Source organism: Solanum lycopersicum, chromosome 3 (assembly GCF_036512215.1).
Source record: "Solanum lycopersicum chromosome 3, SLM_r2.1".
Classification (NCBI taxonomy): Eukaryota; Viridiplantae; Streptophyta; class Magnoliopsida; order Solanales; family Solanaceae; genus Solanum; species Solanum lycopersicum.
The window spans coordinates 65,656,908-65,770,063 of record NC_090802.1 but is presented as its reverse complement, the minus strand read 5'-3'; the positions used below and the strand labels follow the sequence as shown (position 1 = coordinate 65,770,063).

At 32.3% G+C, this 113,156-nt stretch overlaps 15 protein-coding genes, 1 long non-coding RNA gene, 1 other non-coding gene and 1 pseudogene across 24 annotated transcripts; 10 read left to right on the top strand and 8 right to left on the bottom strand.

The window, feature by feature from the left end:
* Positions 1–888: 888 nt before the first annotated feature.
* LOC101266806 (protein NRT1/ PTR FAMILY 1.2-like) lies at positions 889–4,902 on the bottom strand. Its single transcript, XM_069295647.1, has 3 exons — positions 4,264–4,902; positions 3,963–4,180; positions 889–2,469 (listed from the first exon to the last, which is right to left on the bottom strand). The coding sequence occupies exons 1-3, from the start codon at positions 4,406–4,408 to the stop codon at positions 985–987; spliced, it is 1,848 nt and encodes a 615-aa protein (XP_069151748.1). The 5' UTR covers positions 4,409–4,902; the 3' UTR covers positions 889–984.
* A 9,396-nt stretch (positions 4,903–14,298) lies between these two features.
* LOC101267390 (probable inactive nicotinamidase At3g16190) lies at positions 14,299–16,805 on the bottom strand. The gene is made up of 5 exons (XM_004235636.5): positions 16,603–16,805; positions 16,408–16,521; positions 15,966–16,200; positions 15,744–15,860; positions 14,299–14,528 (listed from the first exon to the last, which is right to left on the bottom strand). The coding sequence occupies exons 1-5, from the start codon at positions 16,660–16,662 to the stop codon at positions 14,461–14,463; spliced, it is 594 nt and encodes a 197-aa protein (XP_004235684.1). The 5' UTR covers positions 16,663–16,805; the 3' UTR covers positions 14,299–14,460.
* A 3,627-nt stretch (positions 16,806–20,432) lies between these two features.
* On the bottom strand, positions 20,433–25,074 carry LOC101267690 (transcription factor bHLH68). Its single transcript, XM_004235637.5, has 7 exons — positions 24,576–25,074; positions 23,645–23,993; positions 23,170–23,244; positions 22,770–22,835; positions 22,106–22,171; positions 21,482–21,547; positions 20,433–20,853 (listed from the first exon to the last, which is right to left on the bottom strand). Exons 1-7 carry the CDS (start codon positions 24,761–24,763, stop codon positions 20,731–20,733), a joined length of 933 nt encoding a protein of 310 aa, XP_004235685.1. The 5' UTR covers positions 24,764–25,074; the 3' UTR covers positions 20,433–20,730.
* A 4,308-nt stretch (positions 25,075–29,382) lies between these two features.
* Positions 29,383–33,285, bottom strand: LOC101260629 (peroxisome biogenesis protein 2-like; annotated as a pseudogene).
* A 1,000-nt stretch (positions 33,286–34,285) lies between these two features.
* Positions 34,286–35,342, top strand: LOC101267975 (protein THYLAKOID ASSEMBLY 8, chloroplastic). The gene has a single exon (XM_004235638.5). It carries the CDS (start codon positions 34,543–34,545, stop codon positions 35,227–35,229), a length of 687 nt encoding a protein of 228 aa, XP_004235686.1. The 5' UTR covers positions 34,286–34,542; the 3' UTR covers positions 35,230–35,342.
* Positions 35,343–35,761: 419 nt separating this feature from the next.
* TRNAS-CGA (transfer RNA serine (anticodon CGA)) lies at positions 35,762–35,843 on the bottom strand. The gene has a single exon. It is a non-coding gene; the product is annotated as a tRNA-Ser (tRNA).
* A 9,559-nt stretch (positions 35,844–45,402) lies between these two features.
* IAA27 (auxin-responsive protein IAA27) lies at positions 45,403–47,453 on the top strand. Its single transcript, NM_001279105.2, has 5 exons — positions 45,403–45,919; positions 46,033–46,250; positions 46,772–46,913; positions 47,016–47,077; positions 47,203–47,453. Exons 1-5 carry the CDS (start codon positions 45,543–45,545, stop codon positions 47,238–47,240), a joined length of 837 nt encoding a protein of 278 aa, NP_001266034.1. The 5' UTR covers positions 45,403–45,542; the 3' UTR covers positions 47,241–47,453.
* Positions 47,454–47,987: 534 nt separating this feature from the next.
* On the bottom strand, positions 47,988–53,348 carry LOC101268558 (uncharacterized). Of its 2 annotated transcripts, none has more exons than XM_004235640.5 (4): positions 51,708–53,348; positions 50,258–50,702; positions 49,967–50,082; positions 47,988–48,669 (listed from the first exon to the last, which is right to left on the bottom strand). In XM_004235640.5, the coding sequence occupies exons 1-4, from the start codon at positions 52,015–52,017 to the stop codon at positions 48,254–48,256; spliced, it is 1,287 nt and encodes a 428-aa protein (XP_004235688.1). In that variant the 5' UTR covers positions 52,018–53,348; the 3' UTR covers positions 47,988–48,253. The 2 variants fall into 2 exon arrangements, with proteins under 2 accessions (XP_004235688.1, XP_010318546.1); XM_010320244.4 differs by having other exon boundaries at positions 50,258–50,698; positions 51,708–52,110.
* Positions 53,349–53,376: 28 nt separating this feature from the next.
* Positions 53,377–61,745, top strand: LOC101268850 (uncharacterized). 4 transcript variants are annotated; one of them, XM_069295646.1, is made up of 14 exons: positions 53,377–53,517; positions 53,616–53,679; positions 53,769–53,910; positions 54,123–54,313; positions 55,843–55,880; positions 55,957–56,036; positions 57,211–57,278; positions 57,946–58,279; positions 58,502–58,614; positions 58,714–58,779; positions 60,192–60,282; positions 60,393–60,460; positions 61,187–61,224; positions 61,364–61,745. In XM_069295646.1, exons 1-14 carry the CDS (start codon positions 53,492–53,494, stop codon positions 61,542–61,544), a joined length of 1,500 nt encoding a protein of 499 aa, XP_069151747.1. In that variant the 5' UTR covers positions 53,377–53,491; the 3' UTR covers positions 61,545–61,745. The 4 variants fall into 4 exon arrangements, with proteins under 4 accessions (XP_069151747.1, XP_004235689.1, XP_010318548.1 ...); XM_004235641.5 differs by having other exon boundaries at positions 61,358–61,745; XM_010320246.4 differs by having other exon boundaries at positions 53,760–53,910.
* A 3,426-nt stretch (positions 61,746–65,171) lies between these two features.
* On the top strand, positions 65,172–66,611 carry TIP2-2 (tonoplast intrinsic protein 2.2). The gene is made up of 3 exons (NM_001287367.2): positions 65,172–65,377; positions 65,663–65,913; positions 65,989–66,611. The coding sequence occupies exons 1-3, from the start codon at positions 65,248–65,250 to the stop codon at positions 66,355–66,357; spliced, it is 750 nt and encodes a 249-aa protein (NP_001274296.1). The 5' UTR covers positions 65,172–65,247; the 3' UTR covers positions 66,358–66,611.
* A 1,352-nt stretch (positions 66,612–67,963) lies between these two features.
* Positions 67,964–74,369, top strand: LOC101243871 (tRNase Z TRZ3, mitochondrial). The gene is made up of 12 exons (XM_004235642.4): positions 67,964–68,756; positions 69,874–69,963; positions 70,743–70,787; positions 70,922–70,976; positions 71,104–71,147; positions 71,252–71,710; positions 71,784–72,052; positions 72,162–72,309; positions 72,421–72,471; positions 72,670–73,076; positions 73,163–73,799; positions 73,978–74,369. Exons 1-12 carry the CDS (start codon positions 68,247–68,249, stop codon positions 74,293–74,295), a joined length of 3,033 nt encoding a protein of 1,010 aa, XP_004235690.3. The 5' UTR covers positions 67,964–68,246; the 3' UTR covers positions 74,296–74,369.
* Positions 74,370–75,150: 781 nt separating this feature from the next.
* Positions 75,151–77,505, top strand: LOC101260922 (pentatricopeptide repeat-containing protein At1g63330-like). Its single transcript, XM_010320249.4, has one exon. The coding sequence runs from the start codon at positions 75,151–75,153 to the stop codon at positions 77,503–77,505; it is 2,355 nt and encodes a 784-aa protein (XP_010318551.2).
* Positions 77,506–77,670: 165 nt separating this feature from the next.
* On the top strand, positions 77,671–80,609 carry LOC101261216 (putative pentatricopeptide repeat-containing protein At5g52630). The gene is made up of 2 exons (XM_010320250.4): positions 77,671–79,822; positions 79,909–80,609. The coding sequence occupies exon 1, from the start codon at positions 77,935–77,937 to the stop codon at positions 79,627–79,629; it is 1,695 nt and encodes a 564-aa protein (XP_010318552.1). The 5' UTR covers positions 77,671–77,934; the 3' UTR covers positions 79,630–79,822; positions 79,909–80,609.
* Positions 80,610–85,170: 4,561 nt separating this feature from the next.
* Positions 85,171–91,544, top strand: LOC101244469 (aminotransferase). Its single transcript, NM_001322973.1, has 9 exons — positions 85,171–85,450; positions 85,566–85,613; positions 86,684–86,812; positions 87,013–87,072; positions 88,452–88,608; positions 89,269–89,375; positions 89,499–89,557; positions 90,210–90,318; positions 90,892–91,544. Exons 1-9 carry the CDS (start codon positions 85,388–85,390, stop codon positions 91,342–91,344), a joined length of 1,185 nt encoding a protein of 394 aa, NP_001309902.1. The 5' UTR covers positions 85,171–85,387; the 3' UTR covers positions 91,345–91,544.
* A 697-nt stretch (positions 91,545–92,241) lies between these two features.
* Positions 92,242–98,556, top strand: LOC101261801 (cyclin-A2-4). Of its 2 annotated transcripts, none has more exons than XM_004236358.5 (13): positions 92,242–92,517; positions 93,571–93,922; positions 94,211–94,310; positions 94,405–94,491; positions 94,853–94,995; positions 95,477–95,569; positions 96,026–96,159; positions 96,627–96,702; positions 97,356–97,432; positions 97,553–97,586; positions 97,686–97,835; positions 97,929–98,063; positions 98,153–98,556. In XM_004236358.5, exons 2-13 carry the CDS (start codon positions 93,617–93,619, stop codon positions 98,210–98,212), a joined length of 1,395 nt encoding a protein of 464 aa, XP_004236406.2. In that variant the 5' UTR covers positions 92,242–92,517; positions 93,571–93,616; the 3' UTR covers positions 98,213–98,556. The 2 variants fall into 2 exon arrangements, with proteins under 2 accessions (XP_004236406.2, XP_025885990.1); XM_026030205.2 differs by having other exon boundaries at positions 96,627–96,798.
* Positions 98,557–99,087: 531 nt separating this feature from the next.
* Positions 99,088–102,944, top strand: LOC101244755 (D-glycerate 3-kinase, chloroplastic). Its single transcript, XM_004235645.5, has 12 exons — positions 99,088–99,641; positions 100,476–100,861; positions 100,990–101,069; positions 101,149–101,200; positions 101,280–101,321; positions 101,392–101,470; positions 101,548–101,579; positions 101,659–101,727; positions 101,973–102,047; positions 102,130–102,246; positions 102,330–102,380; positions 102,484–102,944. The coding sequence occupies exons 1-12, from the start codon at positions 99,410–99,412 to the stop codon at positions 102,625–102,627; spliced, it is 1,359 nt and encodes a 452-aa protein (XP_004235693.1). The 5' UTR covers positions 99,088–99,409; the 3' UTR covers positions 102,628–102,944.
* A 262-nt stretch (positions 102,945–103,206) lies between these two features.
* LOC101245338 (protein CDI) lies at positions 103,207–108,809 on the bottom strand. Of its 3 annotated transcripts, XR_740644.4 has the most exons (5): positions 108,673–108,809; positions 107,729–108,536; positions 106,465–106,576; positions 104,112–105,171; positions 103,207–103,434 (listed from the first exon to the last, which is right to left on the bottom strand). XR_740644.4 is itself a non-coding variant. In XM_069295645.1 (3 exons), the coding sequence occupies exon 2, from the start codon at positions 108,526–108,528 to the stop codon at positions 107,773–107,775; it is 756 nt and encodes a 251-aa protein (XP_069151746.1). In that variant the 5' UTR covers positions 108,529–108,536; positions 108,673–108,809; the 3' UTR covers positions 104,740–105,171; positions 107,729–107,772. The 3 variants fall into 3 exon arrangements, 2 of the variants coding, with proteins under 2 accessions (XP_069151746.1, XP_004235694.1); XM_069295645.1 differs by lacking the exons at positions 103,207–103,434; positions 106,465–106,576 and having other exon boundaries at positions 104,740–105,171; XM_004235646.5 differs by lacking the exons at positions 103,207–103,434; positions 104,112–105,171; positions 106,465–106,576 and having other exon boundaries at positions 107,409–108,536.
* A 1,024-nt stretch (positions 108,810–109,833) lies between these two features.
* Positions 109,834–110,586, bottom strand: LOC104646543 (uncharacterized). Its single transcript, XR_740645.4, has 2 exons — positions 110,255–110,586; positions 109,834–110,180 (listed from the first exon to the last, which is right to left on the bottom strand). It is a non-coding gene; the product is annotated as an uncharacterized lncRNA (long non-coding RNA).
* Positions 110,587–113,156: the final 2,570 nt, after the last annotated feature.

Sequence of the window (113,156 nt, the reverse complement as noted above, 5' to 3'; positions counted from 1 at the left end):
TGTGTGCGTGTTATTGTTCTTACATTCGCTGAAGTTATTAAAGTTTGAGGTACCGCTACTTCTCTAACAGGTTCATAAATTTTATCTTTGAAGAAATTAATCTGCAACCTCAGATATAATGAGGAAATTAAATTTCTTAAAAAAACACGATAATTTCTGTGAGCTCGAATTAAAAGATTTTTTTCTATTTCATTTTATTTCTAGTTCTGTGTTTTTGATTAACCTTAATACAAGAGATAATAATTTTAAATCATAACCAATTGGAACAAATTGAAAAGGTAATAAAAACAAAAACTAATGGGTTTAGCGTGTCATCCACTCACGAGTTAGTGTATATTGGAATTTTCTGCGTAACTAAAAAATTACATAAGTAAATGTTAAAATTTAACAATTAAAGATTTTAAAAAATAATTTTTTAAGAAATTATTCTTTTTTCCTTACTCTGCCCCATCCACTACCCAATAACCCAACTCCTCCACCCACCCCAGCCCTGCAGTACTTCAAATGATCTGTTTTCTTAACCACTATTCTCAATCAAAAGACAATGACAAGTATATTAAAACTTAATAAAAACTTTTGTCATATTATTTGGTAGTGTGACAAAATAAAGCATAAAACTTTTGCCTGCAGGCTGCAAGTGCATCTCTACAGAATTGAGGAAAATAACAAAATATTTATTGGAGATTCATCTCTTCACAAATAATGAGATATTTTAGTTAAGGCGGCTTTTTTTATAATTATCAATTTGCGATTTATGGTTTATATTATTTTATCATAATCAGTTTTAATTAGTTTCTGTTTTTTATATTTTGACTTTTTAGTTAAATAAATAAAATAAGCATACTGCTCAAATCATGTTTTGCATATTTGGGGGCTGAAAAGAAGGAATTAGGGAAAGTGGACTATATAATATACTATACTATTAGTAGCTAAAAATGCAATAGCAATTCCGTATAAATACTATGTATCAACAAGAGATGTAGCCTAGCAGGAATTCAAGTCAGGTGTAGATTTTTTCTTCTGAGGCAAATCATCTTCGGCGTCATCGTCATTCTCATCGTCGCTAGGTTCCATCATTCTCATAGTGATGTCAACATCAACAGAAGGTCCATATTGCCAGCAACAAGCCATAAAATAAAGCAGATTAAAAGCCGTTAATAGAGCAAGAAGCCAGTAGTAGTACTCATAGTGTCCCTTGTTGATATTGCTTGAAATCCAACTTTCTTTTCCTTTTCCTTTGGTGTACTTATCCACAGCACTCAAAATCACACTTGCTAAAAGATTTGCAACTGCCATTCCCAGTCCTAAAAGAGCTGATGCAATACTTGACATACTCTTTGGCAGCTCTGAATAATAGAACTCTGTGGCGCCAATCGCGTTTAATGCCTCCGCTATACCATTTAAACTGTTTGGTATAATGAGCCACAATGCTGACATCTCCACCAACCCCTGCGAGTTGTTCAACAGCCCTTGATTGATTGCTCTTCTTCGTCGAATATGTTCGATAATACCAGATACTAACATGGACATGCAAGAGACGAATATGCCAAGTCCCATTCTAACTATAGGTTTTAGACGAACTGGTCTTCCTCTGATCTTCGATGCCAATGGAAGCATCACGCGGTCATAGAGAAATACCCAAATTGTTAACGCAATCATCAAAAACATCCCAAATGACCCTGCTGGAATTTGGAATCCTTTACTTAGATGTCTATTCATAGATTGAGCTTGTAGTAGAGGGAACGAACTCTGGCTCAAATTTATTGATATCATGATCCCTGTTGACCACAATGGCACTACTCTAATGAGGGATTTTAGCTCCTCAACTTGCTCTACTGTGCAAAGGTTCCACGGATTGGCTGCAACTCCATTTGGCTTAACATCTTCAGGACTTCTAATGATGCAAGCTTTGTTTAAGAATCTCAATTTGTCCGTTGGAACTTGAGGTCCTGAACCATTCTTGCTATGATAATCAGAGTTCTGATTGGGGTAATGTAGTTTCCTATTTTTGAAGGCAACCACAATTACTCGTATAAAGCTGGCAAACACGTTCGAGCGAACCTTTTGCTTGATATAAAACGGAGAAGCAAGGAAGAAAAACAACGCGGATAAGAACATTAGCATTGCAGGAACTCCAAAACCTATTTTCCACCCGAGTTTGTCTTGAAGGTAAACGATACCAGTCAGGGCAATCAGAACAGAGACTACGGATGAAGTATAATACCAGGCAAAGAAGCTCTCCAACACTGTCTGTTTGTTGGGATTGCTACCTCCCTTGTCAAACTGGTTAGCACCAAATGCTAAAGAACATGGTCTTATACCTCCAGCACCAACCGACATGAGCAGAAACGCGAAAACCAAGAGCATGTATTGTGGTCCCCTTGTAGATTTACAAGCCTGTCCTGCTTGATTGCAAGCTGGAGGCCTGGCTTTCGGAATCATTGCTGTTAACCACAACACTGCTGATCCCTGCAACAATAGGGCATTCAAGTGTTAAAAGTTAACAACAAAACTGATGCATGAATTGCATAGGCACACTGGCATTTACAGCAATAGAATTTCACTACAAAGAAAGACTAGTGCATCCCCATTTTCAAAAGTAGAGTCAATGTTAGCAATCTACCATCGTCCAAGCATTAGTGGTTGATTCTACAGCGACCTATAAGCCCGAGAAGTATTAGTGGTTGATTCTACAGCGACCTATAAGTCCAAGAAGCATTAGTGGTTGATTCTACAGTGACCTCTAAGTCTGAGACAACTTTACCGTTGACCCAAGCTTAACTTAACTAATTAAAAAAATGGTGGTTTAAATTAATTGTTATCTTAAAATTAGATATTTGACGCAGCGAATATGATACTAAGGACAGTAATTTTCAAAACTTTATACTGCATTGGATCCTTCGACTGTAATAACCGAAGCTGAAAATTATAATATTTGTCAGGATTAGGAAGTTCTAAAGTAGTAGCAAGGATTAGCACTTTCTTCGGAAAAATATTTTATTCAATGCACAAAACTGGAAAAGGAAAAAAATAAAAATTTTGTCAGTGTAACGGACAAAACTTACACATCTTTTATTTATTTTGATTTATATAGTAAAATAGACAAGCGGTGATTCCATAATATTACGAGTTAAGAATAAGGTAAACTTTAATCTCAAGATAAAGTGTATGCTTATTTTACACTATGTTTGATTGGAGGTATTAAGGAATCTTTGGATTATTTATCCAGTAGATAAATGTTAGTAATAAATAAATTATGTCACATACGTAATAAATGATTGTTTCCAATCAAATGACCGCGGACAAAAAAGTTAAAACTTAAATTTAGTGGTAATATATAATTACAATAAATCGCATACTAAACACAAAATTAGTTGAGTAAAGAAATAGTGGATCGCCATAGAGACTGAGGCAGAAGCTCAATTATGGGATGGGTTTGCACAAATAGCTTTTACTTTAAAAAGCTAACTGACTACATTAATTAAAGTATAAAAATTATCTCAAATTCTCTTTAAATAAAGGGTATTAAAGTGTAGTTAGTCAAATTCTTCTTAAAACTAGATAATTGAAAAACACATAAAGATATTTTGGAGAAAAAACAGTCAATACATATTTGAGTAATTATTTATTTTGAACAGTAAAATAATGTGTGTATAAATTTTGGATCGGCGAAAGTATGTAACTATAGTGAACTCAAAACTCAATTATTATTCTTACTACAGTAAAAATTCACTAACTCATTAAACTGAAACATATAGTAAATTCTTAATTCAATTATTATTAATACTTAAAAGTCGGTACTTTTTAGATTCCCTGGATCGTGAAATTAAAATTCTAGCTTTTACTCCAGATCGCTATCAGATCAAGCTGTCCGTGGACCCAAACAGTAAGATGAAGATAAAATCGACAACTCTTAAACTTTTAATTAACAAAAAGATAAAGTTCAAAGTTTAGTTAATTACCATGAAACTGAAGATGGAACCAAGGCCAATAGTGAGGAATCGACCTAAATACGAATCAGCAACAACAGCTCCAACAATAGGCAAAAAGTTAGTAGCAGCTGACCAGAAAAACAGAAGATTTTGAGTTGTAGTAAACCCCATCCTGTATTCTCCCATCAGATAATTTGTCATATTTGGTAAAAGCCCATAGCTCGCCACATTCTCCAGTGCTTCATTTGCTGTAACAATTCAAAAATAAAACCTAACTTAATCACAAACACAAAAGAAAGCCCCCAAATATTTGAACTAGTTCAGTATATACCTATGATAAAAGGCATGGTAATTATTCCACCCTTTTTTCTACTTTTAATTGGAATCGGAGAAGAATGTGAAGAAGTTTGCTTCTCTGAATCCTCCATTTTAGATCCTCGGTCTAAAGGAAGATACTCCGCCATCTCTTGCTCCATCGCTTCACTAACTCGAGGAGTATTTTAACCAGATTAAAAGTTGAAAAAAAATCGAAAAGTGGATCTAGTGACGATACAAGTATAATATGATGGGGAAGTAGATATAAACTGCTTTTTAGCAAGTGCAAGAAAAAGGCATGACTAATTTATCACATATTTCTGCATCACTCCCCATTTATATATAAAGAAAAATAGAAAGAGTTTCTTATTTGTAAAATGGATTCCGTGTGAAATGTTGTATTTTTTTTTTTTGGCTACCACACTGTTACTGCTGGTCCCATTCTCTATCTCCCAACACGTTTTCACTCTTGTTTTTATTATTTTTTAAAAAAAAAAGGAAAAAAATTATTATTCTTTTTTTGGAAATAATAAAAATGAATTGATTTCAAGTGTTTCATATATTTTTGAAATACGTGTTTTATTAATGAAACATAGTAAGAAAGATTGTTATTTTTCTATGAATACTTATATAGAAAAATATGCATAGGTGAAACACTTTCATTTTGTTTTGATTTTCCTCTTTGGTGAATTTCAGGTCAATAAGCAATTACAAGTAGAGTCACCATGAAAGTTACACTTAACCTGTTTTGAGAAAAGAAAAACAGAAATGGAGTTCTTTTTTTAATGGTTACTGTACTTAATTAGTTTATTACGAAGTATTTGAAAGGCGCTTAAAAGATCATTATGTTCCAAAAAGGATCTTACAATAATTCATCATTACTGCTATTTTGACCGACTGAGTTGAACACGTGATTAGTAAAATGATTACTCCATACATTAAAATTATTTAGAAAGTTCATGTTTTTAAAAAAGATAAACACCTTTATGATTTTTTAAATTAAAGTTAATTTATAAGAATTTTGATTAAAATTTTTATAATATATTTTTTTATTTTATTGCTATGTAAAAAATTATAATTATAGTACTTTTTGTATAGTTATATGCATATTTTTTGTTTAAAATATTAAATTAATATAATTTAATTTAACTTTAAAAACTAATCAAATTAACTTTTAAAAATGTAAGAGACAATTAAAAGTAGATAGAAAAAGTAATAAAGATAAAATTGTGAAGTTATTATATCAATTATTTATTTAATAGGTGTATCAAGTAAAAATGAATAAGTGGGCAGGGACGCAGGAAATAGCTGTTACAGATTTATAGTATTTTTAAAGAGTTAATTTAACTCATTTTAAAATAAAATAAAATTACATTAATTAATATTATAAATAAAATTTTCAAATATTTAAAAATAATATAAAAATGCTATGAATTTTAATTATTTTTCATATCAATATAATTAAAAAATATTTTAAAATATTAATCAAAATTTATATTATTTCCCGTTGAGCAAAAGTTTATAAGTTTCAAATATTTAAAAATAATGTTAAAACACTATAGATTATAATTATTTTTCATATTAATATAATTAAAAAGAAAGGAGTATAATTTAATTCAGTCAATTTACCTCTTCTAATTTAGGTTTTAATTAAACTTTTAATATGTCTATATGAGATTAGTCTCTTCACGAATAATGAGGTATTTTCTTGATTATATAAACGAGAACCTTCCTTCTAAAAACAGAATGTTAAGATTTATCCATAAAGAGAATAATTCCTCCCCATAACCTTAGCTAATAGGACGTGTTTGGTCAATTTGATTTGATTTGAATTTTATTGATGATTTATTAATTAATTTATAGATATATATTAAATTATTAAGATAATTAGTTATAATCAATTTGATGTAAATTCCTTAAAATTAAATAGCGATAATTCAAAAAATAGCCAAAAATTTGAGACAATCACGAATAGTAACGAGTAAAAATATAGTAATATGAAGTTGAGGTGGAGAGGAGATATGGAAGAAGCGTGACACAATGATAATATATATGTTTAGGATTATTCAGAGGTGACATTTGACTTGACAACTGTTCAATAGTGATGTGTCTGTTCATCCATTCTTCTTTGGAACTTGAGATTTCAAATTATTTTATTTATGTTCAATTAGTATTATAATAAATATTAATTTGACACACTAATTAAAGATTAATATATAAGTAGACGGAGAAAGTATTTTTCTTTCCCTTTTGTGTTTTTTTAATTCGACAATGCATGAATCTATGGGAACTCTTTGACTGTTATGTTTTTTATAAGTGAAATAAGGTAACGTGAGAGACTTTTCTTTTCTTTTATTGTCTAAGGGATTTATTTTTAATTTCTAAGTTTTTTCTACTAATTTAAATTTCACAATAATGTATAAATTTGTAAAATCCTGCAAATATCAATTTGACAAATAATATTTCTATTATTTATAAAAAAAAACTTTTGTTGACACTTATTCTTGTGAGTTTCTTTTTATTTGTTGTAGAGTTCTTTTTTTAGAGTCAACAATATAATATTTTATAAGATTTTAAAATATATTTAATTATTATATTAATTGGAAAAAATTACTATGACTAATAATATTTATAGTATAATTTTTTATTATTAACTAATGTAATTACATTCAAAAGCTTGAAAATTTAATCAAATTGAATTTTGAAAAATCGCGCCATATCAACTAAAAAGAACTAGAGGGAGAATGAACTTTGACAAAATTTTAAAATAAGCATAATACATAGATTAGATCCTAAACTTGTCTTTAAAATTTAACATTGACCTCAAACTTTCATAGTGTACAAATAGACTGTTTAACCATCCTATCTTTCAATAAATAAACACGCGATTTCTACCTGGCAAAATACGTGAAATGCACGCATTCTGCGCGAGTGAGGAGTAATTTTCGAGACTCACAGTGGTTAAAAAATATTGAAATGACAATTCTACCCTTAATGAATCTCTTTTATATTAATCAAAACTAATTTTAATTTTTTTTAGTTTCAAAATGGCGTGTAAGATATTTTTTTAAAAAAAATGTGTAAAATATTTAATTAGTTGACAGCCACTGATTAACTCACTAATACACGTGGGAGCATTTGCATTTCACGCAACTTGGCTCCAAAATCGCGTGTTTATCTATTGAAAGATAGGATAGTTAAAGTGTCTATTTGTACATTATGAAAGTTTGAGGTCAAAGTTAAAATTTGAATCCAAGTTTAGGGTTTAATATATGTATTATTCCTTTTAAAATATATGTTATTCATAAAATTGAAAGGAGACGGATTGCAATTATCGTACTTATTTTATACTTACTAAAATATTTAAATTTGTAATTATCTTAAGTTAATTTAATTTTCTTAAAAATGAGTTAACTTTAACTTTCAAATAGTGAAACACAGTATAAATCAAGGTGGAAGAAGTACTCCTGTTTATTTTAAAATAATTGTTTTAATTTGACTTAATTAACACCGAGTTTGAGAGTAAAAAGATAATTTTGTAATTTATAATTTTTAAATTAAAAAATCTATATAATATAATTAATTTTATTTTAATTTTATTATTTAACATATTATGTAACATATTACAATTATAGACTAAGATCAAAATAGGTATATACACTTATAATAATGTTATGATTTATCGGAATAAAGTGTGCAATTATTATTTATGTGAGTTAATCAATCATTACTTTACTAACATGATACCCATATTTTGAAGAAATAAAAATATTTCTTGGTTGGTGGGGCACGTGGTCGTGTCTTACTTTACCCATTCATTTTAACTCAAACATTTCACCTTATGTTTACAAAAACAAAAAAATACCTTAATGTTCTACCATTATTATTTATTCTTAACTTTAATTAAAAAAATTTATTGAGAGCGTATCTTTATATCAAATTAATAGTTAAAAGTATTTATTCTTTATGAGTCATACTCCGGCTCCATATCGAAATTAACCTCCTTGTTTGTATTCCTTTCAAAGGATTATTTTTTATTATTGTAAAAACAAATTGTTCCCTATATATATGAATTAAAAAATTTGATATGATGGAACATATTTTTTTATTAAAAAAAAAGATATTAGTATTTCTCTTTTTTTTTCTTGAAAATTAAATTTATTGATACTGAATACGAAAGAAAAAAAAACATTTAAATTTGTTGGGTAAATAAGTCATAAATATTTGTATTGTTATAAGTAATTTCATTCAAAATGAAATAATTATTTTAAAATTAAAATTATCACTAAATATAATACTAACTTTTCAATTTATTAAGGATAACAATAAATCAACATAAAAAACTACTTTTAAAAAAAATACTCTCTTCGTTTCAATTATGTCACTTTTTAAATTTTAATAATTAAATAAATTTATCTTTAATCATATATTTTTTATTAATTCTATTCCATTTTACTCTAAAAATCAAAAAATACAACACATATATTTTTTTTATCGAATATTTCTGAAGGGATCAAAAAATATCATATAAATTATGACTTTATTTCGTTCGCCCACCGAAGGAAAAAAAAGGACTTTTTTGAGTTGCTCATTTTTCAAGTTGGGGCTAAATTATTGTGAATGATTAAGGTAGTGCGCTGTCAATTATGAATATGGCTAAAAAGATCAAACATAAACAACATATAGAACTTGACAAAATAAAGTTATTGTACGATAATGATATGTTTGTTTTTTTAATATTTATAAGGGACGTCATCAGATATGGACGTGTAGAAAACATTGTGTGAAATCTCCTCCTCTAGGTGTAGTAATGAGAGTGACTTCGGCCGGCCGTAATTAGAGGTTTCGGGTTTAAATTTTGAGTAGAAGTTTTACTCTAAAATGAGCTTTATAACGTGTTATTTAAATTTAATTGAGATTCTAATGTGAATTTCGGACACTGAATGAAAAAAATAATTTAACTATGATGACATAATGATAAATGCATTTCGTCAAATAATAAAAGAAAAAAATTGATTATTAGACAATTTATAATTGTGAAAATTTTAATTAGTGCCCCTATTTCCATCCATAATTTAATTTAAAGGCAGTTTAAATGATCGGTTTGACGCAGAAAAAACAGCACTACTGTAGGAAGCAATATTCTCATTTATTAGTTCCTTCTTTGTATTATTCAAATATAAATTCATTTACACGTTTAATTTAGAAAAACAAGGATATTTTTATTTAATATTTATTTTACTATTATTATCAAATACCATTTCATTTATTTCATATTAATTACCTACATTTATTTAAAATAGTTGCTTCAATATATTTTTAATTTATAAATCAAGATAATAAACAATTATATCTTATTTTATGATTAGTTCTTTTTTAAAGAGTGAACAAATTTAAAAATTTCAGAAAAAATACAACACTTTTTTATGATAAACAAGGTTATTAACATTTCACAAATCATTAGATAACTTATGATTTAACATGATAATACTTTTATAAAGCTTACTTTTTTATATATGAATTTATATGATATTTTTCGTTCTTTGAGAGTTAAAATTTTTGAATTTGATCTGCAATTTGTGCATGTAATCTAAAAATCTTTTGAAATGAAATTTATATATTTGTAAAATACGTAAAAAGTACTATATGTCACAACAATTGATAACTTAAAAAGTTAAAAATATTTATAAAAAATTTACAATAAAAAATAAATTTATTTAAATTCAAAAAATGCCACATAAAATTAAACGGAAAAAAATACTTATTTATATGCTTTTGAGTATTGTGCAAAATCAGATATAGACAGTAGTTCAAACTGATGTATATTAGGGAGTACGTATACGTATTCATAGTATTGAGAAGTGTACGGAGGTATTATCCGATAGCAGAGACAGCCGTCTATGACACACGTACATTAGAATTCAGTATTTTCAGTGTAAAAAATAAAAATTTATATTTAAAAATTGTAAACAAAAAATAAACATGAATTTTTAAATATCAAAATACACTTAAATTGAAATATTAAAATCCTTTAAAATTGAATCAATAAGCTTTAATCATGAACCCATCCGTGTAATCATCAATTCTACTTAGATTTATTTATTGTTTATTAAAAATATACTGACAAATGACTCTATAAGTTCGTTTTTAAAAAAAAATAAATGTCAAATTTCAAATTACGAGGCTTGAATTATCACAGATTCCAATATAGACTTGCTTTTTAAGGTAAACTGAATACTTTTATTACGATAAAAAGAAATTATTTCGAATAATAAATAAAAAAAAAAGGCGAAAGAATAATTATTTTATATATATTTATTTTGAAAACTAAATTATCTTTGAATTGATGGATGTAAAAGCAGATGGAAATAGTAATCGTTTGTCCCTGGTAATTATTGGCGACGCACAATTAATTATTGGAATTTAGAAAAAATAGGGTAGTAATGTAGTATACGTGGAGAGAAGTTATCACATCCATGTGATGCTTGGTTACCTACTATGATTTTATTATCTGATTGTGTTAAGAAATTTTAATAAAGAAATTTATAATATTTTAAAAAGATATTTATATAATTTTAATTGTATAGAAATAATTATTTTCTAAAAAGTTAAAAAGATCTCTAATAATCATTGTATTAGCACTACAACGAAATGAATTTATGTATATTAAATTAATAATCAGGTAAAAGATACATAATTAAAGGATTATTTGATTATCAGCTTGTCGTTGTTATATATATATAGAAGGAGAGAAGTATATGTTGAATCGAAAATATAATGAAAGAAAGATACATTTAAATTATTTTCAATAATACATGTTTATATATTTAAATAGAAACAACTACTATAGTACGTAAAATCTCAAATTTAAAATTAAAAAAAGGATTCAACGATACATTCTTCTTTGCGATTATTTTTTTTAAAAAACGGATCATTATGTGTTAGTTTCTTTCATTTTGTTATTATTAGCATATCATATCATATTTTCATACTGTACTTTGATTACATTTCACATGTGTTTTAGGATTATGATAGGGAAGTGGGAAAGTAGAGGGTTTTTACCGTGTTGTCTGGAGGAAACTATATACTATATACAATATAATAATTTAATGATTGTTGACTACAGTGTGAATCAATATTTTGTCATAGAAAAAAAACAAGACAGCATGTCTTATCTCACCAAACGAGCTACCATTTCTCTAATTTTTGACTCAGGCTACTCTGACTTTAATGACCTTTCATCAATTATATTACCAGTGTGGAGTTATATTTTAGAAGATAATATAGGCCGCCCTTGCATTGGGTATAGAGTTATATATTTAGAAAATACCTAGGCCGCCCTTGTATGAGGTGCAGAGTTATATTTTAATTGTATATAATAGCAAAGTAATAATTTAAATTAAATGGAATAGCTAGGGTTTGATTTAATTGTGCTCAATAGCAAACATTAGCTAAAATTTGCCAGCGTCTCTCTCCCAAAAATCTCGCTCGCCTCTCTCGCTTTATACACAAAACTGTATAATTCTGTTTCTGTTTTGTATAAAGCGAGAGAAAATTATATATACACATGCAAAAATGTATATCTTCGTGTTATACACTTAATTATACAGTTTACAAACATTTTACTTCAAATATTGCAGAGAAAAAGGCCAACAAATTATACAATTGCGAATTATACAATTGCAGTGAAATACAAATTTCTCTAGCTTTATACAACAGAATTGTATATATTGTGTTTCTGTTTTTGTATAAAGCGAGAAAAACATATATCTTCTTGCTATACACTTATAATTATGCCATATACATACATTTTAATTCGATTCTACTATATGCAAAACAAATTATACAATTGCAGCGGAATAGGCCAGCGAATTATACAATTGTATATGTATAGCAAATTATACAGTTTTATGCTTGCTATGAAGCGCAATTATGCAAAGTTTGCTATAACATACAAATATGAATTTTTTGTTTGCTATATATGAAAGTTGCCCATTAAAAAATATATAGGTCGTTCTTGCATCGAGTATATATCTAGAAGATAGATACATAGGTCGTCCTTGCATTAGGTGCGGAGGATATATTTAGAAGATAGATATATAGATCGTTCTTGCGTCAGGTGCGGAATATATGTTTAGAAGATAGATATATAGGTTGTTTTTGCATCAGGTGCGGAATATATGTTTAGAAGATAGATATATATGTCGTTTTTGCATCAGGAGCGGAGTTAGTATGTTGATTATGAGTTCAATTGAATTGTTTATAAATATTTAGAAATTTTAAATTTTGACTTTGCTTTGACTCGACATTGATATCTCGTTTCAGCAATAACACAAACCCTACATATTTCTTTAGCCATAATTAGAAGAAGCAATTAAAATAAACTTTCGGAACCACGAGACCTAACCCAGTCGTTACGCAAATATATATATAACGGACGTGAGTAAATGAGAGTTAGGATTTAATTAAACTATTTATCGTCGAATCATATTATTCATTCATTATTTGTTATTTCAATTCATATCAATAAGATGACAAGTATCTGGTGAGATGCCAGCTACCAACGCCTAATTTCAAATTCATTCTATTAATATTGATATTTATTGCTTCCTTTCTCTTGTTCACGTTGATCAAGCAAATTATAATATACAAATTTGGTACGTCTGGTTTTAAGTCAATGTTTATAAATTTAAATTGTACCGTTTCAGAGATAGACACACTTATTATTCACGATACGTAAAAGTATATTTGTAAGGTAGGTCTTTGATTGCTGTTTTTAATTACTATTTCTGTTCTAGAAGAAAAGAAAGAAAGAAACTTTTTTTGATCACATGTTCCTGTCAATTTAAAGTATAATAATTATGTGGGATCAATTTAATGAAGATTTAGGAAGGACATTTTCCATCTCAACCTCTGGACTCGTATTAATTAAGAGTAAAAGCCTGTCATATATCCTTTTATTACTACTTCGAAATTTCAGGTACTTAAACCTATTAAGATAAAGTAGGTTGGATGGTCAGGAGGACACAATCAATTAGCTAAGACGGAGCACTGGCCACGGGGCCTCGAGTTAACTCTTTAGTCAAATGAATAGAATGGCCCCTACTGGTAGAATTATGTAACCAACACTCGTGACCTGCAAAATTTAGTTTCGCTGGTACCGTTGTGTATTGCGTAGATGATACGAAACAGTGGGGACATCTAAAAGTGTAGGTTAACTATCAATGATGAAATGAAAGAAGAATCATAAATTTGAGAAACCAGATTCAAGATTTGAAACTTTATAGGCTTCACTTTTTCGGGTTTCTAGCGTCGAGTCAAGTATAACTTTGAGATGATAAGTTCTAGCATACTATTTATTGCAATTTCGATAAATATTATAAATATGTCAAATGCTAGGTAATGCCTTTATATATGTCTAAATCTTCACAGACAAATTAGTCGAGGTATGCATGAGCTAATCAGCTGGGCCGAACCTACCTGTAATGTTGTTTGTAATTTTGCCTGGTCGATCTTTACTAATACACTCATTTTAATTAAAAGAAGAAAAAAAAAAAGAGCAGAGTTCAGTGTGCCTGGATGGAAAAAATTAGTTCAATGTATCTAGAGTCATTTTCTAAATTATAAATTGGGGTAGGTCAGTAGATTAAGGTACCATATCAAAAAGATATGTTTATTCTCTGCACTTTTAAGTAGTACTCTTTTTCTCTTTTTTTTTTTTCTTCTGATAAAGAGTACTTTTCTCTCTCAATATTTTGTTACCAAAAGTACATAGGTAACACGATTGAGTATGTTATTAACTAATAAAATTGTGCTGGATTTAAATTTTTAGATGAGATGTTCACACACTTCAATATGATATTAAAACAGACAGAAGTCTTGGGATCGAATCTCACTAAATAACTTAACATGCTTGACCCATGAATTGGAGAAAATAGTTATATCCCAACTGTTAAACTCATTTTTATTTAAATACAATAAAATTTCTACATAGGCAAATGAAAATTTTGAGACATGAGGAGGGTAAGAGTAGAGGAACATACAGCCTATGTACGAAGGAAAATAATAAAACAGATTGAATACAACAGATGTTTATACAGATCAGGTCTGAACATTTTGCATATTATTTCTATTACATATGTATAAGCTTACAACAATAAAACAAACATGTGAAAAAAATCTCTGCACCTGATTTAGCTACTTCTTTTGCTCCTTAAGACTGGCACCATTCTTCTAATGTAGGAGTCGCCACACCCACATTTTTCATGTCAAATATGTTCGCTGCAATACAAAAAAATCAGTGCACATAGCAGTAGCGCGAGATGAATTATAAATGAGTTGAACATCTACTTTTGCTTTAAGTGGATGGCAAATTAGCATTTCAAGAAAACCATGATCACAGATTCACATGAAGTAGAGTAAAGTTCCGCTAGAACTTAAGTCAAAGCAGGAAAAACTATTTTCATTTAAGATCAAATTTGCTAAGATGACCAAAAAGGAACACAGCAGAACACATTCGACAATTGAACTGATGAGGATGGCTCGCTGTTATCAAACAAGGAAGAAACTGATAAGTATGCTTCTAACTTACAAATGGAACTAAATGAGTTGTGATGTAAGAAAGTAAGTACAAAAAAATTACAGAATCGCACAGTACATAGTCCTTAAAAGAATTACATACATTTGATGATCCTTTCAAAGGAACAATTAGGCAACTCTAAAACCAACAGTATCAGCGAAACTTAGTTCAAGTCTTGAAATCAATGGCATAGTAAAACTGTCTGTAAGTATTAAATTCATATAGTATTTCTTTTAAGAGAAATGATAACTGTCGGCAGTCGGCTAGTTCAAAGGTCTTGTGATTGTTCCAAGATCTAGATATTTGAAGGAGCAGTACCATGTCTGACTTCTCTATGACTTGTGCAAGAGAGGTTACCAAGGACAAACTAGGATGACGAATAGTGAAAAAGAGTTCATTTGTTAACTGAATTTTATAGTGTGAAACATGAATAAGGTTGAAGGTAAATGTTTGATGTACTTTCAGATTTATTTCTGTATTTCCTGATACTTAAGGTTATGGATCCAAAATAAGAATTATGGCCTAGACAAGTATGGATCTACACCATTGTAAACGGTAGTTTCCTCATACAAGCTTTTAAATGCAGAAAAATAAGGACGAACTGGTGCTTCAAATGTGTAGCAAATTCATCTATGAGACTAACTGTAAATAAACTTGACAAGACAAGGTTAAACACTAAAGCATGTATCGATAATGAGGAGATAGTCGACCTCTGTGGTCCGAACTTATGATCAGGTTAAGTGATCAGTAGTTGTAACTCGTAACTACTTAAAATAAGAAATAGCATGAAGTTATTAGTTGACAGTCAATACTAATCAACTTGCCTAGATTAAAGGACAAATAGTCATAAGCTATTAAAACTAAAAAACTCAATAGGTAAACCAGCACAAAAACAACTGCTTTGTGTTATCTGTTACCAATGTGTATATCAGGAGTAGCAGCAGCTGTGGCATCTATAATGACCGTCACGCGTTGATAGTCCAATGCTACAGCATCAAAGACAGTCTGTCGTATGCAATTTGGAGTTTGAACACCTAGACAAAAAATATACGTCACTTGACAAATACAAACACAAATATTGGTTATTCAAATCCTAAAGTCTATAGCTATACGAAATCTCGATTATAAGATCCAATTACCAATAACGACCAAGTTGGTAATGCCAATGCCCTGAAGATACGAATGAAGATTCGTGTTAAAGAATGCACTGAAACGTGTTTTCACCAATTTGTAATCACCTTCCTGAATAACAAGCCCATCAACCAGTTCTGCTCCCACACACCCCTTTGATGTGGGTTTTGGTTTCCCATCACCATACAAATGCCTACGAAACAATTCAACATCTCTTCCTAATGGGTCATGCTCGCGGACAACCTACCACAAATTGATTCAACCATCCATTAAAACTAGTATTTTAACCTCAAATAGTCCATTACAATAACAACAACTACACTTCAGTCCCAAACCAGTTGGTATCGGCTATATGAATCCTCGGTGCTTCATTTAAGCTCAATTTAGGTAAAAATACATCAATATGGAAAAATTTGACTTCACAATAAAATCATAAAGTTAAACAAATACCCAAATAATGGGGATTCCACGGTTTCGTGCAACCTCAACGGTTTTGATAACGTTTGGAACAATAGCTTCACCTCCTCTAACAAGCATAGGAGCATCTGGTAGTATAAAATCTTTCTGAAATTTAAGTTCAAACACACAATTTTCAACAAATGATTGTTATTACTATGCTGAATCAGAACAAAATTAGAGAAATACCTGCATATCTATGACAACAACAGCTGTTTTGCTCCATTTATCACCATTTTCTGAGCCCATTTGATTATCACAAACTCAGAATTTTTGCCAGCAATTTCGTCCCACTCTACTTTCAAAACTAATCAATATTTTGAGCGTTGACCATATTTATTGGATGGGCCTGCTACCCCAAACTCGCAACTTTTCTATGTTGGGCTTTTGATAGGGAAATTACACGTATAAACAAATATATATGTATATCAGTTATATATATATACATAATTATCTAACAGATATATATACACAATTCAGTTCTCTTACTCTCTATTCTCTCTTCTTCCTCTCCTAATCTCGCTTGCCTCTTTCCTCTCATTCCAAGCTCGCTCTATGTATATCAGTTACATATATACAAGATATACATATACAATTCGCTTCCCTCTATTCTCTTTCCTCTCTTACTCTCTCTCTCAATCTCGTTCGTCTCTCTTTTCCCTCGTAGCTACGAATCGTAATTATCAAATTATAGATATAAAACATAATTAAATTATTTTTAAATGGATATATGCGAAAATTTCCTTTTATAATTCATCAAAAAATAAGAAATTTTTACGCAGCCCAACAAATACCATAACACAATGACTTTGAGTGATGTAATTTCCAAAATAGCAAGCAAATATTGTATGGGTTAGGCCTGATAATTAAGCCTGGTCCAAGGGACATGATAATTTGCTTTCATGGTTTAGATCACTCACATTTTGTTCAGTGCAATTACAGGAATTACTTTTGCTTTCTTTCCTCTCGCTACTAAGATGTTTTAGTTTGTTTTGTTGTCTCTTGTATATTCAACAGCTCGGGAGCCTATACGATTGTTAGGGTGTCCAATTGGATATCCTTTGTCAAAAAAATACAGTAAATACAAGTAAAATAATTCACGAAGTGATTAAATAGCATATTTTGAATGCTTTTGAAAAAGTAAGCTATAATAATCCAGTGGTTACAAATGTCTCAAATGGGCCAACAGAGCTCGTGTATTTGCAATTTGTAGACACCCTTTGTAAAATTTTCGATTCTAACAGTGTTTCATCCATTACTACGTCCATCCTCGTTTATGGATGCCTAGATATCCACCTTAAGACTCTCCATATTAATCTATCAATAAACCACCATAAATTCTTGCATGTTTTTTGTAAAATATGAATTGTAAAATAAATAAAGCTCTTGCTATTGACTCTAAAGAACTGTCCTAATATTTTGAATTGACCTAATATCTTAGGTTTGAGGGCCAAATATGTTTGTTGATCAACTTAACCAAGAAAAACAACTCATATAATCTAAATTAAATATCTTTTACGTATTGACAGATGAGCAAATAATTTCAATAGTAAAAAAAAAGTCTATATTTTAACGATAAATTAATGGCCAATTTTAACCCCACCTTTAATATTTAGAAACCAAATTGTTCTCTTTGCTAAGAAGATGTCTTCTTGGAATATCAGATAAATATAAACATATTGCAACACAAATTATGAGCAAAAAGACTTAAACAATAAAAGAAAAATTACATGGTTTAGTAAATATATACCTAGTTAATTAGTCATTATAACTATAATTTTAATCAATTACTATTTGTGATTAACATTCAACGATAATTATGTAGAGTAGGATTTTGAGTTTGTATAATTCGTAATTTGTATAATTTTTGAATGATATAATTTGTATATCTATTTAAAGTTCAGATGTTTCTATTTGTGTAAAATTGTTATTTCAAGTTTATACTAAAATAGCTCAATTAATACAAACGTGAACTTAACAAACTCACCCGCAAATAACACAAACAAAATAATTTAAGCTGAAGCAATAACTCGTAAACATACGAATTATAATTTTAAAATATAATTAAATTTATTATAATGATTGAAAATTTTCTTAAAATCAATCCATATTCTATTGAATGGAATACTATAGAACTTGGCCGCCCAGCCCATTACAAAAGAATTTTTTCATTTAGTTAGAGGAAGACACGTACACACACAAGATGTACTTACTCTATTTTTTCTAAAATAAGTGTCATTGTAATTTAAAAATTTGTCAAAAAAAAAATTATTACCTTACATTAAAAAAACCTCATCTTTTTTATACTGTCGATTCTCCAAAAATATTTAATAAATAAAAATAGTTTAACAAATTTTATATATATGTATTATTTTTAATGAAGGTGAAATGAGCTAATGTAACACTTACGTAGAAACAAAATATCATTTTTATTTAAACTCTTTGCTTGGTGAAATCAAAATTGGTAACGACACCAGCCACTTGTCATTCCAAGCTGTCACTCTCTGGCTTTGAAAATAAAATAAAATAAGTGTATATTTTATTAAACACTTTTTTAACAAAGCACAAGTAGACAACATTATGGTTCTATCTTCTTCTTTTTGATATTTATATTTATTCTAGCATGATCATGAATCGATGATTGTTTTGACCTTTGTTTAGCCACATTTATCTTTATTTATTTCTTTTTTTCTCTCTTTGTTTTCTCTTTTTATTTGAAATTTAATTAATTCATATTTGCTTTAACAAGTCTCATTTTAATCGTAAAAATATGTCTTATCAACACTCAAGAATATAATTTAGTGACGAAGTAGGTGGTTTTGAATCATGAGACTTTATATTGATCTTCAACAATATAAAGTAACGATTAACAATAATTATCATTTTTTTTATATGTCTCTAAAGCCTTTAGCAGCATTAGATATAGTGATAATACTTAACTAATATTACTAAAGACTTTAACATTTTATTAAATAATATGTATATTTATTACCGTTAAAAACATAAAACTAAAGTTATTTTACTATAATAAAAAATAAGAAATAATTTTTTTTCTTTTTGACAACATTGTTACAAGGTTTGTTGGTTTGACATTGGACAAAATGAACAACAATAGTACAGTACTAGTCTCATTACTTTTTGCATTAAATCCTCTTAATTATTTTTTAAAAAATTTAATTTTATCTTTTTGGTAGTGGGAAAATGATAGTGGAATGACCTATGCAAATCCCACATTCAATAGTAGATCCCTCCCCTTTCGTACGACAATAATATATAAATTAGTGTCTATTCATCTTTTAAAATTTTTTTTTTTTTATGACTTATAAGCAAAAGAAAAATGTGTATTATTTTTTTTTCAGGATAATTATAACATAATGATTACATCATAAAGGGGAAAGTGGTACAAGTCTAAAATATTCTTAATTTGGAGATCAGTTAAAAGATATACTAGCAAATGACTGGTTAAATTTTAAGATAATCACATAATTATATATGGTCTAAAAACAACTTTATTTCAGACTCCCATCACTTCTTATAATTTTTTTCTTCTTATGATGAAAGAAAATCGAGTTTTTTTTTTTTTTTTTTCATTTTTGATTTGTTGTACTTGAATTAACAGTGAAAAGACTGAGTAAAATCATTTTTCTACCTCAACGAGGAATAGATAAGATATACCTATATACACTAGCCCAATGCACATTTTATTTCCACACAAAATTACTACTAATATCGAATAATTCACTGGTTAATTAGGGAAAGCATTAAGTACTTAACTTTTATTTAACTCAAAATAGCAAACACAAAAGTCAACTCTAAACTGTTCAAATGAGTTTACCACACAATTTAATCGTAGTAACTTAAAATCCTATACATATATGTTAGTCATTTAGTTTATTGTTGTATCAAACTTAAATGCTTATATTCGTTTTCAACACTTTTATTTAAACACGTAGTACAAAATCAGCTTCAACACAGAAATACTATAGCAGATATGTCAATTGTTTTTAATCAGATAAAGCTAAATGAACTCTAATGTTATACACAACAAATACAAACTAGCTTATACAATTTTATGATTATTCATGAAATAAAATTGCAATATTGGACCATATCATAAGAGTGTTATCCTTGTTCCTTCCTACACTTAATTAGAAATGCAAAATATAATATATAGCATCAGCAACAGTCAAACCTAACTAACTTATTTGAGAGTGACTGCTTCTGATGTTATATAATATATATAATTATCATCATCATGATCAACACATCAGTATATTATGCAACACTAAAATTGTTACATTAATTATTAATTATTAATTATAAATATCCTCCTCCTCCAAGAGCTGGGGCCCAATAATCTCCAACAGTATTGTTATTGTCACTTCCAACATGTTGTGTACAAGATATAGGAACCAAGCACAACCCTCTACTCCTCAAATCCTGAAATAATTTTATTTCCAAATTATCATATTATGAGAAAATATATCCAAAATGATAAATATATATGGGTGGAGCTATAACTAAGATAAAATGGGTGGAGCTATGGTTCTGCTTTTGAACACGATAAAATTCAGTAACTTTAGCTCGAAACTGACGTGTATATATATATATATATATATGAAAGGACTCACTTCAAAGTTATTGTGAAGGATAATAGTTAAGTTTTTATTCATAGGATCATTTGAAGGAATTGAATGATGATTTTATAAAGTTGGCAACTTTTGCACTATATATAGGACACAACTTCTTTTTTGAATAGTAAATTTTGATGATATTTACATTGATTCTGCTTTTTTTTTACTACTAATAATGCAAAGCTAGCCTCAATCTCAAAGCTTGCTTTTTTTTTGTTAGGGATCCAATAAAGCATCAACTTCTTAATTAAACAACTAATTAGTAGTACTATATAAATATTTTTATTTCCTTGAATTCATGAAAGAAATTAGTTAATCCAAAATATATAATATAATATGATTAGTGAGATGCACGTGTATGATGGATGTGAAAGAAGAGAATATTGGTGATTTTTTATTGGAAAATGTGAATGAAAAGAAGTATTAGCTCTTACAGCAGATTGTTGTTGAGTGTGACCCATGCTTCCTGCTACATTGCCCATGTATGGAGAGCTCAATGCCTGCATGTTTTAGTGCACCACACTAAATTAAAGCTGCTCAAAGAGGGAAAAGAAACTACTGCATATATGTCATACTCGTTCTGTTTCATTTTATATAAGTTAGTTTAACTCGGTAAAAATTTAAGAAAAGAATTAGGAATTATGAAGTTCATGGTTTAACATAAGCGATAGATATTCTAATGGCTATAAATCATTTCATTAAGGATAAAATGAATATTTTAAAATTAAATTGTACTTAGTATAGAAATATGTTAGAACAGACTAAATTGAAAAGAGTGTCGCATATAAAAATGGTACGATACTAGTATAAAGTAAGAGGAGAAAATAATGGTTATTGATATCGCAGTTTCTAATTTCAATGGAGGCAAATATATTCTTTCTATCGATTCAAATTTGTTTCATAAAGTTACTTGATTCCAATGTTGATAGAAAATAACAAATATCATTATAAAATTAGTGTAAGAGTATGTTTCAGATAACACGAATATCGTAATTATAAAAAGAAATTGATAATTTTTGTAATTAAGAAAATTTAGAAATTAGGTTTTGTGAAGTCACCTGAATTTGTGCTTGAAGGAATCTGATGTATCCAATGGCTTCTGACAAGACGGAGGCTGTGTCAGTCTGTAAAAGAGAAACATATATACCCATGCCTATCACTTCTTCTTTTTCTCATCATATATCACTTTACTTAAAGACAATCCTTTTTGGCTATTTATTAAACAAAAATTAAAGTGCTGTTTTTGTAATTTCATTTTTATTTGTTTCTTCATAAACTTCTATTAATACTACAAAAATATATATATATATAAATATAATCTGTAGTATTTCAGTCATAAATTCTTTCCTTGTCTTCCTTATGGGAAGGAGGCTAAGCAACAAGAATTAAAATATTGTACGAATAGAGACGAGTTTAAAATTTAAATTTAATCAATTCAATTTTTATGATTTTTATCAAAAGATTTATTATACTTTTGAAATTATATAATAATTTTAGTAGGTTTTCAAAACACACATTTAAAATATTAGGTTCAATTGAACTTATATACATCGATATAATAAATTTTATTCATAACATCATCGTCTACGTAATTAGTCTCCTTAAAATATGATAATATATAATCTTAAAAATAAGACAAGTTACCTGTTATAAGGAACATGTAAAAATAATGACAAAATAAAAATTAGATGTATATATAAAGTTTCACTCAATTTATTTTACCTTTCCAAATGGAGAAACAAGTTGGTGGAGTGCTGTTATCCTATCTCCTAGTTTCTCTTTTCTCACCTGCAATTCCGAATATAAACAAACTAAATTAATGTTAGATGATTAACTATTTTTAATACCAGGCGAAAGCCAAAAAAAAAAAAAACAAGTTTTCATAAAACCAATTTTCATATTATATATTTTCTATAACAGTTTTTTTAAAAAAAAAAATTAGGAAAATTACGAATATATATCCTTCGACCAATGGTATGGTTCAAGTATACATTATATATACACTATCAATGTATATATTGTGTATGTATATATATATTTTGTAAACTAGATGAACGAACGATTCAGATTCCATAAAAAATATATAGTCAAACATGTTACAGTATATGAAAGAGAGAATTGCCTTGAGAGAGGGTTGAGCTGAAGAATGTTGAACTCTAGCCTTCTTAGTTACCCCACCATTGCTTGTGCTGTTACACTTTATTTCATGCAGTAAATATATTAATTAATAATGGTTTATAAAAAAAAAAAACAGATTAGGCAAAACATACTAAAATGATGTAAAAATGTTTTCACAAAGTCAGATCACTTATTATATAATTACGAATAAATCTCTTAACAAATACAGCACTTAATTAGTAACCTAGTGAAAAATAGTAACTAGACTACTGTCACATGTTAAAATTCACTGAGTAATTAAAATTTTACTATGACTAAAATTAGTTAGGCTAATCATGGATTATTTGGCTTTTATTAATCATAAAAATCACTTTTTTCCTTTTAGAATAATACTGATATTGTACTTATTGACTTATGAAAAATCAATAAATATGAAAAAAAGAATCCACTATTTAAAAGTAATTTTTTTTTTTACTTACCTCAGATGAATGGTCTTGATGCTTGACTTCAACCACTTTGTTACTGTTGGTAATTTTGTTAGCAGGAGATGATGAGAAGTTAAAAATATTATTATGGTTTAAATTAGTGGTAACACAAGAGCTAGCTGGTGATAAATCATGATGGTAATTACTATACAGTCTTTGGCTCACTAATTCTTCTGGTTTTACATCAAAAATAGGAACCCTAAAACTTGAATTAGATGGAATAATATTATTGTTATGGATGGAATTCAAATTTTGGATTTCTTCCCAATTCTCCAGCTTCTTGTATTGATGTTGAAAATGATCACTTATATCAGGTTTTTCTTGATCACAAGATAATCCAGACCTGAAATTTAATTAAAAAGGAAAGAAGTAATTTAGAGGAGAATTAAAATTAATTTAACAAATAATTCATATGGATTCCAATTTGATAGAAAAGAAATATAAAGGAGCTATAGATTTCTTTTGTAATGATTTTTCACTCTTTTTTTCTACTAGGTTTAGTCGTTGTGGTGGTCGGACAAAACTCTATTATGAATTTCTAACCACATTCTGTTGTCCAAATTCCTTTACTTCTTCGAGCTTTGGTTATAGAAAAAAGACGAAGAAGAAGGTATCTATAACAAAATTGATTTTTACTGTGAGACAACTTATAATATTTATATCGATCGATAAAACTCAAAAAAATTAAAAACTCAGCATGAAAATTTTAAAAATAGGAAAGTAACTGAGTTTTTTATATTGTTCGGTAAATGTAAAAGTTTCAATGAGAAAAACTTACAAAGACTACTATCTTTGAACTCTACACAAACTCACTACAACAACAAGAAGTCAACAGAAATTACTGCGCCTCAGGTTCAAACAAGTTGACTGTATATAACTAACTATGTACGAGAAGAAAAAAAAAGTAGAGAGAAGGAGATTTTACAGAAGTAGCTGGCTCCATGAGCGAGGTAAATGATCTTGACTTGGATTATTATCAGCCAAAAAATTTGAAGATCCATAGAAATGTTGAGTCGTGGTCGTAGAAGAAGAAAGTTCATGAGATTCATGTGGATGCATGCTTGTGTTCATCAACATGTTGTTCCACCAGTTATTACTAGGGTTTCCAGCCATCAAGAAGGATTATTCAGAACAACACATCATATACTATATAGTATTATTGTTTTTCTTACTTTAATGTAAGAGCCACATAATATAAAGAAAGAAGAAGAAGAAGAAAAATAAATCCTTTTCAATGATTTTCTTTTTCTTTCTTTCTTTTTAGGTAGCTAGCTTTGTCTGTCTTCTTTCCTTGTGAGAGCACCAAAACGAAACTTTGTTGAAGCTTTCAGCCTTGTTTTTGCTTTTCTCATAAGAGGTTCAATAAACCAATATGTCTTTTTCAACCAAAGTACTAGCCTTATATTTACTTGGTAGTGTTTCTTACTTGTGGGGTTGACAATTGCTTTGATGCTTTTTTATTTTTTGTTTTTCCTCTCTAATTACTTCTTCGATTTATGTGACACACTTATTTTTTAGTCGGTTTTAAAAAGACTGACATACTTATAAAGTCGAAAAAAAATACTTCCACACCTTCTCATTTTATTTTTCAACGAGGAAGTTTTATTCAAAATTTTATGTATATCACTACTGAATTATTTCTCTAGTGTTATTTTATTGTTATCAGGTTTTACTATCCTAGACTTCGTTTCTAATACAAATGTTATGACATATTTAAGATTTATCTTACATATTTTTCAAAATATGTTAACATAAATGGAAAAGAAGGGTAGTATATACTTGTTTGTGTTTTTAAATTTCTTGCTTTAGCTTTATAGTAAAGGGTGGGGGCAAGAAAAGGGAAAGTGGGGGAGTGTTTTCAGGCCATAAAAAAACAAATACTCGTGGGGTTTTAATTCCTTAATTTGGGGTGGTAACTTTGGGATTGTTATTTTTCTCCTAATATTTACATAGATTCTAATAAAGGATAGCCTACTCTTTTCCCAAGTAATCATTAATTTATTCATATTTTATTTCTTATGTTACCTTAATATTATTGCAGGCTTTTAATTTTATTTTTCAATATACCATATGAGGATTAGTAGGCCATCTTAATTTGATAGCATAAAAAGTTACTATACATTATTAGGTCAAATCATACCATTTGTTTTGGTTGATGTATTATGTTATCTTTACACAATTAAAACATGAAATATTTGCAACTTGATATGCAATAGAAACTTAGTGCAGCATATAAATTTAGAAAATTTGAATTAACTAACCAAAAGCAAATTTGCGCGTGCAGTTGCCTTGCTGTATTTGTGTGTGCGATGGATAATTAAAAGTATATATCCTTATGGTGGCCATCACATTTTATATTTGATGTTTGCCTATTTGGGAATAGGGGCGGGTCTACAGTATAATATATAATTTTTACCTTGATTTTGTATGTATATTAAAAACTTCACTAAATATTTGACAGTGAATTGAGTTAATATATTTTAAATTATGAATAGGGGTGGAACTAACTTAGTCAGGGTTCATCTGAACTCCTTCAACAGAAAATTATATTATTTATATATGATTAAAATTAATTTTTATACAAAGAAAATTAGTATGTTCACTTATTCAGATTTTTGAATCCCTTAGTGAAACTTATGACTCTGTCTTGTCGACATGTGTCTGGGTTGTTCTTGTGTACGTTGCTGCCCTCTTTGGCCTATCTGGATGCCACTGACCCATCCATTTACCAACACTTGCAAATTTTATTCCTATTCTCAGCTGGTTGCTCAAGGATTCATATAAAGTCTTCGTTTTTCACTCTTATTAAGTATTTGAAATGAAACTAGCTATTACTGCTGGACCATTTAAATTGATTTATTACAAAAACTAACAACTGATTTCAAATATTGGGCCTAGTAACTATAGCAGGTAAGACAAATTCAGATCTAATCATGAGTCTAATTGAAACTATAACATAATTCCAATAACTAAAGCACCCTTTTTATCCTAACTTGCGTTCGACCTCAGACTGCTATATATATTCAAGGACAGGTGTTGTTTTTATTGAGCTTTTTTGACCATGTAGACCCAACCAAAAAAGGGAGGAAAAAAGAATTATGATGCTGAAAGAGAGATGTCTTACCTTCAATGCAATTCATTGGATGATTTACAGCTTGGAAGTAGGCGGTTATTGTACTTTGGACCTCGCTTTTCCCATGGGCAAAACTTCAAATTTCACATTTTATCATGAAAATTTGTCAATGAGATGAGCAGGGTCAAAAGTTCAAGATCACTCATTTTCAAGATCATTGAGCGTAATTTCCTATAATTCATTCACCTACAAGGCCAGAGAAGGCCAAAAAAAAAAAGATAAGGATTAGTGGACTACAAGTCCCCACGAAATCATACGTTATGATGAACTTTTGTTGCTCAAAAATTTCAACTGCTACAAACATTCGCTACAGTATCAGCAACTGGTAAATTTAGCTGCCAATTCTCAGTTAAAATAAAAGTATTATAACCTGCACATCACTTGGCAACTTTACATGCAGATTCAAAACACAGCACACTGGCTTGCAATTCGAATATGTAAGGAAGTGTAGGATTGTTCTTACCTTTCTTTTCCATTGTTTGGTTTAACTAGGAAGTTACCCTGAAAAAAAGCTAAAAAAAAAGGACTGCTTGAGCCATCTGGTAAAAATATTGAATCAATTGTGACCTGTGACTGATCAAACTTTTAATAGAATCTTAAAGATAGACATATAAATGAGATTATAGGAAAGTAAAGCTACATTAAAAAAGACAAGAAACTTTAACAAATGAATGCACTCAAAAAAGCAGAAGAAGTTGCTTTATCAAGGAATCTTGATTCCTAGTTCAATTTCTATGTTATCTTTTGGCAACTTTTGATCCATAGTTTGACTGAAGCTTGCCTTTCCCGTCATTTCGTTTCACCTTTCAAGAGAATTATTGTATCTGACTAATGTTGTTGACCGAACCACCATGTCGTTGCATAGCAGCAATCGATTCGCCACATTGGGGGCAATGAAAAGACGGAGCAGCGGAGCACCGTGTTTGAAGACAGTAGTAACAGTAGCTGTATAGTGATGAAGATACATAAAACTCACATGAACAACAGTTACTAACACTAGAGCAATAAATCGACACATGAATGATGTCAACCCAAATGGATGATAAGAGAATGCACAAGCAAGATATCCCCTCTGCAATATCTACAGTTACTATGCCTTAATAGTTGACTGACTACCATAGATATTCGAGTTACTTCGTCTAAACTTAGTCTGTAAGCGACTATTTAGTTATATTAGGTAGTTCTTATAGGTATCAGATCTATCCCCATGTGCCATTTTTTCAATCTTTTGATACATTTCTTGGGTAAAGTCCTGACTTCTTTCGAAAATGAATGGTAAGGTAAAGTTCTCTCCTAGTTTCACTTCTTGTAATAAAATTTTAACTTGCTCTAAATTTTGGTGCCATGGTTGTTTATAAAACACAGGATGTGAAGTTCATTGAAAAAATACAGGAGGATGTGAGGCTCGGCTAATATAAAACATTTTTCTAAACAGCCCTGAAGTGTTCTATTTTGTTTGCAATCTACAAAATTACACCTACGTATAGCCCATGCCTCCATGTATACAATATGCCTGCATAAGCAAAAGATTGTTGTTCTGTAATGTCAGTGAAATCAACTAATTCTTTTAAACTTCAGTTCGTACTTTGATTAAGGTTTCGATATAATAGAGTTTCTACTAAATGGTTGAACATTTGAAAGATACACTGTATCTTCATTCTACTGTAAAATTGTAAGCATGCATACATGTACCTGTGCTGACAAGGAATAGCTAAAAATGGAATGGTTGGGTTTCCTTGACAGATTGAGCACAAAGTGTCATCCACTGAAGAATCTGAAGATTTATCCTTTGAGAATGGAAGAAGAAAATTCTTGATGGATGATGAATTGAGAACGGGAAGAAGCAAGAGTAGCAATTCCTGCACAGTAGAACATTTGATAATGTACTTCCATTAAGTTCTTTGAAAAAGATAACAAAAGAACGTACTTCCATCCATAGTGTTTGCTAAAACAGATGCACTCGTCAAAAACATAAAATACCAAACAAGTAATTATAAGCTTTTACTGCAAAAGACCAACTTCGAGCTCCATCCCAATACCCATACCCGCCAACAAAAGAAGGCTGACATAAGTTGGAAAACAAGATCTGTTAGCCCTTTCGCAGCATGTACAAAAGCAAAGGGATGTTCTTTCTGGCCCCTAGCCCTTTTTTTATAAGGTGAAGGACCTCTTTTCTAACAGATGATAGATAGCTAAATTGCAGACACAGAGAGATAACTTGTCATCAATATTCCCCTCTTCGGGAATGAACATATAAATTCTGCAACACTCTGCTAATGGATGGAAAATTACAGAGAATTCATTCCACACCAATTGGCAATTCATGTACTCGAAGCTCGGCTCTGTTCATATTTGGGCTGCCATAAACAAATCTAGCTCTAAAAGCTCTTTCAATGAGATTCCTATACCTGCATGTCATTGGTACATGTAGAGTAACCAGTAAATCCCAAAATACATAGGATGTTATATTCTTATTCCTGCCAATCTGAAAGCCATATGTACAGGACACTTGTAACAGCCAACCCATGTTTAACAGTTAAACCATTTTCAAAAGATCTCATGCATAGTAGCCAACCCATGTTTAACAGTTAAACCATTTTCAAAAGATCTCATGCATAGTATCCTTACAGCAGTCAATGATCGGGTACGCTCGACAGTTAATCCCTGCTACCAGTAATGCATCTAGATTTTCTACCCTCCACTTAAATACCATGCTTTTGTCTGCGGCAGGGTCTAACTTCAGTATTACATTTTTAATTCCAGTCAATCTAAAGATCAAATGTACAGAACACTCATAGAAGTCAGCACATGCAGGGAACACGCTCAACAGTTCAACCCTTTTTAAAAGGTCACACGTACAGGACCCTCACAGCAATCAACCTATGCACGGAACCCTTCTACCAAGAATATCACTAACTTTTCTAACTTAAAAAGTCTTTTTTTACCCTTTTTTTGTGCTATTTTATGATTTCCTCTGTGTGAGGCAAAGAATGCTCTGGAACATCATCATTAACTTCTTGTTATTGTGGAATCACCTCAATATTCTGTCTCTCACGGTTCCTGGCCAACAAAGCCGTCCCAGAAAAAATTATTTGGTTTCATAGGACAGAGCAATTTCAAAAATGTGCTTGGCTCGACTTAGTAGGCAACCAATAACAAAATCCAGCAAACACAGATGATAAAGCACCACACAGCCTTGCAGCTCTGTTTTTGTTACACGTATATCCATTGCTAAGCTAGTGCACTGATTTTCTTTTTGTTAGGTAAATAATTATATTAACAATTGGAGGAAAACCCCATATACAAGCCGTGTACCGAAAGAGAGAACCTACATCAAAATATGATTCTCAAAAAAGGAGACCCAATCTTTGGGGGAAAAAATTGAGGTCTCAAGAAACACCAAATGAAAACTAGAAACAAAAGACTATTTTGCAATTTACATCTCTTTTATGCAATAGGACTTCCGAGCATGCTTTTGAAAGAAATAAGAATTACAGTCAGAGATATACCTTCCTGTACAAAGAAAGAGAAGTAGATTATTAAAGAGGCTGCTTTATAGATCCCTTCAACCCGTTGTATTAACAACTATGCTCGGCGTGCCAAAGAACTCTGAAGAAGCCACAAGATTAACAAGTCAATGTTTCATCGTACAATTGACACTTGCAAGTAACTATTTTACCTGTTCAAATTTGTAGCATAAAATTACGAGTGCAACAATTCTATTTTGGATGACCAAATTTGAATCGACAACATATCAACAAGAGATCAAAATTGAACCATTTCAAATTTATGTAGCCTCAGAAGCAGGAAAAGTTAACCTCTTTTTGACATTGAGCCTTCATGCTTCCCCAATATCATTAAATAGTTCTAAAATGAGCACTGCGTTCCTTCTAAGGGAAGATCTACCAAATTCCATTATACCAAATGCATGACATACTACTTCTACTTATCTCAATATATAGAGCAGTAATGAGTAACTTCTACTCGAGCATGCATGCAACCGAACAAGTGAGATAAGAGTGGAAGAGGACTATACCTGCTCAGAGTTGCCCCATCTTCGAAAAGCAGAAAATGATTGAAGACGGGCCAACATACATTTCCCACCAACAGTAGCGACACAGTACCATATCTTCTGAGCAACAGTAAGACCACGTCCACCAAATCCTTTCTGAACTAACATATGCCGAAAAGTAAAACTGCGGTTGGTATTATGTACTGGTGCAAGAGGCACAAGATCAAAAGTGAAATTCAATTAAGTCAAGCTGGCAACCTTAGCAACTTCACGTACAAATTAAAACGAGCAAGATTTCAAGCCAATCACTGAAGTCCCTCCATATTATAGTATTATACGCTTAATAAATACTATATGGACTTCTCAAATTACTGAATATTTGAGCATTTATATAAAAGTAAAAATTTACAGATCTCACATATCTCAATCTATCTCAAGTAATCTATGAGAGCGAATCCATGGATGGTAATGAATGTGGACTTGAATGTTTTCAGATCTGACCACGGAAGAAGAAAATCTGTTACAAGTGAGATGGAACCATTATCTGGTTAAGTATTTAATAAGTTTTTCAACAACTATTCTCTTCACGTCCCAATTCCCTAGACGTACAAACATTAAATGTCCCAAATTTGAACAACTTCAACGCCAGCAATTGAAGAAAATAGTGAAATTAGTGCAAACAACAACATAGCATCCAACTGATTAATATAGAAAAAAAGGATTTTTTATAAGAGCAACCTTTTTCTTTTTGAACAGTAAATAAAGAAGCGTTTGTTAGCTGCACAAAGTGAAAAAAGGATTAATTAAGAGACGATATCTAACCTTTTCCTCTCACTTCAACCGCACGTTCATCTCTATACCTCAAATTCATTAGAGCATTACCGGTGTAGGCTTATCAACCCAGACAGAAAAATGCCAGATAAGGAACTCCAAGAAAGCATCAAGTTCTGGCTCATATTGAAATACATTCCTGGCTAACCCAAAGGGAAGAAACAAAAGGAAATTAAATGTATATCAATTATTATCAGATCACAAATAATGAAGAGGTGAATTCCCTGGTAAGTTAGAAAGTTGCACTACATGTACCTTCATCAAAGAGAAAACCTTGACCAACTATTCCTTTAGCATGGCCGACATTTCGATGTCCAATCTTGCTGCATCTACCTGATTAACTCTTGATATTGAAACTGGAATGACAGGCTGTGAAAACAACCAAGCAATGGAAACATATTAGTGGGAGATAAATAAAATGCATCTCTTACCCATCCTGGGACCCCAGAAATGTTAAAGGACGAGGGGAACACAGACACTTCAACATTATTTACTCAAAACCTTTATACATGTAGCTAACAAAATTTTCCATAATAATGTAGGTTAAGAACCATAAGGCATCATATTCAACTATGCAAAAACATTAGGTGATTTCTTCCCATCCAAGCCTTGGCGGACAATGTTGTGTGGAATTTGAGATAATACGAGAAAATATAAACGCGAAAAACAAGACAACAGATTTACGTGGTTCACCAATAAATTGGCTACGTCCACGGGAAGAGAGGGAGCAGTTTTATTATGGAGAGGCAAAAACAGAATTCCAGAATAGGGTTTCCCATAGCGTCTATATATAGTGCTAAGCTACGCCCTAACAGGCTTGGGCCCAACATACAGAATCAACAGAAAATTAAGGGCCCAATACAACAACATTGTATACCGTCGGGCCGGGGGCGTCTCCGCCCCCCCGGACCCCAGGCCAGGGGGCGCGTCGCCCCCCTGGACCCCCCGACTCGCTGACCGGGCAGCGAGACCCCCGTCCTTTCTGTTTGTAGCGGGTCCGATTCAAGGCATTCAACAGACAAAGTTACTTGTGCTGGTGGGAGGTAGCATGTATCCAAGGATTAGTTGGCCCGGACTCACGGTTATCAAGAATAATAATTAAATGAGCTATAAATAAGTACAATTTCTACAATGAAATACACGCTACATAGTCATTAATGGTTTCTATAGAATGCCTCAGTCCATTTCCTCATGACATGTCTTTCCTTTAAGCTTATTATATTGCAGCTAGTTCAAAGCAAACTAGCAATACAGTAGCATTACAACGAGAACATTAACACCAATTCAGAGTACCTTTTCATCCCTTACTAGAACATACAAATTCACTAATCAGCCTTAACATTATCATCACTCACAAGTCACAGCATTGAGCAGAAGTCATTGGATTTGACTTAACTAAAACTTAAAAGCCAAACATATAACGTGCAGAAAAGGAAGATGGATCAAAAAATTAAAACGAAGATAGTGATGTACACCTGGTAGTGAGCCAGCCAAGCTTCTTCTTGTGGCGATAGATCACCGGTGGACGAGGATGCTGATGAAGCTAGGGTTAGTCCATCAACACAATATCAGCTGAATTTCAATGGTACCGGGAAAATTGAGACGGCAATTTCACAGACTACGCAGGACTAATTCTCGCGGTTAATTTACAAAATGTTTTTCTCAAGGGGGAAAGGGCATTTTCGTCTCTGATAATAATGAAAATGATGAGCCATTCATCATGCCAATGGCCACCCCACAATTTTCACGAGTTTTTCCTTACAAAAATTTATTTATCTATACAACAATAATCCTAAATAATGTTTATGAATTATGAGTATTAATTATACATAGATTATCTTTTATGTGTTTTTGATTTGATGTATTATAAATTAACATGTATTTCATGTACAAAATTACTTAATGTATAGTTAATGTATGCATTAATTTTTTTGCACTATTAATATATAAATATTCACGTATTAATAATACATATCTTAATATACAATAGAGTATATAACTAGTATATAACATAAAAAATATACCAAACAAAATGTTTACTATACATAACTAATATATGTATTATAACTTGCTAATACGCTAATATCAAACAATCTCTAAATATATATGATAGTGTTAGTACAAAGCTACATATTGTTAACATTTTGAAAATTTGGCTATAGAATTCTGATTGAAAATTTATTTTTATGTAGTTCGTTAATAGACATTGTTCGTACTCTTTATTTGTCTAAAATAAAAATTCCTACCAATTTAATAAAGTTGAAATATTTCTTATTCTCTATTATATAAGCATATATAAATTGAAATTGACTAAATAGTAATTATTAATTTATCATATTGAAAAATATAAAATAAAACTCAAAATATACTAATCTATACTAAACAATTTAATATGATGTTGATATAATTTTTCCAACGCTAAAATCACCACTGTCAAATATTCCTCCATTATTCATTACTTATAAGTATCATCATCAACCAATATTATCACAACAAACACTAAAACTATTATCAATCCACTATCAAGTTATCAACAACAATTATATATCATCAATTTTTATTTTTTACTATTTGATATTTAACATAAGAAAAAAAAATTAATCTTAACTTAAATCATACAAAATTAAATAACTTTAATCTATTCTGATGTTATCGAAATATCATTTTTTCATATTGATATCAACATGCATTCGACCATTCACGATATTCCTATTATATATAGTTATGACTTATGACACAAATCAAACTTGAATAAGCATAATGTTGAGTGTGTAATTGCAAGTTATTAAAACTTTAGGGACCAAACTGTAATTAAAAAGACCTACCCAATTTGAAAGAGGCAAAAACAAATACGGGTTGGTTTTTATAGAAGACCCGTTTCTTATCTTCTACCAGTGGAACTCAAATCCACCATTCATGGCTTCCTCTCTATCTACAAACCTCAAATTCACCTTACAACATTCTTCTGTAACTCTTCCACCACCAAAATCAACCACCAGAAGAAAAATCTCAGTACGATGCGGTCCACGAAGCAACCGTGGACCTCTAGTTAAGGGCCGAATACTAAGCATCGAAGCAATCCAAGCGATTCAAGCTCTAAAACGAGCTCAAAGAACTGACCCTTCTCAAATCGAAGCTCAAGTCTCAAAAACCCTAAATCGTCTTATCAAAACAGATCTAATTGCTGCCTACAAAGAACTTCTACGGCAAGACCTTTGCGATTTGGCCCTCAAAGTATTCCCAGCCGTTCAATCGGAATGTGATGTCCCTGATTTAGGGCTTTATGCTGATATGGTCTTAGCTTTGACCCGGACAGGTTTTGCTGAACCTATCGATGAATTGATTTGTGATTTGGAGAAAGTGGGAAGGATTGAGTGTGATGATAAGTCGCTGGTAAGGTTGGTGAGGGCGTTGGTTGAAGGTGAACAGGTGGAATCTACTGTTAGGGTTTATGAATTGATGAAAAAGAGTGGATGGGGTTCTAGATTTGAGATTGATGAATATGTAGCTAAGGTTTTAAGAAGAGGGTTTAAGAGATTTGGTAAAGAAGAAATGGCTGATGAAGTTGATCAACAATTACAGAGATCGTCCAGATTAGTGTAGGAGAAACATTCACAGATTTTGTTCACTTCCATCTGTATATTATTGTAGTTCTTAGTAAGTATACATTGTTACTGTTTGCTTCGATTCTATAATATCGAAAAAGATTTGCCAAAGTCGAACATTATCATTGATAGAGTTGAAAATTTGAAGAACTAAACACAGAAACTAGCCGAAACATTAGCACAAGTTGGTTCGCCCTGATCAGGACAATTTCAAATACCCACATAGAAGAAAAAAGCCAATCTTATTATCAGTAGGAATCCAGAATTTGAAAGGATTAGTTACTTAAAAGAATTCATTTTGTCAACCTCTTCTGATGTCTAATACAGAGAAGATCATAGCTTATAAGCATATGAGCAAAACTTTGTTAATCAAGTTGTAAATTTTTTCACACCCCAAACACAAAACAGTTTGATTAGTTGATTACTGGTGAACTCCCTCCGATTAACAGAAAAACACAAATCTTTATTAAGTTATCGGGATATATGAGGCTAGCTCAAGTGGTTGATGGAAAAAAAATGGACAAAAAAAGCGTCGACAGCAGGATTCGAACCTGCGCAGGCAAAGCCCAACAGATTTCGAGTCTGTCTCCTTAACCACTCGGACATATCGACAATTCGTTCATTTTGGTCAGAATTATGATTTAAAATAATAAATAATCTGAACCTTCCATATATGAGTGCAATGACACGCACGAATACACAGTTAAACTTGTATAAAATTGAACAATTAGATACACGTGCCTAACATGACATAATAGACGTAGAATACAAAATTATCATATATAGAACAAATGTGTCTAATTTACGTGACACCCAAAATCAAATGTCAATTTATGTTTATGTATTAGCCGGTAGAATATATGAAGCATCACCAACATATTAGTGTGGGAATGAAAACTATTAATTTGGACCTAGGAAAATAAATGTTGTATGATAAAATTATCCATTAGCAGTGGCTAAATTTCATTTCATTAAAGTAATTCGAAAAGTTAAGTCGGTAATGGAAACAGAAAAGGCATTTGATTAGATACAAAATACAACAAAGGAAATAAAATGTTGATTAGATGGGATGATTGTCATTATGTGCGCACTCACATAAAGCATGAAAAAAAAACACATGATTTGAAGGTTTTTATCATTGGCTTAAAGATAAGCTTCAATTTGGGTTAGATGCTTGTCATTTGTTAATTGGATACAAGTTATTTCCATCAGAAAGTTATTTCCCTCCGTACAAATTTATGAGAAAAAAATTAATATCTAAAATAAATACTAGATATTATTATAAATTATTTTACTATAATAAAAAAAATAAAATTATTTATTTTTAATCATAAAAAATGATGTTTTTGTGACAGACTAAAAAAAGTATACCACATTTTGGATTGCGACTTGTGAGAGTACGTTGGAGTTCCTAATATTTAGTTTGCATGGTTGCTATACAATGACATGACATGAGAAGTCCAACAATATCTTTTCTAGTTGAATTCATTTTGAAATTTGACTAATTCATATTTAAGTAAATACAAAATTTATTAAAAGCAAAACGTTCTATCAATTTTTCTATTAACTCATTGTATCTAAACTTAAAATTTATGATCAAGAACCATTCCACCAATTAGTAACTAAGTTAGGTGGGGGGTCATTATTAGATGACTTTATATTTGTTTTAGAAAATTAAACATTAATAATTTGTAAATTCTTTAATAAAATTGATTGACATTTAAAAAATTAAATAAAAAAATTTAGACCCCAAATTCTTAATATTTATCCGTCGTGTCTACCACTAACACACTTGGGATAGGAGTGAAACATTTTTGGGTCACAAATTATATACTTTTAAGACATGATAAAGTTTCAGGTCCAAATTAATGATTAATCAACGGACCATTAGAATTTTCTTGTAATTAATGAGCATCAAAATTTGGTGGACCTTAACTTATTCTAAAATTGACAAGACTAGGAAAAAATAAATATTTCCTCCTCCGTCTGATATTGTTTGTCATGATTTCTATTTTTAGAGTTAAATTATAAAAATTTTGACTAATATTTTAAGATGTATTTTTTCATCATATTAATATGTAAAAAATTATAATTTATAGTATTTTTTTATATAGTTTTAAAATATCTAATTTTTTTATTTAAAATATTAAATTAATATAATCTAATTTATTTTTAAAAAATAATCAAATTGACTTTAGATAAGCGCAATATAATAAACAATTTTATACGGAAAGAAAGAGCGTAAATAAACAACAAAAGTAGTGCTAGAAAATTGCACTGCATAGAGACAGGACATGTTAAAGGATAAGACCAAAGTTGACTGCTATCTACTGTTACAATATTACAATATTATGATGCGCATCATTAATGGATTATACTTGTTTCTTAATTTATATTTTATTATATTATTGAATGTATTATTTTATAATAATAAAAAGGCTTAAGTCATCTGCGGTAAGTTGTTCGTAAGATTCACTTAGATATTTTAATATGCTCATTTTTCTATTAGACATTCAAATCTTAAAAAATAAGTATCTATCAAACATTTTTACAAGACTTGATCAAAAGAGAAAGCACGTGCAATGCACATGCAATTGATATGCAACTGATGTGGCAAAATAGCAAATCAAATGAAGACACGTGGTATTTAAATTTAAAATAATTCTATAAATGAATTTTGAAAATAAAAGAATCTAAATAAAAAAATAAGAATTTCAACTTTTTAAAAAATAAAATAAAAATCATGTTATCACTCTCACACCCACCTGCACCCTCACCACCTCAAATCTTTCTTTTTCTTCTCTCACTAAAATCACCTCTTTTCCACCATTGTTATTTTCCAAATGGAGATTTTAATATATACTAAGTATGAATTTATCTTCTTCTTTTTTTCTTTACTTCTCTTTATGTTTTCTTTTTTGTTCCTATTTCACAATTGATAGTATATTTTTTTTTATAAAAAAGAATATGTTCAGTGTCTTTTTGTTTTTATTTAAATTTAATTTCTGTTCTTGTTTTGTAATGAAGAAAGAATGGGTGTGAACCTGAAGCTGTGCGTGTGGCCTTTATATTTTCCGGTGGCCTCCATATTTTTCGGTAAAATAAAAATGGTGATCTCCATTTTTTTCGGCAAGAAAATTTAGATTATATTCTTTCATTTTTTATAACAAAGGAAATAAGGACTCACATTTCTTATTAAATTTAAGCATAAATTCAGAAGAAGTAAATGTATAAAGAAAAAATATAAGATGATAGATTTTGTTGTTATGAATAATTGATGGCAACGATTTGCAATTTTGAGAGAGAAAGGAGAAAGAAGAAAGAAGAATTGTTCTTTTTATTTTTTTAAAAAATACCAGGAGAAAAAAAAATTAAAAAGGCACTGATTAAATGATTCACGCGCCTAAAAACGTGTAGAATACACTTTTTGTGCCACGTATGCACAAAGTGTTTAAATGGTTCAAATTCAGAAGAGTCAAAGTGTTCAACAGGTACAAATCTCAGTTAAGGTGTTTAAGTGAATTACGCGGACAACTTTAAGGGTCTATCGATGATTTAAGCCTAATAAAAAACTTAAATTTAAGTATTTATATTAAAGTCTAACTAATTTAAATTTATATAAGTAAAGTGTCATTTGAGAAACAACAATCTCTATGAAACACAAATTCAAATTTGAAATGCAAATCTAAAATTTCTTATTAAAAAATTAAAAATTCTTATTAAAAATAGAAAAAATCTCATCCGTACTATATTGTATCGGAATATTAATTATTTAAGCCAAAACAAATTGAAAAGATTCTTTTTCCAAGAAAAATGAAATAAAATAAAAAATTTTTTAAAAAAGAGTAAGCTTACCTAGTTGGCTAGTTCGACTGTCGGAGTCAAGCCGCTAAAAAGCAGTAACAATATTTTTTTAATGATTTGCTGTCAACCGACCACGGCTTAACCTGCCGGCTACGAGCCAACACAGTACCAGGTTAAACTGTAAAGCCAGCATGTTAATTAAATGTCGAGTTAACAGTAAAAAATTATATAATTAGTGTGTTTCCTGTTCTCTTACACCAATTGTATCTTTATATTTTTTAAGTAAAAATATTTGAATAATATTTTAGTTTTGTTTAAAATTATTATTACGATATTAAATTGTGTATGGATGATCTTTTATTGTTGTATTATTTAATATTTTTCTTGTTTTAAAAATGATGGCCTTGTTTGACTTGTAATGTAGTTTAAGAAAAGAAAGATGTGGTTCTAAATTAAAATTATGTTAAATGTATCAAAATACCCTTTAATCTTGTGGTTTTAAACATGTCACGTGAAAAGTTAAACTTAAAGTGTTGCCAAAAAAGAAAAGGAATTATGAAGGATTTACGATATTCACGTAAATACATATATACCTTTAAAATACACTATTAAATAATACAGATAATAAAAAGTCATTTTCAAAGTTGATATCTATAGAGCAACTTGGTAGATATATTTGTTAATTAAAAGAAGTCTCACTTTTTATTTTTTTTACCTTTTGAATAAAAGCTCTAGTTTACAGCATAAAGTGTGTTGGTAGCTACTGACTAGGGCAGCAAAATCATGAGCATTGGCTGGTTCAGTAATGTTGTTAATACAAGTATCTGCTCTAAATACTAATAGGGTTTGACTTATAAATACTATCAGACCAAAAAATATATTATCTTTCATCATTAAATCATTTTATTTACTACGGACACGATATTTATCGTGTTATATTATAATTCTTTACGATGAGTTAGTTGATTTAAGATTAGCTAGTTGGGTGAATACAAGCATATATGATGATCTTGAATGGATATTTTTCAGTATCTTTTGAGTCGAGCTTGTTGCATAGATTTTGTATAGTATAATTTACGATATGCGTAGTTTGAAGATTACTATCCGATGAGAGATTTATCCAAGTGCGAACAAAATACCCATCACATAGCATAGTACAAGTTATTACTCAATGAGAGATTTATCCCGTGTACACAAAATGCTCACTATAAAATGTAAATTAGTACCAATGGGAGATCTATTCTATGTGTACAAACCGCAAAGTGCAGATTATTACTTAATGAGAGATTTATTCAAGACACATAAATTCACCACAAAGTTCTCATCCAAAAATTAAAAGTCAGTAGCAATTGCTAGTTATTTTGGGTTCCAACTTTTCTCCAACAAATTTCAAAATATAAGGACTATCCAACATATATTATAAGATTAACTTTCGAATATTAAAGACAATCTTTATATTTATTATGTATATAACTTAAACTCGATACAAATTCATTTGTGGAGTACTTTTAAAGACATACGCACACTTCGAATTTGGAACTAACTAATTTTTGTGGATTTGCTGAATAATAATTAGGATTGACACAAGCGTGCAGTAAAGAGAGAGACCTCAGTAAAAGTTATGGAAAAAAAAAGTGTTATTACAAGAATCAATGAATTACTCCCTTTCTTTTTGTTTACATATAGTTTCTCAAAAGAAATACTACTTAATATTCGTTGTTTCATAAAATTAATACATAAATAATATTATATTTTTATTTTATCTTTGAGAGTTAATGATCAATCTAGAAAATATATATTTTACCAACAAAATTATTGAGTAAATAGTTCATGTTCATTGATAGAAAAAATTGACTTTAAGGATTGTTTGGTACAATGATCAATAATGCAGGAATTAGTAATGCATGAATTATTTTTATTAAGTGTTTGATTCATTATTTCTTATCTAATTTTATGTGTAGTTTAAAAGTTTACCAAAAAAAAATTCTTTCCAATTATACTCTAGGGTTATTATGAGATTTTCTATTTCATATAATTGAGTCAAGGTAAATAATTAATGGAGAATATTATTTGTTATAACATTTTTATTTAGCTAGGAGAATAAAGATTTTACTGTCATGTTCTCTATTTTCTCATTTAAATTATTTGAGAGTAAATAATTCTCATTTTAATAAATTGGAGTTAATATCTCAAAAAGGTCACACAACTATAATGATTTGTAGAGAAAATTTATTGAACTTTGTTTTGTATCAATAAATTTAAAAAGAACTCTTTATCAAAATAAAAATAAAAATAAATATAGCAAAATAAATTAAACTATTTTTATACTCGAGATTTTTTTTTATATATATGCTCTTGTATTAGACTACTTATGTTATGTTCAATGGATTTTCGTTAAGAGACTATTTTACTTATGAATTGTTCTTAAATTCATACATCAACATATTAGTCAGATTATAACATTTTATATTAATAATTAAATAGATTAAATAACTCATATTTTTGAAACAAAAAATTATATCTAAATAATAAAATTTGTAAGCTAATTTATTTAAATAATTTTATTAGTATAAATATAAAATATAAAATCAAAAAAATAAACAAAATGATTAAAAGAATTTGAAAGGTATTTTTGTCTTTACCTAAATTAGTCTGATGGTATTAGATCTAATACCACCAAATGAAATGTATTAATTATGCACCCTCTAATACCATGTAGGTGCATAACTAATTCCTGGATTGATAATATAGAGACCCAAATTTCTATCAAACATAACATTAAATAATACCACACATAATACTTGAATTATTTCTCCTAATACTCCCTGCCAAACAACCCCTAAGAGAATGCTAAATAAAGATACATGATAAACTTACCTAGTTTCTTAAGAAACTTGAAATTTAAAGTGGTGACAACTAATAAAAAGGGTAAAGAGTCTAGCCGAAAGTTACGATACTAAATTTTACGGAGGATATTTTATCCTCGCATTATTTAATAGTGTAATTTAAAGATATTTATGTGTGCACTTGAACTTATTACTATTTATACTAATATAATATTTTTTATGTCCATATTAACACATATATATCTTTATACTAATAAGATTACATGATAAATTTATTTAATTTTAAAAAAAACGTGAAATCTAAAATAATTACGACTAAATAGAAATGAAAAACTGTAAGGAGGATGAAATGACAAAGGCCCCTTTGAAGAAACAAAAGGAAAAAGAAGTATAAAAGAGAGAATCATGATATACTTTTTTCCTTATTATTGACAGTAGATAGACAGATTTTTATGTGTAAAGTAAAAAAATAAAAAATAAAAAATAGCAGAAAAGGGCTTAAGCAGCGACAATTAAAGCAGCACTGTTCCATCTTTTTCCTTTAATAGATGATTGTTCTTACGTTTTATGTCAGCTTTCACCAATTCTTATAATTTAATGTCTTATTCAATCTTATTTTATTTCATCTGTTTTCAACTTCAAAAGAAAATGACAGACACAATTCACAAATTGACAAATCTGAGATAAAATATAAATCATTATTGAATTTGTGGTCCGTTTTGATATATCATTTTCTCTATATCTGATATCAGCGACGCAGATCGGATCGAGCTACAGTATCACTTTGTATAAATCACTAATTTTTATTTATGTATGGTCTTGTCTAATTGATTTATATTTTTTGTGAATTTGTAGGAATTTATTCCATTGTAGAAATTTTGACAAAAATTGAAATGGTTATGAATTATCATGAAATTTCAAATTAAAAAAAATGAATTATAAATTTATCAACACTCATAAATCGTATATCTGAATTTCGTTTATTATTTATATTATCTCTAGTAGTGTTTTACGAAGTATGTTTAGTTACCTTAAGCATGTTGCCAAAAGAAGTATGTTACTATAAGATTTGAGTTTAATTTTTTGTTAAGACTATAAAAGAATATTGAATATGGTATATTATTAATATTAAAATTAATAATGATAGAAATTAGTGATGCTTATTAAAATTAATAATGATTTTACTTGATCTTTTTTCGTAATGCATTATCATGCTTTCTTTAGTATTTATTTTTTCTTTTTTATCAAAAGAGTAATTTTGAAATGTTTATTTTTCATAAGCCGATAGCCTATCACTTTTGACTTCTTTATCTTAAAAAATAGAGATAAAATTTGCCCTTATTAAACCATGAGAGATTGAAAACACTATTAAATTTGACTTAAACCATTTAGAAATAAAAACAAAAACTATTTTAAAGATGATACATATATTAATCATTTCAAAGAGTAATTAGTAATAAACAATATTCGCTTGAATTTTTAAATAATAAATTATACTATATCAGTTTCAATTTATGTGATTTATTTTTTTGTTAGATTAATCTTAATAAAATAATATATTTTTATATTAAGTAATAATTTAACTATAAAATAACTATTTTATTCTTAATTGAATAAATAAATTTTTATTACTTATTTTATATTTATATATATATATATTTTTTTAATTTCATATAAAATTAAATAGCTCATAAGTAACATATAAAAAGAGATGGATGATGTTGGTAAAACAAAGGAGAAAGCACTTTATTGGTGAGTGTTTGGCAGTATTATTATTAAAAGACAAATAATTGTGTATTTGCAGCAAAAGATACTGTATTTTCATTAAATAAAAAAAAAAAAATTAGTAGTACTACTTGTGAACGGACTTTGTCTACCACAGAGTTGGTTATAAGTGGACTAAAGTTGAAATCATCATCATTACTTTTTCCGACCAAAGATTCTAAACACAAAATGTACAATTACCACTACCTAATTACTTTCCTTTAAATAATTCCACTAAAGCTAAACTTGTGAGTTGTGGGCCCAAAATAATTTTATGACCGCTACTCTTTAGATATACATCGAATAAATCTATTATATGTAAATGTTTTCGTATAAATCAAACATACAGGAGATATGGATTGCACCAAACAAATTTGATGCAATGCGATGAGCTAATGACAAAAGATGGTTAAGTGAATATTCTCCGTTAAAAAATTATATGAGGTAAAAAAAGTTAAATAGTGATTAATATGCATGTTTATTTAAGTTTGCAGACTCTTAGCACAACCGAAAATAAGAACTACACCCTATTTGATGGTTGGCACTAAAAACTTTTACTAAGAAATGTCTAAAAAATAAAGTATATATATATATATCCTAGTTAATAGTGTAATTTTTCAACTAACAAATATTGATGGACACTCCTCAAATACACGTGAGTTTATCACTATAATAAATTCGACTGAAAGATATTGATAGAGTGAATGTTTTTTTGGATGTACATCAGGTGAATATACTCCTATACTATGACTCACCAATCATATAAGAGATATAAATTGTATTAGACAAACTCAGTGCAACGAGCTCAATCGAAAAGACATTGGCAAGATAACCAATTCTTGACATCCATAATATATCACCCGCTCCACCAAATCAATCGAATTCATTTTCTTAGCTACTATTGCACAAAAAAGGAATTTATAGATAGGGAAAATAGTCTGATATACTCCTCAATATTGTCATTAAGAGCTGATATACCCCTTGTTATGAAAGTGATTCATATATACCTCTATTTATAAACAAATGACTCACATATACCTTTTTTCCTCTAACGAAAATGAAAAAATAATAATTCTAATCTAACTTTTTATTATTTTTTTTCTAAAAAATATAATCCCATATGAGTAATTTAATCTTCGTCAAACATATTTTTTACTTTTTTTTATTTCAATGACTAATTTAGAATTATTATTTTGATAATCAAATTTATTTATGTTCATTAATATTCTTGGAAAACTTATTGTAGATGACCAAATTTTTTTCTTCGAATACAAAAATCAAATTATTATATAGACAAAAAATAGTTTAATTTTTTTTCTTTGAACCAAGGAATGGAAAAATAAAATTAAAATAAGAATAATAAATTTAAATAATTATAAGAAAAGAAGTTAAAAAATAATTTATGTATGAAAAAAATTAAAATATATCTTAAATTTTGATAGAAGAATCACATATATCCCTAAATAATTTTTTAAAAAATTGAAAGTAATAAATATTAAGTTTAAAACTAACTTTTTTTAACTCCCATTAAATGAAGGGTATATGTGAGCCATTTTGTAACGACAAAAATATATGTGAGTCACTTATATATATGAGTCACTTTCATAACAAGAGATATATCAGTTTCAAAAACCGTTTTCCTTCTAGATAAGCATATGGAATAGTAGTTCCAATATTACTATAGTACACACTACACAGTTCATTTATTCCAAAAAGAAGTCTACAAAAGCACCAAAAGAAGTCTCTTTTCTGCATCAACAAAATTAAACAACCTCTTCCTTTCTCTTGTAACTTTTTCTTTAAAAAAAGTTTTTTTCTTTTTCATCTCTTCCATAGTTTCTTGAATTCTTGTAGAGAAATTCATCTTGTCTGTTTACTAATTTGTGCTCAACTTTCCATGTCTGTACCATTAGAACATGATTATATAGGTTTATCAGAACCTTCTTTAATGGAAAGAAGTTCTGATAAGATTTCTTCTTCTTCTTCTTCCTCTGTTCTAAACCTTAAGGAGACTGAGCTGAGACTTGGGTTGCCTGGTTCTGAGTCTCATGGGGTTTCTCTTTTTGGCAAAGATTTGGACCCTTTAAGCAATTTTACATCAAGAACAAAAAGGGGTTTTTCTGATGCAATTGATGCATCTGGAAAATCGGATTTGTCTATTAATTGCAGATCTGAAGCTGATAGGGAAAACGGGAACTTGTTGTTTTCCCCAAAAAGAGGGAATGGAGGTTCAAACCCTGTTGAAGAAAAAAAGCCTATCCCTCATACTTCAAAGTTAGTAACTTTTCTCTTTTTTCTTAAATTCTTGAATTTTTGTTAGTTTGGGTAACAAATTTTTGTCTGCAATTATGGTTAAAGTTTGGTTATGTTTTGTGTTATGGAATTAGGGCACAAGTGGTAGGATGGCCACCAATTAGATCATTCAGGAAAAATACACTGGCTACTAAGAAAAATGATGATGAAGGGAGAACAGGTTCAAGTTGCCTTTATGTTAAGGTTAGCATGGATGGTGCTCCATATCTGAGGAAAGTTGATATCAAAACTTACAGTAACTATGCAGCGCTCTCATCAGCACTTGAAAAGATGTTCAGCTGCTTTAGTATTGGTATAGTTTCTCCCTTTACATGCAGGCAATGTAGTATTTGTTTAAGCTTTTCAGAAACAAGGTTGTGTATTTTTAGAAAAGCTGAGTTTCAAATACATTATTTAACACAAATATACCCAGAAGCTTCTAGGAGGACAGTTCAATCTCTAAACAAACAAAGGTAGGGGTAAGGTTTGGGATTACATAGGATATGTTGTTATTTGATGTATTTTTTTTTAAAAAAACTAAGAATAATGCATTCAAGTTGGCTTGGATACCCCACAGTTATAGAATGGAAAAACAAGAATAATTGATAGGAGTATATTGAGAAAAAGGATAGAACCCTATGTTTGAACCGTAGTTTCCTCTTGTACCTTTTTCATCCACAGAAATTATTTATCAGGCACCTAGCGAACATTCTTTCTCATTTTTCTGATAGCCACTTTGAGAATTGTTATTGTTTGTATTGCTGTTATGTTGGTTTGAGTCTTGAGATTGTGTGTGTGTCTAAGTGAAATTATAATTTTGTGACTATTATTCAGGTCAGTGTGCCAGTGATAAGATTCCAGGGCAAGAGAAGCTCAGTGAAAGTCACTTGATGGATCTTCTCAATGGTTCTGAGTATGTGCTGACTTATGAGGACAAGGATGGTGATTGGATGCTAGTTGGCGATGTTCCTTGGGAGTAAGTTCCTATGCTCCAACATTTTATGTCAAACTTTTAAGTTTGAAGACAACATTATATTTAGTTGCATTTACTCATCGTTCTGGTTGGATTCTACAATAGGATGTTCATAGACTCATGCAAGAGATTGCGGATCATGAAGAGCTCAGAGGCAATTGGGCTAGGTATGTCCTGTGATCATGTTTATGCTATGTAGCACTTATTTTTCTCTAGTGTCTAGTTCATAAAGTAGTACTCTATATATGCTTTAAAGTGGGTTTAGAATGACATTCTTTCTCTTGCTTTGCAGCTCCAAGGGCCATAAATAAGTGCAAGAACCAAAATTAGTGACTGAAAGACTAACCGTCCAAAGGGTTTCTACAACGTCAACCATCCTTTTTCTGCCCTGTTTGTATCTGGAATTAGACTAGATGTGTAGCATCCCCTGAAAGGGAGAGAGCTGGTTTAAGAAAATATAACCGGTCAAAAATTGTACTGTGGCTAGTGTCTTTTGAGTGGCAATTTTTGCTTGCACATGCAACCTGCAAGTTTATTTGCAAACATACATTAATTTTTAAGCATATAACCAACCAACTATTATTCTGATGAAACATAATAACTTCCAAGTTCTAACCTACTAATTACTAGTAATTGATCAAAGTAATATTCTAGAATTCAAAACAAGCAGGATGTAATGGAATGTTACTCCAAACTCCAATTTTTCCATGCTCGTGTAACGGGGTTTAGGATTGAAATAAATTGCATATAGCTTGAACCTTGGATTAGTTCGTTCAAGGGCTGTCAACGTTACAACTCTGGATCTGCCATTGCCAGTTCAATCCCCAAGAGAAGATCATTACTGCGTGCTCAGTTAGTTGACCTACAGTAGCAAGAAGGTTATCGTGGCAGGAGTTCCCTTTTTGTGGACTCGAGCAGAAAAGCTCAATCTGCACTCATTGCTCATTTATCGATGAATACTGAACAATCAAATGGAACCATTTGTTTCAACATAGGCTAGTAAAACATCAGAAGTGGGTCTCAATCATTCTAACATACCAGTGATATAGACTAAGATATTAGCAAGCACAAGGAGGGTTGTTTCAACATAGGCTATTTTCTAGAATATAATTTACGAGCACATTATACAGATGGGATAAATTTAACTCATCAGACATCCGTTACTCTGCACAAACATCAGAGTGACCAGTGGATAAATGGACATCTGAAAGATTGTCGGAGTAAAATCTATTGGCAGCACAGAGACAGCCTCTCAAGAGTTGCACCAGAAACAACTAAAAGAACAGTTGACACAGAGATCGCTAATACAAAACTACAACTTATATGCAGTGGCAACCAAAATCTCATTCTTGAGACACCTGAAGATAGACCATTTGAGTGTAACCATTGAATACAGATGCCTCCAGTCCAGATAACCCAAGCCTCCGAAACAAGCCATACCTGCCATCTTCAACAATAGGACTTGATGCCCGAGCCGGATCGTATCTTGTCTGATGAGTTAATGAAGGACCAGCCACGGGTGGAAGCTCCCAGTAAACATCTAACACTGACTCTACAAACCTGCTATTTTTAAAATGTTCTGCATAAGAAATGGCCTTATTACTGTGGTTAAAATCATCCCGCATCTGCCCTCTCACACCCCACCAAGCTTCACCAGGACCGCAAAGTTCATCAATGTCAACAGCCTTCTCCCAGAATTTCTTCCTTCTTGCTCTGATCCTTCCTTCATCACTGTCCTTAAAGCAGCTATGGCCTCCACCTGGAATGAAATTTGAAAACATGTCATGTAGTAAGAATTAAGTATGCACTGACCATAAAAGCCAGACAAATAATTTCACAAAAAAGACATTCATATAGTGAACTGGCATGGTCTAAGCATAGCATAACTGCTATTTGATCTATCAACACTCTATACTAGAGTGTATTTGTATTCGGTTTCTTCATATCAAGATCTCTCCCTATTATTCTCTACATATTTCTCATCTGTTTACCTTGGTTTTCCAATCTCATAATGAATTAACTGATTCTTTACAAATGCACTAGATAAAGGTGGCCTAAACAAAGAACAATGTGTTTACTTGGTTAGACAAGCAAAACCAACAAAAGATTCCACGATAATGTATGGAGTAATACACATTTGGAAGTGATCTCTATATTCTATAAGATCATGATTTTGATCTAAATTTTGAATTCTCTACTTGGTACCACTAGGACAATTGATCTCCTAAAATTAGGATTTTGGGTTGAGATCACTGAGTTAATTGACAGATTAATGTCAAATATCAGATGGAACTTGCCCAAAAAACTCCCAACTTGCAGGGTTTAGATTTGGTTAGATAGCCGTTAGCAACATATTCTGCAGTGTATTGTTCTTCCAGCACTGTATGTTTAAAAAAACACAACTGTATATTCTAATCAAACATCATGCCACTGACTTCTTGTCCTTTAAAAATATCAACATCCTTAAGCTTTGCATTGCAAACAAATTTCTCATGAGAGAATAAACAGTTTTACTGCTCCATTAGGAGTTTCATGGGAGAAAAATACTTCAGCACAACAACAACATACACAATGAAATTCCACAAAGAGGGGTCTTGGGAGGATAGAGTATACGCAAACCTTACCCCTACCACATACCACATGGAGGTAGAGATGCTTTTTCCTAAAGACCCTTGGCTCAAGTGAAGCAAAACAAATGAGTAATGAAAAAGAAAAACGGCAGCGGAAATAACATGGAAATTAACAAAAAAGCATTGTAGAGCATGCATGCAAGGAACAACAACATCAACAAAATAGTGCAATCTAACATAAACAACAGATGGTAAGATATAACAAAAGCAAGAAACTATATGAATAAGGCTATTACAATAGCACATGATCTCTATTTATTTGTTATTCCACATACAGAGTCAAAAAAATCTCACCACGATTTTCCAAATAAAAACTGAATCAACTTAGAAAAGGGAAAATCCAGATAGATACGATAATGACTGGATAATGCTTTCTTTGGCTTGACAGAGGAAAAATAATTGTTTAAAGTCGAGGTGAAAATATACCTCTAATATAAAATTGATCGCACATTTGCCTGAAAGAGTAGTGGTCTCCTGTACCAGTATCATAATTGTCCTCAAACACAAGATGCCTAAACCCAGCTTTTAGTGCTTGCTTCAGTCTGTCAATCAAAGTTCAAAACAGAGAACAATGAGACATATTTGCAAAACAAGTGGGAACCAGCAAAGCCATAGCATCATTGAGTACTGCTATGGATATGATGACATTAGACAGAACAAGTGACTGGCGGAATCACTTCTTTAACAAAACTCAAAATAAAGCTATAGAAGTTATACCTTTTCAATTCATTTTGATGATCATCAAAAAAGACAAGAACCTGGCTACGATCCTTGATTCCATGCTTCTTCATAACTTTCCCCCAATCAACATTTCCAAAATCAACAAAGTCTTTTCCAGCGAAGTACGTGCAATTCTCATCAACGTAGGCAGGCCCTTTCTTTAGATACTTCTCAGGATGACGGGGTGTAAGTGAGATGATTCGTGTATCTGGCATTGCTTGTCTCAAGACCCAAGTTGAGTGTCCCTTGAATGCACCACTCTCAATCATCAACTCTGGTTTTAACCACCGAGTGATAAACCAGAGCCCAAAGCTGTGATCAAAACCCATACCATACATGTTATTCTTGATAGGCCGTGTCTCATATATGGGCACAAACTCCTCCAGACCTTTGATTAAATCCTTTGTGGTCCATTCAACAGTTCTGTCATGTTTCGTTCTGCCTTTTGACAAGAGTAAAAATTAATTAAAGGTGCATTGGACCATGTGAATTTCACTGCTCAACAGTTGAGTTTCACAGATAAATAACAGGAAGAATCTGACATTTTAGAAAAGGTGAATGACATGCATACACACATGTCTAAAAAGTTGCTTCATTTGTTGACCATAGATCAAAAGTGCCGCTTAAGACTGTAAAGATGATAAACCATTTTACTTCTGATATCACTATATAACAGAATGAAGCCACTAGAAAGCCAATTATTCCGGTTTATGCCACACTCTGGAGATTATAATCATCATATTATGAAAGAAAATTTAAAAAACTATGAAGTGGAGCTGGCTATAATTGATCCTGATTATGCGACACTCATCATCTACAAATGATAGAAGGAAAACAATCTTGGTCTTGGTCTTGAGACTATATGTAATTTCTGGACATCGGAATAGGATTTTCCACTATAGTAATGTCTTGAAACTAAATGTGCAGATTCTGGAAATGTATGTGTGATTTCCCATTATAACAATGAACTTAGCAATCAAATAGGAAACTATCAGTTAGATAAAAACGATAATCTGTACCACTAGAATTATTATACACACCTAGTTCCTCCATTAACTATATGAAGCAACAATCTATGCCACTTGTAAATTTCTAACACACCAAATTCCTTCTTTAACATCACATGTAATATCAATCTTGTTCTGTTTGAATCAAGCCATTGGATCCTACAACGAAAGTGACACCAAAATAATACAAAACATTAATCCAGTTAATTGCACCATGACACATCCTACAGATGATTCATGTACAGCTGGAAAACCGTAGGTTTAGATTTCACAAATCAATAAAATCTAATAGAAAATAAATGTACCACAGTTCCTCCGAAGGAAATCGAGATGTGTTCAATTGAATCCATTTAGAGAAAATACACTAGCACGCAATGCTCAACAAGGAAAAATAAAACCAGATCTGAATATACACTAAAACTGAAACGCAATGAACTTACACCAAGGAACACCGAGAGATCCGAAGTCCGTTTCCAGGCCTTCGAAGCCAAAGAATCGCAAACGAGAAAGGTGATCGGAAGAGGAAGCGGAGATACATACTAAGTCGCGAGTGTGATAAACGAAAGAAGTTACCAACACAATCACAAGCCCTATGAGAAGGCATGGCCAGAGATGACCAGTTCGAATCACGTAATTTGTAACCCTCGTCGCCACAGATATGTGCTTCCGAGTTTTGGATTCGTCGCCAGTCTCATCGCCGTCGTCACTGACCGGCGTCGCCCTGCGAGAAGAGAGCACTCTTTCCAGCATCGTCCTCGTTGTGCTCTACGCACTCTCACTTCCCTGCTCTGTGAAGAATCCTTCTTTATTTGCTCGACACGGAACTTGGGATTACTATACTCCAAGGCGCTTAAATGCTTAAGTTTTAAAAATACACTTTGACCCCCTCAACTTTTCAGAATGCCCAATGATTTATATAAGTATTTTCACTTCTAAAGTCCTTTTATAATTTAATAGCACACAATACGGTTATTTGTTCCTTCAATATAGAACTTAAGACCAATACGCTAACGTTTTAAAATAATATCAAAAATTATTTTCAGCGTATTTATCCCTCGTGGACCAAATCAAATCTAAGCTCATTTACTAACAACTCCGAGTTATTATTGTTAAATTTTATTGTTACATTACTCATAGTTATTTAATTTTTAAAAAAAAATTATATTATGACATAATATTTTATAAATTTTTTATCATATATTATTTAAATTTAGTCAATTTTTTTACCCTAGAATAATTAAGTATATTTTAATAGATTTATAAATTACAATACAATACACAGTCAAACCAAACATGAAAAATGTTATTAAACAACAACAAACAATATAGTATAATAAAAAATTGTATCTACTGTACATACAATACAGTACCTTATGAAACGATGCTTTAAACATAATGTAGAGATTATTTTGTTTATTTTTTGTTCCCCTAAATTTTCAAGGTCAAGATAACAAAAATAGATTTTTCAATTTTATTTTGGGATAAATTTATAATAGTTTTGAAAATACTCTCAATAATTTTATTTAGTCTATATTTTAGTATTTTTTTGTTTCAATTTATCTGTCTTATTTTGACTCAATATAAAATTTAAGAAATTAAATGAGATTTTTGAATCTTATGATATTACATTAAAGATATGTCAAATATAACACTAAAATTTAAAAATAACTTAAAAGAAAATTCTTTTTAAAATGTATTTAAAAGGAAAGGTGGACAAACAATTTGAAAATGGATGAAGTATTTATTATAGTCTCTAGGATTTGATTAGGCTATTTTAAATGTTTATGTTGATTTATTTTTCTTAGCCATCTTTATCAAATCTAACAATAACAAAAAAAATATTTAAAATAATTTCACAAATGAATATATTAAATAGAATTTTCATAGAACACATGCAAATCTTACGTAACCTTCAAAAAGTTAAAAAAAAATAGACCGTTTCCATACGATTCTTTACTCAAAACAATTTGTATCAAATGTAACAGATATAATTTGCCAAATAGTATTTGATGAAAATTAAAAGTAATTTTTAACAAACTTAAAAGGACCAAAATTGTTCAAAACATATTTTCAAAAATTATTTTGAACCTACTCCTAAACACAAGGGATCGTTTTTTCATTTTCTTACTTTTCAAGCCAAAACTACACATTATGGTCAAAATATCATTCTTCCGGCAGGTGAATTTATTTTCAGCGCCACCGGCCGTCGGAAGAGATAAAACGAATGATAGCTTACCGGTCTTTTTTAAGGTGCACACTTACCAGTACCATTTGCAAGTCTTTTCATTCTCTCAGTGAATTAGAGATTTATAACGTAGCTTTTTTCTCTTACCAATCGTCTTCCACAGCGTTGATCTCGCTAGGAAGTTCACAAAGGTTCATGTAGTACCGAAGCGCACACAACACTTCCAGGTACACCAATCGCTATTTCTGTATAGAAATTAAATTTAACAAGGAAACGAAAAGGTAATGTTGTAATTGGGTAATTGTAGTTGTTGCAGAGGTGTTTTTCTTCAAGCGGTTTCAGTTATAGCTCGCGGACGCATATTGAAGGAGGTTTACTTGTTGATATGGACCGGAAAAAGCAGAAAATGGTTGCTAAAACATGGAGACCTGTTTCTACTCAATCAAGGTCAACTGAAGGTGAGTGTTCCTCACTTGTTAATATTAGATTGAGTTGTATTGGAAATTCTAGGTTGTTAAGCTTTCTGTACTTTTAGTTGATATTGGAAGTTATTAGGTATCCGAATAATTGAAAAATTTGTATATTGTTATGTCAGGAATATGATCTTATGTAGTATGTAGAATACACTGTTAAAGATGTGGAAGATTAATATTGGATTTTGGAAGTTCAGGTGGTTTAGGTGATGAGAAGCATGATTTTGGAGGTCAAGTGCAAGAAATTAAATGCACTGTTTCTTCGTATGAGTCAACAGTTCAGAAGGCAGTGCAGGTTAGTGAAGGCATTGATCTAGAAGGACGAGCAACACCTTCAGCTGATGATGAATCACTTTCAGCAGCTCAGAAGCATTCAGTTACAGTCAAGGTAATCTTGTTGGGTTTTACAACTTGACTAGCTTTTGATGTGTTTCTGTTTGTTTTTTTCTTTTGAATCTTCTTCATCCTGTCCAATTAGTCAATTCATTGTCTAGAACTTTAGGTGCAAGCATTATTTAAATGCAACATTAACATGCTATTTAAATATATTAAAGTTTTCCCAAAGTAAGTGGGAATATAGATTACTTAGAGCATTATGGTTACTTTTTTGAAAGCAATGTCTCTGAGCAGCTCTTGTCTGAGCATAGACATTGATGTGCTAGTCAAGAATAGGTTACGACATACCTCATGGGAAGATCAGTGAAGTGTATCTTTTCCTTTACTGTACGTATTAGAAAATATACTTGTAAAAAATTGAAGGAGAGCTGTAATCTGTATTCATTCCAAACACATAACAACCTGCTTGACAATCTGTCTTAAACTTCTTATGTACACATTGGCCCATAAAACAATACAAACACGCGATGAACCTTCTTTTTTGAAACTGTTAACAAGTATATATATATTAAAGTTGCACCATAACAATGCACATAGACATTACAAAAACCAACCTAGCTTGGGCTACTGCTTCTCAAGGATTCTATCAAATCAACTAGTGGTTCAGTCTCCTTGGCATAGCTTTCTGTACAGCAAAAATTAAACAAAAGAAGACAATTCATCTTCATTTTCTGCACAGAATTGTGTTTGTCTTCAAAACCTCTATAGGTCCTCTCCTCCAAATTGTCCACCATATACAAGCTGGACAACTTTCCATCAGTTCTTCTGACCAACTGCCCAACACGTGATGAATCTTCTAATACAACAAGTGACGAACCTAACTAAATGCGAACACGCTCTTATTATTGACTTTCAAGTTTCAACTTTATCTGGATCTTTGAAACTTCAGTGCATTCCTCAAAAGAGTTTCCAGTTTTTGCTTTCAAGTGATGGTAAGCATGCAAGTTCATGCGTTGCATCAGATGGAAATCCAGAAGAGGTCCATTATCCGTGAATGATATGGTACTGCCATATGCCTATTTTGCATGCCTTGGGAGGACATTGAAATCATAACAAAAGTTTTTAAACTACACTATCCTTGATTATAGAGATATCTTAGTTATTTTTTCTTGTATCACTAAATCTGTGTCTGAATGGAAGAATCACTTGTATCCACATGAATTTGCGACCCAATAAAACCTGTCACATGGCTAATTGGAAGATGAAGAGATGTTAGAGACCCATAAGAAGTGTTCAACTTTTCTGATGTATGTCTTTCGTTTTATCAGTTTTGTGTCATTATTGTGCTTCGGAGTTCTTAGCCATACTGCTCGCCCTTTTTAATGAGTAACATATTGAATAGGTCACATTTCCTGGCTGCATGTTCAGCGTATTATGTGGTTGTTGTTCTTTACACGATCTTCACTTTGCACTAATGACACTTGCTATGGATGCTTTTTATCATAAACTCAGAGTTTTCCCACTAAATTGGCTTTCAATTTTCTGCTACCGTTATCATCTCATTTCCAAACATACCTGCAGGCAGGGGCTTCCTTGATGCGTTTTATCAGAGGGAAAGGGTATGACTTTCTGTGCAGATTCTTGCTTATGCTAAAAACGAGGGGCTAATACGTTGCTTTGATATTCTGCATATAGAGGTGCAACACAGAGGACAATTGAGGAGGAAATGAAAGTAAAAATCATACTTCCATTCTCGCGGAATGAGGATTGCCTCAGTAGGTTGCTTCTTTATTTATGGGTGATTTTGATTGATTCAGCTTTTGTGCATTGATTAAGTTATTATTCAATCATAATGATATTTGTAGCCTGATTTTTGCTTTTGATAACGTACTGTATGATTTCTATGACCTACTTATGTTGTCCCTGGCCCTGCTATATTAAGTGATCAGTCAGTTGATCAATCGATGACTCGACAATCACAAATTAGTTGGATTTGGTGATGATTTATATATTCTGCTCCATTTGGGCAATTTCATTCTATTAGGATGTCTTTTAACACACCTTAAAGGTTCATTGTAACTGAAAACTCTCTAAATCTCGTGCTCATCCCTATGGATCTAATGTAGGTGTAGAAACATTGGTTAACCCTTAAATCACATAGTTGATTGTCTGGATAGATCCTTTGTTTTTTATTCTGCATTGATTTTAAGAGATCGTAGATCTTTTGAGATAATCTTCTTACGATTATATTTAGATCTATAAACACTTTCAATTGCCATAGCATTGCACCGACAAAGTAGTGCATTTGGATGTCTATACTGGATAGATCTTTTGTTTCATCCTACATTGATTTTTAGAGATCATAGATCTTTTTTTGTGATTACCTTCATGTGATTTTAGATCTATAAACACTTCCAATCGCCATAGTGTTGCACCTACAAAGTAGTACATTTGGATGTCTATGTAGGGGAGCAAAACCATCTTGGTTACCCTTCCTCATTTATTCTTCAGGTGTCCTACTTGTATCCTCGTCTGATGTAGTTATTTGTAATCTTATCAGTATTTAGTGATATTACGGTTTTTTATTTTCCGATTTCCAAGCTTAAGCTCCATTTAGGTCTCCTACCATTGTTTGTTGACCAAAATGTTGGAGGTATTCTTTGATAATGTGCTTTGATCTATTCTTGTCACTAGTTATGATATTTGGCTTTTGGTTTCTCCTATGTGATTTATTCTTTATATTAGTAGGTCTTTCGAATGGGGGATTAGCGTCCACTTCTCTTAATGTTGTTACTACTTGTGAAAGCCACTATTGCATGTTTCTTGCAGAGTGATTGGAGCTATATTCCTTTTGTATTGGTATATATTGAATATGGGTGAATACTAATTTGAAATCCAAAACAGCTATGTTCAACCTTTTTCGTTTTTAATATAGTGTCCATATTGCAGTCGTAGAAGGCAATTCTGCTGAAAGTGTGGCAAGAGCATCAGATAGAGTCCAAGCTGTAATTGATGAGGTTTGCACCAACATTTTTTTTTTCCGTGCTAGAAGACAAATAAGGCATAAAAGGAATATTACTTTTTTATCTGTCGAACTTTTAGAGCCTATAAACTGTGGTAACATGTAAGTATCTGTTTTTGTTAAAAGCTTTTAATTTTAATTTTAATTTTTTTACGTCTAAAAATGGTCATGCTAATGATTATTGATGAAATGTAGCTGCTGCTTCATAGCACCAACACAAAGTACCCACAATATATCTTACTGTATGTCACGCCTTGCCTTAGGAGCTTTTTCCTGTCATAATTTTGGTCCAGGTACTACTTGATTTTGACCTTGAACCTAGTGTGAGCATTTGAAGTTGCTTTACAATTACCTTTTGACTGCTGTCTTTCTTCTCTCTCAACTTAAACTAACATATATGTGTTTACTAGAACTCTTAGCTGTTCCTGGCACTTACATGCAACTAGTAATTCAAAACTTTCAAATAATATGCTTGTCTAATATTATTTATATCTAGAATGCTCAAGTGTGATCCGTCTTACTTGCTTTTGTCATGAGGAATCTCTCTCAACCGTGGCTCGGCATTCTTTCTTGTGTTATGAAGGATCTTACTATTTTCTTCATCTCATTTTTTTTTATTTATTGTCACTCATAAGTGTAATTTGTGTCTCCTTCTCCTGTAGGCAGTTAAAAGCCGATATCTTGACTACTCTCACTTTGTATCACTTCCATTGGCCATACATCCTGAATTGGTTAACAAGCTCATCAACTTCCAGAACTCAGTTCTTGGAAATACAGTAGTTAATGAAGATGAAAATTTGGAATGTGATTCAAGTGGTAAAACTTCTGATGCGGAAGGTGAGCAGAACTTGAGCGAACCACGGATTGCGGTGGAACTCAAAACTGAAGATTCTAATGATCGTGTTAAAATTGATAAAACCAACATACCACTCGTGAGTTACTCGGCTAAAGTATCTAAGTCCTCTACCTCAGATTCAAAGGCTTCTAAACTATTAGGTATAAAATCTAAAAGTACTATGCTACTTTTATCAAAAGATAAAAATGGATTCGTGCACTGTGTTGTTGTAAAAAACTTCTGTACTGAAAATTCTCATCTCTGCTTTTCCTTCCGAAGTTCATTATAATATCTATCCCTGTCTTTCCACCTAGAATGGGAGCATTATTTCCTTCTTATGTCTTAACTGTGACCAGATTGACGAATGTTTTTCTCCTCAACAGATTTAGGAATTGAGAAATCCATCTTTATTAAACCCAAAACATTCCACTTGACTGTGCTCATGCTGAAGCTTTGGAATAAGGACCGAGTTGAAGCTGCTGCTGAAGTTTTGCGGGTAGATGTTTGTAATTGCATGGTCATTTTCTTTTGTTGTAATATCATTTTCTGTGTCTAACTTTTCAAAATATTTTTTTTTTATTTCATGTCTTTCCAGAGTGTCTCACCAAAAGTAATTGATGCTTTGGAGAGCCGACCTGTGTCTATAAGACTGAAGGGTTTGGTAAGTCTTGGCAGAATAGTCATTACACTTACTCTTTATGATCCCTTAAACTTCTACTGAAGGTTCATGTATGCCCTATTACAAGATTCAAACATGTACTTTAGAATTTCAAAAGACATGCTAAGAGAAGTGATCAAAACACATCTGCCACTACTCATCCCAGCTCATGTCAGTAGGGGCCAAAACATGAAAATGAAAGGACTCTGTAAATTGAGCAAAAAGGCGATGAATTGTTTTCTTGCTGTCGCGGACATACTTAACTGTGAAAGTATTAATGGTTATCTTGAATCTTGATGCAGCAAACATATGTCGAATCTAGGATTCATTGATTAAAAGTACGATGAGTGAAAGGAAACAAGGGAAGGATAGCCCTAGCGGTAAGGGTTCTTCACCTACCACAAGATTGTTAGTTTTAGTTATGAAGAGAGCAAGGTTGGACAGGGTCACTGCTGGGATCCTTTGTAGGGTAGACAGTGGGCTCCATTTGATGAAAGACATCTTAGAGCAAATTGCCTTTCAGTACTCGTAGTTTTTAGTATTATGAGCCTAAGATTATTGAAACATTCATATAGGAAGTGTTAGAAACTAATGTTTTTTTATTATTTAGGTTCATATGGATGAAGATCATCTATATCTTTTTTTCCCCAGTATTAAACATTCTTTATAATTTGACTTCCACTCTGTCTTTTACTTCAAAAGTAAAATTATAGATCTCATACTTGAGATATTTGAAATACCCAACTATAAGGTTCAAATATATTTAGTTTCCATCTAACATGCTTGTTCTTTTTTTTCTTTTTATTAGTGTACATGTTTTGAACGTGATACTCTGTTATATTTGCCATGCACCACAAAATTTCAATAGTTGATTTTAGTTGTACTTTTCAGTAACTTTGTTGGATTTTCCCATTTATTTTTAATATATTTTATAGAAACTGTCACCATTGAAGAAGAAACATAGATCAGGCTTGCTGACTTTATACGTTTAAAAGGACAATTACAGAAAATGACTACACGTAAGAGAAAGTGGAAATGTACAATAGCAAAACGACTTCTTTTTTTTTTTTTAAAAAAAAAAGAACTTAGAAACAAACAAAGGGTAATTGTGTATTAGAGCCTTCAAATATGCCACAGGTAGCAATGTTGACCTTCTTGGAATTAGGTGAAAGCAAATGAACAAAATGATTAAGTACTGCAAAAAGAAGAGCATTTGCTCGTATATTATATTTATAATTTCCTTTTCACGTGATACCAATCTCTTTCTGTAAATGCTTCTTCAATTGGTTGGTCTCTGTACGTGTGTGTGAGAGAAACTTTAAATCATGCTGGATGTTTGTTGACTGTTGCTTCTAATGATAGTTCACAAGTTCACCATTTTTCTGGCTGGAACTCAGATTGTTGTTATCTTGCAGGAGTGCATGAAAGGTTCTCCAGCAAAAGCTCGTGTTGTATATGCTCCTGTGGAAGTAATTGGTGGTGAAGACAGACTTTTACGTGCCTGTCGTATCCATAATTTCTGGTGTCGTCTTCCCTCACCCTACCCATTTCTTAAATCTGTCTGCTATTTCTAAGGGAATTTTTTACCTGCATTTGTTATTCCTTAGCCTTTCTAGAGGTGATCACCAATGCGTTCATTGAAGCTGGTCTTGTTCTTGAAAATGATTTAAACCAGAAGTTAAAGGTATATCTTTCAAGGTGTTAATTTTTTATTCTGGTTAATTTTGTCGGCAATTTCTTTATTGATTGTCTCTCTATTTCCAGTAATGCTGTGTTCAAATACTTTGACTATTCGCTCTAGTGCTGCTGCTTCCTTGCTTTTCCTTCCCCCACTGACCCCTCCACTTTCTTTTCTCATAAAAAGCAATTTATTTTATCGCAAGCGAGAGCCTAAAGTACAAGGCACCTGGTAGAGAATCATACAGTTAGAAATGTTGCAACCTCTTTTGAAAAGTGAAACAGTTTCCCTCTCCACCAAGAGTAAATATGATAGTAACTCATTCTCACCTTCTGCTTTCCAACTTCATATGTTTGGGAACTTGTTTCTTCTGTTGCATTATGCTTGCTGGTGCTTTTTTGTGGTGTTCATTTGTTTTGTTCTGGTATCCAGTATTAAATAATTGAAGATTATGCTTCAGCTCATTCAAGTACGTTTTATCTTTTATAGCTACTTTCAAGAAAGGCTTGACCCCTTAAAACTGTTTGTAGGCTTGCACTAGGTGGCAGTTACTTCTCTAGATGTTTTCTATTGTCTCTAGTGGCCTTTTTCCTTTTACATAGCTAATACCAGAATGCTTGTATAGCTTATCCATGACTGTCGTGGTGAAAATTGCTAAACTTGTATTGGTTTATTTTTGTTATCTTCTTTATTTGATGAGTTCCTGATAAGCCTTTTCTGCCCCTTATGCAGTTGCATGCCACCGTAATGAATGCGCGGCACAGAAAAAGGTGTCATTTTTTAATCTTTTATTGCATATCTTGTTTGTTTGTTGGCTTAAAGTCTATCGTGATTTATGCTATCAGTTGCATAATGTCCATTACTTTTAAGGTTAGGACTGACTTACTGTTCTCCAATTGATAGCAACAGAGGATCAAAAAAGGTTGATTCCTTTGATGCACGAAAGATTTTTGGTCAATATGGCTTGGAAGACTGGGGGGAGTATCTTGTACGCGAAGCTCATCTTTCACAAAGGTTTGTGTTTGATGACGATGGCTATTACCATTGCTGTGCTTCCATCCCATTTCCTGAAGAGATGCAACTTGATTGAGTTCTAGAATCTAGGTTCAATAGTTTGTTTTTTTCTGTTACTGATAGTATGTTCTTGTAGTTAGTTGTGTTGAATCGCCATTATACTCTAGGTTGTTTGATTGAAGCTCAGAGTTGTTATTCTGTGTGTGACCATGTACCCTGAAAGCCACACATGCCTCTTTTTTTTGAACTCAAGAAATTCATGTCCTGCATTAAGCAACATTATGGATTTCTTTTGATAGCTTGGACAATGATATTTTGTGGCTCGAAGATGGTTTCCCATGGACTAGCACTGAGCCACTGCTGGTTGTCTTCATTTAACTAGGAACTACTAGGATGAACTGCTTGTTCCTTTAGCCTCGATTCTCTTATTATCTCGTTGTTATTTTTACTTCTGCTACTGCCTTTTTTCATCTCTTTTAGCCAAGATAATCTCTCTACATTCTCAAGATAGGGGTATGATCTACCTATACACTATTCTCTGTCAAGCTCCACTAGTAGAGCTGTATTTCCCCACTACATGGGTGGAAGTTTGTTGCAACCTTTTTGTATTTATTTACTAGATATATTTGCCTAGCGAATTCGGATTAATTGGACTCTTGAGTTATAGATACTAGATGATTTAACAGGTTAAAAGTAAACTGAGGGAGTACCATAAAGTATAAATAAATCCCAATAGAAAGTTTTGGAGTCAAAGATTAAAAGATCCAATAGAAACTCATGAGGATCTAGCAATTACTACAGGTTTGTTATAAGTCACTGTCGTTCAATAAGGATTCAAATGATTTTGGCAGACCAGAGAATTAATAATATGGAGATGGTCGGTCAAATAGCCGCCTCAAAAATTAGACTTCACCTTCAAGAACCAATAATTCATATAATGTCGTTTTTGCATATAGTAAATTGTCGATGAAGACGCCTTCTCATTTATTGCTCAATATCTTCTCATTCGACATAACTAAGCATTCAAAGTTTGAATGTGTATCAAATTTCATTCATTCCTATTTGTGTCCACAAGTAGGGGCGGATGTAGCAGTTTGATAAAATTAAAATTTTGAATCCGCTTCTAATCTGGAATGTAGTTTGCTCCCTATTGAACACTATAATTTCATTCTCGTGCTTTGAATTGAATCTTTTAGTAATTTATTGTCACGTATATGTATGTACATATATGTAATACACATGTTATGTTAATGGAGCGTTTTCAAAAATTTAATATTTCCAATTTGAAATACAAAAGTAAGGGAAATGGTGAGATTGGTGGAGGAAAGAGACAATAATGGATTAGCTAAGAATCACATTATTATCGATCATTAGGAGATGGTTTATATAATAAGACATTTTATTATCTGAATACGTCCAAAATATCGAAAAGGAAAAAACAACTTTTATTAGTATATATCCAATCTTTTAATCACAAAAAGGGGAAAGGTTAATAATTAAAGTAGGCAATAATTGTGGGAGAGAGACATTAATTAACAATTAAAGAATGTACACACCAAAAAGCTAATATTCCACAATGGAAAATACTTTAATTCAAAAGTTTAGGCAACTACCAAAACACGACAAAAAGTTTCGATCAGATTACTAATCTATCCATAATCCATCCCCTGCCAGCGACTAATTACCATTATTAAACCCCTAATTTTCAATATTGTATTAGCTAATTACAACGATAATAACGAGTTAGGAGTCAAAACGGCAAAAAAAAGTTACACAAATTTTTTAAAAGAGCAACAAAACTGAGTATGAAACCAAAAGAATGACATTTGTATGAAGTTGTTGATGGTGTTAAATTCTATGTATAAGACTCTTATTAGTATAAGTTCATAAGACTCACTCTGATATAAGCCTTATACATAGAATCTATAATATAGAGAAGATAAAACGTGCATATAAATTTTATTTCTACTTAATAGAAATAAAAATTTTACATCAATAAATTATTAATTCAAATAAATTATTTCAAAATAGTAGGTGGATGATAATTTGAAATAATAGTAGTACTAATAACGAAATAACAATGTTAAAAACTATATAACTAAGTCCACTTAAATTTATATCCACACATTTCATAAAAAAATATCAAAGAAACAATAGGCCCCACATATTGTCAAGTTTATAGTTGGTCGGTGTATTTGGTGGACCAAATCCTATTTGTCTCAGTACTCAGGCCACCATAATCTCTACTTATTTTTAATAATAATAATAAAAATAAAAATAATCATTATTTGGCCACATGTTTTTTTTTAATTATTTAATATTTTGTATTCTCAATTTATTGGTTTGATTAGCTTGCATTTTGCATCAATAAATCCAATAAAAGAGTAATATAAAGAGCCTATTATAAGTTATGGTCATTACAGCTGGAATTCAAGACCTAAGGGAAATAATTTCTATTAATGATTATGAGATCAAGTGAAATTTACGTTGAGTTAATTATGAAAATATTACTTCCAAAAATAGTAGTTCGTTTAGTTAAAACTTTTGCGGAGTAGGTCTAATTTGGAAGTAATCAAAGTGTTCTTAACGAATTTTCAGTTATTATAGTTATAATTCGAGACTTTAATTAAGAGTGAAGAGACTTTAGTAAAAATGAAAAATTATGCGTGATAATTGACTATGATTACAGGATCGGACCTAGAGTATGACCCTTCGGCAAAAAATTATACTGTATATTTAAGGTATTTTAAAAAAAATTATGTTTATATATTGATTTTGAATCCCCTGAATATAAAATTCGAGGTTGACGTAATGATTATGGATTTAAATCATTATTATCTTTTTTCGAGCTCCTTTAATGAAAATTCTGAATCACCTTCACCTCTTATAACATTCATTTATAATATATAAATATTTTTTATTTACCTAAAACACATAAAAAAAAATCACTTACTTTCTTTGAAAAAAAACATACTCGATGAAAGAACATTCTTCTTGGTACCAAACTCACCAACATGTTGAAAATACAGTAAAATTGATGAATACACTAAAATTAATTTTTCGAATATGCCTTGGATCCAAAAATCTTACCCATTATTGATGTATCACATGGATTGAGACATTTCCAAAAAAGCATATGACTGCCAGCTGGGATATTTAATATTCAATTTTAATATCATTAAAAATAAACATAAATGGATTGTTGGGTTAGCATTATAATTGCAAATCATGATTTCATAAATTAAATAATAAAAACTTATATTAAAAGTTAAATGTTATAATGTAAAATTTAGCTAATTGACCAACATATTAAAATTAATAAAAAAATTTAAAATTATAGAGAAAAACTATACCATAAATAAAAATTTCTAAACAACTGTATTATATTATGAAAATAGAAAATTTTTAATTTACAGATGTTCAAACTTTTACTCTAAAATGTAATAAACCAAATATGAAAAAAATTATAAACATTTACGATAACATTTTGATTTTTTTAGAAAAAATTACAATTGGCAAAACCCTAACAAACATAGATAGGCATTGACCGTTGTTACATTCTCATATCCCCCTATCTTGTTTTATGCTACAGTGAAAAATCTCATGAACTTCATTGATTAAACTTTATATTAAAAAATATTTGTACACTCCTACTACTACGTATACTACTTACTATATATATGTGACAAAGAAATGTCTATTTGTGTCATCCAAAAGCAATTTTTCTCTCTAAGGATCTATTATTAGTAGTGAATTAAATTATTATTTTTGTAGTAAAAATGGCTGGCGGCGTAGCTATTGGAAGTTTTAGTGATTCATTCAGCGTTGTCTCTCTTAAGTCCTATCTTGCCGAATTCATCTCCACACTCATCTTTGTCTTCGCCGGAGTTGGTTCCGCCATTGCTTACGGTTAATAACTCCGATCCGATCCCTCTTTTTCATTTTAATTGTTAACGAATTCTGCGGTTCCAAGTTTGATTTATTGCTTCTGACTCGGAATTATGCCCCGCATAATATGGTTAATGCTTATTTTGAATTCATATCAAATAGATTGATTCAGGTTTATAAGTTATACCAAAATCATATCCTTTTACTAGATCCGCTTCTGATCAAGTAATATATATTCTATTTTTGTGTATTTTTACTATTGATCGATGTATGAGAGATTTTAAATTTGGTATTGTTTGGATACAGGCAAGTTGACAACAAATGCTGCACTTGATCCGGCTGGGCTTGTAGCTATTGCAGTTTGCCATGGATTTGCTCTATTCGTAGCCGTTTCGATTTCCGCTAACATCTCCGGTGGTCATGTTAACCCTGCGGTCACCTGTGGATTAACCTTCGGCGGACATATTACCTTTATCACTGGCTCCTTCTACATGCTTGCTCAACTTACCGGCGCCGCTGTAGCTTGCTTCCTCCTCAAATTCGTCACCGGAGGATGTGTAAGTCCTTCAATTTTTACGACCGATTTTTATTTTGTTTTAGATTACTAATTTCACTTTTTACGACGATCTCAGGCTATTCCAACCCATGGAGTGGGAGCTGGTGTGAGCATACTAGAAGGACTCGTGATGGAAATAATAATCACATTTGGTTTAGTTTATACTGTGTTCGCAACCGCCGCTGACCCGAAGAAGGGTTCATTGGGCACAATTGCACCGATTGCAATTGGTCTCATTGTTGGAGCTAATATTTTGGCTGCCGGACCATTCTCCGGTGGATCAATGAACCCAGCTCGTTCATTTGGACCTGCAATGGTTAGTGGTAACTTTGAGGGTTTCTGGATCTACTGGATTGGTCCATTAGTTGGTGGTAGTTTGGCTGGTCTTATTTACACAAATGTGTTCATGACACAAGAACATGCTCCTTTATCCAATGAGTTCTAAATTGAATTTGTTTGAGTTTGATTTGTGGGTCTAAAAAAAAGCCCATTTGAATTTCGTTTTTTTTAAAAAAAAAAAAAAAGAGGGAAGAAAAAACAATATTTTTGTTATTTCTTTCTTTGTTTTTTTTTCCCCCAATTGTTGTATTGTTTTTCTAGTTCTTTGGTTTGCAGCTGTACATCCATTATCTTTTGGTGAGATGTTCTTGTTATGATGCTCTAATTTGATGAAATCATTCGCAATCATCCATTAATGCCTAGCTTTTTTATTTTTATTTTTTGTAATTTTAATATTGTCCATCTAGTTAAAAGTACTTAATATATAAATTTGATTAACGAAAAAATATACTAAATCAATGAACAAATAAATAAGATAACTATGAATATCAAACAAAAATAATAAATATGTGGATCATTTTTAACTTGCTTTCCAGAAAAGGAGAAAAAAAATCCTCTTTTTACTTGTAGCGATTAAAAAGGAAGATACTGATTAAAGTTTAATAATTTTTCATATGGTTTAGGGTAGTTATCTTAATAATTTAATGACTAAAATAACTACCCTAAAGTATTTATTATAAAAATAGGAAATTTTATTTTTGTGGTGCAAGACAAAAGTGTACTTCAAATCAATTTCCTTTCACGTTATAGTAATGTTGACTTTTTGGGTGAGTGTTTGGTGGTCTTGCCAGATACATATTACTATTCTTAACAATAATTCAAAATGTCGACGGCGGCTATTTATATAGTAAGAATTTTTTTTTCACTTCATTATTTTTTATATAATTATAATAAAGTTCTAATACATATTTAATTTTTTTTCTATTATTTATATATAATATATTTTATTATATTTATAATACCATTTCACATTTCATACCAAATAAATGTAATATATTTTTTAAAATAGTTATAATACATATCTATTGAATATATAAAATTTACTTTTGATACATATTACAAATTTAACATAATATTGTTATGTATCACTAAAATCAGTAATTATTTATTAAAATATTTTTCGACCAAAATATATGTTCTGATTTTCTCATTGAGAATAGGAAGACTTTTTGGGCCGTTGTCCAATTAACAACAGCACTTTTCATTCTCCTTGGGCCATCAGGAGCCCAGAGGAGTCTTCACTAATAAATCCATTTAGTGGGCTGGACTCTTCAAATTGAAGTTTTTGTATGATGGTGTTTTTTATGCTTATATAATTGATGGAAAAGCGTATATAAATTAAATTAAATGATATAATCACACTTTGATTTAGTTGTGTCCTGTAACAAACTGTTTCACAGTCATCTTTCTCTCTCAAACTCTCGCTCGCCACTTTTCCTCTCTTGCTCGCTCCCTCTCACTTTTATACTAACACAAGTGTGTAAAATGCATTTTTGTTTGTATAAAGTGAGAAAAAACTATATATATGCATATATTTTCATTCCCCTGTCTCTCCTCTCCCAGATCTCGCTCGCCTCTATCGCTTATACAAACAGAAACGGAATGTATATTTATGTTTTCTTTTGTATATGTATTGTGAATTATATATATTTATGTTTGCTACGGAGCACAATTATGCAAACTTTTCAATATCATACAAATATTAATTTTGTGTTTGTTATATGTGAAAGTTGCTCTATAATCAAGTTATCATTATCATTAGCACATTTTGCTTCACTTGATATTTGATATCGGCTTTAAATTCGACTAATAGTTTTCTCATAAAATTGGTATGAATAGTAAATTTCAGCTCATAAATTTGAAAAATAAGTTAGAATTTCGAATTTTAGCGTCTAGTAATTATATTTGAAACAAGGAGTAAATTATAAATTCCACCAATTTTATTTTGTTAAATGGATAGTAATGACCTGACCCAACTCAACCTGATAACATGCAATGGCAAGTGCAAAATCTTTCAGACATGGGCGGGGTTTTATGTTTGTGAACCTAAAACCCTGTGTGTGTACAAATAAAATGCCCCAAATCTCAAGCCTACGCCGCTTGTTCTCCTCCGCCAATCACCACGCACTTCTCACTTCCCCTTTAACCCCAAAACCTCCGCTTTCCCTTTCTCATCTCTTCAAAATCAAACAACCCCCATTTCTCCATACCCACACTCACAAGCCCTGTCGTCTTCTCTTCGCCGCATATTCAAGAAAAACCAAAAATATCGAACGACCCGGTTCGTTGAGCGGTTCAAGAAGGCGTAGTAGTAGCAGTAGTTCAAATAAGGAGAATAAAGGGAAGTCGGTAATGGAAGAAAGTAGTAGTAGTAGTGCGATTGCTGAGTCTGTTGGGTTTAATAAAAGAAGGGCTGAAGGTAAAGATAAGAATGATGGTCCCAGGAAAAACCTTCAACTCAAAGTTCGCAAACTCAACCCTGTTAATACTATTTCATACGTCCAGGTACTAAATTAGTAGTTGTTAATAAGTTTCCCCTTTTAATAAAGAAAGCATTTTTATTGAAGCTAACGAGAAAGGAATGTAAGACAAACTGTGTTAGTTGTTTGTTATGATCCTGGTTTGTTATGTGGTTGAATGAAGATGGTTTCCACGTTTGTTCTCGATGACGTAATGATGTATACTATTGCTGGCATTGAAGAAGATGCAGAAAAAAAATACAAAATGGTAGAAATGAAAAAACTTTGGTAGTTACGTTCCATAAGAACACTATGCTAGTGTCAGAGAGCTAACTAAGTTCAAAAAGATTTATAGTTCCCATGTTTATTTGGACGCGAAGTTGGTCCATGCAGTTATTGTGTAGGTCTAGTGAGTGGGTCGCAGGTGGATTGTTTTTACTGATATCTGATGTCGATAGGGAGGAAAAAATTATGTTTGTATGTTTTGAGGGAGCAAATGCTATGGATAGAGTTATAGGGTATGTTGGTGAGGAAAGTGTTTGATTTGGAACTTTTTCTGAATCATTTCTAGTTTTAGTTGGGTTTAAAAATTGATGACATGTGTAGTCCGGTAGGATAAGACAAGAGGATAGTGTTTTGGCAACTATAAGTGTAGTTTGAAGCAAGTGATATGGAGTAGGAGTGAGGACATTGATTGAAAATGGCTTCTTTTCTATGGGAAGTATTTTTCTTCAAGATTACATTTTTTAACACCTAAATATGTTTTCTTCAAGTAAAACATTTTTAGCAGAGGGATTCCAGTTCAATATTAAAACAAACAGTATAACACACTAACAGAATTCAGCATGGTGGTTATGTAATGTTAGTCCTAGAAAGTAACATAACATGAACTAGCAGCCCCAGTAAGGTCCTACCCCTATTTATAATTTTTTTTTGGGGTATATTTAAGGCAGATTTGACAATTTATTTTTGCATGAAGGGACTCTAAAGTTCCTATGATTATGGTCATATACTTGAACGCGCAAAGGTTTTGTCTGGTTGGATTGGAATCTTATTTCCCAAATTTATGATTATGTGAATCTAATAACTGATATTGTTCCTCTCTCACTTCCTCGCGAAGAAATTGAAAAGTCATTGACTTCTCTTCCTTTAAATTCTCACAGATCCTTGGGACTGGCATGGATACACAAGATACAACACCCTCAGTCCTTCTCTTCTTTGATAAACAGAGGTTTATTTTTAATGCTGGAGAAGTAAGTATGTTATATTGTCGAGTTCAAATCCAATGTGTATGCCATTTGGTTCCTCTACTGTTTCAGATGACACCAACAGGATAATTTGATCCTATTTGGGTGTTGTGTTTTTAGTCAAGATGTACATTTCATATTTTGGAACAGCCTCTCTACCCCACAAAGGTAGAGATAAGATCTGCGTATATCTTTCCCTCCCAAAACCCAAATTGTGGCCCTCGACAGACCCAACTTGTGGGATTACTGGGTATGTTGTTATAATGGCATTGAAACCTTAGGGCCTTTGTCTTATAGGAAGCAGAATACCTACCTGAATCTGAAAGTGGAGCTACTTATTAAGTTAATTTAATTCTTGCAAGGGTTCCTTGAGTTTTTGTAATTCTATTATTCTCATGACTAAATTACTGCATGGATATGATCCATAGGGACCAACTGGCTATTAGATTTTGTACAGGAAGAGATGATAAGACCACATGCAGCATATTTCAAGTTATGATGAATAGCAACTCATACTTTTTGTCTGGTATTAAGAATGTTTTTGGTTAAGTGTCTTTGACAAATTTCTAATGAGGAACTGTGCTTTTTAATGATGGTTAATTGGTCATCTACTTCCTGCATCACCATTATCCTAGTGGGTTTTCTTTCCACAATGTTGTTCTGCAGATTGTTTCCCATTCATATGCATTTATTGCTCTCTTTTGGTTCTTATTTCCTTTGTGATGAAACAGAAAAAATACAGTAAGACGTATTTCTTTGTATCTAAATCCGTTCTTCTGCTTCAGGGATTGCAACGCTTCTGCACAGAGCATAAAATTAAGCTATCAAAGGTATGGAACTATGGATATGTATAAACCGTTTGTTCGTAATCAGGTTTATAGTTCTGAACTGTTCTTTCAAGTATGATGTTGATCTTATTGTGGAAGATGTATATACATTTTTTTTCTTCGTTCTTCTTTCCCAGATTGATCACATATTTCTGTCGCGAGTCTGTTCAGAAACTGCCGGTGGACTCCCAGGTCTGTTTCTATAGCTTTTCTTATGGGTGACTAGATTAATCAATGCTGGAAAGATACAAGTGCTGGCTTAACGATTGCCAGAGGTTGTTTAAGAACCACTAAATATGTTAAATTCTTTTGCTTGCAGGTCTTTTATTGACTTTGGCTGGCATGGGAGAAGAAGGAATGTCTGTGAGTGTCAGATTAACTTGGTTTACTTGTATAATATCGATCAGATAATTGGCTGATGTAAATGATCTTAACAAAATGATACTGATTACAATTTTATTTTGAAGGTCAATGTATGGGGTCCTTCTGATCTCAAGTACTTGGTCAATGCAATGAAATCATTCATCCCAAATGCCGCCATGGTCCATGCACGTAGTTTTGGCCCACCTATTGATTCTTCGGGGGCTACTGATGAACTCTTTGTTCCTATTAACGATGAGGTTGTCAAAATATCTGCTGTTCTGTTGCGACCACGTTACTCAAAAGTGTCTAAGACGACAAAGGCAGGATCCTCTGAACTTGATGATTCACTAGTTGGTGAAAATCTTTCAGCAGAGAGGATGCAGTCCACAGCTGAATTTGCATTGAAGCCTGGGGATCTTGCTGTAGTGTATATCTGTGAGTTGCCTGAAATTAAGGGAAAGTTTGATCCCAAAAAGGCTGCTGCTCTTGGGTTGAGACTTGGCCCAAAATGCCGTGAATTGCAACTCGGGAATTCTGTACAGTCAGATCATCAAGACATCATGGTAAGAATAGGGATTATTATTTGCTGTTACTTCACTTTGTACTCATCTCATTATTTCAGTGAGCATTGTGCAGGTTCACCCTAGTGATGTATTGGGGCCTTCTGTTCCTGGTCCTATTGTACTCGTTGTTGACTGCCCAACACCGTCTCATCTGCAAGAATTGTCGTCTATACATTCTCTCACTCCGTATTACTCAGATCCATCCAAACAATCCAAGGAAATGTGCAAAGAAGTTGATTGTGTGATACACCTTAGTCCTGCTTCAGTAACGTGTACAACTGAATATCAGCAATGGATGTCAAGATTTGGTGAGGTGCAGCACGTCATGGCAGGACATCAGCTGTGAGTAACCTTAGAATGCTCTCTTCTTTTAAGGCTGATATACATCTTTCTGCTGTTTACATGTATTTCCTGCTTATGTATCAGCATGATTTTCTTGTACAAATCGCAGGAAGAATGTTGAGATTCCAATTCTGAAGTCTAGTGCAAGAATCGCCACAAGGCTGAACTACTTGTGCCCTCAATTCTTTCCTTCGCCTGGTTTTTGGTCTCTTCAGCAGTTAAAGAGCTTACCCTCAGTCTCTAAGGGTCCAAGTGAGGTACATTATATTGGAATTATGCTTGAATGGAAGATAAGTTTACTTTGGACAGAGAATTAATATTGGGGATGCTTGTTTAATTGGTAAATTATCTTTATTTTGTTTCTGCAGTTCTCTCTTCCAGCTTCATGTCAAGTTATTACGGCAGAGAACCTCCTCAAGGTGAGAGTTTATATATTTGATCCGATCGCCTTATTGGGTAGAGTTAGAATCTAGAAACTGTATGCCAAGTTTGGTTTTGTTTGGTTCGGAATGTATTTGAGCTTTTCTGTGGAATTGACTGCAATTTACCTCATGCGTTGTTTGACTTTGATGCTGGGTTGGACATCACTCAAAATGAACTACTATTTTGTGGAACAGTTCCATCTTCGCCCATATGCACAGCTTGGTTTAGACAGATCTGGTATTCCTGAAATTACTTCTCGGCCAAAAATCATAGAAGACTTAATTACAGAAATTCCTGAAATTGTGGATGCTTCTGAGCATATTACCCAACTGTTGCATCATGGTAACAACATTGCAAATGGAGGCAGCACGACATTGCAGGCCAACAATGTTGTGATAGAAGAGCCCTGGTTGCATGAAACTGCATTACCTAGTTGTTTGGAAGGTATAACAAGAGAGGATATGGAGATTGTTCTTCTTGGAACTGGTTCTTCCCAGCCTTCAAAATATCGAAATGTCACTTCCATTTTTATCAATCTTTTCTCAAAGGGAAGTATTCTGTTAGATTGTGGTGAAGGAACATTGGGACAGCTAAAAAGAAGGTAATATATAAGCTCATTGATATCAATTTTACATATGGTTTTTGTCTAACCGCAGTTTGAGGGATAATGTGCTGCTTGGTAAACAGATTTGGCATTGAAGGTGCTGATGAAGCTGTAAAAGGTCTAAGGTGCATTTGGATTTCTCATATTCATGCTGATCATCATACTGGTATTGCAAGAATACTTGCTCTCCGACGCGATTTACTTTATGAAACTCCTCATGAACCTTTAGTTGTTGTGGGACCACGACAGCTTAAGATATTCCTTGATGCATACCAAAAGCTTGAGGACCTAGATATGCAGTTCCTCGATTGTAGGCAAACTACAGAAGCTTCATTGAGGACTTCTGATTCAGGTGAAAACAAGGATGCTAATGGGAGTGTAGGTGTACAAAATGACCAAAAGAATGGTTCTAACTTATTTGCTAAAGGTAGCCGTATGGAGAGTTATTGGAAGAGGCCAGGCAGCCCAGCTGATGCATCTGCAGCATTCCCAGTGCTGGCAATGTTGAAGAGAATTCTGAGAGAAGCAGGATTGGAAGCACTGATCAGCTTTCCTGTTATTCATTGTCCACAAGCATATGGTGTTGTCCTGAAGGCGGCGGATAGGACTAACAGCACTGGGAAAAAGATACCGGGGTGGAAAATTGTTTACTCTGGCGACACGAGGCCTTGTCCAGAACTAGTTGCAGCGTCCCATGGGGCCACAGTTCTTATTCATGAGGCAAGTTGTGAAATGTCTTTATGGTTTTCCCCCTATTTGATTACACAATAAATCCTTCCAAGTTTTCAATAGAATCTTACAACATGCTATACTCTTGGCTTAACAATTCTCATAAAAATTTCAGTTGCCACATGTTCCCCATTTTAGCATATATAAAATTTTCGGGGTTTTAATGCAGGCTACCTTTGAAGATGGCATGGTGGAAGAAGCCATAGCGAGAAATCACAGCACAACACAGGAAGCTATTGAAGTAGGGGACGCTGCTGGAGCATATCGAATCATCCTCACTCATTTCAGTCAAAGATACCCTAAAATTCCAGTTTTTGACGAAACACACATGCACAAAACAAGCATTGCTTTTGATATGATGAGTGTTAACTTAGCAGACCTACCCATGCTTCCAAGAGTTCTTCCATATCTTAAACTGCTATTTCGTGATGAAATGATTGTTGATGAATCTGATAATGTAAATGTTGCTACAGCAGCAGCTATTTGAGTTACTGAATAACACACACTGATCAATTTCTTTCTATTCATTTATACGCAGGAGTTAAATCACAGTGAAATCAACATGCTAAGGTGTTCTTGTTCTCTTTTAAGTTTTCTGCTCTCACTATTCAATAGTATTTAATAATATGTAATTATCTAGATTTTTCAAACTTTAGTATTATTGAATAATTACTTTTAATAAATTAAACAAATAAAAATAAATAGAATAACATTTAAAAGAATATCGATAGCTGAACTTTAAGATCGCAGAATTTTTTTTTTCAAATTTACACTCTTTAAAACCTAATAATAGGACAAGTACTTAAACATTGTATTAAATAATAAATAGTATTACTTGACGAAAAATAAAATCTAAATTATTTGCCAAAGTTTGAAAAGCACCAGCACAAGAACACCACAGTAAACGCAGAAGCTGCCGCCAAATACTCAATTCAGAGGTGAATTTATATTATCACTGCCGAAAAATTATGGGGTTTTTAAGCTCTTCACTGACTTATGCTTTGAGCCGCCGCCATGAGAAGAAGAAGAACAAGATAACCCCTCAGACTGGGCTCAAATTGAAGTGCTGAGGTGAACTGTTCCTATCTTTTTCAGTTTGGGTGTCCTGTTCAATCGATTTCAACTTTAATATTCATTCTTGTGGGTTCAAGATTTTTGAATTTCGGATTAGAGAGCTTACAAACCATTGGAGCTTGTGTGGGGGTCAAATATTATCTTTTTTGTTTGATGGGTGTTGAGATTTTGAATAAAGGTGCAAACTTTACTCAAAGAAAAAGAAAAAATGTAAGATTTTTCTTGGTGATAATGTAGACTTTGTATAATTGTTGAGAAGTTTTCTTCTATGGGTCTAGGTTTGTTACCAAGAAAGTCCTTTAGCTTGTTATTCAAGCATTTACATAAATTGGGCTTCTTTAAGGAGCAGAGAAGCCTTTGTAGGAAGTACTATCACGGTGCTTCTTCTTCATTACCCTTGTTGTATGATTCTGATAAAGCTGTTATACCAACAAGGAATTCACTTAACTGGAAAGGTCGCAAGGTGTATTCAGTTGTAGTTAGAGTATGCAAGTCTTTGAGTTGGAAAGTTGTGAGAGAGATTTCTTTTGTGGAATCTCTGGCAAAGTATGGCTTGTATCATTCAATAAATGGCTATAGAATGATAATACATACATTTGCCTTTGCTGGAATGGATATGGAAGTGCACACACTTCTTAAAGAAATGATTTTCTACTTGCAGAATGCTGGTTTTGACTTATTGAAGGTGATGCATCTTGTTATGCATTCAACTAATAATACTACACCTTCAATTCTTGTAGCTGATGAACTCATCAAGGTATTTGCTGCAAATAAACTGTTTGATTATGCTATTGATGTCATTAATCAGGTTAGGGAAATCGGGCTTCAACCAAGTATTTATTCATGTAATTACCTACTAAATTGCTTGGCAGTAGCTAATCAAGGGGAGAATCTTGCTAGACTGTTTGAAACAATGAAGAACTTTGGACCCTCACCTGATGTGATGACATACGCAATCATGATGAACTTCTACTGTGAAAATTATCCAGGCACACAGAAGGTATCTATAAAAGAAGCCTATAAGATTCTGAAAGAAAAGCGGGAAAAAGAGATCAGTCTTTCCGCTGCAACATATAGTGTATGGCTCCATGGACTCTGTAGAATTGGATGTCCTGATGTTGCTTTGAAATTCATTCGGAAACTGAGGTATGAGAACCAATCTTTGAATTCTTATTGCTACAATGCTATCATTCATGGATTTTTTGCTGAAGGCGAAGTAAGTAAAGCTATAAGTGTTTTTGATGAGATGAGTAATTCTGGAATTACACCAGATATATGTAGCTATAGCATTCTTGTCAGTTGGTTTGGCAAATTCGGGATTATTGATGGAGATTTATGTTCTATTCAAGGTATGCAAGATAGTAACATCAAGCCTACCCCAATTAACTATAACTCAATTCTTCAGGGTTTGTGCGCAGCTGGAGCAGCAAAAATTGCAAAGGATTGTTTTCATTACCTTAAAAATTCTGGGTGCAAAGTTGACCAAACAGCTTACAACATTTTAATTACTGAATTTTGTGCTCAAGGAGATCTTAATTCAGCTGATGAGCTACTGGAGGAGATGATCAGCAATGACTTGGCTCCAGATGCTTCAACTTGTTTGAAATTGATTCGTGCTTCCTGCGACATGGGGTCTGTTGATAAAGCATTGAAGTACAGGATTATGATGGTACAAAAAGATTACCTGTCTGATACCATTACCTGCAATTTTATTGTTAAGCAGTACTGTACTGATGGGCTTGTGATGGAAGCCTTGCACCTGATAGATGAAATGGTGGATCGAGGAATCATCCCCAATTTGTTTACCTATGATGTAATTGTTCAGCAGTTGTGCAAAGATATAAATACAAAGAAGGCATTGGAGTTAATCACGGTAATGCTTAAGAGGGACATGTTTCCCAATGTTACAATTCTTAATACTCTTCTTGATGGATTTGTTAAAGAGTCCCATTTTAACAAGGCTAGTTTGCTTTATATGGGAATGCTTAAACTTGAGATGACTCCTAACATCATCACATACACAATTCTTATTGACATGCTATGCAAGCGGGGGGAAGTGAAAAAATCTGCAAGACAGATAAAAGTGATACAGGCCCACAAACTATTCATGAAAATGGTCAGGGAGGGTATGAGTCCAGATAACATCTGTTACACCTCCATGATTTCTGGCTTTTGTGAAATTAAAGACATGAGCATGGCTTGTGCTTTGCTCCTTGACATGCAAAAAAGAGAAGTCTTGCCTACTGTTGGTACTTATACTTGCCTCATTGATGCATTTTGCAAGTTAGATCAGATGGATGAGGCGAAGAGGTTGTTCAGAATGATGGTAAGACAGAACATCTCTCCTGATGTCTATATTTACAATTGCTTCATCGATAAATATTCCAAGTTACGTCGAATGGATGAGGCCCAGAGGTTGTTTGATAGAATCAGAGAAACAAACATCTCTCCTGATTTAGTCACTTATAGAATAATGATCAAGGGATATAAGCTGGTCAAAAATTTTGATCTAGCTTATGACATGACTGATGAGATGCACAGAGTGTTTAACATTCCTCAGAATGCATTGTTAGAGTTAAATATGGTTAGAGAGGATTCATATAGTCGATCCCAACTTGTTTGAGATTAAAGCACTTTCTTGAAAAGTTTGTACATGTAATCATTTTTGTGTATTTGTTTTGTTGTTTCTATGGAATGTTTTCTTGAGTGAAGAACATGTCTCTGTTACTTTTTGTTATTCAAACTTCATAGTGAACTTACAGTCAGCTGCTGTTACAATCTTACATTTGAAAGTTGAGAACATGAATTATCACTTATCAGTACATCACAGATAACTAATAAAGTTAATTTTGCTCCATTGATCAATAAAATATTTAGTGTTAGTACTGATATTTTCTTCAGATTAATACTACAAGAACAACGTATTTAGCGTAATTTAAAAAAGTAGAGTATAAGCAAATCGTAGCCCTATTTTGGGAGGTAGAAAGAACTTAGCACGACAACATTCAACTACTTAATTAGTTCAATGAAACAAGCAAATTAGTATTGAGAAATGGATTCAACAGACCCACGGCGCGTACATGCGAGAGCCATCACAACAGGCGCCGCAAAAGCTAACCGTGCAGTGCTAAACAACATCATAACTCTCTACTCCAAATCCGATCTCCGATCAGACGCCGCCCGTGTTTTCCGGTCAATTCCATCACCCAATGTCGTTTCATGGACAGCCCTCACATCAGCATTCTCCAACTCACCGCTTTCCTTTCATCATTTCATTTCCATGCTCCGTCACCCTTCAAGAATCTTACCCAATAGCCATACTTTAACGTCCCTTCTCAAAACATGCGCCACTCTTCCTTCACTCACCTTCGGGGCACAACTTCATTCCCTTGCTGTCAAATTGGGTTTCTCTTCAGAGCTGTTTACGGCGTCAGCTCTTGTGTCATTGTATTTTAAAACTGGGTTGTCGAATAATGCGAAGAAGGTGTTTGATGAAATGTCTGTGAGAGACGAGGTTTGTTTCTCGTCGGTTATTGTTGGGTTTGCTCAGAATTATAAGCCTATTGATGCTTTGTCGTGTTTTATTGAAATGAGGAGGAGTGGTATGGCATCTACTATGGTTAGTGTTTCTGGGGCTTTGCGGGCGGGTTCTGACATGGCTATGCTTGAACAATGTAGGATTATTCATGGGCATGCGATGGTAACAGGGCTTAATTTGAATGTCATTGTAGGCAGTGCATTGATTGATGGGTATGGGAAATGTGGGCTTGTAGGGAACGCTCGTGGAGTGTTTGATGAGCTAGAAATGGAACTCAATATTGTCGGGTGGAATGCCATGATGGCAGGGCATGCTCAACAAGGGGAACATGGAAATGTCATAGAGCTTTTTACTTTAATGGAAGAACGGGGAATGGTACCGGATGAGTACAGTTTCTTAGCTACTTTGACTGCATTTTACAATGCAGGTTTAGTTGAAGAGACTGAGATATGGTTCAAGAGGATGACTGAAGATTACAATTTGGAGCCGTGTCTTGAGCACTATACGTGTTTGGTGGGTGCATTGGGAAAAGCAGGACGTCTGGAGGAGGCAGAGCGAATTGCTTTAACCATGCCTTTTAAGCCAGATGCAGCTTTATGGCGAGTATTATTGTCTAAATGTGCATATCACGTGAATATGGATATTGCTTGGAGGATGAGTGATAGGTTGTTGGAGATTAACCCAATGGATGATTCAGCTTATGTAATTTTGGCTAATGCTTATGCAAGTGCAGGTAGGTGGGATGAGGTGAGGGAGGTGTGGAAGAGAATGAAGGATAAGAAAGTGAGGAAGGAAGGTGGGAAGAGTTGGATTGAAGCGCTGGGAGAGGTTCATATGTTTTTAGCTGGTGATAGGAGGCATGAGAGAACCGATGAGATTTATGCCAAGTTAACAGAGTTAATGGAGGAGATTGAGAAACTGGGCTATGTGCCCGTATGGACTGAAATGTTGCATGAAGTAGAAGAGAAGGAGAAGAAGAAATCACTTTGGCATCACAGTGAGAAGCTGGCATTGGCATTTGGATTGTTGAATGGAACAGCACCACCTGGTAAAGCTTTGCGGATTGTGAAGAATTTGAGAATTTGCAGGGATTGTCACGAGGCGTTTAAGTATATTAGTAGACTTGTTGAGAGAGAGATTATAGTGCGGGATGTAAATAGATACCATAAGTTCCTGAATGGAAGCTGCAATTGTGGAGATCAATGGTAAGATATTGAGAAGAAATCTGAGTAAGGATAGAAGAAGACCTCCAACTGACGTCTTCTTAGCTTTCTCTTGCACAAAGATCTTTGCCTTTTGTTGTTGATTTGTTAACTGACAAAGCCATTTATTGAAAACCTTAAGAGTCTGCTAGCACTCAACTCCTCAGTTGAACTGAAGTTGCGGTCTCAAATAATTCAAGGTGTATACTGTATCCTTTCCTACATTCTTTTCAACTTTCAAAATGCTGGTATTGACTTGCATAATGTAAGCCGTCTTGCTTTGCAGACTTTATTCACCTAATAATGGTGCAAGATCAAATCTTGTTGCTGATGTATTAACAAAGGCGTTTACTGCTAGAACATGCTATTGACATTGTTGAGCAGGCCAAAGAAATTGGACTTGAAACAGAGTATTTATTCATGTAATATCTTAGTGAAATACTTGGCAGAAACAAGCCAGAGGAAGAATGATGGAACTCTTCAAGCAGTAAGGAACTCTGGACCATCACCTAATGTAAGGACATTCACAAACATGATGCACTTCTCTGCAGAAACCATCCAGGGCAACAGGAGGTGGATTTAAAAGAATACGAGATTCTGAATACATATCTCCAAAAGTTCTAGAGGAGATTGAACATGAAAGAGAGATGCTCCGTTTAGCTGACAGATTGGGCGGGGAAATGAACCAAATGAAACTCTCAGGGTCGTCTGGTAGGCTGCATTAAAAGAAATAGTCCATGGATTATGTAAGGTATTATTTAGTACTATGTTTAGTAGAAATTTGAGCCTATGTATAACTAATTCATAGATTAGTTATACCTCCAACATGGTATTATAGGATGTATTACTAATACCTTCCATTTGGAGGTATTAGCTCTAATACCATGAGACTATTCTAGGTAAAGACAAAAATACCCCTCAAATCCTTTTAATATTTTTTTTTGATTTTATATTTTATATTTATATTGATAAAGTTATTTAAATAAATTAGCTTACAAATTTTATTATTTAGATATAATTTTTTGTTTCTAAAATATGAATTACTTAATCTATTTATTATTAATATAAAATATTATAATCCGACTAATATGTTAATGTTGATGTATGAATTTAAGAACAATTCATAAGTAAAATATTGTCTTTTAATAAAAGTTCATTAAACATTACACAAGTAGTCTAAAACAAGAGTGTGTGTATATATACACACACATCTCGAGTATAAAAATAGTTTAATTTATTTTTCTTTATTTATTTTATATTTTTATTTTATTTTATGATAAAGAGTTTTTTAAAATTTATTGGTACAAGTTCAATAAATCTTCTCTATAATTATTATAATTGTGTGACCTTTTGAGTTATTAACTCTAATTTATTAAGATGACAATTATTACTCTCAAATAATGTAAGTGAGAAAAAATAGTGAACATGACAATAAAAATTTTATTCTCCTAACTAGTTAAAAATGTTATAAAAAAAATAATATTCTCCGTTGATTATCTATTTTGGCTCAATTATATGAAATAAAAAATTTCATAATAACTCTCGGGTATAATTGGAAAGTTTTCTTTTTAAAACTTTTAAATCACACACAAAATTAGATAAGAAACAATGAACCAAACACTTGATAAAAATAATCCCTGCATTACTAATCCCCACATTGCTAATCCCTGCATTATTCATTTTTTTGTACCAAACGACCCCTCAATGACCAAGAATCAGTTTGAGGAGAAAAATTTCGCTATTAGACAAGGAAAGATATCAAGAAACCAAGCCAACAATCTCTGCCAGAGACAACAGTTCAAGCCTAGGTAGACAGAGTTATCCGGTAACTATGCTAGTGGGAGATGGCAGGTAACATCATCGAAGTAGTCAAAATGCACGCAAGCTGATCCATACACAATTAAAAAAAAAGAGAGGGTGAACTGTTCGTGAGTCTACTTTTAGTTGTTTTCTGCTTTTGCATTTACCAACAGGTTAGATTCGTGTAATTTAACATTATAATTTGCTTTAGTTTGTTTGCAATCTATGTGATCTGCGAGCTTATTGCATAGGAGCAGAAGGATAGCAGTTGCCGATTTTCCTTGTCATAAAAAAATGTTTACAATTACTATCTCTCATCACATTTTGTAAATAAAAAGCATAAAAATACCAGTGAAGTGAGTCAGTGATGATATTGTTAAGAAGTTCCACATCTTTGAGGAACGATAAATTGGTTTTCGTATATGGACTTGAATAAACCTCCCCCTCATAAACTAGCTTTTGGAATTGAGTTAGACTCAGGTGTCATGCCTTTATATGATATTAGAGTCAGACGCATCCCAATTTATTGTTCACTGATGTTCACGCTCTAATTAAGATCTAGACATGAGGAGAGTGTTAAGAAGTAGCGTCTTGTTAAAGGGATGAAAAGTTGACCTCCTTATATGGTCTTAGGTAAACCTTTCAAGTACGATATCTTTACGGATATTTTGTTCCAAAAAATAAGAGCACTAAATAGTAAATACCCTATCCACAGTGATTACCACTTTGTGGACAACCATTAAAAAAAACTCATGTGAATATCGTGAAGAATTCATATAAAATTGCATGGAACACGACACTCATATGAATTGACCAGACAACTCCACTGGTAGAGCATTGTTTAAAATTTAAAATTATCATATGCTTAAAAGAAATTTCGTATTAAATTAAAATCAAATCAAAACGACGAAAGTATAATATATTACTCATTGAGTGTTATCGTCAAATAAGGAAAAGCAAAAGAAGTGGCCATTGGGTGTTAGTCTTATCTCCTACCAACCTTTTTGTTTCTACCAAACCTCATTGATTTGTATTCCCTCACTCCATTTATAAATAATTTTAATATATTATTTTTTTTTCTATTTTTATTTATTTGTTTGCTTTTTTACCTAGTATATATATTTTTTAAAGAATTAATTATTTTGTTAATTTCAAACCAAATATATATTCTAATATGCTAATTTAAACATGTAAAGCTAACAATAAAAAGTTAAAAAAAGATATTTTTTAAGAGAAAAATTAAAAAAGAAAAAGATATAGCAAACTAAATATATATTTCTATTTTAAAATAACATGTTAAATTCTATGTCAAATTAACTTTTAAAAAATATTTTAGGGAAAATGCACAAGTACCCCCTCAACCTATGTCCGAAATCTCAGAAATACACTTATACTATATTAAGGTCCTATTATCCCCTGAACTTATTTTATAAGTAATTTTCTACCCCTTTTTAGCTTACATGGCACTAGTTTGAAAAAAAAAGTCAACCATCGTTGGGCCCACAAGATAGTGCCACGTAGTCTAAAAAAGAGTAAAAAATTATTAATAAAATAAGTTCAGGGAAGTAATAGGACCTTAGTATAGTATAAATGTGTCTCTGAGATTTCGGACATAGGTTGAGGGGTACTTGGACATTATCCCAATATTTTAAAATAAAAAGCATTTACTTCTAACCATATTTATAAAAAGTTGTTATCTTGAATTCACACATTCTCATGGAAAGAATAAAGATAAAATAAAATATTGAATGTACCCGGAAGTTTCGCACTTCCTAAACAAAAATAAATAAATATAGGTAAAACTTACTCACGGGCGTATATGTATATATATATATATATATATATATATATATATATAAATTAATAATTTATTTTACTAAATCATCATTAACTAATATATATTTTGTTTATTAAATCACTTAATAATAATAATTATATTAATTTGATGTAAACAACTATGTGAATAAGTTTTTTTTCATAAATAAATATGAAAAAAAATTATATTCAGATAAAGAAATACTTGTAATAAATTTTATACATATATAGTAAAATAAATATACTACACAAATAAAATATAAAAAAATATGATTTTAAATCTGTTCCTCATTAATATTCTGATTTTATTAATCAAGATTGTGAGTACCAATTTGTTACTCATTGATTTTCCTCTCCTAAGATTTATTCATGATTCGATGGCCGTTAATGGTGTATTTTTCAACTAGGATGATTTAGATTTGACTTCTATATGAATATTTCATGACTTTTATGAAATATTTCGAGATCGTGATTTTTCTATGAAATTTTTGAGATGTCTTTTAAGAGAATTTAGCAGTCTTTATATAGACAGAAACTAGGATTTATGATTGAGTAGCTTCCGAAAATTCTAATAAAATCCCAACTTGAATCGAACATATTTTGTTAAATCCTACGAAATTTCACCGTATACAGATCTCTTTAAAAAAATCCATTCCTATAAGGGAAGAACAAATATATAACGATTCTATTCGTATAAGGAATAAGTTCCTATACTTATTAGAGGAGTGGATAAGCTTCTCAGTATCAACATGCATGTTTGATGTCTCTTCAAATATGGTATATCTTTTTATCATCTATTTGTTATTTTGGTATAACTTAATATAAGTGTGTCCTACTTTTTCACTCTCCATTTTTTTTTGTCTCTTTTCTTTCATTACTTAAAATGTTCCATGCAAAATATTAAATATAACAAATTTTATTACCTTTTTAACACTCTTAAAAAGAAATTATTTAATATATTTAGTTGACTCTTCTCATTTCATTTACATAAGTGGATTTTTTTACTTCTTTTATGTAATTTAAAATAGGTAAATTGTTCAGAGTTCAAAATAAATGTTTTGAATTTTTCCTTTTTTTTGACTTTTATTTAAATTTTTAGGTTATAATTTCAAGATGTATATATTTATAGTTTTACTTTGAATTATTTATATTTTAAAAATAGTATAAAAGGATAAAATTGAAAAATTATGTTTAAACTTTTTTTAAAGAAAATATTTATTACTTCACAAGTTTACTTAATATAAAATAAAGAAAGTAACATCTATCGACTTCCTTGTGTCTAGTAAATAACACAAGGAAGTGATAGTATATACGAAAAAGAAATTCCATTTGTATAAAGGAGTACTTCTCTTTGAAATGCATCTTACACTTTCCTAATTCAATTTAATCAAGATTCAATATATTTACGAGATTCAATAAAAATTAGAAAAGTAAAAGTAAATGCATGCTCTTATTACTCACGGGATAACTTTGTCCATCTTGTTTTTGTACAAAACGATTCTTTAAGAGGTCATTTTTTATTAAGGATACACAATAATTATTTTAGACAATGTGAAATCTCTCTCAATCAATTATTCCATCTCGATGACATATAACCCCATAATATTTAAGGAAACATAATTAATTTATTTGTCTTACTTTATTTTTGCGTTCGACCAAGAATTGGACAAGTAGGTTGGGAGATAGGGTCAACTAAGGCACAAAAAGGGAAGGCAAAGAGAGAAATTTGCTTCATTTTCTCTACAAAAATTAATACTAATGGATACTTCAACTTCTAACAGTCAAACAAATTCCTAACATATTACTTACTGTAATGCTATAACGTGTATGAAACACAAAAATACAGAAAGGGGTTACGTCATTATGGCCTTTGGCTTTTGCCTTTTGCCAGCTACTACTATATTATTAATTCCTAGTTGCAGTTAGCAGTTTCAAGGGTTGTCCGTAGCAGTCAAATTTATTCATTAATTTAACAAAAAGATCCAATTTTTATATTTTTTACGATCTCATTCTATATAAGTTCCAATCTTTTTGCAAGATCTTTTCAGAAAAGGAAAAAAGGCCTTTTTTACTTTCTGGGTAGGTGGATAAGAACTCTTATCTTTGAAGGGTTTTTTTTTTTTTTTATTGTTTTAGAGAGAAAAGAGGAAATGGGGTCTTTTGGAATGCTTGCTAGAAGGGCTGTGCTTACCGAGACACCAGTTATGGTTCAGGTAAATTTCAAGAATATAGATTGGATTTGTTGTTTTTTTTATGTTTGTTTGGTTTAAATTTCTGTGCATTGATGGGATGTCTTGTTGTTGTTGTTGTTGTGTTTTTGCAATATAGATACAAGAACTGGTTCGAAGTAATAAAGGTTGTATTTCTCTAGCTCAGGTTTGTTTACTAGCTCCAATGTTTTGTTTCATTAGTTTTATTATTCTAATCACCATTGAAAGGTTCAAGAAGCTGAGAACTTTGATAAAATTCATCTGTGTTGTGGTGGTTTTGAAGCCTACAGATCATCTTTTTTTGTGCCTTTCGAAATTTTGATTAGATTGACTTAGATTAAATTTGTCTGATTCATTCTTGGGGTTATCAATTTCAATTTTTTTGGTTGAAATGTGGGTTGCTTAATATTTAAGGTAGTGATGGAAAAACTAATAAATTCCAGTTGGACTTCTCTCCCATGTAATGAATGTATTTGCAGATGGTTTTTGAATATGGAAAATGGAGATTATGACTGGCCACTGAGCTGTGTGGGTAAAAGGGTTTTGTGGATGGGTTACGGGCCTAGAGCACACATAAAGGTGGTGCTACTAGCATAAGGTTGACATCCTGTCTATCCTTAAGTTCCTCTGGTGATTGCAAATAACTTAAATTGCCTGAGATTCTGGTTTTGTCAAGAAATTTTCTGGGGTTTCTCCCATGATGTTTGGAGTGACAAAACTTTTTTGCTAGTATGTTCCATAGTCAGTTTGTCCTTTTCCTGTGAAAAAAGCGTCGTCATACTTTTCTCTTGATCTGTTTTTATTTGAGTTGACCAAGTATGCTGTGATCCAGAAGAATATCTGCAGCCCCCATGCTGCGAGAAATTATCCTTAAGTGTTATCCGTCTAGTGTTAGACTATTTTACGAAGGACTGATACTATTACAATCTCTCAGGACCGATCTTTCGACAAGCAAGTTTAATCAACCTCCATATTAAAAAAATAGTTTAATCAACCTAAACCTACCAACGGAAGTTTTAAAAGCTGTCTAGTTTGCTGGGGTCCTGGGGAATGGGTGGGTACTTATTGCTTCTTATGTATCTTCCAGAAAGAGTAAACAAAAAGAATAGAGTTATCTGTTGTGGGTGGATCTTTCTGTTAGATTGAGAAGTTATATTGGTTTTGCCTGAATATGGTTTGTCCATGTTTTCCGTCCATATATCTTGGTACCATCTTATTTTCTTCTCCGTCTTGCAGGGAGTAGTGTACTGGCAACCACCTGCGCAAGCACTTGAAAAGGTGAAAGAAGCTATCTGGGAACCTTCAGTTAGTCGCTATGGTGCCGATGAGGGCCTTCCTGAACTTAGGGAGGCATTGATGCAAAAGGTATGGTTTATCAGTTGGATTTCTTTGGTACTCTGGTTTGCATCTTATAGGAACAAAAATTGGAGTGGCGTATGGTACTTTGCCTAGTGAACCAGTAGTTACTGTCACATTCATTTCATGCTTTCAAACTATATTATTCACTCGTTGAGATTTGATTTTTACATCTTTCAGTCTAATACTTTCTTTGTGCTCTTCTCCAGTTGGGTCGTGAAAATAACCTACATAAATCTTCAGTGATGGTTACTGCCGGTGCAAATCAGGTAAAATGTTACTTTAATGCTATTCAGTCATTTGAGGGTGTAGGTACCAGTCAGCTTGCCTCTCTTTCTTACCTGCTCTTAATAGTAGTAGGCTGCCTTTCTTTCTCGCCTTTCTTCCAGCTTTCTTGAGTTAGAGTGGATTGAGATTGATTCTACTCCACCTTCATACCAGGTTCATTTGCTTTGACAAAGGACCAGTATTCGGTGCATGCTTACTTCATCTTCCTTAGCTATTCTTCAGTTCCCCTTTTCCCTTCATTTTTATGTTTAGAGTTGGCTAGTTCAGACTAGGAATGTGGTAGGGCTCCTCAAAGGAAGTGCAATTTTCTACTATTGCATTGTCATCATACTAAGAGATTCATCTCCTTGTGAGTGAATGTTTTTCCTTTCTTTTTTCTCCCCTTTCTCTCTCTCTCCCCCTCTTCGGGGAAGACTTGTTAGAGTCTATGTTGTCAACAAAATGCTAGCTTCCATATAGTGCTTTTCCTGATAAACGCTATGGAGAACTTATGAAAAGACAAATAGAACTGCTTCACTCGTGAAATTTTTCTTCTTTGTATATCATGATGTGTACTGAAAGTTCGTGTGCTTTTGAGATGTGGATTTTATTTCTTCTGCTTCTACCCATCTAAAGATTATTCTTCTGTTTATGTATATTTTTCTTGATAAAAGAAGATTACTCTTCTGTTGTGGGCTTATTCAGCTCCATGCTACAACTTGATCAAAAATTGCTCTGTTTTTTGTTTTTTTTATAAAACCTCTTTTAGTTCTTGCATGCTATCACTATATTTTTGTATGTTGTCGCTCTCATGAGATGGCAATCTTGCAATGGGAACATCTGCAGCAACAAAACTCGCCATTTAGAATCATCCGTCAGAAACATATTAGAGAAAAATCTACTGACATACCTAAAATGCTCAAGCACTTGAACCTCACAATTTTGTCTGCAAAATGGAACTTGGGATTAGTTAGGGTAATAATTTGAGATTTAATTGGATAGACTTTCCATGACTGATTAAATGATGGTTCAATAGGCTCACAAAGTATGAGTACAGAGTACAGAGTACCGAGTACTGAGTACAGACCTATCATTACGTACCTGTCGTTACAGAGCAGTATTCTCTTTTTTGAATAGGAGAGTGGTGTCCTCAATAGTGCTCCAAATTAATATCACTATTTACTACTATAAACAAATTCAGATGCTATCTTATGCTGAATAAAGATAATAGAGCTATGTTAAAGAGCCATTTGTAGTGAAACAGAGATGCTACATTTATGGGTAAATTAATTGGTGCATAAATCTATGTTAGTGACTAATGGACGAGCTGTATCCCTATCGCTGAGAAATCTCTAATGGAATCTTATTGGGTTGATTTCAGGCTTTCGTAAATGTCGTTCTCACACTGTGTGATGCTGGGGATTCGGTCGTTATGTTTGCACCATACTATTTCAATGCACACATGTCATTCCAGATGACAGGTGTTACCGATATTCTGGTGGGTCCTGGTGATGCAAAGACACTCCATCCTGATGCAGGTTTGTACTTTCATATGATGTTCATTTCGTGGTAGCCTCCGCATTATTAAGACACTACTATTCCTTCCATTAGTTTTCCTTAAGACTGATTATACTAGATATTGTGGTATACATCTCTTTTGTGCTAGCATGCATGTTCAAGTTAGAGTGAACATCCGTTTTATCTTTGTCGTCTGAGCACTCGGGAATATATCGAAATCACTATTCACATTTGCACTATGAGTTACTTTTTCCCCCTTTGCTGAAATTTTTCAATAAACTCCATTTTCTCCGAATCTAACACTATTTGTGTAGAAATCAACTGAAGATAAGGTTGCTGCAGAATAGTGTTCTGCTTTGTGTTGCAAGTTGAGTAAATGATCTTGATTTGTTGAATGTTGTCTGGAAAACATTTGTTCTGTGCTTTTTCTTGTATTGGATGTCCTCACCACATCCCCACCAGAAAGAAAAGAAAAATAAAAAATGAAATTAGTAAACTTCAGTCCCGATTATTGACCTGATTTAAGTATGTTATAACTTAAAGTTTGACACTTTGATGCATAATCTAACCTAAATATTGCAACTGTTTTGCGAAATTGACTTGAGAATTTCAAAACATATCTGCCTTTTTTGTTTGATTGTCTATGAGTTTGACATATTCCATAATTTCTCAATTTTCAGACTGGTTGGAGAGTACTCTAAAGAATACTGTACCAACCCCAAAGCTTGTCACTGTTGTTAATCCCGGCAATCCATCAGGAACATATATTCCTGAGTCCCTTCTTAAGGTCTCTTATCTCATCTTTATAGATATGATAGATTGTTGAAGTCCTCAATTATCAAATGCATTAGTATTGTCGTGTGGTTTTTACTTTATTGAAACATTAACAAGTTGAGTTTTTGTCATGTAGAGGATATCTGATATTTGTAAGGAAGCGGGATGTTGGCTCGTAATTGATAACACATATGAGTAAGTGATTTTTTCTGTTGAATACAAATCTTTTAGTTTCTCATATTGAATTGAGTGCTTGATGTTAATTACTGGTGCTAATTTGTTTTTCTGTCTGTGGACGAATGATGATGGTCTTAGAACTAAAGATGATGAGGGAAGTAGTTGTTGAATTGACTAATCCTGGAATACTTTTAGTTAGACCAGCAAGAGTCTTTTGAATAAAACCAAGGATACAGGTCGTTTGTGTTGGCATTGAGAGGAAATATTTATGATTTGTGAACTTTTAACTTACACTAAATTTGCTTGGCAAGAAAATATATGCTATCCTGGGATCTGTTGCAGAATTTTAATAGGTATGAAGGGGAGGAAAGGAAATAGCTAAGATGACAGAAGGATCAGTCTTGAATTCATCCTTATTGGCCAACTTGTTGCTGTTTTTTCTCAATCCCTAGTTGACAAATAAGCCTATAAAGTTGTTTTCTCAAGGAGTTAGATAGTTAAGACATGTATCTATTGAGTCGTTGCTCCTCCATGAATGCAAACATATTGTTCTGTCGAATATCATCACTGTCCCTTCTTTTTCTTGCAACTTTTTTCTGTACACTATGTTTGTGGTTTTCTGTTTTCCTGAATGATATGTTCTTATATATACGTTGCAAGTTATTTGCAGGTATTTTATGTATGATGATCGCAAGCATGTTTGCATAGAAGCAAACCACATTGTCAACATCTTTTCCTTCTCCAAAGCATATGGGATGATGGGATGGCGAGTTGGATATGTAAGTGATTCTTGTTCTAACTTATATCTAGAAATGTAATGATACTGGGCACACAACTCACAAGTGATTAGTCATCTGTTAAGTGACTCTTGACACAACCAGAAAAATATATCTCTGGTTAAAAGATGATTTTTCTATGTTTTCCCCAACTGCATCTTCTTGCCTCATAAACTCCCACACCTTTACCTATATCCCAAAATTAAACTGCTTCTCTTTACTCGCACATCTCTTTTTAAAACCAGCATGTATGACACCTCTAATATATCTCTCTATACTTGTTATTCATTAGCTTTTATAAAAAACATGTATCTGGCTGCGTTATCTGCCAGAATTGGATATAAAACTGGTCTCATTAGAAACCAAATACAAGTGTTCTTTTGCAACAAAAATGAGTTGTTCCAACAGCTAAGACTTATTGCGAATGAGGCATGATTGCTTTAGGACATGTTTTTTCTGCAATGTTAATTTTGCAGCAAAATTCCTCAGCTAACTTTTGTACTGAATATTTACTCATGAATTAGGTAAGTTTTTTCATCTTGTGAAGCGAGCTAAACTCATGTCTTATGGATGCAGATAGCATACCCATCGGAAGTGGAAGGGCTTGCAGTTCAACTCCTTAAAGTTCAGGACAACATACCGATTTGTGCTTCAATAATCTCACAACGACTGGCTCTCTACTCAATGGAAATGGGACCAGAATGGGTAGCTAATCAAGTTAAGGACCTTGTCAAGAACAGAGAGGTGCTACAAGAAGCCTTATCTCCTTTGGGAGAGGGGGCTGTTAAAGGGGGAGAAGCTGCCATTTACCTGTGGGCAAAGCTGCCAGATAAATACATGGACGACTTCAAAGTAGTTCACTGGCTAGCTAAGAGGCATGGAGTAGTCCTGATCCCTGGAAGTTCCAGCGGTTGTCCAGGTTATCTTAGGATCGCCTTTGGAGGATTGATTGAGAAGGACTGTCGAGTAGCTGCAGAAAGGCTCAGAAAAGGTTTGGAAGAGCTGGTAAATTTTGGAATGGTTTCATGATTCTCTCCTTGACATAAGTCATCAACAAAACCACTAAAGACACTTTGTACCCTTTAATAAATAATTCAAAGGTTTTAAGCTTTGCAATTTGATCATTGGAAATGCAAGCTAAAACTTGCCCATTCTGTATAGTTTGAAATCAAGTATTTCAGACACCTAATTTTCTTAAATGGATGATGGAAGTGTCTCATTTATCTGTCTGAGCATATCTCATGCAACCATTATACACATTTGAACTGAAACATGGCACTAGCATATCCCAAGGGGAATCACCTAGTAGTTGCTTAGTTATGAGAGTAATTCAGAAATATTAGGTCTGAATCCAGTTACAACACTTGTAGCAAGTTGCTTCATGAATTAATCGAGTTATGCACAAATTGATACATCAAAGCTCTTATATATATAAGAGTACAAATATGCCATTAGAGTCCCTTGAGTAGGGTAAGTGAATGATGTTTTTTCTCAATTAATCTCTCTTTGCATTGTAATCTAGTCATCATTCCCCTTTTGGGGCCATCGTTAGTTAATACAAGAGTTACTTAGTTACAAAAATTTATTTGCACTCATCACCCGTAAATACCTCATATTATATTTTTTTGTCTCATAAGGTGTAACAATAGCTAGGTCTCAAATCATTAGACCTATAATTTTAAATGTTTAATAGGTTTAGTGATTCACCTTTTCATAATAGCACATTTTTCACTTCATATTTTAAGCAAAATGGATTAAGAAAATACAAGTATAATAATACTACTATAATAGATAAAGGACTAAATGTGTACAAATTTCCAAAGTGATGGGGCAATTCAGGAATAAAACAGCCAGCTAGGATGTCCTTGTATTTTACATTTTCGGACCGCGTGTTACCTTATAATAACCAAATTACAATACTAATTTGTTCTATAAAACCGTTTTAGTCAAATCAGTCAAACCTCTCTCTGTTTTTTATTTCCTCTTTTTCTCAGAGGCCATTACTGTAAACCCAAGATAAAGAATTACTCCCTAATTGAATTTCTTTATATCTCATTTTTAACCTTTCTTCAGTTTTCTTGAATTTGAACTTTGAACTCAATATCCCGCCTCTCTTCCATCTCAATCTCCATTTTCTTTCATCAAGATCCTGTCTTGATCACATTCTTGAATGTTCTTATAGCTGTTGAATGCAGAAACAAGGTTTATTAATCTACATTCTTTGTTCAATAACATTTTGCTCATATGATATGGTCATTGGGGTTTCTTGAAATTATCAAATTTGAATCTTCCTTCTTACATTGTTCATTTTTTTCTGTTTTATTGAAGTGGGTCGCTGGTTTTGTCTGATAATTTTGAATTCTTGGAGTAGAGAAGAAGAAATATAGAGGAATTTCCTTTAATTAGGCATCTAGATGTTTGGTAAAAGACGTATTTTTAAACGTTTCTTGGATTATAGTTCGATTTTGAGCTACATTGGTTGTGCTTGTTTGCTTCATTGAGATTTTTCTCCTGTTTATGTTTTAGAACATATACATTAGTGGAGATGTAAGTTCTTTGCCTTGGTTAATGTTTTGCCTTGGTTTCTCCGCTCCTATTGTTTTCTTTGACCTCTCTACCCTCACCAAATCCCACTTGTGGGATATGTTTGTTGTTGTTTGAAGAATAAGTTCTTTCATATTTGTACTTCTTTTGATGGTTAATAGTTTAATGTTCATGCTTGATATTAGTAGGACATGTGAACGTGTTATTTTGACGAGTGGCGTATTATTTTTGTGAATATGGATCCAGAATACTGGGCATTTCTTATGCACATTTCATTTTGAATGGTATTATCCACTGAACTGGAATCCTATGGAAAGATTTATACATGAATTCCTTATTAAGTGTTAGATTTAGTCGAGATGAAGCGAAAGCTTTCCTTGGCTACAAGTTATAATGGTTGGCTGCCATGATAAAGAATGTTAAGTTTCAGTTAGTTTCAATGCTTCTTGAGCTTCACTATTCTTGATATGACATGCCCATTACATTTTGAATGGTATTATCCAGTGAATTGGAGTGCGATGGAAAGATTTTTACATGAATTCTTCCTTATATGGTGGTAGATTTAGTCAACATTAAGCTTAACCTTGACTTGGCTATAAATTATAATGGTTGACTTCCATGATAAAGCATGTTAAGTTTTGTTAGTTTCGTTGTTTCTTGAGCTTCATAATTCTTGATATGTAGTGTTACTGACTTTGAGAAAATTTGCAGGTAAATGAGGGGGTTCAACTAAAAGTAAATTGACTAGCTTAATTCCATGCCCCCCACACTTACTATGAAGAGAGAAAATTCAGTAATCTCAGCTGCAATTGAGCCCATGGTTCGAGTTACAAGATCTCGAGCTGCTGTCTCTGAAAAATCCATGGTTGCTAGCACTGGAGAACTGCCAAAGCAGCGGGGCCAGAAACGTGCTCTGCAGATAAGTTCTGACCCGGCAATCCTTAGGGTGAGGAACAAGAATGTTCCACTTACTTCCTGTGTGGAGCAGAAATGTCGGCCAGTGCTTAAGGATGTCACAAATCTATGTTGCAACACTTCAAATGGAGATGCTGTGAAAGTCCCAGTTAGTAGTTCTTCCTGTTTTACTTGTATTATCTACATTGTCATTGACACCATGCGAAACAAGTTTCATAAATTGACTGTTGTTGAGTTCTTTAAATATCAGTAAGAGGTTTGAAATATCTGAAGTATTGCAAGTAGAGAATAGTATTGTGCATTAGAGAATTCAAGGATTCATGTGTTGTATGTGCTTCTATATTATCCTAATAAAGCTTTGGTTATAGTGTATACACTTTCCTGCTGGCTCATTTTATCCCTGTTCTTATCTGATTTAGTTTATTTTAATTGTCAGAAGAAGAAGAAGATCATGCGGGTTGGAAACAGCTCAATGAATGTGTCTACCACTTCTGTTGACCCTGAAGTCTCTCAATTTCCAGCCAAGTTACCACCAAGTATGGATCAAGATGCTGAAAGCATGTCTTTCTAATCTGAGAAGTACTATTTGAGTCAGTTTTATGAATATTCACCTGGTTTGTCTAACTGCAGGGAGTAGCCTTAATCAAAGTTGCTCAGACAGAAAGTCGCATGAACAACAAGGAAATGCAGTAGAAATCAAAGGTTTTCCAAGAAAAAGTTAGTTTCCTTTTGAACTTGTTTCATAGAGACGATATAACTTTTGACAAGCTTTTGGTTCTGGAAAGGATAACTAAGAAAAAGGAGATGATGATAACAATTGATTTCTCTGTGGTAGTTATTTATAAATCAAATGAGGGAACCTTGGTCTTATCCTCATACTTTATTCTTGAGTACTTAGAGAATATGTTTTTGACCTAAATAATGATAGTAATTCTCCATTACACTTTCTTTCTTTGACATTTTTCTCTAGAGAAAGGATTCGTATCTACTAGCTTTCTTGTGTTCCATGTAATTGTGACCATGTAGTTCTGTTAATGTTTTTCTTTTTGCATACTAAACTAATTGAACTTTTTACCAGGCATAGTTAGGAAAGCTGTTCCTGATGCAGCACTATCAACATCAACAAAGTTGGACTTCATAGACATTGATTCTGATAAAAAAGATCCACTACAATGCAGTCAATATGCTCATGATATATATAACAATTTACGGGTTGCAGAGGTTCGTTTAATTGATATTCTTGCACAGGTTTCTTAGTTGAAGAAGTAACTGGCATTCTTGCAAAGGTCATATTTGCCCAAGCAACTCAAGGATGCTTTTCACTGTTTTATTCAAAATTCGAGTTAGACAAATCAGCAACAATGCTCAACTTCCGTTATAATTTCAGTTTTATCTGCAACCATTTTGTTTCTTTTCTTTGCTAATCCTCCTTCATACATTCAATATATGTTCACTTATGAGAGAATGCTGGATACTTCAGATCAAGAACACTTTCCACTGTGACACCTACTTATCGAATGTTTTTATCTGCATATTAACAAGCATTATTTGCTTAATTTCTGAATCCAAATCTCGACTTGTATGACTTCTGAGATTTCCTTGTTTTAGGATACTGGTGTCAAGCAGTAGCCGTAGTCTTTTTCAGTTGCAGTGGATAACTGTAAACTTATCCTAATGCAGTCTCTGATTTGTATTTCTCCAGCTAATTAGATGGCCGCTTTCAAATTTCATGGAAACACTCCAGCGAGATATCACAGAAAGTATGCGTGCAATCCTTGTCGACTGGATTGTGGAGGTAAGTTGGCGTTTATCTAAAAAAAAAACAAGAAACTGAATAGTTGAAGCATATTGTGTTATGTCTTCCGGTTCTGACATATTCTAATTATTAGTACTTGATTCATCTTGAACAAATAAATGTGAAACAGATCAATTTCCTAACAGTATTAACTTGGACAAGCAACTTACAATTTCGTTCTGGGTTTTCATCATCTGGTGCTGATTCATCTTAGATCAGTTTTGAATAAGGCTTGTAAAGATCGTACGTGATTTTACTCATGATAAATCATTTGTAAGATTCTTGTGAATTTGGTGCTAGATAAGTCCGTATAATTTCTACTTGATGATGGATTCGTCCCGCCTCTCTGGCCCTTCCTTTACCTTTTCAGCTCTAATGGTTGTTAGATGCCTGCTGATTTTAGAAATGCTTTATAAGAAAGCTGGTTGCTAAGGTCATTGTCTGATCTTGTTTCAGGTGTCGGAGGAATATAACTTGGTGCCAGATACACTCTATCTTGCTGTTCACTTTATCGATCTATTTCTCTCTAAAAACTATGTGGAAAGGAAAAACCTCCAGCTCCTTGGAATCACTTGCATGCTAGTTGCCTCGTAAGCTCGACACAACTGTTTTTACTACTACAGGTTCTTTGAAATATTGCTTTCTGGGAAAATATTTTCTTGAAATGCTTAAAAGAGAAAGAAACTCCAGTCAAAGAAATGCAGGATATTTTCTTTCTAAATCAAACAGAAAACTACTTCAGAATCTTTGGATGGGTTGGCCATGCCTAATAGTTGGAGACGTCTTAGCTACGAAGTGCATGTAGGGCCAAGACTAAGGACTCCACTCATTTCAGAATCTGACAAAACAAAACTCATCATTCCATATATATGTGTGCTTATGAAGAAATGCTTAGCCAACATTTGCAGACTGCAGTGTGCCTTCACCTGTAAAAAAAGAGGACATCAAGCATTTTCGCGATCACTTTGCACTTAGTATTAAAAATCTTTCCTTTTATCCCGGAATAAAGAAATACATTTTATCTGGCTGAACATGGATTTTTCTTCCAATTTTGAAGGAAATATGAAGAGATGTGTGGTCCACGTGTTGAGGAGTTCTGTTTCATCACTGACAATGCTTACACGAAAAATGAGGTAGAATACTGCTCTTTCAAGTTCTCACAACAGGATCTAGAATTTCTGCATTACGTGACGAACAAGGGTGGGAAGGACAAGCACAGTTCCTGCATAGTAAGCTATTAGCTAGTTTAAGATGATATCTTTGGGTTCTTTTCTGTACTTCCCATGGACAACCTAATTGATGAACTTGGTCATTCATATATCTCTCCTCTCTAAACTTCACATGCAGTTTACGTTCTCTTTATGTGTCATTGTGTAATGTATATTATTTGGTATAACTATCAGGGTGTCTATTTCCCTTCAAGCTTTTGAGGTTTTTCTTAAGTTCTAGAACTTCTAGGTCTACATGAATCTCCATGCTTATTTCAAGCTAGCAAATATTGGAAGTAGATCTGTGTCTAATGTATATTATGAGAGAATCTCGAGGAACTCCTACAAGAAATGCAACTTATGCAGCATACTGTCAACAATGATTTTATGTGTACAGTTCAAAGGAAATACTATATCTGCATGAAACCTTTTGGTTACTAAAAAAGATGTCGACACCTCCCCTTTCCCCTTTATTTCTCTATCATCTTACAGAACTCCCAGAAAAAAAATGGTTTTCAGATATTATTATATACAAGTTGGACGAACTGAAGGTTCTAATATACTAAAGTGTGGAGCAGGTCCTGGCAATGGAGATTCTTGTTCTGAACTTTCTAGGTTTCCGACTCTCAACTCCAACTGCAAAGACCTTCCTCAGGTACTTTTGTTTCAGCCATGGTTTATTTTTACATGTGTATAACAGCATAGTGTTTCTTTTTCTTTCGTCTATGTGAAAACTGAAAATTTTCATCTTTCATATGTATGATGCTATTTGTAGGAGATTTATAAGAGCAGCACAAGCTTCTTACAAGGTAATGAATTAATGTGCATCACTTGAATGCCAAGAATGACAACAGAACTTTTCTCTGTACTGAATTTTAATTGTATTGCTGAATGATACGTAATTTCAGAATCCCAATTTGGAGCTAGAGTTCTTGGCTAATTATCTCACCGAACTGACATTGCTCGAATATGGCTTCTTGAAATTCACCCCGTCTGCTATTGCTGCATCATCTGTATTCCTTGCGAGATGGACTCTAGATCAGTCAAGCCACCCATGGGTTTGCTTCTTGAATTTCTTGTTTTCTTTTACTTTAATTCATTAGCTTTTGCATGCCTCTGGCGTGTAGAACTTATGCCTGCTACTTTGACAGAGTCCAACACTGGAGCACTATACCTATTACAAGGCTCAACATCTGAAAACCACAGTTATTGCACTACAAGGTCTACAATTGAATATAAATAACTGCCTTCTAAATGTCATACGTGCTAAATACCGACAAGAAAAGGTACTTGTATGTTATTATTCAAAATTAGCACATTTGAGTTGTCATTATATGTAGTTCCCTAATAAGTGTCTCTTTTTCCTATGCCTAAGTTCAAGTCAGTCGCGTGTTTGTCTTCGCCAAAGCTGCTTGAGACATTGTTCCAAACATGAAACTTGAAGATACAAGACTAACCAAATGAGGCAGCAAATGCTGAAGCAGATGAGATATTCTATAAAGGGGCTTTTTTGCAACTTGGCTCCTCCCTAGGCTTTTTTTATGAGAGTAACTGATTCAAAATTCACATTGAGTGTTCCTTTTGTCCACTCTTTTGCTGTAAAGGCTTTGACATACTAGAAATAGACTTAAATGAGCAACTTTAGCAGTAAAAAATGAGCAACTTCCTCAGTTGTAATTCAAGAAAATCATGCAGGTGATTCTTTACATGCTAGTTTTTTCAACCCTGTTACCTTTGCCAGCTTTTGTAATTTAGAATGATTTGTCTCAATCTTCTATATATATCATTTGCTTATCAAAAAATTTTATCCCTAATTACTTGTTCAGATTTCCTTTTATAGTTGTCTCTAATTACTCGTACATTTTGACAAATCAAGAAAGGACAAATATTTTAAATTCATTATATCCTCAATATTATGAAAATCTTAAGTATTTAATCATCTATTTTATAATTAATATGGATAAAATTATAAACTCACTAAATTCTTTCCCACAATTTTCAGGGACTCAAATATTTCTCTTACTACAATCTTCTTAAAAAATGAATTCACATTTTAAAAACAATTACTGGGATGATTTTTATAGTATAACATATCTAATATGATTTCACAAGTAGGATTTGAAAAGATTAAGTACACAAGTAGTCCTTAGCCTATTTTTATGAGGTAGAGAGTTTGTATCTCGAAAAATCTCTCAATTTAAGAACTATGTATATGATTGATAGTATGTTTACGCAATTTAAAAAATGATAATTTCAACAAAAAGTGGAATCAACTATATGCTATAAATAATTCTCACAAAGTCAAACATATTTTTTTTGAATCTTGTAATTTTAAATAAATTTTAAATATTAAATATTTTTATCTAAATCCATTTCAAAAAAATTTGTCCTTGGAACTAAAATTCAAGGGAATATAAAATTTATTGTTTGAATCTTGTGATTTTAAATGTATTTTGATATGTTAGTTGGTTATTGTTTTTCCCCATAAAAAAGAAAAAATCAAGCATGGATTCCTCTTGGTTAAATCTAAACCGATCGTTTTGTAACTGAATATCCACAAAAAGCTGCAACACAAACACTTGCTGAGAACTCTCTCTCACTGTGTGCATGTGAAAGAGAGAGAGAGCCGACAATGGCGGGATTGAATATATTATCTCAGACTCCGTCGCCATGGCAGCTGTCAGCTTCATCCACATCATCATCAATATCATATTCTTCAAGATTTCCACATTTTTATGATTTTAATAATAATTACAATTGCGGCGATTCCAAATGCTCGACAAATTTTCCCCTTTCTGGAAACCCAAGACCAAAGCGTCCAACTTTATCCTCTCAAATGCAGCCTCACTTCTCCAATTCATCAGGTTTCAAAATTCTAGTTCTACTTTTGTTTCAATTCCAATTTCAATTATGGGTTTACTTGTTGATGGTTATGTTTATAATTCGAAGTGGGTGTGAATTTCTTTGGCGAGATTCTTCTAATTGGCAGATAATTAGCTGTGCTTGCACATAAATGCTTTGTACCTGCTCTATTAGTTGATTGATTTTGCAGTTGCTAAAATGGGGATTTCCCCCCTAGGATTGGATATATTTCTTGATAAGATGAAGTTGATGATAACTTGGCTGAACAGGTTAAAACCTAGCTATGTTAAAGAGAAAGGAGTAAAGGTTTGGAGTTGAAAACTAGAAGTAACTAAATAAAATTCTGAAGGTTATTCTTTTTTGGCCCTCGGAAGGGGAACAGCAGCTGGAAACGGCGGTTAATACCCTGTAGGCTGAGGAGCAAAGAGAGGAGGAATCTGCCAGAGGGCTGAGAGGCACTTTTTTTAAAAAAAATATATGAAAGAGATCAACTTTGAATGAATTATTCTTCTAATTTTAAATCCATATACCAAATTTTGGATAGGTTTTAGAAATTCATTATGTAATATATGAGAAGAAAGACAAACACAAACCTCTACCAGGGGATAAATGGTTTCTGCAGGTGTAAGCCGAGATGCAACTTATGCTAAATAGCGAACCTTAAAAGATGAATAGCTTAGCTAACTGTATGCAGTGGATCTTGCTTTTTCCTTCTTGTAATATATATGGTTTATTTCTTATATCAGTTGATGACTACTAATTTTATTTCTGTTAAAATGCTGCCCTGCCATGTTTTTTTTGCCCTTTTGCATTCATGGCTGATCATGGTTGTGCAGGCAGTGAATGTTCATGGATGCAAGATAAATCCGCTTCTTGTGATAATTTTTCCCCTAACGGAAGGAAGCAAGGTGCATTGAATGCTGCGTCTTCAAAAGAACGAGCACTAGTTTCTTCTGTGGACGATCTTTATGACTTCATATGCTCAGGCCCACTCATCAGTAAGATTGGTCTGACACCAGAAAAGGTGGCCGAGTCCATTGACGAGTGGATAGAGTATGGATTACGGCTTTGTAGATTGTTTCAACTCAATCAGTTGTCTCTCAACGAGGCCCAAAAAATTCGAATCTACCACTACTATATTCCAGTCTTCTTGTGGTGTGAACAAGAAATTTCGCAGCATAGTTCTAAGTTCAAAGAAGAAGAAGAAATCCCTCCATTGGTGGTAAACACATTTTTATCATTCACTTGGCTCTTGTGTGTTTGATTTCCATTGAGGTCAATATCATGCTAGTCTGTTATGTAAAGATAGACATAAACACGCTAAAGGTAAGGTTTATTCTTGGCATGTAGATTGGCTTCAGTGCGCCTCAAGGATGTGGAAAAACAACACTAGTATTCGCATTAGAATATCTTTTTAAAATCACAGGGAGGTAAGCTGCTTTCATGATTTTTTGCTTCTTCTGTGGGATAGGAAAGTAATCGAAAATTATGCTCACACATGTTAATCAGGAAAGCTGCGACAGTATCCATTGATGATTTTTACTTAACAGCGGAAGAACAGGTAAATGTTTCACAAGTTTGCTGCTTGCTAGTTTCTGTCTATGCATTATCATCAATGCTGACACATTATGTGGTTTTAGGCAAAACTAAGAGACAGCAACCCAGGGAACTTGCTTTTGGAGGTAAACAATGACGAATTTCACTTTCTTTTTTCAGAAAAAATAAAATAAAAATTTTTCATCTTCACTTCAGTTTCGTGGAAATGCTGGAAGCCATGATCTTCCATTTTCTGTTGAGACTCTGACAGCACTAAGTAAATTGACAAAAGAAGGTGAATGCACCTTTATACAGCTTCTGCTACTTTTGGCACTGCACCTATATGCTTAACTAACATTCAACTCCATCCAGGTGTGAAGGTGAAGCTTCCAAGATATGATAAAGTAAGACGGACTTGTGAACATTTAAGTCTCGGTGGGTTATTGATATTTGGTGATACTAATTCTGAAACTTTATTTCCAGTCTGCTTACAGTGGTAGAGGTGACAGAGCTGATCCCTCCGAATGGCCAGAGGTTGAAGGACCTCTACCGGTAGGAAGTTGTTTTTATTTAGACCTGGCAATTAGTGGATTTCAGTTCAGCTAATGATAATGATCAAAGAGTAATCCCAATGCCCTCATTTCTACAAAGTTAAAGTAAAAATTCTCAAATGACTTAAAATGTGAGAATGTCAGCATCATGGTCTCGTTCTGTAAAAACACAACTTTTCTCATAGATCCAAACTCAAAGCGATATGGTAAGATTGCCTCACGTATTGTCAGTGCTTTGGATATTAGGTAATTCTGTTTGAAGGATGGATGCTTGGTTTCAAACCCCTTCCACCTGAAGTTGTCAAAGCTGTTGATCCACAGGTTCAAATACTAGACTCTCTCTGGATGCTTGTGCTTTTTATTTTGATCTCATCTTGGATCACTGAACCTTTCGAAATTGCAGCTAGAGACGATCAACAAGAACTTAGAAGCTTATTATGATGCATGGCATAAGTATGTCAAATCATGGATTGTCATCAAAATTCAAGATCCTAGTTATGTCTACCAATGGCGTTTGCAGGTTTGTTATGTGATTTCATCTGCATTTTCCTCCACATTTATTCTTGTGCTATTTGTTTAACCAGTGTAGTGGGATGTTTCCAGGCGGAGATCGCAATGAGAGCTGATGGGAAGCCTGGAATGTCTGATGAGGAGGTAACACTTTGTGTATTCTTTCTCAAAAAAGAAATGAAAACCCATCAGTTGATGCTTCAGAGAAATGTTCTCCAATTTTTTTATTTTGTTCCACTTTTCACAGGTGAAGGACTTTGTATCCCGCTACTTGCCAGCATACAAGGCTTACCTTCCCACACTGTACTCAGAAGGACCTTCTGGCTCAGATCCAAAGCATGTTCTTCTCATTGATATTGACGAAGGGAGAAATCCCATCCTCGGTTGCTAAGGTAAATCTGCAGTAATGAAGTTACTTTTGATCCTTGATAGATTATTATGCAAAGATCACAATAATCTTTGCAAGCATCATTTCCTTCTAAGAATCTCTTCAATTGTACATTCAAATATACATTTGTAAATTAAGTCACATGTGATGGTAAAATGTTTGAACAAAATTTTGCTCGAGTTATCCTTGATTGATTTTTGTGCAAAGATTTGACACTCACAAGCATTCTTTCCACCTGAGTGTATCTTCAGTTGTATTTTAAAGTTTCATACTGTAAATTAAGCCAATGTGAAGGCAATCAAATCAATTATTTTGTTGTTCTTCGAGTGTCTTTCTTTTGATTTGGTGTTTATTAAGCCTATCCTTTGCGCATAAACCTTCTCTGGTAATTGTATTTGATGCAAATATGCCAAAGGGAACTGTATTTGTAACTTCTTTGCTCTAGGCATTATCTAGATTTAACAACTCTAGTGTGTTTGGTATGTCATAGTCCATGTTTCATCAAAATGGAGAATTCTTATACTCACACCAAACAAACAGATACCATAAAATGTTGTACGTTGAAATTCAATAGAAAATGACTTAAAAGCAAGCACAAGTTTATTCAACTTCACAGTTTTCAAACATAGAGTGGGAGGTAAGGTAACAAAAGAGACATAGTGTGAGAAAACAGGGAATTTGTAATATGTTGCTAACATAGTAACACAGGGTTGGCATGTCTAGGATGGACATCAAGTACAGCAGCAGAGCATGTCCAGACAGCACTCGCAGGTCTCATAGCAACAGAAGCAGCAACACGTTGCGAACACACTGCATTCATTCAGTCAAGTAAATCTGTCTTACTATCCATATTGTGTTAAGGTCAAATATAACTAGAAGAAAAACACTACGACTCAAATTTATATTGCTCTATTCAAGCTCATTTAAGTAGGTCATTGATAAAAATTTTAAGCTAAAACACAAATTTGTCGGTTTCTTGTGCTTCCAAGTTTTGAACCCCATAAACATGTTTTTGCTTCTAGAAAAGATCACCATCAATCTTAGCCTGTTTTAGTCTGGTGAACAAACAACATATCCAAAACTAAAACAAAACACCCCACCAAACCCCTGCAATTTTGGAGGATCAGAGCAGAATAAGGTCAGAAGATGCCTTTAGTGATCAAAATAAGGTCAAAAGATGTCTTTTGAGGTAAAAAAAGATAGGTAACAAAACTAGCAAAATATATAAACATGTCATCTCACTAAGCTTCTGGCATATATGTCTTCCAAGTTTACAAATTACTAGAAGATACATAAATAAGTAGGGACACATCCTACTTAGCGTATCATCAACATCCTACTTGGCGTCACATACAATAAGTGCATTTCATTGTTCAACCTTATACATGTTTAAGTATGTGCACACTCAAGATTGAAGGACATGGATGTCAGTTGATATCTAAAACTCGTAAATACAAAAAAAAAAATAGATGTGAAGAAGTACAAACCAAGCATAAAGGCATCCTTTTTCCTCGCGTCGACGTTTGACATGCTCAACATAAGACATCTCTTGATATTGTGGTGCATCCATTTTTCTACTTCTTCTCTAATACTTCAACTAAAGACAGAGAGAGAGAGAGCTCTTGCTCTATAGCTTGACAAGATTTTTAAATTTTTTTAAAAAATACTTTCAGTAAATGGTTTATAAAGACAACTCAAAAGTTTCTGTAGAGTAAGACACCTGATTTGTCTCAATTGTAATTTTAATAAGAAATTTGGATTTGGTCGTTTTCAATAATTACTACTTGTCTTCTCATAATTGGCCAATGTACACATCTTTCTCATTTTTTCATTAGACATTGTTAAGAGTGTTAAATTACTCATACATTACCAAAAAGACCTAATGATTTACACTCAATAATTGTTGATTCCCCTTATATAAATTTCTAGCTCCGCCATCTTCGGAGAACAAAGTAAGTAAAAATTAGTAACAGCAGTATGATAGAAAAGATTGGTATTGAGTCCCTGTCGTAGGGTAGAGAAAAATGAAACGTGTAGCATTAGTTGTTTCCACAAAACCTAGAAGGATCTATGATAGTTATCTCAAATGACAGATATGTGAGGAAAGACTACAGGTTTTAAAATGTTAAAATAACAGGTACTCCAACTAATCATCATTTCATCAAAACTGCAAATTTTTTTTACAACCGACAATTGTTCAATGAACAACAACATATCTTTTGTAATCCCACGAGTGAGGTATGGGGAAGGTAGAGTGTACAATCGTTCAATGATTTTACAAAAATTGCTCATTCAACAGACATCAATCTCAATCAGCTAAAAAAAGTAGTGTAGCTGGATTACTACAATGAGGATACTGCCAAGTTCAATCATACAAATGTAAGGAAAGTTGGCATTTAAAATTGGGACACCGAGTACTTCATTAAAGCTGTTAGTTGCAGAGTTCATGAGCTACCTTACATTATTGTTGTACATTACGTGATCTTCTTTCACGTTGAAACCTCAATGATCATATTGAAGGATTCCTCTCTTTTCTGTTGCAGTTACCTGAAAAAACACAAAAAGTTAGCCTAACTACATTCTAAAAATATTATTTATCAGGCTCGTATAGTTACAGTAGTACTACTGATGCCTCATTAATAAGCACCACAATCATTGTACTGCTTATGAGGAGTTTAAAACTGATACAAGTTATCGTTACAAGCTAACAAGTTCGTAGTTGGAATTCTGATTATTGTTTAGGTTTGAAACAGAAACAAGTTAAGTGTAACACAGCTAACACCAACAAACACTTCAACTCATGGATTTGTGTTATAAATCCAACCAGTAATAACATGAGATACTCTTCAGCCAAATGAACTCGAGAATTATGATAAAGTGACTCTTGAATTAGGAAATATGAACCGTTAGGATAACAGTATTAGACAGAACATTGTAGAGACACACATTATTGAGATAATGCTTCCTTCCTGTTTATCCTGTTTTCTCTTGGACAAAGCTAACATCAAACACAAATAATTAGGTGAAATAACAGAGCTATCAGCCAATATACCTGGACCTGTCTTATAATAGGAAAACGAAGTTGTTTAGTCACAGATGTCCACAATACACAGAACATCCTTGTGTCTAGCGAAAGTGAGAAGAATTCCCCTGTTCTACTGGGTCACTTGGAATATGCTTTACGCGAAGGATATCCCAGAGAAATAATACTGTGACTTGTGTTCATTCAAGAAAATTCATATATCAGGTTGTGAAAACATTATCAATCCCAATCCAAAAATATTAAGGGACCGACAATGAGTCCACAGGTGGAAAAAAGTATATATCTTGATCAATTAAGCCTGTCGAACTAGAACTAATCAAAACTCATCACAATACCTAATATTTCATTCATAAAATATCTAGTGTAACAACCAAACATTCTCATACTTTATATGACTACATGACATAAACCCAAAAATCAGACAAAATACCCAATCAATCTACACTTTTGGTTATAGATGTAGTCGAAAAGCACCGAAGGTAAGTTGACCAAATCTGGAGTGCCACATCCATGTCATGTCAAAACGGGTGCGGCAAAGATTTTGAAGAGTAAGAGCGACATAGATTTATCGATACATACTAAACCACTTACTTATGCTAATTAAACTGATAATAATCAGAAGTTTATAATGTTATCTGCACAAATATAAAAATCTTCACATGCAATGTAATGCTTAATCAAACAATCTAAGGGTAGGATACCTAAATAAACCCTTAAACTATAAAATAAGTGCACTGTAGAATAATGATAGATATGTTAGAATTAGGAAGTTCAAAATCTAGGGAAGGTAGGTTTACCACATTAAGAGGTAGAATTCTGAGGAGAAGATTGGCCAGTGGCCAACAATCCTCTACAGCGTCTGATGCTTATGCAATCAGCAGTGTTAATCAACTTTCACAGAGAATACCGCTGCCAGTGAAAAGTAAGTTCGAAATAAAGGTCAGTCACTCCACAAATCCAAATATGTCTTCCGGAAAACAGAAGGTAAATATAAGCTATGATGTCTAGTACAAGCATATCTTTAGAAAGATGTTTGATTAGATCAATGGTATGCTTACACATTAAGAAGTGATATGCATAGAAACATTCTTATTTTCTCTTTGAATAGACTATTGTTTTACATTTATTACCTGGAAAAAACTATCCCAAAATAGCAGAAGCTAGTGACAATAAAAGAGAACAAAGGGACAGAGTGCCACAAAATTATCAGTTTAACCATAGACAAAGGGGAAGTATAGATTAAAAAGGAAGTAATGAGTGTTGGCAAATAACATCTCAATCAGTGCAGATTTAGGTGACAAATGATACCCCATTGCTTAAGAGAATAAAAGATAACAGATAGCATCTTCTACCAAGCAAAAAGAATTAGAAGGACAAGCAAATTGTCTAAGAAGAATAACCACAAGGACAGATGGACATGAAGGCAGCTGCTTCTAATTTAGCTGTTACGTTAAAGCACAGACACGATCAGTCTCACTATTGTAAGTTGAGGCAGCACAAGCATAAATGAGCAATTATACGAACAACCCACTTCTTCAAAGTTCTTTCTTGATCAACATAAAAGAAAAAGCTATTGTAACGTGCACTTCCTACTCAACCCCCATCCTCCCCAAAAGAAAACCCGAACATAAAAAGCTCAAGAAGCTTCTTGAAAACACACCACTGCTCAATACAGAATAAATGCAAGAACCAAAACATGTTGCTGGAAGAGGGGAAGAAGGGAAATTTCCTAAAACCAAACTACAGAAGCAACCAAACCTCCATCGTTTCTCATTAATGAAACCAAATTACAAATCCAGAGCAGATATCAATAATAAAGTTGTAGATCATCACACAATCTACTACCTTCTATACAAACAGACATCTATTAAAATAATAATACAACTCTAGATGACTTAAAAGTTTGCTTATCAGATATAGCAACACAGAATAAAATACTGGCTTGAATTACAAAGAACCTCGAAGTGAGAAAATACAAAATAAATAATGTGGAAGGTTAAATAAATGGCATAACCTTCTGGTCACTGAACACACTTACAACAATAACCACCAGCTGATTACCTTAACATACACCCTGCGATTCAAACAATGTTGTCTACATTGGCTCAAACCACCTTCTCCTTTGCCTTCTTGGACTCTTCCAATTCCTTCAACCACAAATCACCAAATTCACAATCTTTCCAAGCTTCAAACCAGGGTCCACCAAGTGTATAGTGAATCGCCTTAGGAAATGTAGCTGGATCACCTTCAACAACCTTATTATGCCCCACAAGAAAGTTCCACACAAATGGAACCTCCCCAATCTCCTCATCCTCCAACCACATGAAGCGATGAAGAAATGCCCCGGACTCAGCATTCACCACCTCAGGTGTTAGCCCTCGGTTCTTTGGATGTCCACAGTTATAAAGAACCATGGACGACCAATTCTTCCTAGGATAAACCGTTTGCACTGCACCATCCATTTTCGTAGTCTCTTTAGGAGTATAATCATGTTGTACACACATTAAAGCATATTTATCATCGACAATATCCCTCAATTCTTTAATATCCCCTAAGTACAAGAAATCACAATCAACAAACATAGCCCAACCCTCATAATCTGCCAAGTAAGGCGTCAAAAATCGCGAAAATGAAAACTCAGTACTTTCCAGTTTCCCTCTTTCACGCCAATACAGACCCTGCTCCCTCAACTCACATTGCTTAATGGGTGTTATCTCAAGTGGAATTGATGATCTTTTCAAAAGGGAATAACGACAAACCTCATACGCAACATCTTCTCGTGGATCATAGCCTACGAAAATCTTGAATGGCTTCAAAGGGGTCTCAGATTTCTCTACATCTGAATGCAAATCTTTCGACATTACAGTCTCTGCAAATCACAAAATCAAGAAAAACTCAAATCCCTGAAAAAACAACTTGAAAAAGAACGCATTTGGGTAAACAAAAATCGAATCTTGGAGCATAATTATGACTTGAAATAGAAACTTTGAAACCTTGAAACATACCTTTTTAGAGCGATAACAGATCTAGTTTGGACTGAAAAGAGAAAACAATATTTTTTTTTCCTTTTTTGGTTGAAGAAAAAGAGTCAAAGATTTGTAAGAGAAGTAATAATTGTGAGGGATCCCGAGAAGAACGTAAAGTATTTATAGAACACTAGTTTCTAAATACATGGAGCAAAATTTATTTTTTTAAAAAAAAAAGGAAAAACGCATAGATTCCTTCTTAAATTTGTAAAAAATTACACGTTTAAACTAGTAAAAATTATGTAAATCACATAGTGTAAAACATAAATTACCTTTTATCCCTACTTTTTTTTAATTTACAAAAAATCTCTTATTTTTAAGAAGTTTCTGATACATAATAAAACAGTCGGATACATTCTATATTATGCTATTTTATCCGTTTGTTGAGTGATTTGGGGATTAAAAACTGAAATTTGAATTAATTCCTACTTTTAATATGCTACAGTTATTAATCCCATAAAAAAAAGCATTAACTTGTGTGTTTCAAAATCAGTTTTATCTAATATAAAACTCTAAATTAAATTATAATTTTTCATTAGTGATCTTCCTTTTTTTTTTGCAGACTAATTCTTTTTTTTTGTTAAACACTATTTAAATTTTATATTATATTTATATATCAAATACTTTATTTTATAATCTTTGTTCAAACTTACTTTAATCAATATTAATTGCGGATATTTCACCCAAATTATTGTCAGTTCTAATTTAATTCAATTTAGTAATATAGTATCATGTGTGTAGATACTTAAAAAAATTTCATATTTTGAAGGACAAATAATTGTTCGTAATATATATAAATCATAGTACTGAATATATCTTATTTGTACAAAAGATATTAATTTTTAAAAAAAAAAAAACTGGCGTGTATCTAGTGTAATAACTAGTATCACTGTTTGTGATATTATATATTTTGATATTTCATGTATCATATACAAAATATAATTACGTATATAATTTTCTTTTTTTGTATCATGCAATATATTTACGTATATATAATAAGTGTTTTTTATGACAATAATTACATTAATGTAATTATTATTATAGTTTTGATACAATAATGACATTCATGTCCCAATAACAATATACATAATTCCTGAATTCATAACGGTAATAAAAATAAAATTAAAGTAATAGAATAAATAATTTTAAAAATCAAAACACTTTCATAATTTAACAATATGTGTTGTTATGTTAATAAATACTTCAAACATCTTGTTTAACTCCAAAAAACAAAAAAAAAATCAAACATTGAAAACTAACTAGCCTACATTAACAATTTCATCTTCAGATGATGGGTTTAATACATTCTTCATTCTTGAAGGGTCATCACTGTTGCTAACATATCCAGCATTCATCTTGTCGAGACCATACTTCAATAAAAGAATCGCATATCTTTTGCGAAGATAGCTACTCTTAAAACTATTACATGACATGTTGATTTTGTCACTCAGAATTCTGCATATACAACTACGAATAGTCCGCAATCACTACAAAAACAATAAGAATAATTATAAGGATGAATAGATACAAAAAATAAAATAAAATAATAAACAATACTCACAGGCTATCACTTATTTGTTGCATGTTGTCTTGAGCAAACTCCACATTAAACGAATGTTGTGGACCCAAAAGTTCTCCAGTTTTCTTGTCTTTATATGCATCTAATGCTGCCCAATCTGTTCTAACAACATATCATAAGTCAGTCAAAATGATACTTAACAGACACTTTATAGCCTAACATGATACAAAAAATGCAAAGTTGTACTTGATACATAAAGGTAACTACAATTATAAGTTTGTCTACTTGATACTAACATGATACAAAAAATGCAAAGTTGTTAATATGATACATAAAATGCAAAAATAAACTTGATACATAATTCTAACAACATATCATACGTCAGTCAAAATGATACTTAACAGACACTTTAAAGCCTAACATGATACAAAAAATGCAAAGTTGTACTTGATACATAAGTGTAACTACAGTTATAAGTCTGTCTACTTGATACTAACATGATACAAAAAATGCAAAGTTGTACTTGATACATACGTGTAACTATAGTTATAAGTCTGTCTACTTGATACTTTATATAAACGACAAACTTTAACATGATACATGAAACATAAATTGTGCTTGATACATAATTGTAACAACACAATGCAAACCAATTATGCAAGCTCTTAGACTTGTTTTCAACCAATTTCGGATCTTCAAAAATATAGATTTGTTTAGAGTTTGAAGTGATTATTTGAGTAATCTCAATACTAAATGACAGATGATCCATGAAATATTAGAAAAATAGAAGAATGAAAAGAGAGAATCGAAGAAGAACACAATACCTTTCAAGAATATTGGACGAAAATGGCGGACAGAGTACACGAAATTGGCGATTTTATTTTTTAAGGCGGACAGAGTAGACAAAAATGGCGGACAGATTAGACGAAGACGGACGGACGGAGAGCACAATTTTGATTTTCAAAGGCTGACAAAGTAGACAAAAATGGCGGACAGATTAGATGAAGGTTGACGGATGGAGAGCACAAATTTTGATTTTCAAAATTGAGAAGATGAACCGTTGAGAAATTGACGCATTAATTTTGGGAGTGGTGTAAATGGGTTCTTTATTTGGGGAAAATAAAGAGTAAAATTAGGGATAAGATTTAATTGGTTAGGATTTATTAGGATTCTAATTTAATAATGTATCTGTTAAATTAGACTTATTAAAAAATAGGGATTTTAGTATTTTTCAAAGAAATAAGGGAAATATGGAGAATATGTAAACTTAAGTTGTATATTCAGGTAATTAATCCAAAAAATCAAAATATATATTACACCCACCCTCACATCTCTTCCTCTTCACATCCCACCATATCATTTTCTTCACAGCCCATTAAACTTAAAACAAATCAATAACAAGAAGCAACCAAGAAACAAATTACTTTAAATAGGAGTAAATTTTTAGAGGTTTCAATTTTTGGAGCTTCGTTGGACATTTTGAGTGAATAGGGTGATCGATTGAAAATGGGAAGAAAATTGTTTTCTTGATGTTCTCCCTTTTTCTTTTTACTCTTCAAAAATTGTTATCTTGAATATCTTTATCGATATTTGCTAGTTAGATGGTGGACTTCATGAAAGACAATGACCTTGACGACCCTAAAGGATTATTTACTTGCGGTCTAGAAAATTCAGAATTTAAATTTGACGAATTAAATTTTTGATTTGCTAGTTCTTTGTTTGAAACTATTAAGTACAATATGTATACCTCTAGGATCTTGGAATTAGAGTATACATGATACTGTTTCTATTTTTTAAAGGAGAGTATGGATGGGCCATTTTAGCCCACCAGTTATTCCCTTCAATGTTGTAACTAGTAGCCCAAATAGATAGCAAGCCCATATAGTAAAAAAATGCAACCCAACTAACACATCTTCATTCATTTACTTACTGCAATTGTAGTTTTGAATAAAAAGGAAATGAGCTTTTGATAATATTTTTGTCAAATTATATTCTGAATGCTGTATATGATTATTCTTTCTGATATGATGTTGAAATTTGTGACTATCTCATCTAAAAACTTAAGTTGTTAGAGAGGGTCAGAGGACACACTTTTATAACTTTATTTTTTTAAAAAAACACATAGCTTTATGTGCTTTGCTCTCAACTAATTTGAGCATATAATACTTGAGTTATATTACATATTGTCAGAACCCCTTATAATCATTAGATAGAATTCAATTCAATTAAAGTATCATTAATTTGCACCAATAGTTTCCTTTGAATATATAAGAAATCAATATTATTTAATTTGTTTCAAAATTTTGGTGGCACAATATAAGATTAATTGTAAATATACAAAATTTGTAGAGCAATGAGTGACTTCCAAAATTTAACGAGACAATATGTATATTAAAATCTCTGTAGAGCATTAGTGGACAAATCTGATAAAAAGGAGTTCGATTTACTAATCATTAATGGGCAAAAACACAATTAACTTATAATTATTATTTGTAAATTTTATACCTAAACAATTTATTGTTAGTGCTACCTATTTATGTTATCGCTCCATTTATATTAAAACACAACCCGATGCTCACAAAATATTGTCCAATAATTATCAACTATGTGACCCCTAGCCGTACTAGGAAAAAGAGAGGCACTCGACTTGAAGGAGTGGACGATAAGCACAAAGGGAAGACTCAGCTATGTGATGGCACTAGCCCTGTACGTGAGTTTTTCTTGATTGAAGAAACGGAATAGAATGAAACCAAAATTACCATATCCTTCCCAAATTATCATCTCAAGTTAACGACAATAGGGTTTTTTTCCAATTTAATTTTACTCACCTTATCCTTAGTATTAATTAGTTAAAAAAAATATATATATTTGAAGTTTAATTGAAAGAAAAGATCCAAGCTTTTCAAACTAATGTTGATAAAAAATATCACGCAAATCATGTATT

Excerpts from the sequence above, each read along its gene's own strand:
- LOC101266806 (XM_069295647.1), bottom strand. The coding sequence starts at position 4,408 with ATGGAGCAAGAGATGGCGGAGTATCTTCCTTTAGACCGAGGATCTAAA. Across the intron at positions 4,181-4,263 it reads TACCATGCCTTTTATCATAG|CAAATGAAGCACTGGAGAAT; the intron begins GTATATACTGAA and ends GAATTGTTACAG. Across the intron at positions 2,470-3,962 it reads GTTCCATCTTCAGTTTCATG|GGATCAGCAGTGTTGTGGTT; the intron begins GTAATTAACTAA and ends CTATTGTTGCAG.
- LOC101267390 (XM_004235636.5), bottom strand. The coding sequence starts at position 16,662 with ATGGGCTCAGAAAATGGTGATAAATGGAGCAAAACAGCTGTTGTTGTC. Across the intron at positions 16,522-16,602 it reads TTGTTGTCATAGATATGCAG|AAAGATTTTATACTACCAGA; the intron begins GTATTTCTCTAA and ends CTTAAATTTCAG. Across the intron at positions 15,861-15,965 it reads TACCAACTTGGTCGTTATTG|GTGTTCAAACTCCAAATTGC; the intron begins GTAATTGGATCT and ends TTTTTTGTCTAG.
- LOC101267690 (XM_004235637.5), bottom strand. The coding sequence starts at position 24,763 with ATGGCTGGAAACCCTAGTAATAACTGGTGGAACAACATGTTGATGAAC. Across the intron at positions 23,994-24,575 it reads TCATGGAGCCAGCTACTTCT|GTCTGGATTATCTTGTGATC; the intron begins GTAAAATCTCCT and ends ATTAAATTTCAG. Across the intron at positions 22,172-22,769 it reads TTGTTTCTCCATTTGGAAAG|ACTGACACAGCCTCCGTCTT; the intron begins GTAAAATAAATT and ends TCTCTTTTACAG.
- LOC101267975 (XM_004235638.5), top strand. The coding sequence starts at position 34,543 with ATGGCTTCCTCTCTATCTACAAACCTCAAATTCACCTTACAACATTCT.
- IAA27 (NM_001279105.2), top strand. The coding sequence starts at position 45,543 with ATGTCTGTACCATTAGAACATGATTATATAGGTTTATCAGAACCTTCT. Across the intron at positions 46,251-46,771 it reads GTTCAGCTGCTTTAGTATTG|GTCAGTGTGCCAGTGATAAG; the intron begins GTATAGTTTCTC and ends ACTATTATTCAG. Across the intron at positions 47,078-47,202 it reads CTCAGAGGCAATTGGGCTAG|CTCCAAGGGCCATAAATAAG; the intron begins GTATGTCCTGTG and ends CTTGCTTTGCAG.
- LOC101268558 (XM_004235640.5), bottom strand. The coding sequence starts at position 52,017 with ATGCTGGAAAGAGTGCTCTCTTCTCGCAGGGCGACGCCGGTCAGTGAC. Across the intron at positions 50,703-51,707 it reads ATCTCTCGGTGTTCCTTGGT|GCAGAACGAAACATGACAGA; the intron begins GTAAGTTCATTG and ends TCTTGTCAAAAG. Across the intron at positions 50,083-50,257 it reads CATCAAAATGAATTGAAAAG|ACTGAAGCAAGCACTAAAAG; the intron begins GTATAACTTCTA and ends TTTGATTGACAG.
- LOC101268850 (XM_010320245.4), top strand. The coding sequence starts at position 53,492 with ATGATAGCTTACCGGTCTTTTTTAAG. Across the intron at positions 58,280-58,501 it reads AAAGGCTTCTAAACTATTAG|ATTTAGGAATTGAGAAATCC; the intron begins GTATAAAATCTA and ends TCTCCTCAACAG. Across the intron at positions 58,780-60,191 it reads CTATAAGACTGAAGGGTTTG|GAGTGCATGAAAGGTTCTCC; the intron begins GTAAGTCTTGGC and ends GTTATCTTGCAG.
- TIP2-2 (NM_001287367.2), top strand. The coding sequence starts at position 65,248 with ATGGCTGGCGGCGTAGCTATTGGAAGTTTTAGTGATTCATTCAGCGTT. Across the intron at positions 65,378-65,662 it reads TGGTTCCGCCATTGCTTACG|GCAAGTTGACAACAAATGCT; the intron begins GTTAATAACTCC and ends GTTTGGATACAG. Across the intron at positions 65,914-65,988 it reads AATTCGTCACCGGAGGATGT|GCTATTCCAACCCATGGAGT; the intron begins GTAAGTCCTTCA and ends CGACGATCTCAG.
- LOC101243871 (XM_004235642.4), top strand. The coding sequence starts at position 68,247 with ATGGCAAGTGCAAAATCTTTCAGACATGGGCGGGGTTTTATGTTTGTG. Across the intron at positions 71,148-71,251 it reads TGGGAGAAGAAGGAATGTCT|GTCAATGTATGGGGTCCTTC; the intron begins GTGAGTGTCAGA and ends TTTATTTTGAAG. Across the intron at positions 72,472-72,669 it reads CGGCAGAGAACCTCCTCAAG|TTCCATCTTCGCCCATATGC; the intron begins GTGAGAGTTTAT and ends TTTGTGGAACAG.
- LOC101260922 (XM_010320249.4), top strand. The coding sequence starts at position 75,151 with ATGGGTCTAGGTTTGTTACCAAGAAAGTCCTTTAGCTTGTTATTCAAG.
- LOC101261216 (XM_010320250.4), top strand. The coding sequence starts at position 77,935 with ATGGATTCAACAGACCCACGGCGCGTACATGCGAGAGCCATCACAACA.
- LOC101244469 (NM_001322973.1), top strand. The coding sequence starts at position 85,388 with ATGGGGTCTTTTGGAATGCTTGCTAGAAGGGCTGTGCTTACCGAGACA. Across the intron at positions 85,451-85,565 it reads AGACACCAGTTATGGTTCAG|ATACAAGAACTGGTTCGAAG; the intron begins GTAAATTTCAAG and ends TTTGCAATATAG. Across the intron at positions 90,319-90,891 it reads TGGGATGGCGAGTTGGATAT|ATAGCATACCCATCGGAAGT; the intron begins GTAAGTGATTCT and ends TTATGGATGCAG.
- LOC101261801 (XM_026030205.2), top strand. The coding sequence starts at position 93,617 with ATGCCCCCCACACTTACTATGAAGAGAGAAAATTCAGTAATCTCAGCT. Across the intron at positions 96,160-96,626 it reads ACTTGCATGCTAGTTGCCTC|GAAATATGAAGAGATGTGTG; the intron begins GTAAGCTCGACA and ends CCAATTTTGAAG. Across the intron at positions 98,064-98,152 it reads CTAAATACCGACAAGAAAAG|TTCAAGTCAGTCGCGTGTTT; the intron begins GTACTTGTATGT and ends CCTATGCCTAAG.
- LOC101244755 (XM_004235645.5), top strand. The coding sequence starts at position 99,410 with ATGGCGGGATTGAATATATTATCTCAGACTCCGTCGCCATGGCAGCTG. Across the intron at positions 100,862-100,989 it reads AAGAAATCCCTCCATTGGTG|ATTGGCTTCAGTGCGCCTCA; the intron begins GTAAACACATTT and ends CTTGGCATGTAG. Across the intron at positions 101,070-101,148 it reads CTTTTTAAAATCACAGGGAG|GAAAGCTGCGACAGTATCCA; the intron begins GTAAGCTGCTTT and ends CATGTTAATCAG.
- LOC101245338 (XM_069295645.1), bottom strand. The coding sequence starts at position 108,528 with ATGTCGAAAGATTTGCATTCAGATGTAGAGAAATCTGAGACCCCTTTG.